At 53.2% G+C, this 137,333-nt stretch overlaps 9 protein-coding genes and 1 long non-coding RNA gene across 10 annotated transcripts; 9 read left to right on the top strand and 1 right to left on the bottom strand.

Moving 5' to 3' along the window:
* The first annotated feature begins 11,774 nt into the window (after nt 1-11,774).
* Nucleotides 11,775-19,485, top strand: HOXC13 (homeobox C13). Its single transcript, XM_070407729.1, has 2 exons — nt 11,775-12,501; nt 18,244-19,485. Exons 1-2 carry the CDS (start codon nt 11,775-11,777, stop codon nt 18,498-18,500), a joined length of 984 nt encoding a protein of 327 aa, XP_070263830.1. The 3' UTR covers nt 18,501-19,485.
* An 8,824-nt stretch (nt 19,486-28,309) lies between these two features.
* HOXC12 (homeobox C12) lies at nt 28,310-29,912 on the top strand. Its single transcript, XM_070407728.1, has 2 exons — nt 28,310-28,919; nt 29,674-29,912. The coding sequence occupies exons 1-2, from the start codon at nt 28,310-28,312 to the stop codon at nt 29,910-29,912; spliced, it is 849 nt and encodes a 282-aa protein (XP_070263829.1).
* Nucleotides 29,913-46,077: 16,165 nt separating this feature from the next.
* HOXC11 (homeobox C11) lies at nt 46,078-49,522 on the top strand. The gene is made up of 2 exons (XM_070407727.1): nt 46,078-47,057; nt 48,284-49,522. Exons 1-2 carry the CDS (start codon nt 46,370-46,372, stop codon nt 48,514-48,516), a joined length of 921 nt encoding a protein of 306 aa, XP_070263828.1. The 5' UTR covers nt 46,078-46,369; the 3' UTR covers nt 48,517-49,522.
* An 8,754-nt stretch (nt 49,523-58,276) lies between these two features.
* On the top strand, nt 58,277-63,317 carry HOXC10 (homeobox C10). The gene is made up of 2 exons (XM_070407726.1): nt 58,277-59,107; nt 62,209-63,317. Exons 1-2 carry the CDS (start codon nt 58,357-58,359, stop codon nt 62,484-62,486), a joined length of 1,029 nt encoding a protein of 342 aa, XP_070263827.1. The 5' UTR covers nt 58,277-58,356; the 3' UTR covers nt 62,487-63,317.
* Nucleotides 63,318-72,090: 8,773 nt separating this feature from the next.
* Nucleotides 72,091-73,686, bottom strand: LOC139007075 (uncharacterized). Its single transcript, XR_011470826.1, has 2 exons — nt 72,786-73,686; nt 72,091-72,330 (listed from the first exon to the last, which is right to left on the bottom strand). It is a non-coding gene; the product is annotated as an uncharacterized lncRNA (long non-coding RNA).
* On the top strand, nt 72,889-76,049 carry HOXC9 (homeobox C9). Its single transcript, XM_070410091.1, has 2 exons — nt 72,889-73,819; nt 75,502-76,049. The coding sequence occupies exons 1-2, from the start codon at nt 73,282-73,284 to the stop codon at nt 75,744-75,746; spliced, it is 783 nt and encodes a 260-aa protein (XP_070266192.1). The 5' UTR covers nt 72,889-73,281; the 3' UTR covers nt 75,747-76,049.
* Nucleotides 76,050-82,285: 6,236 nt separating this feature from the next.
* HOXC8 (homeobox C8) lies at nt 82,286-85,816 on the top strand. The gene is made up of 2 exons (XM_070407725.1): nt 82,286-82,752; nt 84,109-85,816. Exons 1-2 carry the CDS (start codon nt 82,317-82,319, stop codon nt 84,399-84,401), a joined length of 729 nt encoding a protein of 242 aa, XP_070263826.1. The 5' UTR covers nt 82,286-82,316; the 3' UTR covers nt 84,402-85,816.
* Nucleotides 85,817-100,219: 14,403 nt separating this feature from the next.
* On the top strand, nt 100,220-103,401 carry HOXC6 (homeobox C6). The gene is made up of 2 exons (XM_070407724.1): nt 100,220-101,492; nt 102,219-103,401. The coding sequence occupies exons 1-2, from the start codon at nt 101,093-101,095 to the stop codon at nt 102,524-102,526; spliced, it is 708 nt and encodes a 235-aa protein (XP_070263825.1). The 5' UTR covers nt 100,220-101,092; the 3' UTR covers nt 102,527-103,401.
* Nucleotides 103,402-105,680: 2,279 nt separating this feature from the next.
* HOXC5 (homeobox C5) lies at nt 105,681-107,992 on the top strand. Its single transcript, XM_070407723.1, has 2 exons — nt 105,681-106,193; nt 106,882-107,992. Exons 1-2 carry the CDS (start codon nt 105,740-105,742, stop codon nt 107,094-107,096), a joined length of 669 nt encoding a protein of 222 aa, XP_070263824.1. The 5' UTR covers nt 105,681-105,739; the 3' UTR covers nt 107,097-107,992.
* Nucleotides 107,993-125,251: 17,259 nt separating this feature from the next.
* Nucleotides 125,252-127,626, top strand: HOXC4 (homeobox C4). The gene is made up of 2 exons (XM_070407722.1): nt 125,252-125,969; nt 126,463-127,626. The coding sequence occupies exons 1-2, from the start codon at nt 125,531-125,533 to the stop codon at nt 126,816-126,818; spliced, it is 795 nt and encodes a 264-aa protein (XP_070263823.1). The 5' UTR covers nt 125,252-125,530; the 3' UTR covers nt 126,819-127,626.
* The last annotated feature ends 9,707 nt before the right edge of the window (nt 127,627-137,333 follow it).

The following is a 137,333-nucleotide window of genomic DNA, read 5'->3' as shown; positions in this document are numbered from 1 at the left end:
ATCAATTGAAAAAATTAAAGAGGAAGTCTTCACCCCCCCACCCCCACCCCCCAGCGGTTCTGTTCTGCAGCGACAGTCACTACCTTCTTCATGCCTGTGTGCAGGGAGCACTTTCCTTTCTCCTCATTTCGCTGAAGTTTTGTATGAAGCATCCGCTCCTGGAAGAACCAAATGCCGGCGGGGAGTGGGGACGAGGAGGAGAAGGTCTGTCAAACCTCCCAGCTAAGAGCACATAAGGCTTCCTAAGTAAATAAATGAAAAGCACTTTGGAAAAAACAATCCGTTAGTGTAGACACTTGGCGTTGAGATGCCTCCCCGTCCCTCCAATGCCACAATGAAGGACCCTGCGGCCCCTTGGCGTGAGCAGCTCGGAGTGAGGTTTGGGCGGCTTGGAAAGTCAGGGGTCCCCGCTCCCCTCCGCTCCTCGCCGCCCACGCGGAAGCCGCTGCGAGGGCTTCGAAGATCTGGGGACCAGGCGGCCGGAGACGAGTGGCTGGGGCGCTAGGCCGCGTCCCCTGGCCACCGCCCGCCACTCCGACGCTGCCCGGAGAGGGAGCCGCCCTTCTGGTAAAACGGCTTTTGGGGGCGACGGGTCACCGCCACGCGAGGGCGAATGAGGGAGAGGGGCGCGGCCCCTGCAGTGGAGACGGGGCAGCGGACCCAGCGCCGGGGAGTGGCGGGAGGCGCGGGTGCCCGGCCCTAGTGCGGCGCCAACCCACACACATTCCGCCAGCAATGTTTGAAAGTACATATTTCTCCCCATTTGGCTTCCCCCGCCCCCTTTAAATCAATCGATTCCCTTAAACACACACGCACAAGCGCACACACACACACACACACACGCACACACACACGCACACAGGCACACACACGCGCACACACGCACACACACCCACAAAGACGTGGACAGGCAGGCGCCACCGGGTCTGGGTCCTGAGGTCTGATGGGGGCAGATTTCGTTTGGTTTCGGCTGAGAAAAAGGGTGGCCGGGTCCCAGGCGGGAGCGTGGGGACCTCGGCCTCTGAACTGTGTCTGGAAACAGCCTGGGGAGCCCTGGGAGGAGCGCTCTCCCCAGCCGCCCGCGGGAGGTTCTGCGGGGCCGCGTCCGCGCCGCTGTACCGGGTCACTTTGGGGGGGGGGGGGCGAGAAGCAGCTCTGAGCACCTGGCCCCGCACCCCGCACCCCTCGAAGCGCAGGCCTGAAAGCGCTGGTCGAACGCACGCGGCTGCGGCGCGGGAAGGAGAAGGCCAGTCCTCAGCTCAGGGCGCAGCCGTCCCTCCCGCCCCATTTCGGCTGCAGGAGGCCGTCTGTGTTCGTCTGTGTTCGAAGGCAGAATAGGAAGCTGCTGGGGAATTAGATAGAAAGGCAGTATTTCTGGGCTCTCTGAACAGCCCTGGGAAAGAAACTTGAATAATGCGGAGGTGATGGCCCCACTATCTTTTCCGATGAAGCCCCCGTGGCCCCCCACCATGAGCCTGCATGTGGAGCAGGCTCTGTCCCCAGGGCCACAAAAAGGTATCTTTTGGGCCTTGAGAAGGGGGCCCTTTAAATACTTGAAACTGAAGCTACCAAGTAAAGGTTGAAGAAATGGTGGAGAGGGAGGTGCTTAGGGTGGCTTCTTCATTGTCCTAGGGGTTTGTGACCAAGGAAGATTTTGAAGTTATTACAGATACGCTCCCTGTTCAGATAGCATGGACCTCATTCTCCAGGCCCTCTGTGTGGGGTGGGTCCCAGCTGCAAGGTTCGCTATGGGAGTGGGGGGACAATACTATGGTGCTCTAACGAAAAACACAGCAAAATCGTCTTTAGACATTGGACAACTCTTCCTCCCACTTACCTTTGGTTATTTGAGTAATTTAGGAAAAGGTGAATTCTGATTGCTTGTGGGGACTCATCATGGCTGGACAAGAAAAAGACACCCCCCCCCCCAAAAAAGAGAGGAAATCTAATAGAGATGGGGCAGTGTGCTCTGCAGGATGGTGGACTGGGTCCTCGTGCATTTTTTCCTGGTGGTACAAGGACAGAGCCTTTCTGGGGTGTCTGGGAGGATATTGTTTCTGTTATGATAAAAGGCACGAAGCTAGATAAAGTTATGGAAATTCAGAGGGAGGGAAAGGGAGCTCAAGCACAGATTCTCTACTTACCTTAATGGAAAATATATATCTTGGCAGGAATAATATTTGGGTTATAGTTTTTCCCACGGTGATCGAAGCTGGGTAGGACCAGTCCCCTCCACAGAATCTTTAGGCTGAATGTGCAATTGCAGAGTGAATTTGGGCACCAGCCCACTTGCCATGAACCGGCAGATGCAGGTCCATATTCCAAGCTGGGCAGAGCATCTGAGAAATCCCTACTGGTTCAGGCCCTGAGGAGTGAGCCCTGAGAGGCCAGAGGGGAAACAGAATGGGTGTCCCTGGATCTGGCAAAGAGCAGCCTCTAATGGCTGCACCCAGAGGCCCAGACCACCAGATCCAGGGAGCAGTCATCTTGCAGGGAGAGGGTTCGGGATTGGGCTCTCTTCTTCCCAAGATGAATCACATTTGGAAAAGCCTTTTTTAAAGGGTTGGGCTAAGATTTGAAAGGTAATGAGAGGGAATTTCTTACTGGCAATGTTTGAAAAGAGAAAGCCACCACTGCTTATGATCCTATCCCTACTATTTAAAATATAAAGTATTCTAAAGATTTAATACAAGGGGGAGCAAAAGTCGGTTTACAGTTGTGAGTATGCAAAACACAGTTTGTTCTTGTCTTACTATTTATTAATTATTGTATTATTGGTCCTAGAAACCACTGTAAACCTACTTTTGCCCCACCCTGTACAGGAAATGTATAGATCCACAGGGCACCACATTTAGAAGTCCATTTGAAACCTGTCTAACTGTATGGGGATACTGTCATTGAGAGTTTCTATAGAAAACATGACCATGCCACTTTATATGTATTATATGCAGCAAATGGCAACAAATAAAGAGCCACACAGAAATTAGCACTGAGATGCCTATGATCTGAATAATTTGCTTCCCCCTTTTACCCTATGCCAACTAAGATTTACCCAGCTTTGCAGAAGTCTGTTCTCATGGCTTTTCTGCCTCTGGCCTCCAGCCCTTCCCACCCACCCATTCACTTACTCCCCCCATTTTTTTTTTAAACCAGGGATTCTCTCGATCTTTTTTTTTTTAAACATTTGTTGATGTATGATTTTTCTTTTATCACTTCCATATTTCAAGACTGGACATTTTTTAAAAAGAAAATAAGATGTTTTTCTCCCCTTCTTTCCTTTTGGGAGGTGTCCTTTCCACAGGAACAGGCAGAGAGAAGGGAGAGAAAGTTGGCTGTTTCTTGCCCGTGGTGGTGTTGATTGTTAACAGAAATTCGCAACCAGGAAGTGTCCCTGCAGATAGGCACAGGAGCCCCGGAGACACTGGGACCTAACTCGCCAAACCTCCAAATCTGTCCACACCAGCAGGTCCATGAATGCCCAGCTCGGGTAAGCCCGCGCCTCCCCACGCACCCAGGCTCCCAGGGATCTCATTAGCGTCTGCTCACCCCACAGAGAAAGACACCCGCCTGTGTGCTCAGCACTAGGTGCCCACAGAGCGCACACAGTGCACCCAGCGGGATCGCGGGCGGGACTGCCCCGCTCGCTGCATCAGCTCAGGCGCCGCGGGGGAGTGGAGCGGGGCTTCCCAAAGCGGGTACTGAACCCGCTGTCCTCTGTGTCGGCCATTTATTATCCTGTGTGAAGGCGGCTCACCAAGCATAACCTTGATAGGAGTTATTGAAATCTAATACTAAATAATCACTACACATTAAAAAAAAAAAAAAGACCGGCCGATTAAAATAAATAACGAACTCTCGAAATCTTGAGAGCGACCCAGAGAGGACAGAGAAAGGCGTGAGATGCTGGCGCCCCATTCCTCCCGGAGCACTGAGCAAAGCCGCGGTGACTGCTACCTCTTCAGGGACTTTGGGTCCTAATGGGAGAAGGAAAGCCTGAGGGGACTCGCCAATCAGGCTCCGGGAGTGACCCAAATCTTTTAAAATCCTTGCAGGGGAAACATTGTGCCGAAGAACAGACCCAAAGCAAGGATTCTGCCCGTTTGAGTGAGGCAGCAACTTGGTTTCTGGCAGCCACGTATTTCCCCTAAGATGGCTGGGGAATGGTCTGAGAATCATATACGGCAAAGTTGCTCCTGGATATCCTCAGACCTGGTGTCTTTATTCTCTCTTCAAAATAACGTTTTTAAAAGTATTTTTGCCCTACATACGCCTGAATACAATTTCCATTTAACTGCTAACCGCATCAGAGAAAACACTAGAGGAGGTGGATTTAAAAACGTCTGTGCCAACATATACCTTTTTGTAGGTCTGTCAAACCCCCTTCATACATCTTAGCATCAGCATAAAGACAATTAAATACTTAAACAATTTTTTAAAGTAAGCATGACTATGTTGTCATATTCAAGGAGAATATTTTAAAATTTTTACAAAGATTACCTAATCATATGGATATGGGTATCCATGGACATATATTAGTATTTATCTGTTAAGTTCCCTTAACAAACCATATATTCTATACTTATTTGTAGAGATGATAGGTCTATAATAGATGAAAGAAAAGTACATCTCTATTACTTTTTAGAGAGAAATTCATTAATAAGCCAAGCACAGGGGGAAAAAAGAGTTATGTAGGAGTGCTTTAAATCACAAATGCAGATTCTAGCAGAAAAGAATTTTCCTAAAGCCGCGGAATAAGGAAGGGATTGCACGAGGTTCCCCTCCTCCCAAGCCTTAAGAATTGCATCTCTGGAAAACTTGAGGATGCTCTTTTCTCCCATCCATTTGCTTACATGGTAGCCCAGCCAAAGGAGAGGAGGCCACCTCTAGAGAGAGCTGGAGTTGCTGGATTCATGGGCGTCTTCTTCAAGTTCACATCCTAACTGTGTTTCCTTTCCTTTCACTTCCACCCTATCAACCTGCCTCAACAGCACCCCTGTCACCATTGACCTGAAAATGTCTCCATGCTCTCCAAGTACAAGGCACATCCATTGCAACACATGTTCCCCGGCATGTGGAATGTCCAAAAACCCAACTCAACAACCATTCTGCCCAGAAATGCTGAAGTCCACCAAGTGCCTGAAAACTCGGGTGGTCTCTACTTCTTCTTATCTAAGTTAATTTTTCTCTGACTTTGCAAGTGAGTGCAGTCATCTTTGGGAAGAGAGAAAATGAATGCCCCCATCCTCCTTTCTAGTTCTTTAGGTTTCATTGACTTTGCTGCATGTACAAGACAACACCACAACAAAGAGAAAAAAGTTATTTTAAATACTCCATAGAGAAAGGGAAGTTTGGGTGGAAAAGAGAAGGCAGTAGGAAAGGGAGCATGCCCGCCCTCTCCCCAAGGATATCATAAGGATAGTTTCCCTTCAGTCACTAAAACTGCACCAAATTATATATATTTTAGGAAGTTCGAATTAATCACCACTAGCAGGACTCTTGTGCCGAGTACCCTCCTGCCTTTCGCTCCATAGATCCCAAGCAAGGGTGGCTTTTCTTTTTTTTTTTTCAAAAAGGGGTTTCTTTTCTCGCTTTAGTGGAGTCTTGGGTATTCACCTCCCCCACTCCACCCCACCCCCTTTTTTTGGAGGTGGTGAAATTAAATTTTCTTTCTTTTGATAAGGCATTTTTTGAAGGTCCTTTAATTTTTTGGGTTCTGCTCAATGAGTGATCAGAGTATGTCTTCTGCTATGACTTCTGAGGGTGTGTGGTCATGAGGGGAACTAGGCTGTGATTCATTTGGAGTACAACTTTCTCTCTTCCCCATGTTGAAATATATATGCATCCTCTACCATCTGCCTTTTAGGGCCCCACCAAACTCCAGTTCACAGCATTATGGTGGCATAAATGGGGTCTCTCACTTAATTAGAGTTGAAATGTCCAGCCCTCAGCTATGCCTTTTATATTTAGTCTTTCTCTGGGAGAGGTTAAACAATCCACTTTAACCAGAAGAACGCTGTTTTGGAATCCACAGCCCCTTCTTGCCCTGATGGGGAAAATATTATTTTCCATATTCTCTTTTAAAATAACTGAAAATTAGAGAGAGGTGGGAGAAAGAGAGAGGGGGCAGCAGGGGGGGGGGTACCCATGAACCTGGGAGGTGGCATCTGTGTGCATGCCTACTTCCTTTCTAGGAGCCCCAAGTCTAAACTTTAAAAGATGGAGGAAGTGATCGAAAGTGATAAATACCTTTTCCAAGCTTTTGGTTTGTTGGCTTTCTGACCAAAAGGGGCCTTTGTTAGATCTCTGCAAGGAAGCCAACTCCAGCCCCCAGTCAACACTCCTCCGCCTCTTGCCCAACCCCCCTCTGCTCTCCTGTCTAACTTGAAAATGAACTTGGACTTCCCTCTCAGACAGGCCCTAAAACCAGGAGAGATTTTATTTGTCTGTTTCTGAAGGGCTTCCTAAAGGGGGAGGTGTTTGGGGGAGAAAGGAAAGGGACAGAGGGCTCTCTCTCCCACAGCAGAGGATGGGGTGGGGGTGGGAGCCCTGGAGAGGAAAGAAGGGGGAGGAGATACTCTGTTAATTTCTTAACTTTGTGTTTATCCCCTGAACTTCTTTTATCAATTGGGGGTGGGGGAGGGCAATTGACTGGCTGAGATGCTGCCAAAAAAGAAAAGGGAGCAGGAGGGCTGAGGGTTAGAAAAGAGATGGCCTGGGGAAGGAGAGGATGAGGAGGGTTGGGAAGGGGCTCTGTGATGAGCTTGGCAGGGGCTGGGAAGCAGTGGAAGAAAGAAGGTTGGAGTAGGGACCCTGGAGGTCACTGGAGGTTTCCTGAGAGTTCCCCATGGAAGGGGTCACCTGATCGCCCTGCCCAAACCCAGTGTACCGCCAGGCAGGGTCTGATGATTAGGGGCAGCTGGAGGAGAATCCAAGAAAAGACTGGTAATAACAGCCTAAACCAGGACCCCTATGTAGGTCCCCGCAGAACCAAAAAGGACAGTTCAGTGTGGGTCCCCAAACTGTAAGCCCTGAGTGGGCAGCAAGAAGGCAGTGGATTTCTTTGCTGTCTGAAAGAGGGGAGTGGATAGGCCTGGAGGAAGGCAAGTTTGGGTTTGAGAGCAGAAAACACTGAAACTAGGAGAAAGGTGCTGTCTCAGCCATCCTGGCCCCATTTTCCCCCAAACTGGGGGCCCAGGGAGGGAAAACAATAAATGTGGAAGACGACAGGATGGCAGCCGCTGGTCAGGAGGCAGGTTCGCAGACTGGGAGAAGAGGCCTGGGTAGCTCTTCTCTGAGGCCAGGCTGTGGGTGTGGAGACATTAAAGTAGAGCAGGTTCCAGAGGGACCCAGGACCTGGGAGGTGGCATCCGAGTCTGCATGCTCCTTGGGCCGCGCAACCTTCCAGAGCCCACAGAGGTGGAGGGACAGCAGCCAGGACAGGGCTTGGCAGGGCCAGGGAGCCCCAGCCAGGATCAGCCACTTTTTTTTCCTTCCCCAACAACACCACCCTTTGCAACTCACCAGGAATTTTCTCCGACTGTGTGGGAGGCTCTTCCGAACTCAGACACACTCTCCTCTCGGGGTGCTTTCCTTGGACCCCTAACCTATTTCTATAAGTGGCCCCTCCAGCTTATATTCCTTTCTTTCCTGGATAGTTCAAGCCTGATGTGCCTTCTCCTCCATAAATTTCCTCTTCTATCATTCGGCCTGGACCCTGGACAGGAAATGGACCCCCCAAATCCCTGCCCACCCACCAAAGCCCCAAGTCCGGGGCCAGAATCCAGACCCCATGGTGGTGAAGCTCTTTGTTTTCCTGCAGCCTCAACCCACCTCCTCTTTTTATAACGGGACTTTCTCCCATAAAAAGGGGGGGGGGCAGGAGCTTCAGAGCTTCAAGCTCTTTTTTCTCTGGAATATGGAGGAAACAGAAGAAGGAAGAAATCAACTAATGCTTAATTTCCAGAGAAGACAATCTGGGTATTGAATAAGGGACACACGGCGCTCATTTCTCTCATCCTTCTCCCTAGCCTGCCTGGCACGCAAGCTACACCCACGTGTCTGCCTCAGTCCTGCACCCTCTTGCTGCCAATGCCATGAACTGCCACCTTCGGCTCTGTCTTTAATACAGTGGGCCAGGAATCCCACCCATAAGCCTCAGAAAGACACGGGCATCGGCCTCCTCCTTTTCCTGGCATTTTCCTTTGGGATGTCTAAGTAGAAATGAGCATGTAAATTAAGTGCGTACACAGAGAGATGGCTAGATCCGCAGAGGTCTTTACTTGCAATAGAGGATTTCGGCAGAGGGCTGGGCATCTTTATAAACACATTTGGGCTGTGCCTACAAGGGCATGTGCGGAACAGTGCATGCACCCTGCACTGTCCCTAACGTCACATACGTCACACACGTCCAGTGAGGAGGCACAAAGAATATCGCCTTTGAGAAAAAGAGTTTCAGAGTTGAACCTAGCTGGGACTCAGTCCCCAGAGGAAGCTGAGGGCAGAGTGGCTCGGGAGCCTCGCCCTTGCAAAGGTCCCTTTGTAAAAAGAGCCCAGAGCAGAGCTCGGCTTTCCGACCGACCAGGGCTGCCGGGCCATTTCCCATCTTCCTTTAGTCTAATGCAGCGCATCTACAGACCGGGAGCCACACTCCTGTTCACTGGTCTTGATTTTCTGTAAACTTCGTCCGTTTTCCAGCGCCGCCGCCGCCCAGTGTGTGCACCCCGGGGGGGGGGTGGGGGGTGGGGACGAGGTGGGGGAGGCGCGGTGAGCGCGAAGCCGAGGGTTGCAGCGCCCGGCTTTCTAGGGCGGGATCGCCTCGGAGGTGTAATTACTACGTTTCCAGTGGTGCATATTCTCCCGGAGTGTTTAATTTGGTTTTATTTGTGTCCCAGCGAGATCCACATTTTTGTCGGGGGAGGAGGGAGAAGCGACCCCAGGCTTAAAGTTAATTAACCAACAACGCTTTGCTCTCCGCCGCCCGCCGGCCCGCCCGCCCGCGGGCTCTGGCAACGCCGCCTCCCGCCCCGCTCGGCGCGCCCCGGCCGTGGAGCCGGCAGTTTCAGGCGCGGAAGGTCTTGGGGAACCGAAAGAAAGAGCATGAGGACGCTGCACCGGCCGCTTTTAACTCCCTGAGACCTGAACGTTCCCCTCCAGCATTCTCACCTCCCCGCGTCTCTTGGAACCTACATCTTCTTAGACTGGTCTTGACGAAGGGGACGTTGGTTCCAGCTTTCTCCTCTTGTCGCTAAATTTTGGCCGCAGAGTGCCCCTAATAAATGGAATTGTAAAATTGCCGGGTTAATGAAATCTATATCTCATTGCAATAACAATAGTTAATGTCCTTATATAAACCTGGAAAAGAACACACTATTAATTTTATTTATTGCTGGGCAGCCCTGCACCCAGATCCTCCCCGCGGTTCTGCCCCCTACTCCCAGAAGCTGGGGGGCCTCTAGCATTGGGCTAGAGCATTCGTGTGCCCCGGAGGGAGCCCCGGGACTGGAGTGGGCATTTCAGGCCCTTTGTTTGTCCTCGTGGCCCCACAGAGCACGGTCCCTGTCGCCTTGGTTCTCCACTCCTCACGGATCCCGCAGGTCACGGGAGGGGAAGCCAGGGCCTCAGGACCGCCCCTCCCCTCTTGGCTGGAAACCCACCCAAAAACCTCCCCACCCACCTCCCCCCACCAGCCAGGTCACAGGCAGACGCGGGGGGGGGGGGGGGGGGGGGCAAGGTCACAAGACCCAGTCCAGACGGGCCAGGCCAAGTTTACTCTCCTCGTTTCACCTTGACCTTGGACTCCGGAGGCAGGGAAGCCAGTTTCCCAGCCAGGAGCGAGCTCCCAGAAAGACCCACCTTCACTTCGGCTCCTCTCTCCTCCTTCTACCATCATCACCCCTCGTGCTAGCCTGCTTGCCTGCTCCTGTAACCTTTCTGTTGTATTTTCTGCCTACTGCCAGCCCAGCCTGAAGCCTGATTTCAGAAATCTAAGGATGTTGATCACACTGATGAAGATTAGTTTCTTATCCTAACTCACTCTTGCCAGGACCTCTCCATGCTCTCCATCTTCAAACACCATCTTTCCCTACAGGAAGAAGGGAGACTGCGTGGCTGGGTCTCAGGATAGACCTGGCCATTTGCTCTTGGGGCTTCCGGGGTCCAGTGGGTCTGGCTTAGCCTGAGGTTACTGTGAGCTGCCTGGACAGGAGTACCCAGCATGTAAACGCTGCAGCAGGGGCAGAAAAGAGGGAGATGCAGCCCCGCTCCCCTCTCCCCCCCCCCCATCTCTCTTTATGACCTCTTCTCCTCAGGGAGGCCCTGTGCAGAAAGGGAACTTGGCTCAATTCCACCGAGATGTGCCCTGGAAAGGGTTGCCTCTGTTAAGGCATCAAGTTGGGCATAGGAAGGCCCCAAAGTCAGGAGATTAGGAGGGAAGAAGCGGTGTGGGGGGGGGGGGGCTTTACTGTAAGTTGGTGTTAATTTGTCCTTTGAAATATGGGACAATTTTAAAGCATGAAAACAATTCACACTATAAGGGAGCTAAAACTGCACTGATCCCGGCTCTGCCCGGCCCACTGGCCCACACCAGCTTAACGGCCCAGGGCGGGCCGGGCTGAAGTCGGTCCTCCTGGGGCCTCCCATCTCTCCCTCATTTCAAGTTTCCTTTTGTACACAGATATGAGAGCAGGAGTGCTCTTATTCACATCCAGCGCTTTTTTAGCTTTCCTAGACCTAATCCTCCCCCCCCTCCGCCCCCCCTTTCTTTGAAAAATCTCACTCCGAGGCATTTTATTTCTATTATATATTGAAATACCAGCCTATTCTATTGCCCCAATTTCCCATTTCCCTCCTTTTATTCTCCATGTTTCACTGAGAGCATCTCTACTCCGTGCGGTGATCTGTGTGCGGGGGCGGGAGGGGGGGGCCATCGCATCCTTCCAGCACTGTTGGCTCCGCTGGAGAAAGACTTGCGGACCAGAGTCCCTCTCAGAAAACTGGGGCTTTAGGGTAAGTGGCTGGCAGTAGGAAATGGAAACGCCATCCCGTCATCAAAGTCTCTCTTCCTGCACGGCTTCGGGACCTAGTGAGCTTCAGGGGAGTCGCCCTGGGCCCCAGCCGGGCTCCCCACGCCCTGCCCCCGCGCGCTGACGCCTGCTTTCTAGTTTCTTCACTTATTAAGGAAAAAATACAGTTTCTCCCTCACCCTTAGCTCCAAGTTCCAATCCACTCACAGCGATCTTTTGGGGGTGGGATTTGTCTCCCCCATATACATCCTAAGCCTAGGGGGAGACGCCCAGGAACAGTCCTCGCCTCTCCAGACCCCTTTGCGTCGGCCAAATTCAGCCTCCCCGCCCCCCTCCTCATTCTCCCTCCCCGAGGCCTGCCAGGGGGCGTTGCCCTGTCCCTTTAAATCTCCCAGCTCCCTCCTCTTTGCCCCTCCTGACAGCCAATCAGCACAGAGCTTTTCCACTTTGCCCCGCCCCACCTGGAGGGGTGGGAACTCCAGGAGACCGGGCCCCGCTCGCCTGGCGCTGGCCGAGTCACGTGGGCGCGGGAGGGGTGGGGAGGGGAGGCGGGCGGCCGCCGGCGGATTTCTTAATGAAGTATCCCCGCATGCGTAGAAGGAATCTGGGGGAGGGAGGTGGAATCACCAGGAGGAGGGGAGGGGTGGGGAGGGACAGGAGGAGGGATGGGGGAGGGGAAAAGAGAGCGAGGTGTCTCCCCAGCTCGCTGCCTCTGGCAAGTGGAGTTTTTAAAAAGCTCGAGCAGATCATGTCATGACGACTTCGCTGCTCCTGCATCCGCGCTGGCCAGAGAGCCTTATGTACGTCTATGAGGACAGCGCGGCGGAGAGCGGCGGCGGCGGCGGCGGGGGAGGCGGCAGCGCGGGCGGAGCGGGGGGCGGCTGCAGCGGAGCGAGCCCCGGCAAAGCCCCGAGCATGGACGGGCTGGGCAGCAGCTGCCCGGCCAGCCACTGCCGCGACCTGCTTCCCCACCCCGTGCTGGGCCGCCCACCGGCTCCCCTGGGTGCCCCTCAGGGCGCCGTCTACACGGACATCCCGGCCCCGGAGGCGGCGCGCCAATGCGCCCCGCCGCCCGCGCCCCCCACCTCGTCCAGCGCCACCCTGGGCTACGGCTACCCGTTTGGTGGCAGCTACTACGGCTGCCGCCTGTCGCACAACGTGAACCTGCAGCAAAAGCCTTGCTCCTACCACCCGGGCGATAAGTACCCGGAGCCGTCGGGCGCCCTGCCCGGCGACGACCTGTCCAGAGCCAAGGAGTTCGCCTTCTATCCCAGCTTCGCCAGCTCCTACCAGGCGATGCCCGGCTACCTGGACGTGTCGGTGGTGCCTGGGATCAGCGGGCACCCGGAGCCGCGTCACGATGCGCTCATCCCTGTCGAAGGCTACCAGCACTGGGCTCTCTCCAACGGCTGGGACAGTCAGGTGTACTGCTCCAAAGAGCAGTCGCAGTCCGCCCACCTCTGGAAGTCTCCCTTTCCAGGTAAGGATGGGGCCCGAGTGCCGCGGCCGCCGCCAGGGACCCTCCCCGCCCCGCCTGCCCCCGGGCTCCGCGCCCCAGCCACCCCCGCCGTCTGGTCCCGGCGCGCCGGCTTTGCTGGGCTGCCGATGGAGCTGGCCCGGCGAGCTGCGCTGAGGAATGCTCCGGGGAAGAAATCTGCTCCGACACGTTCCCCGAAGCTGCCTGGCTGAGAGTGAAGCAATCACAGGCGCCCGAGCGCCGGGCCGCCGGCTGCGCTCTAGTCGGTAGCTCGCCTCCTCCTCCCCCAGCCGGCTCCAGTCTCGCGCGTGGCTCTGTGCCGGCGAAGCCCGCTTCCGGCTAAGAATGGGGGTGGGGAGGGCCTAGAGTACCTTGGAATCCACAATCACCAGCCCCAAACCCTCAACCCACCAAATAACTGGGGGGGAAATAAGAACCCCCGTTTTCTTTGCCAGAATTTCCAAGATCGTTCAGGCACGACTAGACAGTTGTGTGTGTGTGTGTGTGTGTGTGTGTGTGTGTGTGTTTTAAATAGGAGTCCGATTTGCCACAGTCTACAGAAATGTAGGATACTACCTTTTTCTTTTCTTTTTTATGTATTAAAAAAATTCGGCCATGAATTTCCCAATTGTTAAAGGAGCAGAGCTAAAATCTCTCTTGAGAGGGTGTGTAGAGAAAGAAGTTTGAATCCCTCTCCTGAGATATAAATTTTATTTTTCTCTCTGGTATACTGAGTTCAAATAATGTGGGTGTTTCCACTGCTAACTCCCCCAAGTGTGGGGAGAGAGAGTTATCCATGCCACAAACACAGAAAGAAGGTGGTAAGGATGAGAGGGGTAGGGGAGGAAGACCTGTTCTGAAGGGACCTGGGGTCCAGGCCCAGGCTGAGAGTCCCTCAGTTTTGTCTGGCTATGTGTGGGGTATGGGGGGGGGGGGGGTGGAATTCACCATTGCCCTATTCCTCTTTAAATGAGGCTTTCCCTAAATAGGAGGGGATCTTGCAACCCACCCAAGGGTTTCTAAAAACCATATGGGAGCTTTGAATTCAGCACTGCACTGAGAAATCAGGATTTGGGATATAACAAATCGAGCTTCAGTCTGCTCTGGCTGTAAGTAGAGCTCAGGGAGAGAGGGCCGACTGCCTCCCTTCCGACGTCCACAGGGGCCCAGTGGGGCCCAGCGCAGCCACACATGTCTCCCCATACTGCCCAGAGGTCCCCCAGCTCTGCATATGGGCCTAAGGACATTTTCATTGGAAAATATAGACTGAAGACCTCTTAAGAGTGGGCCTGAAATTCCTCTGCATCCGGGACTGGGGAAAGGGCAGATGGTGAGAATATCACTGAATTATGTTAGAAAGTGTAGCAAATAACATTCTTGTAAATATTCTGAGAATACTCAATATAACATATAACTGAATACCCGGTTGGAATCCACCCTAGGCACCCCATTTCTGGTTGCAAGAAGATTTAAGGATGATAGAATTTTAGTACATGGTATCATGCATTACATATTTGGCATTGGCGATAATATTTTTATATAATAAGATTTCTATTATTAACCACCTAATATGAAACATACACTAATATATTTCTAGAATACAGGCAATTCACATGTAGAGAGATGGCCCTTTAATCCCCCAATTCTCCCAAATGGAAAGGTCCTTAGGAATTGGGTATCTAGCAGGAATTCTTGGAGCAGGTGGAGCCAATAGGCCATTCTAAAGGGTCAAAAGACAGGGGAGCATATACCCACCAGGCCCATTCTGGGCAGAAGTGCAGGTCTGGAGCAATGGGCGATGGGTTTAATGTGAAGAAGTGAAGAGGAGCTTCTCTGACATCCTTATGTATTCCTGTGGAGTGGAGTAGGGGTGAAGGATTGAAGAGAAGCTCAGAATATCTTTGAATAAAATATACATTTTAAAGATTCCCTGGGGGGGAAAACACGCTAGAAATAAACACTTTGTGATCACAGCCTCCTAGAGAAAAATAGCTTTGAAATAAAAAATATATAGCCCAACTGAGATGTATTACATTTGCAAATTATGGCATGCAAATTACAGCATGGAAATGGATATAAAACCCAGTGTGTCTCAGCAGCTATGTGCTCAAACACTCCCTGTGTGGAAATAGAATCAGGCTGGTGTATCACAGTGAGTGCAGAGGTCCAGGCAATAGGCAGATGAAAAAGAAATGATCTTCAGACACCCTCCATCTTTCTGCCCACACAGAGATCTTTTAGAAGCAGTGAGATTTCCAGATAACTCTGTCTATGCAATTGTGGTTTGTTCCACAGTATCTAGGCATAAACACTACTGTCTCTCTTCAGCGCCTCTGGCTCTGAGAAACCTCATCTATGGCAGTCTGGGCTGGTGTGGGAGATGGAGCAATTGTTCAGAAAGATCCAAATAATTAGGGCGAAGATGTGTTGTGGCTTTTCCCTTCGCCCAATTATACAGACCCTTGCTTCATTGCGCTCGCTCTCTCTGTCTCTCTCTCTCTCTCTCTGTCTCTCTCTCTCTTTCTCTTCCTTCCAATGGTGAGTGTAGACTTTTTTCTTTTTTTTTCAGAGAGAGGCAGAAATTTTGAGAGCGAATCAGCAAGGAAAGGATGGGGAGAGACAGAGAGGATTAGGAGAGAGAGAGAGAATGAGAAAAACATTTAGTGGGTTCTTTGGGCCATGCTGGAGTACCTACTGACAAGCCTTTGGATTTTGGTTGAGAAGAGAAGCTAGGATTTCTAGCTGAGGAAGGCGTCCTCTGCAGAGCCCTGTTGTGGCAGTAAGTGGGCAAGAGCGAGGGAGCAGTAGGAACCTGTACACAGAGCTCCAAGAGAAAGCTATGGCTGAGCATTGATCTGATTTTTATTTGCTCTTCAAAAGTGTCTATTAGATTCCCAGGTATGAAGTGGTTTGGGTGCCTGTATGCTCTGGAGGGAGATTAGGGAAGGGTTGAGTGTAATATTAATTAGCCAACTCCCCTGTTTACTTTAGGCAGTATAGACACTATTCCAGGTCTAAGCTTTAGATGTTCCCACATCTGTGGATCCCACTTCCTTTTCAGACAAGACAACAGACAATGAAGGGGGCTTCTGTGAGAAGGCAAGAGAGAAGGTATTTCCCCAGGAGGCCTTTAAAAATCCCCAGCAGTTTGGTCTGGTCCATGAAAAACTTGGCCAAATCAATCCTGGTATTCTACAGAGAAAAAGAGCCAGCTTAAATCAATTACTTGTTTTTTAAAACTGATTTTTAGGGTTGCATTGATTAAACCTCATTGGAAAATTAGAGTTAGGGTTTTGGGGATCCAAAATTGGGTAGGTAATTGTGAGCATTTACAGAAAGTGAGGGGAAAAAACAACAACAACAACAACAAGGACAATTATCTGGTTACTTCAGGAATTAAATGCCACTTTTATTCCATTTTGCTCTCCAGGGAAAAGAAGGCATTTTATTTTATTTTATTTTATTTTTTGAAAAGGAGATATTTTAAAGCTGGATTGTATCAGGTGGTTTATTTCCATTTGAGAACTCACTGCGTCATTATGTTGAGTCCAAAAATCTGGGTTTAAAATCTTAAGTTAGTTTACCCAGTCTAGAGCCTCAAATTCTCATCTTGTAAATAAGTTTACTAAAATAATCCTGAAAAAAAAGTTCTGGGGATTAACACAAACAAAAAGAAAACCTCACAATGACCTCATGATATCAGTACTTACTTTCTCTGTATTATTCTTGTCCCAGAATCATCAATTTCCTGAATCATAGTTACATCTGTAAGAGTAAAAAACAACTTGAGAACTGAGAGGTTTTTTAAAAAAATTATCTTGTACAAAAAATCATTTTTAACCTAAAGGATCTTCTCTGTTAAAGTGAAGTTGTTTTGTTTTTCAGATTTTTATAAAACCTTGGCCTATTCATACATAGGCAGAGACAAGGGACAAATCCAACAATTTTCCTGAGAAATTGTCATCACGAAGACAGCCAAACCAGGCCATTGGAACCCCCCCCCCCCCATATTCTTCCTGAGCACTTTTCTCAGGAGACATCTCTCTCCATCCTATAGAGATAAGGGTCCCAGTGGGAATGGGTATAGGGAAGGTGTTGTATGAGGGTGGGGTGAGAACAGCATTTTAGGAAGAGCTTTGTGTTTTCACTCCGGACTGTTTCTACACTCTCAAAGGGTAGAGAATGAAGGAGAAACCCCCAATATTCTGTCTTCTTCACTAGCTTCTGTCTGAAGAAGTCTAATAACTATATTTTAAAAATTAAGGGGCCATTTATTTAGACAATCTCCCTAGTTTCCCACTTCCCCTTGAAAGTGTGGCTATGACTTTTTTATTGACAGAGGTGAGGGTGGAGTGGAAGGGGGGGGGGGGTATAAGTGACATTTTTTTGTTTTTGGTTTCTGTGAAATTTTCAGAGTATAAAGAAACTGAACTACTAGTGGTTAGGGCGACAAGGTATTTAGGATTTAGGGTTAGGATTCCTGCATGGGATGAAGAGAGTTTTCTTCGGCTTTGGAAGAATGGAGAGGAGAGGGGGTTGGAGCAGAGCAGAATTTGCTCTGTTTGGGTGGGTGGACATTTGTGGGGGCAGGGGGACATTGAGTTCTTTCTATAGACTTATGTGAATAGCTGATTTTACCCCCCAAGAAGGGCTCTCCTGGTGCCTTCTCTGGTGGACAGACCCTGGGGCGTGGACCCTTTACTTCCAAGGACTGATTCTCTATATCTCAGGACCAGGGCCTCCTACCTTGGATGTTGTTAAGTGGCTCACAAAATTGGACTCCTAGACTGATGGGCTCCCACGCAGGCTGGCGTCACCTGGACTGTTCTTCTCTCTGTCTAGTGGTGCGGGCATCAGATTCCTAGTGCAGAGCCAGTGAGCAAAGCCGTGAGCAGCCACTTGGTGGTCTGTGCCAACTGCAGCTATCTCCCTGCCCGACATGTCCTTCCTCAAACCTACCACAGAACATCTTTCTCTCATACTGGAGCAGAGGATGAGCTGATGGCTGCCCAAATGATTTACCTGCAGGAAGGCCTGCAGACCAGAGTGAAATTTGAAGGGACCCCTCTAAGGGCACAGAGATTCTAGTGACACAGAGATTTTAGTGATACAGAGATTGCTGTGCCAAGCCATAATGAAGCCTGAGACAAAAAGAAAATCAGTAATACTGTCCCAGTGTTTATTTTTTTAATATATATTTTATTGATTTTTTACAGGGAGGAAGGGAGAGGGATAGAGAGTTAGAAACATCCATGAGAGAGAAACATCGATCAGCTGCCTCCTGCACACTCCCTACTGGGTACGTGCTGCAGCCAAGGTACATGCCCTTGACCGGAACCGAACCTGGGACCCTTGAGTCCATAGACCGATGCTCTATCCACTGAGCCAAACCGGTTAGGGCTCCAGTGTTTATTTTAAAAAATTGATACTTTGTTCATCATGGATATTTTGCATTCATTTTGATTTTTTAAAGCATTGTATTCAAGTATTATTTATCTTGATGACTGAGTATTTTGTGCCCCCCTCCTTTAAAGTTTGAACCAGAGAAAAATACCACAGTGGCCTCACCTCCGTCGTGGCCTTGCTACTAGAGAGCAAAAGATTTGGGGGCAATCCGCTGGCCCGCTTTGAGTCCCTGCCAGAACTTTGCGCCCAGTCTGCGGCGCGGTGTCGATGCCCTTAGCCCAGTCCAGGTTCCATCCACGCGACTCACTCCCTGCCCGCCTGCCTTCTCTCCCCCCTTAGACGTGGTTCCCCTACAGCCTGAGGTGAGCAGCTACCGGCGCGGGCGCAAGAAACGCGTGCCCTACACCAAGGTGCAGCTGAAGGAGTTAGAGAAGGAATACGCGGCCAGCAAGTTCATCACCAAAGAGAAGCGCCGGCGCATCTCTGCCACCACGAACCTCTCCGAGCGCCAGGTCACCATCTGGTTCCAGAACCGTCGAGTCAAAGAGAAGAAGGTGGTCAGCAAATCGAAAGCGCCTCATCTCCACTCCACCTGACCGCCCACCCGGCCACCTTCCCCCTCTATTTATGTCGCCGCTTTGTACCATAACCAAACTCACCGAAGGACCCTTCGCTGGTGCAGACGAATATTTAATGTTAACAAGAAAGAGGAACCGTGGCTGGGAGGCAGAGAGTATCCAAGGGCGGGGCGCCCTGCCGTCCCCCTACTCCCCACCCCATCCTCAACCCCCACCCCCATCTAGATGGGATCTACTGGGCCTCAACAGCTTTGGAGGTGGGTCCCTGGCGGGCGGTGGGAGCAAAGCTGCCCGGCCCCATCCCCCGGCGCCCCCTCCCCGTCCCATCTCCTTGTAAGAAAGCCAAGTGGCAGCGAAGAGCAAGAAGAGCCCAATCATTGCAAACAAAGCGGGGTTGGAGAACCCCAATGACCCCATTCTTGCCTCCTCCTTTGCCCAGCAGGTAGAGGATCCTCCTGAGGTATCTCAACCTCAGTGCAGGACCTGGTGAGCTTAAAATTTCCTTCCAGTCCTCCCCTGCTCCCTGTCCCTACTGCACTCCTTAGTTAGGCAAGAATTCCCAATTAAGATTTTTCTGTGCATATTTTAAAAGTCGTGTTAATGATAATTATTAGGGGTCAGGACCGTGATTGGAGTACAGGCAGCACATAGGTTTTCTTTCTTTCTGTTTCAACAAAAGCTGGAATTGGCCTAAGAGCCACCTACCCCCCTCAACCAGGAAACTGAATTTCTCAGGAGCCGCCTTTGCCTCCACTGCCTCTTCTGTTCTGCTCTCCCAGTCATCACACAGGAATCCAAGGTCAGAAACTCAACCAGCCTTCTAAATATTTTTCTCCCCTCCTCCTCCTCCTCCTCCTCCTCCTCCTCCTCCTCCTCCTCCCTTCCTCCCTCCCTTCTTCCTTCTCCTCCTCCTTCTCCTCCTCCTCTTCCTCCTCCTCCTCCTCTTTCTTCTTCTTCTTCTCCTTCTTCTTCTTCTTCTTCTTCTTCTTCTTCTTCTTCTTCTTCTTCTTCTTCTTCTTCTTCTTCTTTTCTTCTTCTTCTTCTTCTTCTTCTTCTTCTTCTTCTTCTTCTTCTTCTTCTTCTTCTTCTTCTTCTTCTTCTTCTCCTCTCTCTCTCTCTCTCTCTCTCTCTCTCTCTCTCTCTCTCTCTCTCCAGGCCATAAAGAAGTAGAATCTTTTTTCTTAAAGAAAATAAATAAATAACCACAGGATGGAGTTTTGGGTCCCCAGCAGAATCCCTCTCCAGTCACTTCTCCATCATGGCAGTAGCTGAGAACAGAGGCCTCATACTTTCACTTTTACTGATTGTCCAGAGGAAAGCAGTTTTCTTCCAGGAAGCCAAAATAAGGGCCCCCACAAAGCCAGCTAATGTAGACGCTGCCTAACATTTTCCTCTTCAAGGCCAACTTGGTGCTAGGGGGCCCCTCACCTTCTCCCACTGGCGAATTACAAAACAGTGTTCTTTTGCAATGTTCATCAGAAATAGGCTTTTTAAAAATGTTGTGTATCTGTATATAGTATTGTGATGTCTGAATGACAATGTATTGAATTGAATGCAAAAAGAAAAACCCACAAACCTGTTTTTAAAATAAAATCTTTTTTTGGGCCTTGATTTTATTGCTCAAAGTCTTTGGAAGCCTCTCTTTCCAGTGGCCCTTCAGAGAAGTTTCTGATGCCCTGACTCAGCCAGAATGGGCACTGGAAGAGCACAGCCATGACCCCAGCTGGGAAGACCCCTGACTCATATTTTGCTCCAGTTTCTTTTTTAACTTTGGGTGGTTGAAACTATCTAGATAGGAGAAAAGTTCTTTCCATCCTGATGGAGAGAAGGCTGTAATCAGCAACTGAAAAGGCCTGGGAGGAGGTGAGTGAGAAAAATACTTGCTATTTCAGTTAGTAGTTGGGGTTCAGATCTGGATTTGGGGGCTGGAGCTGAATGCTATAGTGACAGCAGTGGAAAGCTAACTGGAGGCCCTACTGTCTGCAGAGGGTCCCAAATTCCTACAGCCAGTTCAGGGCTGAGGCTAGGGAGAGGTCCGCACTGCCACCCCTGCCCTGCTCCGTGTTCCCAGGCTGCACTCTTTCTTTCCCCGGTGACCTATGTAGAAAGGTCAGGCTGCTAGGATCCCTGGTGCCCCCAGTTCACTAAAGCAACCCCACTTTTATTCTCCAGCATTCCTGGAAACCTCGGTCTTTCATGCAATCTGGAGCCCCATAGGCCCTGCCACTAATTTGTTTTTTTCTGTCGAGTCAGTCCATGCCTATCTCCCTATCTGGCAGAGTTAATGAGATTGTTAAATTGTCAGGTTAGGAGACTTTTAAAAAGCAACATCGCCTAAAACAATGTTATCTTGGATTAAATCTTTACCGCGGCAATTTTTATATATAATATTCTTCCTCTCCTGAGACACAGAAAGACTGGAGGCATTGAATTGGAAATTAGCGTTCTCTGGTCTCCCTTTACCTGATGGCTGAAGTTTTAAATATTTTATTGAAATAAATAAATGTTTCTGAGGATGAAACACACACATGCACACACAGGGAGTCTGAGAGACAAAGAGCCTGAAGAATTCACCATCTCTGGAGGCTTTGCTACTGATGTGGCACCAGTCCCATTCAGCTGCATTTTAACTCTGGGTTAACTATCAAAGAATCATATGTTGGGAAGTAGAGATTTAGGAGGTGTAAGTGAATCTCCCAGGAATAAGGTTCATTTTTAATTCCCTCTCCCCTTTCTCTTCCTATCCACCACCCTAACCTTTCCCCAAAGCCAGAGTCTCCCTTGAGATGAAAAGAGTTGAAGATTAAATGTATGCTTGATCAGAAAAAGAAACTGAATAGATAAGTGGTCTGGGGCTCTCTTGATATGGTCCCCACCTCTCTTTGAAGATGCACTGGGCCGTCCCACAACACCCAATGTACACACACAGTGGAAGTTGGAGACTGGGCAGGGGGAGAAGTCTTGAGTTCTCTGAGGGGCCCTCCGCTTCTGCACACAAACCCACGCATAATCAAATGAGTGAATCTTTCCACACACAGAGGGACCGGCACTAAAGCCCCAGAAGAGGGCGATGAAAAAGAGGAGAGCCTGGTCAGCATGGCTCAGTGGTTGAGCCTTGACCTATGAACCAGGAGATCATGAACCAGGAGGTCATGAACCAGGAGGTCACGGTTCAATCCCCACCCCCACCCCCATTCCATGGCACATGCCTTGGGTTGCCAGCTCGAGCCCCAGTGTGGGGTGTGCAGAGGGCAGCCTATCAATGATTCTCTCATCATTGATGTTTCTATCTCTCTCTCTCCCTCTCCCTCTCTGAAAACAATAAAAAATTTTTAAAAAGAAAAGAGAAGGAGAAAGCCTGTGGAAGCTCACTGGGGTTGCATTGGGACCCTGGTAACCCAGGCAAAGACTGAAGTCTCTCTGAGTCCTTGTGAGTCCCAATGTGTTTAAGACCCTCTCAAGCCCTGGATTAAATGTGTCTGAATGGATTTTGGGGAATTGTCATGCCTGGATCAATTTTAAGATGCCTCTCCCATAAAAGTAAGTGAGCATGAGAATGGGAACTCCCATGTGAGACAGGTATTGTGTGACTGTGTGTTCTGGGGTGGCAACATTGGGAAAATGTATTATTCTTTTCCTGATCATGTTGGTCCCTTACCTTTCTGTCTTCCAAGAATTGGCATTCTCACTGGGGACGCTGTGAGACATTCCTGTCAAGGGTGTGTGTGTGTGTGTGTGTGTGTGTGTGTGTGTGTGTGTGTTTAGAGCCTTTGACCAGTGGAGAATTTCCTCAGCCTTTACTGCCTGTGTGTGCAACTATGTAGGTAGGAGTGTCACCAGCCGGCACTCATCTCAGGGTATAGAATTGTTTTCTCTTCTTTATTCAAATCTATAAAAAGGCTTTCTTTCTAAGGCCAGTCTCCTAGTGTTGGTGTGAGAGTCAGGCTGCAATAAATATGAAAGTGCAAGGGAATAGCAGGGCTGTGAGCACAGAGGCTTCTCCTGGAGACAGCCCTCCCCTCTGGGATGGAAGCCCCTGCTGTCTTTCTCACAGTCTGGGGTGGCATTCTCCACCCTTCATGCCCCACCAGGTCAGGACCGGGGTCCTGGATGGGGGTGGGCTGGAGCCTCACAGGACTCTCCATCTGGGGGCCACTCTCCCAGGCCGCCAGGGAGGGCTCAGTTACATCCTTTCCATGTCCTTCCCCACCCACATCTTCATCCCCAGACCCAGGGCCAGCAGACGGGGCCTTTCAGTAGCAGTCCCACAGCCAAGAACCCACCTGAGGGAGCAAGGCCAGCAGTTCTCGGAAGATTCCTCCACCGCTGTCTCTATGCCATCTGCTCCTGCGGCTGATCCACAGACAGCTGGGTCAGCAGTGAGGGAGTGCAGCAGGGACAGCCCTCTGACATTCTCCATGGCTCAGGGGATTGGAGCTGGGGACGCGGCGGCAGCCCCTCTGTTCAAAAAAGAACTCCCCACGCTAGGATCCACCTGGGTGCGACTCAGGTGGCCTGGGTAAGGACGGTGCTGATCCCAGGCTGCTGGTGTGAGCCCACCCCTCAAAAACCCCCAACTGCAGGATCAGATGTGTATCCAGACTTGCGTTGGGGGGAGGGTAGAGGGGCCCTGGGAAGCGAGGAGCTCCTGGGAGGAGGAGGGGGCCAGAGCCTTTCGCAACCAACCAGGCTCTTCCTCTTTTAGCCTTGACCGTGACTAGGTCTTTCTGACCTTGACATCGCAAGGAGCACATGCGAGGGGGGAGGGGGGAAAACGCCTTGATCTTCCGGTGGCCAGAGAAGGGGAGGGCCGCGAGCCCCCTCGACGCGCCATCCCCCCTTCCCGCCAGAGCCCGCCGCCTCTGTTTACACACAGAGGAGGTGTCGTCTTCAGTCTAGACAGGGGCGCTAATAACGACCATAAAAGGCGGCCTCCCCAGAGATGCTCGCAGCTCAGCTCCCGCGCGCCGACCGCCGGCCGCTCCCTCCGCCTCCTCCGCCCCGCCCTCCTCTGATACCTCGGCTTGGCCTGCGGCGGGTCTTGGGGAAGGGGGAGAGGGTGTCTAGAGGCTGAGAGCCCCCGCCCCGCATCCTTCCGAACCTCTTCCGTCTCCAAAGGTAAGTGGACCCCGCTCTTCCGGCCCAGCCATCCTCGGGGTGAACAGCAGGTCCACCCTCCCACCCCCACCAGCCTCCTGGGCCGGTGGCTCCTACTCCGACCCGCCCGCGCTCCCCACCCCGCACTGGGGGCTTGACTTCGGGGAGCGTTTGGGTAGCTGGCAGAACAGACCCCAGGCAGATCTCAGCCGCTGCCCAGAGCTAGGCCTGGACGGAGGCCGCGGTCACAACCAGCCGCTGGCTGTGGGGCAGGGGGCTCTGGGGGGGGGGGGGGGGTCGTCCTCACCCCACTTGGAGCTCGAGGTCTGCGGAGACCAGGCCCCCTTGCAGGCGGCTGTGGGTGTGACGCGTGATGAGGGTGTGTTGTTGTGTGTTTTTTAACTTGGTCCCACACCTTTCTTGACACTCAGTAATTCACTAGGCGGAGGAGATCCTCTGCTGGCGGAGGTGGAAAATGTCAGAGCCACGCAACCATTTAACTATTAGCGCGCCGGAAAGACAGAAAATGGGGAAAGATGGCCCCTTTAGGGATGCTCAGGTGAGAGGTGGAGAGATGGCTTCCCAGATGTTCCCGCCGGGACTCCCCACCTCTTCCCCGTCTCCTGAGTGGCAACCGGGCTGGGGTCTTGCGGCGGGAGGCAGCTCAGAAGGAGCTGCGGGATCGAAGGACTTGAGGACGCTGCTGATCCCAGGCTGCTGGCTCGAGCCTAAAACCCTGACTGGGTCCCCTCACCCAAGGCTTCTCTAAAGCCCCCACCTCCAGGCTGTAGGTGCTTAGAAGGCAATACCTGGAGAAGGGGCCTCCCAGATTTCTTTCTTAAGTCCCAGGCTCCCAGAGGAAGACCTGGGAACCAAGTGCGCTCCGGCCTCTGGAGGAGCTCATGAAGCAAAACAGAGACTGAGCTCCCTTCCTTTACGTCTGTCTAGTCTGAATCCGACGAAGACCCTGTTGCAAGCCCAACTGCCCTAAAGGGGTGAAACGGAGAGGCCTGAGGGGTGGGGGCCCAAGCCGTCCACATTCGCCGCTTTTCATCTCCCCTCTCCCTGCCTGCTCAGCCCCTACTCAGATCTCTTTCAGGGCCCAAGCGCTGCCTCATTTGCATATGCGGCGGAGCCGCTCTCCGCAAACTAGACAGTGACCTTGAACCGGGCCACCGCGGCCTCTCCACTGACGGGGAGAAGACGGCAGCGCCGCGCTGCATCATTCCGACCCCGGGAAGCCCGAACGCAGCTGCTCCGCGGTGGCCTGCGCAGCCGCCTTGACCCCGCCACCAGAACCGGCGTAGATTTTATAATCAGCTTCTCTCGCCTGGTTCAGCCGTGGCAGCGACTTGAGGCCCCGCGAGAAGGCCTCGAAGATGCGGGAGGGATGGAGGCTCAGGCAGAGAAGGCGCGGGAGAGGAGGCAGGGCGTCCAGCTGGTGGATGCGCGGAAGCACGAGGGCGGCCACGGGTCTTTACGGAAAACCTTGGACCACATCCTGGCCTTCAGTTTTCATTAGCCCCTGAGTTAATGAGAGGGGCATGGCTGAGCAAAGACCAGCTGCAGCAGGAAGCCATGGCTCAGACGCTAGCAAGCAGGTCACCTCTAACCTTGTGATTTGTTGAAAGTGCAGGAGAGTGGACGTACAGATCGCTCCGCGGTTCCGGAGCCTGGGTCTCCGGCCAATTATAGTTTTGCAGGCGGCTGCGAAGTGCGAGCGGATTAAACCCGCGGTCTAGACGCGGCTGTCCAGCGCTTCAGGCCGGGAGTCCTTCCCAGCATCCCTATCCAGCCCCAGTGGGCTCGGGGCTAGCAGCTCTAGCCGAGTCTGGATTTAGATTTGATTTGAAGCCTCGCACCCGAGCCTCCCGCCGGCCCTGGGGACCCAGGCTGAGAGCGGCGCTCTGGGGGCTGTTTGTCTGAGGTGGTTAAGGAAGGGAGCTGCGTGCAGCGGGGGTCTTACAGGCGAACAGAACCGCGGTGGGTGCCAAGGGAGGCTGAGCGCTTTGTGTTGCCCGGGTCCTCGCTGCGATCCTGTAAATCCCTAGGTTCACACTGAGTCCTGAGGAACCGGACACAGGAGATGCGGATTTCTATGATGATTCTTGGCAGCTCTCCCTGAGCGGACTCGGGGTCCGAAGCTCGGAAGAAAGGGGGTTTAAGCATGTGCCAGTGCCCACAGAGTCCCAAACCTGGGAAAATGGCCTTTTTTGACGGGGCCTAATCAGTCTGATAGAAACTGCGAGTGCAGGAAGCCTTCACTCCAGCCTCCTTTCCCCTGCGTTGCATCTGCCGCCCTGTGGCCGCAGCTCTGTGTGCCGGGTGGTGGCCCGAGGGCAGCGAGCGGAGGTCTAGGCCTGGTATTTTCCAGCTCGGGAGGACTGGGGAGAGGCAGAGACCTTCCTCCTAGGGTCCCCCTTCTAGGAGATCGCGGTCCTCGGGGAGGGAAAAGAGAAGGGGGAGAAGCCTCACGGCAACTAGTGATTATTCCGCAAAGCTCAGCTCGGCATTTCTCACACCAACAATAGCGGCTGTGAGCCGAGGCCTGCAGACCTCGCCGCCAGCGCAATGTTCTGATTGAAAACTGCGTCAATATTAAAGTCACACCTTGTTTCGTTTTATGACCAAAATAACCCGCAAATAAAATTTTTAAAAATTAAAATTTCAGTGGCGCTCATTAATGCATCATGAAAAGGAGGCATAAATAATGTGTTGGAGGTGCCGTGACCTGGGATTTGCAGCTGAGGGATGCTCCTCTCTGCAGCCGCGCAGCCCTTTAATCAGGCACAACAAGGCCAACCCGGGCGGGTCTCTTGCCCACTGTTTGGCGCCCGGTTCGTGCGGTTCTGACTGGAGGTGACTGCGCCAGGCTGGAATCCCACTGCTTGGTCTCGGTTAGGCAAGTTGGGCCCCCAAAGGCTCCTGGGTGGGGGGCGGGAGGGCGCGGCTGGCGAGGCAGCCTGGCGGGCTTGGGCGGGGAAGGGGCAGACGCGGAGCATCTAACTGCGGGCCGGCAGGGCAGGCCGGCTGGGCGACGCCTGCACGGACGCATTTCTGGGGAGTGAGCAGCTATGGTTTGGGATATGAAATCGCCCGGAGCTGTGGAATTCTAAGAATCTGCGTCTCTCTCCGCTGTGTCCTGCAGAGAAGAGAGAGAAAAGGGGAGATGAGAGTTTTTTTGCTCCGGTCTGCTTCAGCTTTTGCTCAGACATTTAACTTTCACCTACATGGGTGTGTTTTTTCTCTCCCATATGGAGTCTCTTAGTCTCTAATCTTCTCTAAATCTTCTGGTGTTTTCTCATATTCAGATGTTTCCTGAACTATTTATCTCACCTCGTATTACTAAAGCTGGGCATTGGATAAGGAGCCTGAAATAATCACATGGAAATTCGACTATTTTGTCTACTAGGCTCCGAGAGAATACACCTACTTTTGAAGGTTTTTGTATTATGTGTGTGTGTGTGTGTGTGTTGGTTTGTGAGTTTTTTTCTCCTTTTTAATCCACTTGACTATGTTCTGTGGACTTAGTTGGAAAGGGTTTGTGATTTCCCTACCTTGACGAGTCTCACCAATGGCAGCATTGGGTACTCAGCCTTTTCCCGGCGGAGCTGCTGAGGCCAGCACCATAAACATAATTTTAAGCCCCCAACAGGATGGTTCTCTGGAGTTCCTTCCCCCGCTCCCAGAACTCCTAGTGGCCTCAGCACTGCTATCTGATGGTCCCAGAGCAGGTTGGGCCAATGTCTTCTTCACAGTGGGTGTCAGGAGCTTCCCAGGCCAACCAAGCTCTGCTAGGGGCCCAGAGACTCTCTTGCAAAGACTCTGGGAGATTCCCCCAGAAGCCCCTGTGACCCACAGAATCACAGTCAAGAGCAGTCCAAGCCCCCACATTCTCAAGGGCAGGTAGGCAGGTTCACATAGAGCTGGGCGCCTTCTTTTTGTGCCTCCCTCTGCATCCTTTCTCTACAGGTTGAGTGGACGTGTGAGGAGAGGGTGGCTCCCAGCGTGGGGGGGGAGACCCTACATTAATAATGCTCCCCGAGTCCTTCCTGGAGGAAAGGGCCTCATATGCCTCCCCCAATTCCTGAGGAGAAAGAGCTGAAGAAGAAAAGCTCAGCAGCCACAGGGCCCAGAAAGATAGCAGCAGGAGAACCTGCCCTTACCCCCACTCGCCTCTACTGTAAATAAACCCCGAGCCAAAGGGCTCATCCGTCTCCTTAAACAGCCAGTAAACTTTATATGACACAATATCTAATAGTAATTTATTGGGGAGATATTGTAAATTCCAACGGTTTTAGTTAATAAAGGAGCTAATTAAAGAGGGACGGGCTGTGCTGGGCCAGCTGTTGGTGAGAAGATAATACATGGGTGTGGGGGGGGCGTTCAGGGTGCAGAAGTGTGTATGTGCGGGTATTTTTGGTGTGGCTATTTCCCCCTTGCCCCGCGTCAGGCGACTGCCTCGCTCTCTGCGTTCGGTTTTATATGATTTCTTTAAAAAACTAGAAACCAGCGAATAAATCTGTCCCCGCGTTTCGTGCGCCCCCCACCCCCATTGGGGAAGGGGGAAGTTGGAATTGGTGCGGGGTGGGGGGATTCGCTGTCCCCACCCATCCCTCTGGCGGCGGCACCCACGTGAGTTGGACGGCCAATGGGTGGCGGGTGCAGGTTTAACTATGTTTAATGTCAGATAGCAATAAAGTAGAAGCTGCCGGTCGGGCCCCGCGGAAATGGGAGAGCATAATCTCCTGAATCCCGGGTTTGTGGGGCCGCTGGTGAACATCCACACGGGGGACACCTTCTATTTCCCCAATTTCCGCGCGTCCGGGGCGCAGCTGCCCGGGCTGCCGTCGCTGTCCTACCCGCGCCGCGACAACGTGTGCTCGCTGCCCTGGCCGTCGGCGGAGCCGTGCAATGGCTACCCGCAGCCCTACCTCGGCAGCCCGGTGTCGCTCAACCCGCCCTTCGGCCGCACGTGCGAGCTGGCGCGCGTGGAGGACAGCAAGGGCTACTACCGCGAGCCGTGCGCCGAGGGCGGCGGCGGGGCCCTGAAGCGCGAGGAGCGCGGGCGCGACCCGGGCCCGGGAGTTGGACCCGGGGCCGCGCTTCTGCCGCTGGAGCCGTCAGGGCCTCCTGCGCTCGGGTTCAAGTACGACTACGCGGCCGGCGGCGGCGGTGGCGACGGCGGTGCGGGACCCCCGCACGACCCGCCCTCGTGCCAGTCGCTGGAATCCGACTCCGGGTCGTCCCTGCTCAACGAGGGCAACAAGGGCGCCGGCGCGGGCGACCCCGGCGGCTTGGTGTCACCTTTAAACCCCGGCGGCGGGCTCTCGGCCAGCGGTAAGCACCCCGGCCCGCTCCGGAGACGCGCTCAGGGCGGGACGTCTGACGGGGCGGGCCGGGTAGGACCGAGCTGGGGCCGCCTGGGGTGACAGAATGTGTGGTGAGGAAGCACTTCTTTTAAAAAGAAGTGGGGGTTGGGGAGCCCTATAAACATGTAAATATCCCCATAAAAGAACTGAAGAGATTCCCTTCTGCATCAGCCCGAGGCTGGAGGGGGCAGGGAGCTCGGGAGAAGGGAAATTCTGGACCGAGCCTTCCCCAGGCCTGGGGGGTGGGAAGGTGAGGCCCAGAGCTTGGTCCCTGCTCCTCCAGAGCCTCTAGCTCCGCTTCCCCACAGCCTCCATTACCTGCATGTTTCGCCAGTGGAGACGTTTAACTCTCGCCACTCGCTCATGTCTGTTCTAACTGATCAGCGACCCCATCCCGGAAGATGTGAGAGGAAGGGTCCAGGATGCCCTGGAGAAGAGGTTTGGGGAGAAGGGAGGGAAGAGGAACATAGAAGGGTCAGGGATACTGCAGTGGTAGGTAGAGTTGGGGAAGCAAGGAAAAGAAGTGAAAGAGGAAAAGCAGGAGGATGAAGGATGGGAGTTGGTAGGGGTGGGGTCTGCGTAGAAGAGAGGAGTCAGGAGAGGAAGGGCTTGGGGTTGGGCATGAGGCCAAGGTGAAGAGGACTAGGGAAGGAGCAAGGGCTCTGAGCCTGTCACCTCTGGGTCTTCTGGCCAACCCTCGTTCCTGGTTCATCTCCACCCAGGCACGCCCTGGTATCCGATCCACAGCCGCTCACGGAAGAAGCGCAAGCCCTATTCGAAGTTGCAGCTGGCGGAGCTGGAGGGCGAATTTCTCGTGAACGAGTTCATCACACGGCAGCGCCGGAGGGAACTCTCAGACCGCTTGAATCTTAGTGACCAGCAGGTCAAGATCTGGTTTCAGAACCGGAGAATGAAAAAGAAAAGACTTCTGTTGAGGGAGCAAGCTCTCTCTTTCTTTTAGGGGGCAAGACAAGGGAGCCAGCCCCAGACTGAGCCCGTCTCTGGCAGAGAGCAAGAGGGGGCGCTGCCTGGGACACAGGCTCCCCGCTTAGAATGCCAGAAGTCTCTGGCAGGCCCTCTCTGGACGTCCTCTTATCTGTTTTCTTCGTGTTTCCCTCTCATACACCCCCAGCAGGTCCTGCCAGACCCCAGGGAGAAGGGAAGAGCCCAGCCAGGGAGACAGAAAGCCCACAGCTGTAGAGACAGGGCAAGCTGAGGCACCGGGGAAGGGTTGGTTTCAGGCAGACTGAGGCTGAGGACCCGGGCGCCTGCTCCCACCACTTCCCTTCGGTGATCTGAAGTCTGCCTGCAGGAGTAGGCAAAGGTGGGGACAGTGGAACAAAGTCTCCCAGAATTCGCTGCTGGGATTAGGAGCCGCTGACAGGAGAAGCAAGAGTCGAGGGCATCAGAGAGAGTAGAAGGGGACAGGGTAGCTCTGGGAGGGCAGGAGGAAGTGGAGGAATCCAGGAGGAAGTGCGGTTTGGGAGGACAGCATGGTCAGCAATGCCCATGTCCAGAGTGTCTGGATCCTCCCAGCCTGGATGGCAGAGCAGGCAGAAGCATGAACGGTTGGCAGACTGACTGCAGACAAGGCGATCACAGCCTTATGTCCTCTCTAGGGCAGGCTGTCCAAGCATCTCCTGGTCCCCAGCCCTCTCCCAAGCCTTCTGCCAGCTCCTTCGCTGCCATCCTCTCTTCCTGCCCCCTAGGTAGCTGCGGACCAGAACCGCAAGCTGGGAATTGAGGGCTAAGCAGATGCAGCCTCAGGTTCAATAGCCACTCTAGGGACCCCCACCTGGCCCTCCGGGAAACCCAAGAGGCTGTGAAAGGGGCTGCGAGCACGGCATTGATTGGCGGGCGGAAGAGTTTCTGGCTGCCGGAGCTAATTCTCCCTTTCCCGCTGGCGTTCATGGTCACGGCCGGCTAGAGGCTGGACTGGCATAATTTACGAGGCAGGAGGAGAATCCGCCCCTAGAGGGGCTACTGGCCACGGTGGCCCTGCTCAGTCCGGGTTTCCCAGGCTGGTGACAATGAAGGAGGAGGCACTGCAGCCTCCCACCCAACTCCTTTCTGTCTCCCACTCCACCCTCGCCCCAACTTGGCCCTTTGTCTCAGGATCCACTGCCTCTGCCTGTGGGCTTCAAGCCTCGGGAGTACAAGGACCAGAGCAGAGGGAGGAGCACATCTCCAGGACCTGTTGGAGGCCAGAGAGTGGCTTCTCCAGCGGAGGGCCTTTTATTCACAGCCCCTATCAGGCCCCAGCCCGCCCCCAGCCCTACCCCCCAGCCTGGCTTAGGAGAGAGAAGTAGTGAAGGAACTTGCCTGCCTTCCCATATGCCTTTTTTTTTTTTATCCCTCTGGGTGAGAGTCCCCCATCCTCCCATCCACCCACCCTTGCCAAGAGCAAGGGACTGATGGGAGTTCAACTCAGCTTGGGAAGTGTGGAACTGGCCTGCTAGCTGGGAGTTCTTCCTGCCTGGGAAGAGTCTCCCCTAATACACCCTTGAAAGGTAATCCATAGACCCCCCCCCCCCCCCCCCCCCGCATTCTCCCACCAGCACACAACTTCAAGTCCCTATACAGGATTGTGCAGAGGCAAACTCCTAGGGACAGCTGAGCCCAGCACACCGGTGGGCCCAACCCACTCTCCTGACTGTACGTGCAAGCAGGCAGCTTCATATCCCCAGATACAACCCTGTAGAGTGGCCATATAATCACATCCTCCCATCCTCCATTGGGCACCTGACACACTTCCCAGCCACATAAACTTGTTCCACTGATGTGCAAGTTTGCAGCAATCACTGCCATTCCAGCCGTCTGTTGGTGCTGGGTCTGAAGCACTCTCCCCTTTGCCTGGTCACCCATGTACCTCTTGATGCAGCCCCTCCTGTGACCTCAAGGGCTGGGGGTGCTGGAATCCATCTGCACCACTCCAGCCTGACTCCCACGGCCTAACAGAGAAAGAAGAGAGACCAGAAGACTCCCAAAGGGTGGAGGGACAAAGATATGCAATATTCTCTTCCTGTTGCTTTAAACTTGACTTCTGTGAACTTCTCTGTCAATCTGTGTCCTGTTCTCTGTGTCTGTTGCTAGTACCTTGTGTAGTCCCTGTGGGTAGATGACCTCCCTTCTCTCCCTCCCCAGCTCTCTGTAGTGCGCCCTCCTATTCAACCAGCTGTCTTTAGCACGTTTTCCCCTTTATATAGTCCTTGTACAGAGTTACTTCATCATATTAATATTAATAATACTAATTAAAACATGACTGTATGATGATGTGATTTTTTTTAGAAAAAAAATTAAACTGGTTCCCCCCCACATTGTCTCCTCTGCCCAGAAAGAATGGGATCCTCAGCCTCCTAGCTGTTTTCCACTTTATTTTCTCCAGCTCAGGTGAATAATAAAAATAATAATTATAATAATAAAGGAAGAGCAGTTTCAGGGGCAACAAAAATATATGAGCAATCAAGATCTGTTGATGAGCTGCCATCTCTAGTCCTAAGCAATTACTGGCAGAGAGAAAATTGGGGGACCATAGACTGGGGAGGAGGAGAGGAGTATCTGAGAAGTCGTGGGCTGTAAAAATAATGTGAACAGCTTGGAGGAGGCTGAGACTACCTACCTGCAGAGCTGGGAAGAGAAAGTCTGAGCTGCAGGATCTCCACAAAGCAAAACCAGGGTAGGGGTGCAAACAGGTTGGAGCTGGGATGATGAGAGTGGGATCTGGGGTAGGGTTTGGTGGGTCTACACTTCAACCCCAAGGCCCTGACTCCATGGCTTTGCTCTGGGAGTATATGCTGTGCACTACAAGAAGACTGGGCAGGGGACTAAAGACCACTTGAAGCTGGAGAAACAGGCTTCATCTCTGTTGGCCAGTGACCTCCTCTGGGCCATGCCAGAGAGAGGCCCAGGTCCAGGCCAGAGTCTGGGTTCCAGCTGAATGCATGAGCCCTTTGTACCACCACCTCACCCCTTCCTCGTGGGTGGAACGCCCTCCCTATGCCTCTGCCCTTGAGCCTCTGATCCCTGAGTCTCTCTTTTTCACAGCCTGGCTCCAATCATAGAGTCTCCTCCAAATTCCCCCTCCACCCTCCCGGGCCCTCTCCGGAATAGCAGGGGCCCCCACCCAAGCCCAGCCTGCAAACCACGCCTTCTGCCCTGAAAACTTTGTCGCTCTTCCTTTCCTTTCTCCTGCAACTAGTAAAACTGGTAAATTTAAACCAAACCTCATCTCCCTTTGCCCCTAATCCCAGCTGTCTTGTATAGCTGAGGGGTTCAGGCAGGAAGAAGATGAGCCCAAGCTTTGAGGGTACTCACACAAAGGCCCTACAGAGTGGGGGCAAGGCTGGGAACAAGATAGTGTCTGGCAGCCATGAGCTGGGGGAGGGACTGGGTGGCTGTGCCTGGATCTGCATAAAGCGGGGAGGAGGATCTGAATCGCAATGAATCCAGGGACACATCTATACAGGAAGTTAACAGTGAAGACATTTCTGGCTAAAAAGGAGGGAAGGAATTTAGGGAGGCCAGGAATAACTGGCCCTTAATTTATTCCCTTGATTTATTCTGCGATACTGCAGATCTGAGAGAGAATAGATCTTGTTGGCTGGTGTCTACGCAGCCCCCTCCCCCCCACTCAATAACTGGGGGAGCTGTCAGTGAAGGAAAGACACTATAATCTCCTCCCAATGGCTGAAAAACAAGTCCTTGGGTCTCCTGGCCAAAGAGAAGGTCATGGTTGAGACACAACTCAAATATCTAGGGCACACCGCTTGAGCTCTTGATCTGGGCAAAGATTGCATCTATTTTGCAACTATTTGTCTGGTTTAAGGCCTCAAACTACAATTTACTCCACTGACTTTCAGACAAAGCATCCTGTGTCTCTACTGGGTCTTCCGGAGCAAGAAAAGGGGAGACTTATCTGGATAATTCAGATAGAAAATAATCCTGCTGTTGTGTGTTTGTAAGCTTATACCATCCACATAAATTGTGTATTTGGCCCTGATCATCCAATCCGTTCTACTCCACTCGGATCTGCATAAACGCAGCGAGGGTATTTAAAGCCACTGTGCAGCGGACCGAAGGTGGTCCCGGCAGCCCGGGTTCTGTGGATACTAATGCAGCCGGAAACCCGGCGCGGTCGATGGCTCCGATCCAGAGCAGAGCGGGGACAGCCAGCCTCGCTCTGTGAACAAAGCAAACCCCCGGGATTTAGGTTCCGGACAGACCGGAGCCCCTGCCCATCCTCCCCGCCATTACCAGGAAAGTAGGAGCGGTTCTTAGGCCCTGGGCCGCGCGGGAAACACACTGGGAAGCCCACAAGCCTCTCTGCGAGGCGGGCACATGCAGGCGCCGAAGATTCCGGTGTGATTCGACTCGAGGTGGCTGCAGGCCTCGGATCCCGGAGCCGCGTGGGTCACGAGCCTGTAGGTCGGAGTGGCTGCCCTTCCGTGTCTGTCTCTGTTGAGACCGAGTTGCCGGTTTTCCGCCGCGAAGTGTGAGGCCAGCGCCCGCGCCACCTGGACGCCCCGCAATACTGGAGGCGGCGCCGCGCTCCCCGGCTCAGGGAAGGCCCCCGAGACAAAGGCGCATCGGCCGCCGGGGGATGACGCGGGCGCCTGGACCGCCCTCTCCCAACCCTGGCCCGGCGGGCGGCAAGGGCTCCGGTCCAATTTCCCGCCCGGCCCGGCCCGGCCCAGGCTCCAGTCCGCTCCAGTGTCCCGAGGCGAGGACAGCCGGCGCGCTTCCCAGCCCCGGGGGACGCGCGGAGCTCCCCGCCCCGCAGCGCCGGCAGCTCTGCTCGCCGCCCTCGGGCCGCGGGGCCCCGGAGGGGTGGGCTGACCCCTGCAGGCCGGAGGCTGCGGAGACGGGTCCGGCTCAGCCGCTGGTCCCTGAGCACCCCGGGCCTGGAGGACGCCCCGGGACTTTGTGGGAGACCTCGAAGAACAGCCCGAGTCTGAGGCGCTGCGAGGCTACGGGAACCAGGCCTTTTCCTAAGTGCCTTCCCTCCGCTGGGCGCGCGGTGTCCCCACTGCGGCGGCCCGCCCTCCCGCCGCGCCTCTCACCCCCAGCGCCTCTGCCCGGAGGCTCCTGAAAGCCGGCTCTACCCCAAGGAGCCTGGCAAGGGAGCCACGGAACTGGGCTTGGATGAGACCAAGCCCAGCGTGACCAGCCGGTTGTTTGTGAGTGTTTTCTCCTCCCTGAGTCGGAGCCACTTCCCGGGTGCGTGGAGACCAGCCTCCACTTTACCAGTTTCTCTGACCCAGAGCAGAGAACTTCTTTCAAAGGCAGGTCTGTGTGGATGGAACTCACCGCCGGCAGGGAAAAGATGTTCCCTAAAATGCACGCGATATGAATATATCGAGACCTTCTAAAATGCATAGATATTTATATTACATACACATTCTGGGCATGGAAAATGTATTTCTCTAGAAAATATACATACAGAGGCACTTCTAGCTATTGTATGGAAAAGCAATCTCCAGGAAAAAAGATTACATAAAGCATGTATATCCACCACATGTAAAATTCATTTACATATATAAATAGCACACTTCCATATGTTCTACAAAGAGAATGTACAGTCCTGCATCTATTTAGCTACACAGTGCATCTAAAATCAGTGCATAGAAAATACATCCAGATAGTAATATATCCACATAAAACTGCATTAAAATACATACATCATATTATTATATATACACAAAGTGCATATCTACCCAGTGTACGAAAAAATATATTCTGTAGATTATGTTTGCATACATGGTGTGTACCAAATATAGTTGAAAACATTCTTTGGGTTCACATATCGTATTTATAATACACATTTCTCAGGCAATCTTTAAAACAGTAGTGGGAGGAAGATCGGGCATTGGCAATGACAAACTCCATTGGCTAGCCTCTTTTCTGTACTTTATTTCTATTATTTCTGTCTTTAAAAAACACTTCGATATCTACATGCATTATTTATATAAGTGGTCTCCTATCTCTGACTCCCTGTTGCATCTCTTGTCTGAAGTCAGGGTCTATATTTAGAGCGAGAAGTCCTGTTTGCAGCAGGGTCTGACTGCATAATCACTGGTGTATGGAATTAGCATTATGTAATTAGGTTATCCCCTGTGCCTCAGGACGTGTTCTTCTGGACCTAATATAAATATATTATAAAGTTACTCTGGGCTGGCAGGTAGGGAAGGGGGAAGAGAAAATGCAGCAACCAGGGAAGTGTGTCACAGGCCGGTTGAGCTAACAGGCAGGTTCCAGGTATGTGCTGAGCACTCGAGAGCTCCTGAAAATGAAGTGTTACTTAAATTTAAATGTTCTAATTCTTTTAATCTAAGTCTAGGGAATAGCATGAAGCAAACACTGGACCTCTTCTTCTATGCCCTTCTCACATCCCAGAGCAACCCTACTCCCTCCCAGCTACCTGGAGTCTGGTTCTGGCCTATCCAGCTCCTCAGCTCCGGTGCCCACTCTTAACCTTGGTGGAGTCTACACAGACAGCAGGGAAATTATATCCCATAATCCCAGCTTTTTTTCAACAAAACCTACTCCCAATGCTTTTTGAGAGGCAGTAGTAACTTAAAGCATTTCCTGGCACTGAGCTAACTCTGTTTTGGCCCCCTAAAAATTAGTCCCATGTGGGTCTTTCTTTAGCAGCTAAAGATCCAGGACTGCATGACACATGCCTATGGAAAATTCTTTGAGAGGCAGTGCGCTCACACCCAGCAGAGATATTGTTTATGAGTTGATGGGTTCTGTGTAGATGCGGCCATATTTTACTGTCCAAAGGAATCAATTAATTAGTGCCTTGCCAGTCCCCCCCCACCGGATGCTGCTTGGCTGAGCGCAAGCGGCTGAGATAGATGTGCTCGGCCAGCTTGCTGGTCTTGTTAACAAGCCTCATCATAAAGATGAAGATGATAAGGACAGCGAGGAAGCCCTGGTGGCCTGGAGAGGGTGGGAGTGGGGGCTTGCAGGACCTAGCCCAGCAGTCTGTAGGACAGCACTGACCCATTTCGCTACTCCGTGCCCGTGCCCCATTCTCCCCTTCTGGGGCGTTCATGCTGTGGCTTGGATAATTCTCACTCCCCTCTCCTTCCCTGAATTTTCCCTTTTCTTCAACAAGCCCTCAATTTTTAAAAAGTCCTTTAAGAAATACATAAACCTCTGTCTACCAGCGCCTCTCTTGCCCTCTGCCGCGTTTGTTCAGGGATCTGCCGCCGCGTTTCCTTCCTCTGCAATTCTCCCGGTGGTTCGTGGTTCATCTCCGGCTGGTCTGGTGCTCTCTTCCCTCCTGTGGCTCTCTCTCTGGCTTCACGGTTGCTTTTTCTACCAAGTTGGTGCTGACTCAGGACCCAAGGAACTTATAAAAAAATAATACAAATACCCCCTGGTTATCTCACTGCAGAGTGAACACCCCTAGATAAGCCAAGCCCAGTGGGGGGATACCTTGGATGTAATTGCTGGTTTGGGTTGCAGCACTTAATTATGTTTATTCTCACCAATGTGCATACTTAACAGAGAGATATTGATATTAAGGGGCAAGGGGGAATTAATTTTACTTTTATAGTCATGTATTAAAAGCAGAAGATGATCTGAGTCTCCTTTAAAGGGGCCAATATAGGGAGGAGGGAGAGAAAAAGAAAAGGAGGGGGAAGGGAGAAATATGACTGAAGGCGAACAAAGATCTTTGCCTGAAGAAACAATGTAATACTAGACAGAACTATAAAGTCTGGGAATGTAAGAACCAGGACTCTCCCAGCTCCCCCCATTTGGAATTCTGTCCCCGGCACTTCCTGCTGAAATCCCAACCCTGACTACACAGCAGCATTCAAAGAAGAATTCATGCAATTATCCGGATAATTGTAGGGGAACAGAGGGAAAGCATTTCTCTTTTATTGTCTGATCCTCTCTGGTGTTTTTGTAGAAGAGGGGGGTGTATGGGATATAGAGTAAAAGGAGGTGGTAGGATCTCTCAATATCACCCTATCCCCCACAAGATGGCTACTCCTAAACCAAGGAGGTCTTAGGCAGGAGCTTACAGATACTGGAACCTACTGAAGAAGGGATAAGAGAGTTTGAAGGCCTCAGTAAAACAGTTTCATTTTTGAGGAATTTGCTTGGCTTAACTTTTTTCTGCATAGACCTGTCTCATCTACTATTGTAATTACCACAAGTAAGCAAATAATAGACAACTATAGGGGTGTCCATAATATCATTTATTTTATAGCCTCACAAGACATGATTAGAGTTAATGTCGGTGGCTCTATTGGAGCCTGGGAGGCAGCAAGAAGTGAGGTAGAATGGCCCCTCTAGTCTTTCTTGTTCCTATTTTTATGTGTGTGTGAATCTCCAGAAATCCCTAATTCTCTAAATCTCATCCCCAGATGTCTTAAGAGAAATCTTTAGGATTTTAGGGGCTAAGAACTCAGAGAAGGCCAAACAACAATTTGATATTTAAATCTCCTCTTTAGTTTCAGGAGCATTGATCTCTGCTTTCCCCAACCCCCCACAATCAAGGCCTTTGCTCTCTGCTTGGTTCAAGACCTCTAGGGCCACAGAGACTTTGCAGGTGAGGCCAGCGGGAGGAAAAGAGGGTCTTACCAAAAAGAAGTTCATTGTCATCTCCGACTGGGCACTGGGCCCAGAGTGAAGCCCCTTTGACCCCAAATTGGCCTTCTTTCCTGAACCGTCCTCCCCAAGGACATGTTGGGGGAGGGGGGGGCAGAAGCCAGGCTATAGCTGTGGAGATCATTTGGGGTGGGGATGGGAAAAGAATTTTTAAAAATATGTATTTTGTTTCTGGGATTCAAAAGACCAGAACAGAAGACTGTGGGAGAGAGAGGAAGAAGAGATTACAGTAAAGAGCTAGGCAAGAGAGAATCAAGGAAAACCATGAAACCAGCAAGCACGAGGGAAATGAATGAGTGAAAGAAAGGGATTGGGAAGGTGTGGGAAAGAAGCAAGGAAATAAAAAGGAAAAGGTAGAGGGGGAAAAGGAAGAAAATGACAGAAGGGAAAAAAGGAGGGGGCCGAAAAAAGGAAAGAAAAGAGAGATATGAAAGAGAAAGGAAGGAAGGAGGGAGGCAGAAGCCAGGGTCCGCCTGGGCTCTCGCTCTGCCTGGCTGCCTGCAGGAGTCTGGGTGGGCGAGGTGGGGGGGGCTCTGTGACAAAGTGAAGGTCAAGTTAGCATCGTACCTTATATGGTAGGTGACGGTCCTCCATTTCAGTCTTTCTTTCTGCCAAGATCTTGTAAACACTGAATTCTTTGGGGTCTTAAGAAAGCGGACCCCCCTCCTTCCTTTATTGGGGGTGAGCTCCGCTGGCTAGCTCACAGAGAAGTCTACTAATGAAGACTGCAGGGAAACTTTTCTCTCCCTTTCTCTCTCTGGCTCCGCTCCTGCCAGCTGGGGCCCCCTCCCTCCTTCCCTCCCTCCCTCCTTCCCTCCCTCTCTCCCTCCTTTCTCCACCCAGACGCCTCTTTTCTCTCCACTTCTCTCTGTCCACCGGGTCTCTCGCCTCTGTCTGCGACTCAGGGCTCCGTCTCTCTCCACACCCCCCTCTCCCCTACTGCAGACTTCTCAATCCGTTCCATTCCACCACGCAGCGGAGCAGGACATTAGAATTGGAGAGAAAAGTAGCCGTCACAAAGAAAAGTTCATTTACAGCTTACATTTCTATTACGGTTTCCTTCCGAAAACAAGGCGGTGCGCTCGGTAAGGAGAAGTGAGGCAGCGCGGGGGCGGGATTGGGGGATGATGAGGCAGGAGACTTGGATTAATTGATTTCTCAGAACCAGAGGCTGAAAGAAAGCGCGAGGCGCAGGAAAGCGAGAGAAAGGCGTTTTCATCCTGTAACTAGCAAAGGGGGCGGCCACCGTGGGCTCCAGAGCGGTGTCCGGGCTCTGAACCCGCTCCGCCTAGGCAGTGGGTGCGGAGCAAAACAGTGTATTAGATGTGTGTTGGTTTGAGGGGTGGGGGAAAGGCAGGGGTGGAGGGAGACAGGGAGAGACGGTACAGCGACGCTGCAGCTGGCCCGCCTGAGGGAAAGCGAGCTCCCGAGAGGCAAGAGGCGGCCGCGCCTGGGCTGCGGGCAGCGGGCAGGCTCACTCAACCTAAGGCGCTGGGAGCTAGGAGCCTGAAGTGGAGCCCTTGATCCTTCCCCTCCAGGGGGTACTAGGGGTGAGGCCGAGATAGAGGCAGAGGGAGGAAGAGTGTGAATGTGGCGTGGGGTGTCCTTTTTCCTGGACCTCACAGCTTGTTGTCACGGCTCCACGCCCCAGGAGCCCCTTTCAAGTCTAACCATTGCTTTTTAAATGGGGATTTTAATGGCACGAAGGGAAGGATGCTTAGAAGCAATGGTGGGGGCTTCTGGTTGAATCCGATGCCCCACAAACCCCTAATTGTTGTTGCCTCCACCCTTCTCAACTGAAAGCCAGCCTCTGGGATCCGTCCCCTCCCTTGTACCTATTTAGTTGAGGGCGCCTAAGGGACCCGACTGGGGCCTAAGGCCCAGGTTAGGAAAAGCCAGGAGCCGTGAGGGTGGTCAGTGGAGCCCGCCCACCCCATGTTCTAATAATGAAAAACATAGGGGAGGATTTGATGATTTCTGCTGGTGTTAAGGACCCTCGCTTTCAAACACAGCATCTGACCCTGAGATCTAAGGTGATAATTGTCTCTCCCACAAACATTAATCCAGGCAAAGGTCCTACTGCAGGGCTCAAGGGGCTGAGGGGGTGGCCAGGGCACGGACATTTGCTGCCAGGAAGGGAGCAGGCGGCCCTCCTGGGTGTTATCTGAGTTCTGTAGAGAGCATTTTAAAAGGTCGAAATGGACTGGGCAGGCCCTTTCTGAGGTGGCCCTCGGCTCAAGGAAGGAGAGCTCCCGGAAACAAGGGCATTTAGGAGCTGGGACATTGCCCCATCGTGTGGGGAAAGACTGAGACAACCAGACCTCATGCTGCAAAATGTGTTTCGTATCAGAATGTGTTTCCTCTCCGTGACGGAAAATGGTAGCGGCTTGGGAAATTTCAGGACTTGCAGGGAGTGGGGCAGGGGCAGACACGCTGGTGGAGGCAGAGGCTGGGGTCTGATTGAGGGCGGGTGGAGGAATCCGAGGGAACAACATTGGAAAGGTATCACCCCAGCCCATTTCTTCAGAGAGGCAAACACACACAATGAGCCCCAATATTGAAAAACACCAGATGATCTGTTTCTAAGGGACATAAACAGGCCAAGCAGATGCAGGTTAATAAAACCCGCAAAAGCCCAGACAGGAACACTTAAAATGCCCTAGAAACAAAACACACCGTGACAAATCCTCATCCAACACACAAGTACATGCTCCGGAATGTTCCCAGGCACAAGAGGCCTTCCCCATGTCGGGTCTCCACCCGTGGACACTCAGGTGTGCCTGCCCAGCACGCACAAAGCACAAAGCTGTGCGCGCTCCTAGACCCACCAGAGAAACCCTTGGTGGGAGGAACGAGCACTCAGCTGCACACACACCCCACAGAGCCAGGCCCGAGCCAGGCCCGTGTCTCCTGAGCCTCAATAATGCACGATCCATACCCAGAGATAAAAGTCTAGACAATAGATGGCTGTTTATGACAATGAGGCTTTCCAAGATTGGGGCCAGCGATAAATCTCTGGCGAATCTTCCTGTAACTCAACTTCTGGCCTTAGTGCCCAGAGACCGCAGAGAGGAAAGCAGCAAAATGGGGAAGACTTTTCAGTCATGAGCAGAAGGCGACTTCCGCAATGGGGCTAGGGAGTGCAGGCGGCCACACTGGCCCCAGGTGGTGTGTCCACACTGTGGAAGCTTTTGAATCAAACTTCAGAAAGCAGGGGAGTTAGGCTCCCGGACTCAGGAAATAGGGTGAAATGTGCAGGCAGATGGGAGGGCCTGGAGGCTGGGACAGACCCACAAACGATTCCGGCTGCAGGCAAAGGGTCTTTTTTATTGGTGACTGAATTTCCTTGCTATGTGTCACCTGAATTCTTTCTCTCTCCTTTTCCTTTTTGGATTGATGGGCTGTTCCCTTTTGCATTTTCGACCCAGGCATCTGATTACAAGTAAAGAGCCACTGAGTTGATCTCATAAAAATGCCGAGAGCTCACTTTGATCTGGAGAACTGGGTCCGAGCCTAAGTAGGCGCTAAAGTCCCGGAATGGTGTCCCGTCCAACGGCCTCCGCTCCACCTGGAGCCCCGAGCCCTGCTCCAGTGGCCCAGCAGGGCCATCCTGCGCAGAAGAAAAAGCATTTTCTGTGCTGCTGCAACTGGGTTGGGAAAACCAAGATCCAAAGGTAGTTGCTCCATTTCCAGCCTGCTTTTAAGACATTTCCTTCATTTCAGAGCATTTGGTGAGGGGGCCAGTGAAACTAGCTCATAAAATGGGACTTTTATGGGGAGAAATTGGGTCGCATTGCTAGCCTCCTGGGACAATCCCTCCGCTGAGAAAGGTGGGTGGGGCTTCAGGGGCAGAGGAGCTGCCCTTCTCCCTCCCCTGATCCTGTCCAGGGGCCAGCGCAGCAGCATCCATCTGTTTAGGTGGTCTGACTTGGGCTTTGGGCTTGGGGTAATGGCCAGGGCTGAGGAGAGGGGGGGGCCAAGAACCGGCAGTCCTATCCCCTTCTAGTTCCCTAGAGGGGGGTGGGAGGTGTCCCCAGTGCAGAATAAACCGCCGGCCTGAAAATCCCCAAGCATACTAAAAGGATTATTAAACAGCCAGTATTGCTCTAAAAAAGAGAAATATGTGCAAAAAGATGCAAGCCGATTTCTAATGAGGGTGCATCCTTGGCAACCCAGCTTCTGAATCGCTCAGAGTGTCCATGTGCTTATTGTTTATCTCTTTATTGATTCTACTCGGCGGGGACCAAATTTATAATTCAAGCCCACCAGAGCTCTACCAGGCCCTGGTTTTCCTGCCAGTTCAAGGTCGGTGGGGTGGTCCCCTTTCCCTTCCACAACCCATTCTAGAGGCCAGACAGCAGGAGGAGGTGGTCAAGCTGCAAGGCCGCCTGGGCTGTAGGGCGGATGCTGCCCTGGGGTCTCCCCGGCTGGAATGTGGGAGATGCTGCCCCCTTCTGAAGCTGTCTCTGGTGTCCATGTGTGGAAAAGAAGCGTGCTGGAGTTCGTAGCCCTGGCCAGTGGCCAGAGCACCTCGGCAGCTGCCCAGACCGCAGCTGCCTGCGAGCGGGCAGGCAGGCAGTGCTTACTGAGGCCATCAAGAGCCCTGGGGTGGGCAGGATGACCCTGCGGAGGAGGAGGATTTCATGTGAAAGCTGGAACCCCAGGATGGTGGAGGGGCCACAGGCACCTTGAGACCAGAAAGAAAACGCCACCTCCACTCCAGACAGTGGGGCTTACTAGGTTCTTGGGAACAGATTTGGGGCCACGATGGGTCTCATGTTGTGGGAGGTCTGATGCCCTGGGGTGCAGCCTGGGGCAGGCAGCTCAGTCTATGTTTAGGAGCGGTCTAGACCTAGGGCCAGGCAGGTAAGTCGAGGTCCATAGCCCATATCATGGGCATTTTTGCCAATCAATTCTTTGCTGACCTCAGTGGCAAGGGCCTTTTCTCCTTGACCTCAGCACCAACCTTCAGTTGCTGGGATTTTTTTTTTAAGTTGTTGAAAATTTGAGTCAGACCAAAACTCGAAAAAAGAAAAAAAAAAAAAGGAACTTGATGCCTTACTTTTAGGAGGAAGAATATTATTTTCAGAAGCCTCTGTTGGGAGGCCCTAGAGTTTCCTGGACATCAACTCCTTGGACATTCTTTTCTGTCTTTCTTTTTTGTTTCAAGGAAATAGAGCTGCCAGCAGCAACTTGCAGCTGCCTGGCTCACTTTTATGGTGGCCCTGGAATAAACTTTGGTGGTCAAATTCAAGTGCTCAGGCCCACAGCTGTCTCCTCACAGGAAGCGCACCCCCTCCCCACTGTCGGCCCTGGTGGTGCAGAATTTGCCTTGGGGGCTTGGGCCCCACGTTGCCCTGGAGGCCAGGATGGGAAAGAAAGCAGGACCCTGGGAGAAAGTGGAAATCCAAAGCTGAGACTCTGAACCCTCATCCACATCTCTGCAAGGAATAGTGGTATCTCTCACAAACCTCTTGCTGGTTCCTATCACTGTTTGGGGAACATTTTGCCTTCTATAAACTCAGGTTTAATGAGGTCACTATGAACCCCATAAAAGCCATAGTCCATAGTTCCCCATCATTATAATTAAAAACGCTGGCCCCAGCTCACCCTATAAAAGGGGATAGAAAAAGGAAGAAAAGCAACAGATTTTTCTTTTTGCAGCCCCTTACCAATAGAGAAGTCACCTATAAAAGGGGGTAAAAAAGAAAAAAGGAGGAAAAACAACAGATTTTTCTTTTTGGAACCCCTTAGCAATGAAGCAGTCCAACACTTCTGCAAAGCCCCAATCTACTTCCTCTTTGCCCGCAGTTAAGATCTAGTCAGGACAAGAAAAGGGCCTTTTAGTCAGCGATGGACAAATGGGCAGAGGGTGCCAGAGTCTTATCCCTGGGTATTCCAGAGCTACCCCAAGAAGGAGACCCATGGTGGAGGCAGTTCCACCCCAGATGCTGCTCTAAAGACTGAGCAAATTTGGGAAAGCATGGGGGTAAGAAGGAATAGATTTTGGGGGGTTGTATTTGGGGACAAGGCACTGTGTTTGTGTCTTCCACATCTGGTTCTGGGGCCTCAGTACTTCATCATGCTCAGCAAGGAAAATCAAATCCAAATGATATTTTACAAATGGAAACAAATTTTAATCCAAATTTGGGTGTAAAGATAATTTGGGTCATTCCTGGCTGTTCCCTGAGTGCAATGAGCTGAGTCTTTTGGGGGCTTCAATTCCTCCCCTCCTACCAGAACAAATCATGCTCTGACAGCTCCTCCTTGGATCCAAGGTTGCTCTCTGCTCCTGACAGTTGCTCCAACCCCTTGGACCCAGTCCAGAACCTTTCAATAAAGTGCTTTTCAGCTGACCAATGTGTCCTGTGGTGCCCAGAGGGATGGGAGGCCAGGGAGGGCAGAACCACTGAGGCCACCCCTTGGGCCACAGGCATCCAGAAGGCTGGCAGACCTGGTGGAAGAAGGCAGGGCAGGTCTGAGAAACAGGAAGGCGGCACCAAGGCCTGGCTACGGCCCCTGGGAGCAGGGCTGGGAGCTTCCACTAGGGAGTGGCCCCAGGCGCTGCCTTGCCTGCCCAGGTTCCTCAGCTCCCTTCCACTGCCCTGCTGGTCTGTCTGGAGACCTGCATCTGGCCACACCACCAACCTCTCAGTCCCAAATCATCTAAGGAGAAGAGCCCCAAACCTAGTCCCGCAACCATATCCTTCCGGAACCCCCGACATTCGTCTTCTTTTCAGCCCCCAAGCGGAGGCTGAGCCCCCAACCCAAAGAGAAGATACACGGCACTCATTCCAACCTTCTTCTTTGGGGTTTGAGATTTAAAAAATCCACCGTGGAGGTAGCTTTCTGTGCATTGATTGACAATAAAGTCAGGCATGAAATATTCACCCAGGGCCACTCTCTCATACTAAATATTTAACACAACATTAGAGACGGTTTTTCCCAGACTTTGCCAGGCACCGGCTGGGCGGCTGGCGCACTGCTTTCCACTCCTTTATGACTAATCTAAGTCCCTAGCTGCCGCAGCACAGCGAGCCAGACAAAGTTGGAACATTGGCTTGCTACTGGGCTGCCTCACCTTTGAGAAACTTCAGATACTCTTCTGAGGAGTCTCTCCAAAGGGAAAAGGTAGTCTTGACACCCAGTCCTGGCGGGGAGGGGGGAAAAATAATTGATTTATTCCAACTCTTCCAAGTAGGCGCTGGCCCCTCTCCGGTTGGCGGGCTGCGAGTCCCTGAGAGTTGGGGGTGAACGATTAACATCTCTGGCGGGACCAGGCAGTGGGGAAAGAGGTCCTCATCCCCATCCTAGTCTCTGCTGACGGAGGGGGAGGAGGCTAGAACCCCTTGCGTGAGAGCCCTCCTCCTTCCCCCAATCCTGGGGAAAAGAGAGCAGCAGCTAGGAAAAATACATTTACCCCCTCCCAGCCACCGCCCCTGCCCATCCCACCGCCCACCCCACCCTAACCCTCTCTCTCCTCCTTTGCTTGCTCTGTGGAATGGAGAGGAGGGGAGTGAGAGAGAAAAAACGAATACAAATCTGCAATTGATTTTCATAATGTTTCTGCGGTGTTTGCAAACCAATCGCCTGAACGTCCCCATCTTACCTAAGAGAGAACCCCTCCTACGTCTGCGAAGTGCTCCGAACTGATATATGACAATATCTACTTTGGATCACGTGCTCGGAGAGAGAGACTAAGACGGATAACGCGTCATCTCGCCTTCCCAAATTTTCCCCCCTCGCAAGACCGGGTCCAAAACGTCCATCTGGAGCCGGCAGGAGAAGAGAACGATGTTTAACTCGGTCAACCTGGGCAACTTCTGCTCGCCGTCGCGCAAGGACAGGGGCGCTGATTTCGGGGAGCGAGGGAGCTGCGCCTCCAACCTCTACCTGCCCAGTTGCACTTACTACATGCCCGAGTTCTCCACGGTCTCCTCCTTCCTGCCCCAGGCCCCTTCTCGCCAGATCTCCTACCCCTACTCCGCCCAAGTGCCCCCGGTCCGCGAGGTCTCCTACGGCCTGGAGCCCTCCGGCAAGTGGCACCCCCGCAACAGCTACTCCTCCTGCTATGCGGCGGCCGACGAGCTCATGCACCGGGAGTGCCTGCCTCCTTCCACCGTCACCGAGATCCTCATGAAAAACGAAGGCTCCTACGGCGGCCACCACCACCCCAGCGCCCCGCACGCAGCCCCCGCGGGCTTCTACTCCTCCGTCAACAAGAACAGCGTCCTGCCTCAAGCCTTCGACCGCTTCTTCGACAACGCCTACTGCGGCGGCGGCGGCGGCGACGCGCCCGCGGACCCCCCCTGCCCCGGCAAGGGGGAGGCGAAGGGGGAGCCCGAGGTGCCCCCGGCCTCGGGACTGGGGTCCCGGGCTGAGGCGGGGGCCGAGGCCGAGGCCGAGGAGGAAAACACGAATCCCAGCTCGTCCGGCTCGACCCACTCGGCGGCCAAGGAACCGGCCAAGGGAGCCGCCCCCAGTAGGTAGCAGCGGCCGGGAACCAGGCGGGCGGCGAGGGAGGGAGGGAGGGCGAGGACAGGGGGGAGGCGAGGGGAACGGGGACGGCCTCGTGTTTTGGGTCAGCCTGATTTTATGTGGAGTTTTATAAGCATTCAAAGGATTTTATTATAACCTACAAAGCCCTCTCTCCCAACGACTCGACTTTTTACGATGGAGACAGGGTGGGGAGGGAGGGAAAAGGGCTCTTTGGAAAAAGCCGGGTGAACCCCCCCTCCCCGTTATCTCCCTCCGTCTGTGAGATTTTTAAAAGCGCCACCATCGCGGGCAATATTAACTTTGATCGTGAACTTAGAGGAGCATTTAAGGAAGGATGGGGAGCCGGGCTGCCGAGGGGTGGGAGGGAGGGGAGGGGTGGAGGGGGAGAAAGGGGAGGGCGAGGGAAAGACAGGGAGAAACTCCGAGAGGGGGAGTGGTGGGAGAGAGAGGCGACGGAGCAGAACCTGGGACCGGAGAGGCCAGCCGGGGCTGCTCTACTTCGTTTAAAAAACTAATTTTGAAATGTTCAAACTGTGTTGTCGCGGGGCCTTGAGCAGAACCCGGAGTCACTCGGGGTCAGCGGCGACGGAGGGACGGGGCGCGGCGGCTCCGGGCGCCGCGGGGCTCCAGGCCTGGGTCCCGGCGGTGCCCCGCGCTCCGCGGCCTGTGCGCCCGCCCTGCCCGGCGACCGGGGAGGCGCGGCCACGGGCGCCGGGAGCGCGGGGCCCCCGGAGCGGCGCTCGGGTGTCCCCGGTGCCTGCTCGCTCGCGCCTCCCGCCTCCCGCCGCTCTGTCCCGCTCTCACTTCTGCGCGCTCGCTCTCCGCGCCCCCCGCCCCCCATTTCTGGGGGAGGGATGGTGGGTTCCCCGAATCCCTAGGAGGACGACGGGAAGGGCCGGGCCGGCGGCCGAGTGGACGGGGCCGGGGGCGCACTTGGCCCCCGCAGGCTGCCTTCCCCCACTAGACTGCGTCAGCCGAGGCTCTCGCCCGAGGGGCGGGGGTCCCGCGTGGCCCGGGCCGGGGACGCCAGACCCGGCGGGGGTTCGCGGCGGCCCCAGCGCGGCGCCCGCAGGGAGAGGCGGCCGGCCCGGCGGGAGGGCGGCCCGCGGCGGGGCTGGGCGCGGGGCCGCCGGGCGCCCGGCGGTCGGGGTCGCCCGGGTCTCACGTGTCTCTCTCCCCCTCTCCTCGCACCTGCCCCCTCCCCTCCAGACGCCCCCCGCACCCGCAAGAAGCGCTGCCCTTATTCGAAATTCCAGATCCGGGAGCTGGAGCGCGAGTTCTTCTTCAACGTGTACATCAACAAGGAGAAGCGGCTGCAGCTGTCCCGCATGCTGAACCTGACCGACCGGCAAGTGAAGATCTGGTTTCAGAACCGGAGGATGAAGGAAAAAAAACTCAGCAGAGACAGGCTGCAGTATTTCTCGGGCAACCCTCTGCTGTAACCGCAGGCCGGGCCCTTTCTGGGGAGAGGGACAGGGGGAAATGATCTTATTTTATTTTTATTTTTAATTTTCTAACTCGCCTTCTTTCCGCGGGTGGAAAACTGGACTGTGGCCAGGGCTGGCCCCGCCGCCGTGGCCCGCACTTCCTCCCGGAACCCCCGCACCTCCCGCCGGACTCCCGCCCTGGGCCAGGCCCGGGCCTGGAAGGAGGGTGAAGGGAAGCGCCCGACCCTCGGCGGGTGGACTCCCTCGGCGCCGAGGCCAAAACTTTATTTAAGAGAAAACACACCTCGCGACGAGGTCTTGCTGCTGGGCCGGTGGGGGAGGGGCGAGAGCCGAGGCGCCGGGGCCCCGCGATCCTGGAACCGAACGCTTGCCCTCCTCGCGCGAGCGAACAGATCCGCCGCGACGCCGCGTCTGCGGCCGGAGCCTGCTGGGGCGACCGGCCCCTGTCCCCCAGCCCCCCTGCTCGGGGGCAGCCGAATGTGATCCTGCCTTGCTGTGAATTTCCGTACCTTCGACCTGGTGTTAGGTGTGCAAAGTCCGTGTCCTACCTCCGTCTGCGCCCAGGCCCCGCCCGAGCCTAGCTGTTCTCCCTGTGAATGTGTAGAGCCCTCCTTGGACATTTCTTAACGGGTGCATTGAGGTTTCCCAACCTTTTTTCCACGTCGTGCCCCACTCCATGGGTTGATAGCTATAGTCTATGCAGTTGTTGCTTCCCCCCCCCCCTTTTTTTTAAGGAAAAAAAGATTGGTGTGGGTGAAGCAGAAGGGAGATGGGACTAGGCACCTCCCCCATGCTGGGGCCTGGATTTTTGTAAATAAATTTCACAAGCGTTTCTTTCTACCCTGAGGGGTGAGGGGGAGGACTCGCCTGGAATGAGATTCAAATCACCCACCTCTCTCCATGTGCGTGAGTGTGTGTACATGTGCAATCCCCACCCTGCTTCTGTCCCAGAGGGATTGTTGTGAAATTCTTATGGTGGCAAATAAAGATATTTCATTCTGTTCAATATTATGATTTTATTTGACCCTTTTATTAGCCTCTCTCCTCTTAAAACCCTCAATGCTCCCAAGGTGGAGGCAGAGGCAGGCAGGCAGAGCCCTGGTGGTGTGGACAGGCTGTGAAGGTGAGGTAGGCCAGGGCTGGTGGGCCTGCACCCCACCCCCTCTCCCAGGGCAGGGGCCTGAGTGCAGGCGGTAGCTTCCTCCCCATCTCAAGCTGGGAATATTCCGTGGCTCCTCTTAAAGCTCTCTTTTCTCACGTGCAGCCCAAGCTGCGTCCAAATGCCCGGCAATGCTTTCCGTTTAAGTACACGTTTGTTGTGGAGTTAATTGTAACCATCATCAAATTTAAATTTATAGGAATTTTCTTGGCTCCACTGCCCTCCTGCCAGATGTCTCCGTCTGTTGCAGTTAAATGTGCAGGGTTGAGGATAGGGCTCTCTCTCTCTCTCTCTCTCTCTCTCTCTCTCTCGACTGTATTGGATTTTTTTATATACAATTTTGAAGGAGGGAAGGGAGAAGAGGAGAAACCAGCCCCCTTCCTTTCCTCACCTTAGCTGCCCCTGAGGGTGGGAAGGTGGGACTGGGCCCTTTCCCTGAAGCACAAATGGCCAGGCTCCGCCAGACACAACAATACCTTAGGCTGGGGCCACCCTAATGCGTATACACTTGGTGTCCCCAGGAGAAAGCCTCAGAGACTTGTTTTCTAACAGGTTGGCTTGGGGTGCGACACTGGCGAAGATGGCCTGAGAGAACAGTGGGCCACGCCTATGCATGTTTTTCTACATAAAGATAACCATAGTCCTTTCCGCACTGCACTTTCAGTGAGGGCACTCTGGCCATCTCAAATACAAATTCATTCCTTATTTGGGGTCAGATATTTGAGGCCAATTCTCTTATCTTTCCCCCTCTTTGGAACTGCTCTTATGCAATTCAAAGAAAATGTTTTTGTCAATGCAATTCTGTTGAAGGAAAGATAAAAGTGCCAGGACAATGGACTATTGCTTCTAGTCTCCACCTTCCTTTTCTGATAACTGGAATCCCTGCAGCTTAAGTATCTGACTTTCTAACTAAAAATGTGGTTTTGAGACAAAATTTGCAAACTAAGCTGTATGTGCAATGCAGCCCCACAGTTCCCCCATGTGCCCACACACAAACATGTTTAAGTCAATGTGCCTATGGGTACACATGAGAAAGAATAGCATTTGCATGCTTTCCCTGTAGCATGAAGTAAACCTGACCGCATGCACACCTAGGGCTGTGTCCTCTGTGGTGTGTAACTACTGGCAGTGTTTGGTGACCAGCAGGCACACAGCTGAGGACCCTCTGTGTATGAGTGTGTGTGCGTGAGTGTGAGACTTCTCTAGGTGTTTATCTACTAGTCATATCCAGGAGGATTGGCCTGCTGGCCACGTTTCCAATAAAGTAACATGAAGATAACTCTGTAGAACAAATCTGTTATAAAGCAAGTTATTAATCTCCAAAGACTCCTATTTTGGAGAAAAATATTTTAAATCCTCAACTACCACGTTCCCTGCAATGTGCAGCCCAGAAAAGGTCCCGGACTCCAGGAGGGATTTCTGAAGGTTGGTTGCAGGGAGTCATAGTGAAAGAAAAACAAAGCTGCTGTGACCCAGGCCCAGGAACCTGCCAGCCCTTGGCGACCCTCTAAAAATAAGAAAAAAAGGGGGGGTTCTCTATCTCCCAAACAAACCCACCTTCGGACCCTGGGGATGTCCAACACCCTTTTGTCAGGGCCACTCTGGGCTCAACTTCTCCGGGTAATCCCCTCCAGCCACAGCGCTGCCCTGGAACAAAAGATCCCCGTCTAGACGCCGCCATAAAGCGTTCCCCCCCACCCCACCCCCGCGCCTCTAAACCCAGTTTCATTTCGCCCTTAACGACCCAGTCTGGCCTGTGTTAGAAAACGCTTCCGCCCTAAATAGTAAACAAGCCGGTAGTGGACGGGTCTTGGCACCCCCAACACTCCCCAGACCCCCACTCCATTACCCCTTGCCCCGCATTTCCCCCTTCTCTAGCCTTTCTCAGCTCCCAGCTCCCCAACCCCCTTTCCCCCGCCACCACTCCCCACCCCCAGTAAATAAACCCGAGGCCGAGTTCAAAGTTTCCTGGAGCTAAGGAGGAATGTTGGTTGTAAAAATCCAAGTTTATAGCGCACGTGGGAGTTTACAAGGGTATTAAGTGGTGTGGGCTGAGAGAGCGCACTCTGAGCCCCTCCCCCTCCTACTATGGGTTTTGGGGGTGCAGGAGGAACCTGGGGGGACTTGAAAAGAGAAGTGGGGTTGGGTCCAGCCTTGGGTTTGGGGTTTCTTTGTCACTCAGACTCTAGGTTGCTGGGAAATGATGATGCCAGGGCCCCTTGGAAGATGGCTCACAGGAGCCCACCGGGAGCCTCTGAGAGAAAGCCCGTGGGTGCTGTGAGGTGTCCCAGACAGGAGGCTGGGAGCTCTGCTCTGTGAGCTGCAGACCAGATATCTGAAAGGTGAACAGACGTGGGGACACCTGGAGCCAGTTCTCACCCAGAGGCGGGGAGACTGCCTGGGGCTAATTTCTTGAGTGGGCGAAAGGCAGAGAGGACTTTTCTCTCCAGAGCAAAGAGGAACTTTGAACTTCAAGGGAGTCAAGGGCACCACCCCTTCCCTCTCCCAACCTCTCTCAGGAATCTGTAGGGCAATTCGTTTCTGGGCCAATATTCCCTCAAGGGGGCAGTCCCTGGGGTTTTCTGGTGCCCCAGGGCTGGATCATGCTGTTTGCTGAACCCTCCCTTCTCCGGGCCCCACAGCACCCTGTGCACGCGACTACACTCTTTATTATTCATATAAACCTTTGGAAAAGGCATCGCCCGGAAGTTTTTATAACTTTGTTTGGCATAAAAGTTTTACAAGATTCCTCCTCCCCTTTTTTTAAAACTTAAAGTTTTGGTTTTGCTATGAATGAAATTTCAAGATTTGGGGGAGGTTGGGAAGACAGAGGCTCTGGGGTCCTGGTCGGGGGGATCTGGAGCTGCCTTGCTCTGCCTAAGGCAAAACAAGGCTTACAGATTGAGGTCAATATTTTCTGAGGCCCACATTGGACCCAGCTTTGGGGACTGCCAATGTCAGCAGGACCAGACCTCCCCCATCATGCCCTCTTGTTTGACTGCAGGCAACATTCTCTCTCTCTCTCTCTCTCTCTCTCTCTCTCTCACACACACACACACACACACACCCTCAATCCACTGCATAAAGTGGAAACCCATAACCTTGATTCAGACCACAGATTTGGGATTTGGGAGGGTCTCTGTACACACAGCCCTGCCTCCTGCTAAGTCCACAATGGATTTGAAGAAAGACAGAATACAAAACGCCAAAGAAATTCCTCTTGCCCAGAGGTTGCAGGGGTTGCTGGACAGAAGAAGGATGGCCAGCAGGGCTGCAGTCTGGGAGCTCAGAGAACAAAGGTGCCCAAGTGGACATGGCCTTGGGCTACTAAGCCCACCAGTGAGCCCTTGGATCTATATGCTTCTTGAATCACCTGGGATTGACAGAACCCCACTTCTCTATTTCCCCTGACTGCAGCCTTAGGGAAATCAATTGGGCTCAAATTGAGGTTACTTTACTGTTCAACTCTGGAAGTCAACACAAAGATGAAGCTAATTCTCAAAAGATAGGCCTGGTGGACAAGGCTCCTTTGGGGAGATTGAAATGAAGATACCTGAGCCCTGGAACCAGCGCTGCAGGGAGCCATCGGAGTCAGTTTCTCCTCTAATGGCGACTGTTAAGGCCTGGCCTCTGGCTGCCGCAGCCTTACACTTCCCCTTGTGAGAAGCCGAGTTAAGACTGAAGGCAGGAGAAGGTCAATTCCAAGCCTGAGCAGCCGGCTGGGGAGGGATGCGACCGACCGAGCCTGATCCTCTCCCCTCACAGAGCCCATCGCAACAGACAAACAAGAACGGCTAGGGAAGAAGGTCAAGAGGAAGGGAAGCACTGAGAAGGAAAGAAAAGAGCAAAGAATAAATTGTATAATAAGGAAAGAAAGAAGGAAAAATGAGAAAGACAATGAATTAAGGAAGAAAGAGGAAAGGATCAGAAAACGAGAAGGAAAAAATGAACTGCAGAAAAAAAGAGAAGGGAAGAAAAATGCAGAGAAAGAAGGGGGAGCAAAAAATAAAAAGAAGAAAGAAAGAAAGAAAGAAAGAAAGAAAGAAAGAAAGAAAGAAAGAAAGAAAGAAAGAAGGAAAGAAAGAACGGTAAATGATGAAAAACAGATCTTGGGACAGGAATTTAGCCGGTAAGGAAGGAGCGGGGATTCACCGGAGTGAGCCGGCCCAACCACAGTCCTGGCTCTGCCTGGAAACCCGACCTACTGGGGCAACTTGGAAGCAAACCATTAAAGTGGGGAGCAAGGCCTTCCCCCCACACACATCCTCCCACCCGTCTCCTCCTCCCTAAGCTTCTCTTGGACGCGTTTGCTATCTGGTTTCGATTTGATTCAGGAGACAAAGTTAAAGCATTGGTCGGCTTCCTTCCGAAAGGCGAAAGGCGAGAAAAGCAGTTATGCTGGTCAGGCTGTTAGACTTCAGGACTCGGGATTGCAGGAAGCGCATTTTTGGGTAAAAGCGAATATTTGTGGCTCTGTATACAAAATTAAGCACATTTAGACACACGTGTAATTGGTAAACTCCATAGCATCAGGGTGCAAATGTGTGTACAAGGTCCGGATGTGAGAGCGACTCTAACGGTTGGCTGCCCGGGTGGAGTGGCTGCGAGATCGGGGAGACCAGAGGCCCCTCCAGGCGTCCTCAGCCTGGCGTCTCCCTCCCTCTACCTGTTTGAAAAGCAGTTTCCTGGGCTTCCGAGCATTTGTATTTTGTCTGGGCTTCCCTTTCTCCCAATTAAGCCGAGGCAGAGTCTGGTGTTAGCGAAAAAGAAAAGCAAATCTTTCCTTCAAGTTTTGGAAGGAAAATTATTTACCTGGGACTCCAAAACAAGAGGGAAAAAACCTGCAATTTTCACCACGAGTGTGATTTTGTTTTCTATTTTGCTTGATGAGATTTCAAGACACACACGTTTTATTTTTTATTTTACCGCAAAGGGAGAGACCCTTTTCCTTTTTCTCTTCACCTTTGGAATTTCCTAGTTGACTACCCTAACCTCTTGGAGAAACTTCACTAATTTTCCTTGGCGAAATCAGGGTGTTTCTGGGGGTGCTTTGAGGGTGTGAGCCAAGAAAACAGCCAGCCGGGGTTCCTTTCTGTTTGTTAAGCACTCCGTTTTTCTTCTATTTTTACATGGAGACCCCTACTGCCCCAGCCCTGGGCCTGCCCCTGGGACCCACCAAACGCCCTGGAATGTGCCAGGAGCACCTTCCTCCTCTCCCGGGCCCACAGTCCCTCCAGCTCCAGCGGCATGAGGCCCAGCCCTGCCTCCTTGCTTTCTTCCCAAGGGCCGGGTACTGGGAAGAAGGGCACAAGGGGCTAGGACTCTTGGGGTAGGCGAGATTTGTCAAGATGTGGGTGCAGCCTGAACCCCTCTCTGGCCTGCAGCCCCTGGATTTTTACATCCTCAAGTGGAGGCAAAAAGAGGAAGCCCAAGAGTCGCAGTTCTCTTGGTACTCCTGGGGAGCTGGGGAAATGTCTCAACACGGCAATTCCAGCAACACAGGCTTCTCCTGGACCCTGATCCAGTTCCCCGGGGTGCAGGTCTGAAGGCCTTGGCCCCCGGGAGAAGGGCCGGTGGGCGCCTGGCGGCGGCAGGATGGCCCTGGCAACTCCGGTGCCTTTGAACGCCAGGCCCGGACAATAGGACTGAAACGGCCTTTGCTCGTGGCCTCGGGAAGACCGAGCTCAAGGGGGGCAGGGCTGGGACCTACAGCCGACCGACCCGCATAAGCGCTCCTCTTGCCCCCTCCTCACCCTCTCCCCTCAAGTCTTCCTTCCCATCACCCCCACTGGGGCAGAATTCCAAAGTCTGGAAAACCCTACAAGTTGAATTCAAGTCTGCGTCTGCGCTGGCTCCTGTTTAACAGCTCCGAGTTTGCGTTTATCCTGCGTAATTAAAGGCAAACATTTGTCCCACCGGGGGTCCTACTTAGGCTGATGAATTTGATTTCTTTTTTCATTAATGGGCCGTGTTTATCATACTTCTAATTATTTCAACTTTAAACACTATTTGTTCTTGTGAGGAAGTGGGAGTCCAGGCGGGAGGTTCCTCGTCCCACGGGGATGACTTCCATTAATAATGGCAAGGATTCCGGAGCGACTCCATCCCCTCCCATGGGTGAGGTAAGGAGTGAGTTTGGATTGGGGGTCGGGCTGGTAGGGGGAGACTGGTCCTAAAGCCCAGTGACTCCACTCCCTTCCCGCTGCTTCCCCAGGTTAAGCCTAGGGGCTCGCTGGGTTTGAGAGGTAATCTGGAGTTTGTCTCCTTCGCCCTCCTCCTCAGCCTCCCTCACCCCCTCCCAGGCCAAGCTCAGACCCTTTCTCTGTGAGGCTCATTGCAAACTTCCACTTCCCGCTGCCCCCGCCCGATCGCAGCCTAGCCGGGCAGAGGCTTCCGTAGTTCCGTGCAGGCCCCCAGCTCCCAACAGCGAGAAAAAGACCAGGAAAGGCCAAGGTGGCCAAGTGGCACCTGAGCAGAGGGAGAGGGCCCAGTCAGAACCCCAAACCGGGAGCAAGGCCAGGGGTCTGGGACGCCAGACTCCAGGGACAGGCACACCAGGCAGGAAAATAAAGGCACTGTGAGAGAGGGGGGAGGGAACCCCCCAAAGCCATATAATTTTCAATTGCTCTGGTCTTTAATTTCATCGCCCCATAAATGAGGAAATATCAGTTCCCATACTAAATTTTTATCCCCGGCTGATAAATATGACGGGGAATTTTCGTTGGGTCCTCGTAAAAGCGAGCAGTTTCGATCAAACTGGTGGGGAAAGACTTATGCAGATAATGCAAACAGAGTGGCCATAAAGTCTCCTCCGTTTCCCTCGGGGTGGGCGGTGGGACAAAAGGCTCTCTGGATTGAGTGCTCCCGGGCTGTCCCAAGTCTCCTTTGGAGCCTAAACAGCCTAACCTTGCCTGGGCCAGCCCCTGTGCCGAGCCCACGGCGACCTCTGCAAAGGAAAACACAAAACCATTTCAAATCTCCGCTGGCTGGCCCTGCAAGCAAGTCATACGTTACAGATGTTCCTCCAGTTTTTCCTGGGTTCAGGGACCCCCGCGCCTTCTCTCTGGACCACTGGATGAGAGAATCCCTGTGGATTTATTTCCGAAGTCCCCTTCTTGCTGCCCCGGCTCGGGCCTCCTCACTGCTCCACGCCAGGGCGCGCAGAGCTCCAGTCCTTTCTTTCCCCGCCAGGCTCCAGCCCTTCGGAAAGTAGAAACCTGAGGCTTGTCCAGGGGAAAATGTGGGGCGACCAGAAAAACAAGTTATCTTCCAGATTCCGTTTCCTAAGGAAGGCGTGGAGAGTTTAGTTCGCTTTGGGAGAAAGGCGGTGGAGAAACGAAAAGAACTATTTCAGACATACTTGCCCCTTACTTCTGGCTTCCTTTTATTGAAAAATAACCGCAATAATAGACTCGAACCTTTTCTCCTTTCAGAAATGCCCCCAGCTCAGTCACTCTGCACAGGACAATCCTCTGGGTAGGATTTTGTCGAGCCTGGTGTCTTGGTTTTCTGTGTGAGACGCAGCTCTCCCAGACCAGCTGAGGCCCCGCGGGTCCCTTTTTTCTCTCTGGGAATAGTCCCTGCCTTAGTGGGAGCAAGGTCAATTGGAAAGCGAGAGCCACTGGGGCCTGGAGCAAAGCAACCAAACCCACCCAAAGGCCAAAGCCTTCCTGCCCCGGAGATGGTGACCCAGGAGCCACCCACCCAGCCAGGCCCAGGCGGCGCTCCTGGGTCCGACCGTGTCTCAGGCCACCAGCTTCCTACTCCCCACCCTGGCTCCCCGGAACCTCCTTTCCCCAAGCAGCCCTGAAGTGAGGGGACCCCCTCCCTGACCTCTCCTACTCTGGAGATTCCCTGTCTACTCCGAGGGGAACTTGCAACTTGATCAACTTCTGTGACTGGCGGTCCCCCAGCTCTCAGTCCCAAAGGCCATGCCGGGCCAAAACGAGGATACAGGAAAGCAGAAACTTTAGTTCTGTTTGGGATTCCTTAACTTTTTCTCCATTTCTCTGCCCACTGGAGCCCTCTCCCGCCAAAGGACCTTACCCTAGTCCCACGCCAAGGAAAGAAGCAGAGGCGAGAGTCCAAGGAGAGGAAAAGGGAGGTGAGGAAAGGGGAGGAAGTACCTGAACGGTGTCTTGACCTTTTAATTTGAATTTGACTGTTTTGAGCCGCGAGTTACCGCGCTCTCTCCGTCTCTCCTGCATTCCCCCCCTTGCAGCCCCCCTCCCCAGGAGTACAGGCTGGTTCCCCGGTAAACAAACCCCATTCTCCCTAGACACCCCCTACCCCCAACCCTGCCCAATCTCCCTCCACCTTCCTCCTGCCCCTGTCGCCCCCGGGCGCTTCCTTTGTTCGCGGTGAAGTGCTCGGGCGCCCCTACCCCGAGGTGGTTGCTAGGTGGCGCTGTTACTCCACGCTCCGCGCTCCGCCTGCCGACAACTTGACCCCGCTGACGTCACGGCCGTCTGAATCATCAAGGCCATTTTCAAATCCCATTGGTCTAGCTGTCACATGGTGAGGACCGAATGTGCGGATAATTATGGAGCTGATATTCCCCCCTCCCTTCTTTTCCCTCCCGCCCCCTCGAACCGCCCCCCCTCCCGGATGGGGGGAAAAAAAGATGTCAGCTCCTCCGCCGTAGTATTGCTCCTTAAAAACCCCTCTCTCTGAAAATGACATGCCCTCGCAATGTAACTCCCAACTCGTACGCGGAGCCCTTGGCGGCGCCCGGCGGAGGAGAGCGCTTTAGCCGGAGCGCAGGCATGTATATGCAATCGGGGAGTGACTTCAACTGCGGGGTGATGAGGGGATGCGGGCTCACGCCCTCGCTCTCCAAGAGGGACGAGGGCAGCAGCCCCAACCTCGCCCTCAACACCTACCCGTCCTACCTCTCGCAGCTGGACTCCTGGGGCGACCCCAAAGCCGCCTACCGCCTGGAACAACCTGTTGGCAGGCCGCTGTCCTCCTGCTCCTACCCACCTAGTGTCAAGGAGGAGAATGTCTGCTGCATGTACAGCGCAGAGAAGCGGGCTAAAAGTGGCCCCGAGGCAGCTCTCTACTCCCACCCCCTGCAAGAGTCCTGCCTCGGGGAGCACGAGGTGCCGGTGCCCAGCTATTACCGCGCCAGCCCGAGCTACTCCGCGCTGGACAAGCCGCCCCACTGTGCCGGGACCAACGACTTCGAAGCCCCTTTCGAGCAGCGGGCCAGTCTCAACCCGCGCGCCGAACATCTGGAGTCGCCCCAGCTCGGGGGCAAAGTGAGTTTCCCTGAGACCCCCAAGTCTGACAGCCAGACCCCCAGCCCCAATGAGATCAAGACCGAGCAGAGCCTGGCGGGCTCCAAAGGCAGCCCCTTGGAGAGCGAAAAGGAGCGGGCCAAAGCCGCGGACTCCAGCCCCGACACCTCGGATAACGAAGCAAAAGGTAAGGCCGCCTGGGCCGTGGCCCGGCTGGAATGCTCGGTTATTTGGTCTTCCTGCCCGGGGCGGGAGGAAGGGAGAAGGTTGGGCCGCGGAGGCCCTGGTCCTGGACGGTCCTGGCAATAAGACCCCAGATTGCGACTCCTGTCTGCTGAGCGCCAGGCGGGAGGCGCGTCCTTTGCCAGGGAAGGTGAGCGGCCAAGTGGAGGTGCCCGCAGGCTGCGGCCGTGGGCGCCAAGACCCGGCCTGGCGCGCACCGGGGACCGCCTGCAGCTGCCCAGGCCGGATGACCACTCCCAGGCCTGTGCTGGGTTTGGTTTGCTTGCTCTACGCTGTTGTCCTGGTGGGGGCTGATGTCCCCCGCTCAGGTCAGAAGCTTGCAAAAAGCTTAAAATGGCGATCTTGGGTCAGGGACTAAGGAAGACTGGGGAGAAAGGAGATTTCGCTTTATACTGTGTTTTTCCAGTTGAAAATTGTTTCCTGTGAAGCGCGATTTGTTGTTTGTGTGTCTCATCTGTGCGTGTGGTTTGGGCTCCTGCGGTTTGGGGCCGGGCCGGGGCCTAGGGCGGCGGGGCTGGAGCGGAAGAGGTGGAGGTGAAAGGCTGCCCGCCGCGTCCCTCCCTCCCCCAGACGCCTAGCCTGGGTATGGCGTTGGAAAGGGGCATTTGGACTGTTGTAAGTTTTTTGTCTCCCTTTTAATTTTTTTTCTTTTCCTTTTCTCTGGTTAAATTTGTTTTTTTCGTTGGTTTCTGATAGCTGCTTACAAATGAGTGGTTGGGAAATTTCTGTGTGAATGGCAAGGAAGTGTGGCTTTAGTTGCTTTGCATTGTGATTTTGGTTTGAGAGAAAGCTTAGTCAGAGTTCAAGCTCAGGGTTCAAGATTCATTTTTGCTGCAGGAACTGGAGGCCTTCGGGACCTTTCTCTGACACCTGGGGAAAGAATGTGGAGGGAACGGGAGCAGTGGAGTGAGGCTGAGGAGACTTACTCTCCCCGAAAAGTTGGAGCCAAAAGCATCAGGAAGGCCCAACTGGGAGGGGAGGAATAACGCTGCTCCCCAAGGCACTGGCTCCTGGGCGCTCTATATAAGAGGGGCTGCCTGGGTGTTGAGGCGGATGGACTAGTTAGAGCTGAGCAGCCTGGATCTTGTGGTGCTTTGTATATGGATGCGGCACACGCATGCCTGGCGACCTGTGTCACACTCACACACACCCCTCTCACATGCTCCGCACACACTCACGCATGCCTGCGCACACTCACACACTCTCTCTTTCGGGGGGGGCAAGGGCTAAGCCTCCCTCCCCCCGGTTCTCCTCTGCAAAGGTGGCCTTGACAAATTACCTCATGGAGACCCTGGCCAGAAGATCAGGTGTGTTCAGGATTGAGCGTGAGGGGGAGAGTGAGGCACCCACACCCACAAAGCCTTCATGGTGGCATTTGTGCAACATGAAAGTTTAATTTTATACCCTTTCCTCAGACCCTGAGCTTGGTTGGGGTGTAGATATGTAGGGTAGGAAAAGCTGTCCTAGCCCCACCAAAAGCAAAGTCAAGGTTAATAAGTCCACCTCCTGACTCAAACTGCCCCCTTTCTGGTAGGCTCCATTTTCTCTCCTGCCCTCCCCACAACAATCTAAGTCCTCCCACCCCAACTAATCCCTCTCAGTCCGCTCTTTGCCTCTGCCCTTCTTGCCTCCCCTCTCCCATTTTGATGTCTCCACCTGGCCAGAGGCAAGAGGGCTTTCGGCCAGACTTCACCATTTGTAATTTCTTCCTTTCCTCCAAAACCCAACAAACCTAATAAGAAAATAAACAAGACAGAGTTAGATGTGAAAAGCCTTTAATAATTTGACTTGGAGGCTTCAGGTGCAGAGGTGGGAGCAGAATGAAGGGCATTTGGATGTTTTAAACTACAGCCTCAAGTTTGCATTTTTTTCTGGTGCTTCCTGGTTCCCCTGGGCCCCCCCCCCCTCCCCATCAAGATGAGATCCCAGGAAGCTGGCGATTTCATTTGGCATTTGGGAGACAGAGTGCAGAACCATCAGCAGAGTCCTTTGCTGGGTGCCCATCTCTGGTCTCTGGACTCTGGGTTTTCCCCTAGAAAAGATGGCCCAGATCTCTTTTGCTGCTTGAAGAGTAAGGCCGGTCCATTTCAGCAAGAACATGGTCCAGGGAGAGAAGCTATCAATAAGATAATGGGAAATACACACTCTACTTGTAGTATCTCCTTATATAAATAACATGTCTGCATATGTGTAGGAGAATGCTTCTTTGCAGGAATACTACACACATACATGCAGGCATCCATCTCTACGTAGACCAGGCAGGAGATTTCCAAGAGGCTGCATTTCCTCGGGATATCTCTCTCCCTTGACCTTAGGTCCTATGGCCAGGGCTGTTGTCCGAGGACCTCTCAGCATGCCCCAGAGCTGTTGCCCCTGACCTCTGCTGCCTGTACAAGTTCCCTGGCCTCAGCGGTTGACACCCGGGGGAAATGGCCAGGAGAGGAAGCGCTGGCAATGGGAGATCAAATGGGACAGTGTCATTCTGTGGCACTTCAGGTGGGAGCAGGGACTGGAGGTCTGGTATGGGACAGCTGCAATGGCCACTGGCTGCAGAGAATGGGGCGCCATCCCTCCACTGAGTTGAAAGGGGTCAGAGCTCTCTGGGAATTGCTCTAGCCAGCAGGATGGACTCTGCCACCCAGTCTGGGGCCTGGAAAATGCTTTTCCTTCTGGCTGGATTTTTCCAGAGCTGGAATGGAGCAGAGAGGAGGGAGGGCCTGGTGAGGTTTCAAGTGCCCACCAGGGTCAGCAAGCTGAGGGAGTGGGGAGTACTCAGAATCTGCTAGGTCAAGGTGGACTGGGGTAATTTAAATTTAATAAATGCTTTGGAGGCAAGAACCTCCTGTCTTTCTCCCCTGTAAATCCAGACCCCAAAGATATTCTAAGGGCCCTGAGCCCAAGAGGACCCCACCAGCCAGCCCTGTGGAACAAGAGCAGCTACCCTGTATTCCATCAGCCGCCCCACAGCAGGCTGGCAAAGGCTGCAGCATTCTGGAGGGCTTGCCTCTGCAGGGATACTTATGTAAATAATGTTATTTTTAACAGAGGAGATAAAGGCAGAAAACACCACAGGAAATTGGCTGACAGCAAAGAGCGGAAGGAAGAAGAGGTGCCCCTATACTAAACACCAGACGCTGGAATTGGAGAAGGAATTTCTGTTCAATATGTATTTGACGCGAGAGCGCCGCCTGGAGATTAGCAAGACCATTAACCTTACAGACAGACAAGTCAAAATCTGGTTTCAAAATCGCAGAATGAAACTCAAGAAAATGAACCGAGAGAATCGGATCCGGGAACTGACTTCCAATTTTAATTTCACCTGAGCCCTTGGCCTCCCTTCCTCCTCCCCTCTCCCCCCACCCCTTTCTTCCTTTCCCCGCCCCTCCTCCCTTTGTGCCTGGTGGTATATTTTTTCCCTCCCTGAGTATAAATGCAACGCGCCTGCAAAAAAGGCAAAGACCTCAGACTCTCCTTCCAAGGGACCAATGGTTCGTGCTGTGAAGATGCGTCCACCTAAAGCATGAGAAATGGGGTGCAGGGGTTTGGGGTGTGGCGTGCCTGCATAGATAAGGGTGGGAGTGTGACTGGTGTGTGTGTCAACCCCTCACTCACCCACGCACTCACACACAGCATCCTGTTCTCTATGCAAAGTTAAGGTCTAATACACCCAATTGGGGGGAGGGGAGAAAGAGGACAGAAATGAACCAGAGAAGGTCTGTAATCTCACAGAGCACAGTCAGAATTGCTCCTTTCTTGCTGTATTTCCTCCTTAGAATAGACGTTTTGGGAAGTTCGGCTAGTGTTTGTGTGTCCATCGTAGCACCCAGCGCCTCCACCAAACCCTCTCCGTGTCTTTACCTCCCAGTCGCTCAGAGAATCTGCTTGAAGTCTTGTATTTGTACTGCTTTCTTCATTTCTCCCATCCTCCTAGCACCCCACATCCCCCAGTCACTGACATCTGAAAATTTCCATCCAGAGGAACAAAAAATTTAAAAATAGAGCATAGTGAAGCAAAGACAGACACCCCCCCCCCCCATATCACCCTGTCCCTGTCTGGCAGTTGTGTTATTTAAAGATATTCTGTATGTTGTATCTTTTGCATGTAGCTTCCTTAATGGAGAAAAAAAAATCCTAATAAATTTCCAGAATCATAATCCTCAAATGGGTGGTTTTTGTATTTAGTGGTTTTTTTTAGCGACACCCCCTCCCTGAAGAGGCTGAGTGTGTGGATGTGTGTGTTTTGTGTTTGACTCATCTCCTAGAGCCTTTCTAGAGCGTCTCTTGGCGGGTTTAATGTAAGTGAGAGACCATAACGTTGATTTAAATATTATCCAGGTGACCACAATAAGTCAAGGTCATAAAACAGTAATGTCAGGACGGTCTTGGTGCGCGCGAGAGGTGGATTTTATGATCTGCAAATATAATGTGGTGCTGCAGTAAAAGATGCATTTAAAGGTGACTGGAGGAGGGAAAGAGGCAGAGAGCAAACTGCAATCTTGAGGAGCAGACGGATCTGATTGCCTGGGGTGCTGGGCCAGGCACACCCCACCGCTGCCCGGGGGAACCCCAAGAGCTCCCCACCTATCCAAAGAGAGGAATAAACTTAACCGCTGGAGGGGGACACGAGGAGCTCAGCCATCCCCCTCCCCTCGACAGCAGCAGCAGAAGCGCCGGCAGCGGCAGGAGGAGGAGGCGGCGACAAGGTAGGAGAAGCGGTTTCTTGTTCTTCTCTTGGCGGCAGAGTGGGGACCAGCAGCGTCCCCAGGTGCCCGGTGCACGGCGGGCAGAACAGGAAGGAAGGAGTTGTGGGCACCCGAGCTTTCCGAGAGCCCGGGCTTGCTTGTGGACTTGTGGATGCTGGCAGCGGAGGGCAGTGGCCGTGAGCTCCCTTTCCTCCCCTCCTCGGCCTGTTGCTGTGGGGTCCAGTGGTTAAACGGGTAAATTGGTAGGTTTTGGCTTCTTTCTCTTCCACTGGCACTTAGGGTTGCCTCGAGGTTGACACATGGATCTCGATGTCGCTCAGTCTGGCTGTCTGCTGAGGGGAGCAGAGGGAGGTTGGGCTAGAGAGGGTTGGAGCTTGACGCTTAGGTTTTTCTGCTTTCTGCTGGTTTGGATGTGAGCCTTATCCAGGCTCTCGGGCCCCACACTCCCTAACCATGGGGCTTTGCCAGGCAAGTGGCCTGATTTGGAAGAGGCGCTGGAGCACAGGCTGTGGTTCGGCTACCCACAAACGCAGGGAAGCCAGAGTTGAGCTGAGAGGGAGAGGATCAGAGGGAATCTAGGAGGAGAGTGCGGAAGAGCCCGATGGGCAAGACAGGCGACCCAGCTCAGGAGTGGAAGGACGGACACTTGGGCTTCCCCCAGGGCCAGGGCCAGAGGCAGGGGAATGGGTCCGCTTCGGTGCTGGAGGTGGGGCGTGGGTTTGGTGACTGGAGGTCCCATTTCATCAGCATTTCCCTGAACGTTTTTGCTTGGACCAGAAGCTGATGAGGCAGTCAGACCCCTACCCACCCAGCCACCCTAAGTCTACTCTCTAGTCTTTAGGGAGGTTGTGGGGGCGGAAAGGGGGACGGGGCTGAATTTCTTCCTTCCCCAACCCCCTTCCCTTCTCCTCCCGATAGATGCAAAGCTGAATCTCCCGCCCTGCTCGCTCAGCTGATCTGTGGCTTAGGTAGTTTCATGTTGTTGGGATTGAGTTTTGAACTCGGCAACAAGAAACTGCCTGAGTTACATCAGTCGGTTTTCGTCGAGGGCCCCAACCCACCTATCCAGCTCCGTCCCTCCCCTGTGGGCCTGCCCCACAGCCCCCTTCCAGGTAGGGCACATTGGACGCAGACTGAGGAGGGCAAGCTGTGAGTGGGGCCAGGCCGGGCAAGCCTGAAAACCCCACTTTCTACAGTCTACTCCTCAGCCTGTCCCAATCCCTGGGGCTCAGGGAGAGGAGTTTCTCCTGCAGCTATTGTTTCCTGGACTCAGCTGATGGAGACAGACAAAGACGGTCTAGCCAATTCCAAGGAAATTGAGGAATTTGAGTGAGAGGTGGTCTGGCAGGCCAGCCAGGGTAGGGCAGGGTCATTAGGAGAGAGAAGAGCACAGAAAGAGAAGGGAGTCTCTGGAAGGGTTAGTTTCCCTCACCTGCCACCTCCAAGGAAAAACTATGCCTCCAGAAGGCTGGGGCGAAGCTTCCCCTTAGAAAAGTGGGGTTCCCGGGGCTCCCAACAATTGGGGACCTCTGAGCACTAGCTTGTTCACCTTCCCTCCCCCTCTATAGCTCCCTGCCCAAAAGAAGGGCATAGTTAGGGTGTTAGTAGGTTAGAGGAAAGCATCAAGTCCAAGTAGAAATGCCCCCCCCCCCCACACACACACACACACACTCTAGGAAACATTAGGGCAAGAATCTAGCTAGCTCTGGTCTCAGTCTAGCTGTCTGTGGCCCGCAGGCCTTGGGCTGTGGTGTCTGTGGCTGTCAGGCAGCTGCTTGTCTTTCATTGTGTGGAAATGTCTGGGTGAATGGAGGCTGCCAGCGCCCACCTTTGCCATATTGTTGGGAAGGCTGTTGGCTGATGCCAGGGAAGGAGGGGAGGAAATGAAGTGAGAGAAATCTGAGCAATGTGAAACTTTGCAAAGCTGCTTCCCCTTCTTCCCCATCCACCCCTTGGCCTTGGTTCCTCAATTCTGGACCCTGTTGCTAGAGAGAAGCTCTCAAAAGAGGTTACTCTGCCTGTGGAGAAAAAGGGGGGGGGGGGCGGAGAATCCAGGAGAGTGGGGAGATATACCCCAGTTCTCAGAGAGACTGGGAAAGAGAAAGCCAAAAGGAGGACAGGTTTTCTTACTTTGGAATTATTATGATTATTAAAACATTATAAACTTTCAGACAGGGAAATAAAGTCACGTCCCTGTAACAAAACATATACATGGAGTTCCATATTCTTGCAATTGTCTGCTAGGGGATATTTGTAACCTTGTATGAGTGTGGGTCTCTGTTTCTACATCTCTGTCTCCTCTAGGCTCTCTCAGATCCCCTATATATATTTACCTGCATGCTCATTTACTTTTCTCTATGTTATACAAAGAGATTTATTTTCACCCTGAGGAGAAAATGGGAATAGAGCCTCTCTTCACTCCAGCTGAATTTGTCAGGTTGACTTTCCATCTGTTCCTTAGCCATTTGTAGGGGGAAAAATATCTTCCCTTGGATGGAAGTGCTCAAATCTCTCTATGGCTCTCAGGGAATAGGGAGGTTTTCAGAGAGGAAGACCAGCTGGTTAGAGGCAGGCAGAGGGACCCGCTGTTTGGGAGCCCCCAGCCGTCTCTGAATTTTCAGGTTGCCAGAAGCACCGGCCAGTTGGATGAAATGAGTCCCCAATAAAGGCGGGTGCTCAGGAGTGCCTGCCTTGGAGACTGGGTCCCTGATGGGCCGAAATTCACCAAGGAAAGTCTTCTGCGCTTTGGGTCTCTCTGCCTCCATTTCTGTTTCAGAGCCCAAGAGCTGATGGGGGCTGGTCACTGAGCCTTGGGTCTGGGTGTCCAGCCCAAAAGAATCCTGGTGAATGGGGTGAGTTCTCATGGGGCCAAGGTGAGGGCCAGTCTGATGGCCAGCGTCTGCCCCGAGGCCCCTGGGGCCATGGATCATGGCTAAGGTGGTGGTGATTATTTATTCGCTTCGCTGGAAGGGAGTCTTCAGAAGAAACAGCGTGAAGAGGAGGGGAAAAATTATCTCTCTCGTCTGCAGATATTAAGATGGATTTTTATTTCTTAAAGGACCCTCCCCGCCGAGAGCGCATAAGCGTAAACTTAATATATGCTCCACAGCCCAACTCCAGAAATCGCAATAAAAGTTAAAACCTCCCCTACTGGTTTTTTTTAATTATGATATGGGAAAGAGGAACAGGATTTATAGAGCTGAACTCTCGGCATGTGAGTGTTTAAGACTTGTGGGAGAAGGAGGAAAAGGCAAGAGCTCGCCAAGGAGAGCCTGGGGCTCCGAGATCTCTCGCGGCTGCGGGGGCTCTGGCTCAGCCCCGCCGATCCCGGATCCTCGGTGGCTTCCCGGGGACCCTGGCTCCCCTGCACCATCCGCTGGGGCCCCAGGCCTGGGTCGACGCGGAGATGCAGCTCTTTTCGGAAACAGGTGAAGGGCGGCGGCGGCGGAGGGGGCTTCCAATGGGCGCGTCAGGGCGCCGGGCTTTGTGTGGGTCCGGTGCACGGGAGGAGGTTTGCAGCCCGGGGCCAGGCGGAAGCCCGAGTGCGCCCGGCGGGCGCCGCGCCTGGGAGGGGGGTCGGGCGGGCGTGAGAGCGCAGACTAGGTGGATCGCGTGTGTGCCAGCACTTGGGCTGCAGACGGAGCGGAGCTGGCTCCCCGGGCGGAGGCCCGCGGCGAGCCGGGCAACCGGATATTGAGTCTGTAGGAAGGACCTTGAGGTCTGAGTGGTGTTCGGGTGGCCGCGGCGGCGGTCCACAGTGTGCAGCTCGCCGTGCGTGGGGCGCGGCGGTCCTCGTGGGCGAGGCAGCAGGCCCCGCACACCTCCGCAGGGGCAGGGCCGTGGCCAGGACGTGGGAACCGAGGCCAACCCAGGCGCAGAGCATGCAAAATAAAGGCAGTTAAGGGTCTTTCTTTCTTTCTTTTGCACATAAGGATGTCTTTTCTTTTTTCTCTCTTTCGGAGATACCTGGATTGGGTCCAGAACAGGTTGCCCGCGGGAGGGCCCGTGAGCGGCAGCGCGCGAGGGAGGGAGAGAGGGAGGGAGGGCGAGACAGAGGGAGGGAGGGAAGGAGGGCGGGCGGCGGCGGCTGCGGTGGCCGGGGCTTCCCTCCCCGGGCGGGAGGCGGCTGCCCTGCATCTGTGGCCGTGGGGAGCCGAGGAGCAGGTAACGAAGGCGCTTCCCGAGGCGGGATTGGACCAAGCCAGAGGGACCCAGTCCTCCAGGTCTCTGTCCAACGCCCTGGAGGGGAGAGAAGGTAGGGAGATCGGCGCCCACCGGCCTGGCAGAGAGGCCTCAGGGAATGTTGAACCTGTATTTGATTTCAGGCTCACACTCATGTTGTGAGTCCGTCTGCCTCTGGAGATGCGGTTTGCCTGTCTGTCTGTCTGTCTGTCTGAGGCGTCCCACACCCTAGGCTCTCCTTCCAAAGGCTGAACAGTTTGGGACAATTGGTCGGAATGTGCACTTTCATTCATTGCCTTCTCTGCAACTCAGTGGGGCTGGTGGCTGTGCCCCTAAGTTGGAAGGGAGCTTGAGCCCAGCCTCCTGGAAGCCAGATCCTCTGGTTCCCTCCGCCTGGGGCTGAGTTCCGGCTCCAGGTTCGCGGGTTGCCCTGAGGTTGGAGGCCAGACAGCTCCCAGTCGCGCAGGGAGGGCGGGGGAGAGACCAGCGGCTCTGGCCCCTTAATTGTACCCGTATTGTCTCTCCTTTCGCCACCTCCGCTTCCGCAGTCTGGGCTCCAAAGTCACTGCAAATTTCCTTGCGACACACACATCACAGAAAGATCAGGTAACAAGTCGCCAGGGCCATGGGGGCTCCAGGCAGGGAGCACCCCTAGCTCCGGGACCCTCCCCCTCCAGCCACTCCCCAGGCTGGGAAGCGAGACCGGTTGGGGGAGCCGGAAATAGCCCCGTTTGCTGCCGGGCGGCGGGGCAGGGGGCCGGCGGGCGTGCAGGCCGTGGCGTTGATGGGGCCAGGTTCACAGGCCCGCGGGGGTTCGCTCCTGCAGGGCGGAGGGGCCGGACTCCCGGCGCCCGGGGATCCCGATACCCACCTGGGGTGGGGGCAGGACGCGGTCTCCTCGCGGCAGGCCAGGAGGGCTCCGCTTCTGCTTCCAGCGCAGGCCTTAGCCAGCAGGAGTTGTGTGTGGGTGTGTTTTTCCCAACAAAGAGGGACCAGGAGAGAGAAGGGGGGAAAGTAGAGGGGAACCAGGGAGGGGGCGGGGAGGGGGAGAGGGCAGCGAAGAGGTGAAATGAGCCCATTTCAGGGGGAGATGGAAAATGAAAGCAAATGGAGCACAGCCTCCTCCTCGCGGGCGGTGCGGACGAACCCGGGAGCGGCCTCCCCGCCTGCGGCGGCTGGGATAGCCCGCTGGGGGCACCGGGGAAGCCTGTTTTAAATTTAATCCGAACTTGACGGTGTGGATTGAACCGGAGGGAATTTAAATCACTAAAAAGGAGGCGCAGGGCGAGGGGAGAGGATGCCTCTAACCTGTCTGCCTGTCTGCCTGTCCTTCCCACGGCGGTGCTGGCTTGCTTGCAGTCCTAGCTGCCCAGGTTTGAGGTGATGGATAAGGCTGCCCCTCCCCCTTAGGGGGCTTTCCTGGGCCCAGTGGGATCTTTGGGGGTTGGAGGGAAGTTCTAAGAACCAGAGTAAGTGCAGAGCTGCGAGCTGAAGCTGGGGTGACCCTCTCCACAACAGGGGTTCCCAGTAGCCTCCCATCTCTTGAGTTTCCCCCACTTGCGCTGAGGAAAATTGAAGGGGTGAAAGGGAGTCTTGGAATCTGCCAGGGGATTCAGTAGGAGTAACTGAACCTGGGAAGACAAGCCCCCACTTCGTGGTGTCCCCACATCCTTGTGCTCCCTCCCTAGAGGCCTGGATTTGGGGGAGCCTGAAAATCTGCTTCAGAGCCCTGACCTGCCACCCTACCTCCAAATACAGAGAATGGGGTACAGGCCATATGCAGTTGTGGAAGCACAGGGACCTGGGCCTGAACTCAGGGGCTCCCAGCCTCTTCCAGCCCCCCCCCCCTCCCTCTCCAAGGCCAACTCTCTAAGCAAGGCCTAGGCAAAATGGGGTATTGGTGGGGAGGGGGCTGTGGGCGAGGCCTACTTCCTGATCCACAGCTCTGTCTATGCCTGAGTAGGGAGGGTCTGAGTTCACGCTCTATAACTAAGGTGACAATCTCCCCTCAGTTTCATGGGGAAATTGACAGCAGCAGGGAGTGTGGGCCGGAGGATTTCAGCTGTGATTTCAGCTGCCCCATGCTGCTGCCTCTGCCGGTTGGGCAGGGCTGAAAAAAAGGCAGTGGCCAAAGAGGCTAGGAGAGAAAGGGGCATCTGCTCGCAGCCACTCTGCGTGAGAGCTCTCCCCCAAAGCAGAGGCCCATAGAAGAGGTTCTTCAGGAGTATCTTTCTTCTAGAAAAGCTGAAATTGGGGCCGATGGGCCCTGTGGTCCCGCAGAGATGCAAAAGAGGAGCAGGGCGTGAAAGCTCCTTCATCATGTCTTCTTTGCTCCTTGACTAGAGCACGGCTCAGCCCCAGCTGCCTGGAAGGCTGCCTGGGCTGAAATGGGGTTCTATATCCCAGGAGCCTAGTGTACCCACAGGAGCAGGACGCTGGGAAGGGCAGGGAGAAGGCCTCTTCCTCCTTTGTGTCAGGACAGAAGTGGCCGCTGTGCCTGGAGCCTGTCCCCGGCAAAGGCCCGGCAAGCAAGCGGACTGCACAATGCCATGGCTGCTCCGCCAGCTCTCTATCCCATCCTGCCTGCCTATCACCGCCCTTCCTCTGTCTTGCTCTCTGCACGCCTTCCTTTCCCTGCTCTCCTATCTCTTTTCATCTTGCCTCCCCTCTTTTCTTTAATTCTCCCCTCGCTCCCTCTTTTTAGCCTAATCCTCCGTTTCCTTTCCTTCCCTCCCTCCTTCCTTCCTTCTTTTCTCTGGGCCTGATGCCCTGTGTGTTTCAGTTTTTCGGTCTCAGGCTGTCTCGGGCTCAGTCTCTTTCAGGCTCTGTCCCTGATGTCCTCTTGGTCACAGTCTGGCCCCGGGCCCGCCAAAGGCTACATGTCTGCCAGCAGCCGCCCAAGAGCTGGTCAGGGTCCCCAGCCGCCAGGGCTGGGGGGAGGTGCTGACGGCGCTAGGGATTTGGAGAAAGCCTCTGCAGGGGGACTGGAACCTCTTGTCTTTTCCTTGAACTAGTGAGGGAGAATTTTTGATTGACAGCTAACCCAACTCCATCAAGGCCAAAGAGATACTCTGTTTCTTGCTGTTATTTGGATTTTCCAAATCAGTTTAGTCTGGGGGAGGGGAAGACAATCCAATGAGAGCCCGAGGGCGAGGAGGTTGAGCCCCCCCCCCTCTGTTCTCCCCAGCCCTTAGGCACTTCTCATATCGTGCCCCCCTTTCGTAGAAATCCCAGCCCCGCTTGACCGAAGGGAAAGAGCTGGAAAGGGGGAGGAACAGGGACGGGGGATGGGGCCTAGAAAGCTGGGGTTAGTGTTTGGACTTCACATCTATTCTTCCCCCCTCAACTTTCCTCCTCCCCCCAACATACATACTACACTCTCTGGGACACCTCTCTCCAGTCCTTCTCTCGGCCCCAGTGGAGACAGGTTGGCCTGGGTGCAGGAGAACCCGCCTGGGCCCCCACCCTGGCGTTTGTTTGGTCCCCTCCTGGGGACAGGAGTGGGAACGAAGGGCAGGCATCTCTGATCTGGAAGCTCCTTCCTTCCCTGCTGCTTCAGAGCCTCCTCTCAGCCTCAGCTCCTGCCTTCTTCTTCTCGCACAAACTGGGACTCTTTCCTTCTGACCCTGAAATTGCATCCCTCCTTCAGACTCGCTCTGCCATGCCTAGGGTGCATCTGCCTCTGGGGACATCACCTGCTCTTCTCCCCCACCAGCCAACCTTCCTACCCCCTCTTTTGCACACTCATCCTGAGAATTTTCTGCTTGTCTAAAGCCCACCTTTACTAAGCCACCGTGGGACAGTCCCACGGAAAGCAGAGGACTGGGTACCAAACCCCAAATTCAAACAGGAGGATAACAGCCAACTTATTGGGGGAAGGAAGCCTGGTTGTCTGTTCTTCCCTACAATCACACGGCTTCTCCAGAATTCCTGTGTCCGATCCCAAAGAAACTGCTTTCTCCCAGCCCTCCGTTGCCTTTTTCCCGTTCCAAAAACAGCCTACAATTTTATTTAATGAAAGACACATTTATGAACAATCAAATGATCCTCATAAAATTTTTATTGAAGGACGTAAAAACAAGCTACTTGCCCACGACTGAGGTCGCTCTCTTGCCTTGCCCGCTCTCACCCTGGCTCTCTGCAGACAGAACCCAGGGGTGACTTCTTTTTTGGGGGGGTCAGGGTGTCCCAGAGATGGAATTGGGGCCAAGGTGGGTGAGCAGGAAAATGGGATGGGGTTGCCCCACTTAAGTTGTGTAGATCTCTCCTCCACTTCTTCAAGCTGGCAAAAAAAAAAAAAAGAGAGAGAGAGAGAGAGAGAGAGAGATAGAGACAATAAATTTAAAATAGAGGTGCTTGCATATCTGTACCGAAGCAGAGAGAGGACTTTTGATGCCAAAGGTGTCTGAGGTCCAGAGGTCCTACCCCTCCCACCCGCGGACCACCTTCCCTAACCTTCCCCTACCCCATATTTGGGGGGCTGAGTTGGCCAGGGCAGAGGCACCTCTCCCCTTTCTCTCCTTCCCTCCCTCCACCCCAGCTTCTCCAGTCCCCTCCCACCCTCCCTCTCTCGCTGCTGCGGCTCCTGAAAGAAATACATACATACACACTATTTAAAAACGCATTTTTAAAAGCCACGTTCCGAACTGACAATCGCTGATCTCGGCTCGCGCAGAGACTGCGGGAGCGTCGGGCCGACAGAGACAGATTACGTCAAGAAATAGTTCCTCCACCTACCTCGGCGGCCGCGGTGCCCAGGCTCCGGCGCCCAGCTCCGCCCCGGGGGTCCGGGGACCCTGGGCTCCGGGACTGGCATTTTCACCCCATTGAGAAATCCTCCTGGGGGCGGGGGCGGGAGGCCATCTGCTTATGGGTGGACCTGGGCAAGGGGGTTCTCTTGCTGAGAGACGAGTTGTCCTGAGGGGGTGACGGATGCCTGGGGTCCAGAGCTCCGGACCCCCAGGAAAACGCAGGTCGCGGGGATCAGCAGAGAAGGGGGTGGGAGAAGGTATAAAAAAAAAAAAAAAAAAAAGGCAAGGGAAAAAAAAAAAAGCCCCTGCGCATTGATCCGCGCCGTATTTTTGGGTAAATACGATCACGTGGGGGCCGGGGAGCCAATGAGCTGCGGGGAAAAGGCTGGAAAAATAATTACCTGCCTTGATTGTTCTGTGAGCAGATAAAAAGTACATATACAGTTCATACAATAATCTTATGTATGTAAAACCCCGTTACGATGTCGGCGACGGGGCCCATCAGTAACTATTACGTGGACTCGCTCATCTCCCACGACAATGAAGACCTCCTAGCGTCCAGGTTTCCGGCCACCGGGGCTCACCCCGCCGCCGCCAGACCCAGCGGCTTGGTGCCGGACTGTAGCGATTTTCCGTCCTGTAGCTTCGCGCCCAAGCCGGCCGTGTTCAGCACGTCGTGGGCGCCCGTGCCCTCGCAGTCGTCCGTGGTGTACCACCCGTACGGCCCCCAGCCCCACCTCGGCGCCGACACGCGCTACATGCGGACTTGGCTCGAGCCGCTGTCCGGCGCCGTCTCCTTCCCCAGCTTCCCGGCCGGGGGCCGCCACTACGCCCTCAAGCCGGACGCCTACCCCGGGCGCCGCGCCGACTGCGGCCCGGGCGACGGCCGCAGCTACCCGGACTACATGTACGGCTCGCCCGGGGAGCTGCGCGACCGCGCCCCGCAGACCCTGCCCTCGCCCGAGGCGGACGCGCTCGCCGGCAGCAAGCACAAAGAGGAGAAGGCCGACCTGGACCCCAGTAAGTTGGGAGCAATTTTCCTTTACAACCGGCGCGGGAGGGGAGGAGAGGCCGAGCGGGGGGAGCCGGATTACAGCCCCTCCGAGTGGCGCAGGGAGCGCGGGAGAGGGGTGAGGGCGCGGGGGTGAGGACTCAATAAAAGCGAATTACCTTGGGGAGCTTTCAGGGGCAGGAAGGTCTGAAAGGGGGCCCCCGAGGAGCCAGGTTGGGAGAGGGCTGAGGGGGGCTCCTCTCCCAGGAGCAGGTTTGGAGGAGAGACCCCCGCCCTCCACACCCCCAGCCCCAGGCTTTTTGGCTCAGTCGTTACTTTCGAAGAAATGCAGACAGGGCCAGGGGCTGGGGTGGGGGCGAGGTTCATTTTATGGTTTGAGGTGGGATGGGGCAGAGATGAGGAGGACACTAGGGGCAGGGAGAAAATTCACCCTACCTCCCAGCCAGCATGGGGGGGGGGGGTCCTCACACCACTGGAGATTAATAAAACTCAAGGTCTATGGACTTCTCTCCCAGGACCACTGAGTGCAGGGTCTGGGGGAACTTGGAGAGACAGGACTTGCAGAGTTGGGGGAGAGAAGTGGGGTCCCAGCCTCAAACTTGCAAGCCCTCTTCTGAGGGTCTGCAGGAGAGAAGGTAGAAAATGGGGGTGTCAGGGATGAGTGGGGAGAGACATCTCCCCTAATTAGAGAATTACACACACACACACACACACACACACACACTCCAATCTGGGAGATAGGAGCCTTTAAGTGTTGCAAAGAAGGGCAGGGGTAGGTGGGGAGGGGCAGGTGGGAGCTGTAGGGCCAGGGAAAGGAGAAAGAAGGGAAATAGCAGGGGAGGGGTGCAGCCCCCCTGGGTGTGAGGAAGTGTCTGGGGGAGTCCCAGGAGGGGGCTCCAGGAAATCCTTTCCTCCAGCCCCATAAGGGGCCAGGGCCTAATTATACCCCTCTGAGCCTTCCCTCCTTGCCCTCAGCTACTCTCATAAACCTGAAATTGGAGGCTTAGCTCCTGCAGAGCCTGTCCTGGGGCTGGCAGGAGGGGTGGGGGCCCTGGAAGTCAAACAGGGAAGCTCACATATAGGGGGGGGGCTGATTCCAAGGCCAGCAGCTCTCTGGGGAAGAGGAGGAAGGCTTTTCCTAGCCCAGCATCACCCTGAGAATTCGCCTCAGCAGGGTTGAACTCGGAGAGCGGAGATGAGCAACAGCGCTGGAAAGGGTAGTGAGGGGCTTAGGGACTCTCAGGGTCAGGAAGCAGAACTGCTGAAATTTCAGGACTTGGTCGTGGGCTGGGTGGATGGGAGGGGGCAAAGGAGGAGGGAAGTGGGGAGGAGAGAGACCTCACTATAAAAATAAAAAACAAGAGAGAGAAGCATTTATGGGCCTATGAAACGGTTGGGAATTTGGACTTTTTATGAGGATATTCTCTAGTTACTGCTCTTGAAGCTGAGGACCAGACTGTTGGGGCTTTGATAGCTTTGATTTCCTACAGTTTTAGGAAACTGAAGTAGGGGGACATGGGGAGGGGGGCAGAATGCAAAAGGAGTGAGGGGAAATGCCTACAGCAAAACGTGTCCAAATTCAGGTTCAATTATTGGGTTTTGATAGCCTGGCTAAGACTGGGGGTGGAGTGGCAGGGATCCTGGTCTGGAAAGGGTCTCCACTGACCCCTGCCTGTGTTTGGCCCTCCAGGCAACCCCGTGGCCAACTGGATCCACGCCCGCTCCACGAGGAAGAAGCGCTGCCCCTACACCAAGTACCAGACGCTGGAACTGGAGAAGGAGTTTCTCTTCAATATGTATTTAACCAGGGACCGTCGGTACGAGGTGGCCCGGGTTCTCAACCTCACCGAGCGGCAGGTCAAAATCTGGTTTCAAAACCGGAGGATGAAGATGAAAAAGATGAATAAAGAGAAAACCGACAAGGAGCAATCCTAAACCCTGCCCCGGCCTGCTGCCTCGGCACAGCCAAGGGAAAAACAAAAACCCCACAAAAAACCCAGCCCAGGCGGGAGAGAGCACGAAAAAGGAAAGGAAAGAGCAAGATAGAGAAAAGCCAATCAGCTTAAAAAGAAAAAAAAAAAAGGAAAGGGAAAAGGAAAACTCTTGCGATTTGGGAGGGTTCAGTGTTGAGAAATTGGTGTTTTAGAGTTAGTTCTACCCAGCGAGGATCAGGAGGCGGGGAGAGAAACCGCATTCTCTTCTCCTGCGCAACTGAAATAAACGACACACACAATGTGATTTTTTTCCTCCTTTCTTCAGAGAAGCCAGTACTTGAATCGCTATATTTCTATTTTTTTTTTCCTGTATCATATTTGGTCCGGGCCATCTCTCCCCAGGCCTGGGGTGCTCTGCGTGCAGATTTTGTACAAAAAAAGATACACATACACACACAATAATGATTCCCAGCCCGGGAGCTGAGGGGCGAGGGCCGGGGATGGTGCCGCAGGCTGGGTCCAGCGCGCAGGCCGGTGCCTCGGGCGTGTACATAGCAGTGTTTCCTATCAGCCCCCCGCGTCCGTCCTGTAACGTGCTTCTGTTTGTTATGGTAGAACAGCTCTGTGTTAATATATGGAAGTCACTTAAAAAACCAGAAACCCAACTGCATCCAGTTCTCATTATTTCTCCTCCCTGTGGCTCCCAGGCTGCTGTCGTGGAGGAGGCAAGTGCTCAGATCCTTTGGGGGAGGCTGGAGCCAGGAAGGGGCTCTCTTGACCTCGGGAGGGCAAGTGCCTGCTGCTTTTCTCCAGGCTGGGTGGGGTGGGTGAGGGCTCCAGGGTGGGTGGAGGCTGCTGAGGCCTGGGTCCAGTTGTGCCTGCTCTGATAGCTGCCTAGGAGTTTCCTGGTAGCTCAATGGAGTCCAGGAGGGTGGGGGCATGGCATGAATGGCTTTCCCTCGCTGTAATTAATTGTAATAATTTATGAGTACAGGAGATCGGAGGGAAGAGATAGGTGAAGATGAAAGTTGGGTGCTGGGTGAGGGCCCGGGCTGGATTCTTGCCTGACTGCATCGGTGCTTCGAGGGATGGCTAGGGGGGTTGAGTAGGGAGGGTGTGCAGTTTAGAGGAGGAAGGCCAGCAGGCCTCAGGGAGAATAGGCGCTGAGGACTTCGTTGAGAATAAAAGGAGGAAGAGAGAGAGAGAGAGAGAGAGAGAGAGAGAGAGAGAGAGAGAGAGGAGAGAGATATATTAAGGAAGGAGAAAGATGGCAAAGCCAAAAAAATCAGAATTAGATTTAGTTTTTACTTCTCAGTGTATTCTCTGTCTCTCTAATGGTTAGCTTGAATGTTGGTCTTGGGTGCAGGGGTTATGCTGTGCAGCTGCAGCATTTCTGGGGGGTAGTGTGGCCAGGGCCCAAGGAAGCTACTCAGGGATTAGTCAGGCGTGGAACATTCTCTGGTGGCTGAAGGACCCCAGGCATAAGGAGGTAGAGATGTGTGTCTGACAGCCCGGTGGGACTGTCAGCTGCACTGTACCCCAGAGTGCCCTCCCCAGAACTGGCAGTTTCATCTGCTAATCAGAAGCAGACACAAGCTGCAGGGTATGCCTTTGCCTGGGCGCCCCCTTTCTCGGAAATCCCCCAATCTGGAAACTATTAAACTCAGACTGCCTGAAATATAGCCCTTTAATATCTCAGGCTGCCCATTCTGGAGAGGGTGCAGGGTGTTGCTCTGAATTCTTGGGGTGTATCATAAAAGAAAATAATTGGGGACCCTAGGCCTTGTGCGGCTCCCTGGGCCATTGCATTGTCTTACAGGATTGGTGAGGCACTTGTAGGGACCGGCCCCTCCCCATCATTTGAATGTCCTACCCCCTCCTTCCATTAAACGCTCCCCTGTTGGGGACTGGAGGAAGGTGGGAAGGGGTGAACATTTTGTGTTGATGATATTTTGAGTTGGGCCATCAAAAGTCGCAGACACCGGAGTGGTGTTCCCAGTAGCTGAAGCACCCTCCCCTCTTTCCCGCTTAAGACACATCCTTTCCCATTCCAGAATCCATTGTTTCCTTGGTCCTTTTGAAAGGTGCTTTGCCTGTAGATTTCTCCTCGCTTTTCTCGCCGCCTCACTCCTCCCTTTGGCCATTTTGCTATTCTGTGACCCTGGCCTCAGTTCCGCACCCATTGGGGAACGAGGCACCCATCTGCCCGGGTCCTGACCGCGGGGACTCAGGCTTCTCTCCCAGCCCTGAGCTTCGCGGCCTTTCCGGGCTTCCACCCGCCCCTGTTCCAAGGCCCTTTCGCCTCCCCTCGGCCGTCAGCGGGGCCTGCTTCCTGCAGCCTGCCCTGCCGGCCTGAATGCGGGCAGCAAGGAGGGCGCAGGGCTCCAGGGCCCTGAGGAGAGCGCGGGATCCAGAGCAGGCCCACCCGCCCAGGCCCACTGTTCAGTACCAGCTCAGCCGCCTGCAGGTCAGGATTGGATTCAATTTTTATTTATTATAATTTGTGAGTTAAAACCACCACGACACAACACACATCTGGGGAAAGAAACGAAAGCTGGGGCAAAGGGGCTAGCAAACGCCCTCCTGCCCTACTCGTCCCCTCCCACCTCTCCTCTGCTCCTTTGTCAGAATCACAAAACCCTAAAGGTTGTTCCACTTGGAAAGGCCGGGGATAGGTACATTTCCGCAGCACCGAAATGCCACTTTTATGGCGCTGTTTGTCTCCCTGCGCTGGATTCTGAATGGGGCCGAACAAAACAGCAGCGCGGAGCTGGCTAGACGTCTGGGCTTAATTGTTTTATGGTTTAAATAAGGTGGACACTCTTTCCTTTGAAATCAGATTATAGGAATGTTTTGTCTATGGCCCACGGAGAACAGGACCTCACTGGCTGGGAGGGAGAGGTGGAGAGAGCGCGCGTGAGAGAGGGATGGGCTGCAAACCAGGGGGCAAACAGCCGGGAGAAGTCAGAGTCCCACCCCAAAGTCCAGCGGGCAGCGGCGGAATAGGCGGTGCGGGACCAGCAGCAGGGTAAGAAGAGCCAGGAGTTCAGGGTGCAGCCTTGGGCAGGTGGTTGCGGGAGCTTCAGAGCGTGCGTCGGCGTGCGCGGAGGTGTTCCCAGCCCAGAAATGCGCCTGAAGAGGGGAGGAGGAAGGAACCCGGCAGTTCCTTTGCATGGTGTCTCTTAATGCGGGAAGAGAAGGTTTCAAAAAGAGAGAATAGTGTGAGACCTTTGACAGGTTTATCTCCAGAACTTATAAAACAAAGGAAAAGCGGTCCCGGGGGAACTCCCTTGCAGGGACCCTCCTCCTCCTCCCCCATTTGGAAACTCCTTCCTGCCCCTTTTCACCTTAGGGCCAAGCCTGAGACCTGCTTGCTCTCTCCCTCGGCTTTTTCCCCAGCTGGACTGCATTGGAGAAAATGAACGCGAGGTGGCGCTGTTGTTCAATATTAGAGGCGGCGGCGGTGCCCCTGGCCGGCCTGGCCGCGCTGACATTTGAGGCCCGGCTCCTCCGAGCAGTGGCGACAAGGCCCCGCGCCCCGGTCCAGCCCGGCCCTACTGGCTGAGCAAATCAATCCTCTCACCTGCGAGGTGTAAATAAATCGCGAGCGGTGGCGGGAGATGGGCCCTGGCTCTGACAGCAGGTTCGCGAGGGAGGCGAGGGAGGGCGGGTGTCGAAAATAATCGCTTTGCGGTGGAGATAAGAACGAAGCAGGCAGCGCGTAATTAACACAAAAAGGCAGAATGACCCAGACAAACGAACATAAATCCGCGATACCTAGAAAGGCGGTGCAGGCCTCGAGGCGAGGGACAGAGACTCCCAAGCGAGGATGGCTGCTTGTGGTTCTTTATTTCCTGGCTCCCGAAGGGAAATCAACCAGTTACGTGTAAAAGAAAAAAACAAAAACAATCAAATGAAAGAAAGGAAGAAAAGGCGAGGGACCCCCCAAAAGGGGAAACCAAGTCCGGCCAGGGTTTTCAGGACTGGTGGGCTCTTGGAGCCGGCGGTGGTGGTGGTGGTGGTGGTGGTGGTGGTGGTGGTGGCGGCACACTCAGGACAGTCGCATTCCAAGACACAAAGACCCGGAAGAATAGCTGTGTGGCAGGGATTTCGCTGGACCATAAACTGTAGAGATATCCCCTCCACCCTCTAAAAGATAAGGTGCAGGCTCCAGAACGGACCCGGCCTGCCGAGCCTCCTCTTCCCAGGCAGGGAGGAAAAAGTATTTATGACAGTCCGGGTGATCAGATGCTGGGAGCCCAGAGTCCATCCGGATCCGCTCAGGACTGCAGAGCAGGCTCAGAGAAGGCAGGGCTGCAACCAAGGCTGGAGCGTGCTCTTCCCTGTCGTGTCCTCCACTATCCTGGGCCCTAGGGAGACATGAAGCCCTGGCACAGCCTTCCTCTGACCCTCCCCTCCTGCTGCTCCAGGGTCCATGGTCTGGGCTTCACAGAGTCTGGGCAGCCCTGAACTCAGATGGGGGTGGGTTTCTCTAAATTGAGAGGATAGAGGAAGCATCTCTTGCTTGGGCATCAGTGAATCTCCTTGGAGAATGTGGCTAAGGGTGGCCATTTCCCCAGAAATTATTTAGATAATAGAGGGGTGGAGTGGGGAGGCTCTGTTCTCTCAACACCATCCTCCCCTGCACTGCCATGCCTTCTTCCATACCCAGAGCTGGCTTCCAGATGGGGAAGAAAAAGATCTGGTTTCCTTCTGCCTCCTTCCTCATCCAGGATGTGGAAGCCTCAGGATGTGGACGGAAAATAGGTAGCAAATTTGTTCATGATGCAAAGAGCTAAAGCTGCGCGTGTATTTGTTAGGCATTGTTTTCCTATGTGCCTGGGTGTGCATGTGTGTGCACAGTATTTGTGAAGTGACAGGGGTGCTTCAAGGCATGATAGTTTAGTGAGCGTGCATTTGATGTTTTTCAGGGTGGAAGGTAGCATATACAGTATCTGTATATCCCCAGTGTACCTCAGTGTTGTCCTGTGTGTAACAACCTCACACACTGTACTGGGAGAGGGCCAGAAAAATCATTCTTCCTCTTCTTCATTCGTATGCACACAGCACACATATCTACAGCTCTCTCACTTTCTCCCTTTTCTCTCTGTCTGTGTTCAGCCCACATAACTGCACGCACATATGGCCAGAGAAGGGTGCATTAGAATTAACTTGCATGTACCCTGTCTTGGGGGTGGGGGAAACCGCCCAGAGAAAGTGTGGGTAAATATTTAAAGAGTGTCTGTTGACAGTTCTCATCCACATCCTGGCCTGGGCAGCCTGCCTGGGGAAGTGGGGGGTGAGGAGAAGCCATGGGATGTCTAGGGCGAGCTGGCATTTCTTATGATGGGGTCAGGGTATATGGGCTTAGGGTATGTGGGGTCAGGGTATGTGGGGTCAGGGTATGTGGGGACAAGTGAGAGGCCTGCTCCAGCCTCCTCCAACCTTGATACAAGTAGCCTCCTGAGAAGAAACATCCTGAACCAACCCAGCCAGAAGCCAGAGATCCACCAGCTGCCCTCTCCTCTGTCCCCACAAGCAGCTTTGCGCTCAGAACCCCCAGCCAAGCTCCTGGCCATTGCCTGGGCTTCCTGCGTCAGGCAGGAGCTGGTGTCTGAAGGGGCAGTGCAGCCGGGCTGGGTGTATGCAGGGACCCCACCTCTTCTGTACCCATAGCGGCAGCCAGAGAGCCTCAAGGACCTGGGAAGACAGGGCAGCCTCCCACCCAGGGGAGGGGCAAGAGGCATGGTGCTGTCTGATGCCTGGAGTGTTTGGGGATAGGATGTGCTTGTTCCTCCTCAAAGTCTCCAGACTTAAGGACCCCATAGGATTCCGCCTCTTGGTTCAGGGAACCTGCTCTCCCTTGCTGGCGTCGGTCCCCTGGGGGCCTTATACCTGTTGAGGTAACCTGAGTTGACCTGCTGGCTCAGGTATCTCTCTCAGAGAGGAAGGGAAAGAGAAGAGGGGGGAGAGGCACCTTCAGATCTGACTGCGCACCTTGGAAAAACTGGCCCCAGCCATTAGCTTGGGCTGGCTCCCCCCCCCCCCCCCACACACACACACATATACACCACACCCCCATCCCTCCCCCTTCCTCTCCTCCCTCCAGGTCCCCCCCAGCTCTGAACCCCTCAACCCCCCCACCATCCCTTCCTTCTCTCTCTCTCTCTCTCTCTCTCTCTCTCTCTCTCTCTCTCTCTCTCCTCTCTCGCCTGTCTTCATGTCGTGGATTGATGAACGCGAATCGCGTGTAAGCGCCGCCACCGCCGGGAGTCTGAGGAATTCGCCTGGGCTGTTAAAGGAAAGAGCTAAGTGAGGGAGCGCGAGCTCTACCTACCGACAGTGAAGAGAGCCGCCGCCGCCGCGCCCGCTGCCGCCGCCGCCGCCCGCCCAGCCCGGGAGCTGCGTGAGCCGGCCGGCCGGCCCCGGCGCCCCCACCCGCCCAGCCCGGCCCAGCCCCGGGGACCAGCCGGCCGGGGGTTCGCTCCCGGGGGGAGGGGAGTTTCGGGGGTACCGGGCGGGGGAGTCTCGAGCCAGAGGGGAGGGGGCGGCGGGTTTTCATGTGCCCAGCATGAGCTCCTACTTCGTCAACCCCCTGTTCTCCAAATACAAAGGCGGCGAGTCCCTGGAACCGGCCTATTACGACTGCCGGTTCCCCCAGAGCGTGGGCAGGAGCCATGCGCTGGTGTACGGGCCCGGCGGCTCGGCGCCCGGCTTCCAGCACGCCTCGCACCACGTCCAAGACTTCTTCCACCACGGCACCTCGGGCATCTCCAACTCGGGCTACCAGCAGAACCCGTGCTCGCTGAGCTGCCACGGAGACGCCTCCAAATTCTATGGCTACGAGGCGCTCCCCAGACAGTCCCTTTATGGGGCTCAGCAAGAGGCGAGCGTGGTGCAATATCCCGACTGTAAATCCTCCGCCAACACTAACAGTAGCGAAGGACAAGGCCACTTAAATCAAAACTCGTCTCCCAGCCTCATGTTTCCATGGATGAGACCCCACGGTGAGAAGCCTTTTCTCTTTCCCCCTCGGTCTCCCGCGCTCCGGGGTCTCCCCCTCCCTTGCCTCCTTTTTGTCTGTCCTGGCTTTCCCTCCTGGCTTTGGGGTCTCCCCGGCCCCACCTAGGTGCCTGAGTGGGTTTCTGGAGGTTGGGAGGTTCAGCTGGGGGTGAGGCACGGGGCTTGCCCGGGATATTGGGGGGACTGGGGTGAAGGGGGAAAGGTGGTGTCTGGGTGCAAAGGGTTAAAAATCGTTTTCTCACCTCTGTCTGTCTGTCCGTCTCTCCCTCTGACCATCTCTAAGATCAAAGTTGGTGAGGTGGCTGGGAAGGGGCCTGAGGACCCTGAGGTTATCAGCCTTTGGAGCAATCAGGGTCTCCATAAGGCACAGAGCCTTTCTCCAGGACAGTGGGCAGGCTTTCCTGGGGTGAAGGGAGACCCCTGTCTCCCTCCCCTGTCTGGGCCAGAGGGTGGTAAGACCCCAAGAACAGGTGCTCTGGCTCTCTGGGGGCACCCCCTGCCTTCTGTCAGAGAGCTGGCCTTAGGGCCACTACCCCAACTTTGCTGTACTTCCCTCCATTGCAGAGGAGAGAGGAAGCCAGAGAGGAGAGAAGAGTGCTCTCAAGGAGGGACCAGACAGATTGGAGGGCTCTGAGGTCCTGGAGAGCCTAGCCAACCTACCCCCAGTCAAAGGCTAGTTGAATCTCCTGAAGACCCTAAAAGTGACGCAGGTCATGTGCCCCTCAAAGGGTGGCCCCTCCTGGCCCAATTTCGAAGTAAAAGGGGAAGCGAGAAAGCGACAAGTTCCAGCGGGGATGGCCCGTGATTTATTTGCTGGTCTCCAGTTAGCAATCAGGCCAAGCAGTGATACATTCCAGGAGATCAATTATTTTCCTTCCTGGCAAAGCCTTAGTCAGAGAGATTTGATGAGGAGACAGTGAGCAAAGCCCCTCTTCTTTACCCCCAGACCTTTTTCCTTTTTGGGGGGAAACAGACGTCCCCAGCCCTGCTCACCAAATGCCACTCTGCACTTGTAAACAAAGCTGCAAGGGCCCTTTTCCTGGGACTGCAGGCCCCGGGAGTACCCTGACCCCCCCCCCCCCCCCCCGCCCCTGCCATCCCCCAGGTTCCAGACAGACCCCCTTTCAGCCCCCACCTCACCCACCTCCCAAGGTGAAGCAAACCAAAACAAGCTCCCAAACTTTCCTGCCCTTGCCTGCTCTCGCCCATCTGCCCTTGCCTGTTCTGCGGGAGGAAAGGGAACTGGGAGATCGGAAGGAGGACTTTAGGGGAGAAAGAATGGCAGGGGAAAGCTGAGCCCCCACCCAAACATAACAAGACTGGGGTTCTGTTCTGTCCAGCTCCTGGGCGGCGCAGCGGAAGGCAAACTTACAGCCGGTATCAGACCTTGGAACTAGAAAAGGAGTTTCTCTTTAATCCTTATTTGACACGAAAGCGCCGGATTGAAGTCTCTCACGCCCTGGGACTGACTGAGAGACAAGTGAAGATCTGGTTCCAAAACCGAAGGATGAAGTGGAAAAAGGAGAACAACAAGGATAAACTGCCCGGAGCCCGAGATGAGGAGAAGGTGGAGGAAGAAGGAAACGAGGAAGAGGAGAAAGAAGAGGAGGAAAAGGAAGAAAACAAGGACTAAGCAAAAAAGAGAGACCCCCCCCCCCCCCTTTAGCAACTCCCTTGAAGTTTCGTTTTATGGTAGCGGATAAATTGAGAAGTTTACGACTGTCATTTGCTTTTATAGAGAATAGAATGACACTCACAACTCTAACTACCTGTCAGATACTTGCAGTTCTGGTTTTATTACCTTTGGACTTCCCCCATCTTTATTTGTTGGGGGGCTGGAGGGGGGAGACTGAGACACAGCGAAAAGTTCGGAGTCTCTGTCTCAGTCGTTGCCCCAACACACACACTTGTCCCTACCCCCACCCTCAGAGACCAGCCAGGATTGTAAGGTCTGAGACCTGCCCTCTTTGCCCCCTCTCTCGCCCCTTCTTGCCACACTCCCACCTCCCTGCTCCTTTGGTATTTATTTTAGAGGGGAGCCCCCCTTAAAATGAAGAAGACTCATGGCTTTGTGTTTATGCTAGGATTAGATTATTAGATTTACTTCTTTTCAAAGGAAAGAAAAGAATGAAGGAAGGAAAGGAAAGGGGGAAATGTTTAAAGAAATAAAAAGGTGACAGCAAGGAATATTCCTTCTCCCTTTCTGGGGCTCCTCTCCCCCCATTAGGAAGACCACCCCTCACCCCACCCCCACCCTTTCCAGAGGGTAGACAGGAACCTGCAGTTGCTGAAAATCCTACCTATTCATCCCATGGTCACTCAGGCCCATGCCTCCCTCCCCTTCGCTGTCTGATTTCTGTCGTTGGGCCTAGCTTCCTCTGAGCTGCATTAGTGTTAGTGCTCAGAAATCACCATAATCATGAAAACAATAATACTGATAATAATACTGATAATAGTAATACTGATAATAATAATACTGATATCTTTAACATACTACCTAAAGGGAACCTGCAATAATCTTGAAAAATAAAAAAGAGAAATTTTTAGAAATCCTAATATGGGAGAAAAAAAGAGAAAAATTTTAAAATGAAAAAAAAAACAACCTCCAACGTATTTTATCACTACCTATAGAAAGAAATCCTGCTTTGAGAGTATTCGTAATGCGGTTTTGTTGTCGTTTGTTGCTGCTTATTTCACTAAGAAAACCCAACAACTGAGACTGCCTAGCTCGCCGGTCCTGTGCGCTTTTATTGTGCTTCTAACCCCAGTAGAGTAGAACTAAATTGCACTGAATGTATAGTTAACTCTGTCTTGAATTCTCTGTTTATGCAATGTGCTCGAAAGGAAAAAAAAACGTTAAAAATATATCTATAATAATAATTTTTGGTCATTTGTCTTTACGTCCAGCTATGAATGTAGATTTTGTGTCCCGGCAGCCCTGTTCCTGGTCCAAGTACTTTGTATTGTATACGTGAGTCATAATAAAAATTTTAAAAAAGGAGAAAAATATGTGAATCTGGAATGACTTGTTTCTTTCTCCAAAACCCCCTCCCCATGACCTGCCCCTCTTCCCCTCCTCATCCTTTTTTCGTAACTCTCTGGACAAGGTCTCCTCCACTGACCTGGCTTTGGGGGGTGGGGGGTGGAACTCATGTAGAGTTGAGAGGGCAGGCTGGGCTGGGAGGGCAGGTGAAAGGAGGGAGATGAAGAGGAGGAGGAAGAGCAGTATGCTCTTGGGAAAACCTTGGCTCCAAACAAAGTGGGTTTCTGGATGCCAGGATCCCAATGGGGAGAAAGCATCTCCCCACTTATCCACCTTACTCCTCCTCAGCCCTGGGCTGGGCCCAGACAAAGAATCTGCCCCCATGCCCTTCCCAAAGCTAGGCTTTTCATTTCCAGGGCTGGGGCTGAGGAGGAGGCAATGAGGTTCTTTCTGATCGCCACATGCCTCTCATGGCCAACCCTGGGCAGCCAGCACCCACCACTAGAACAGTGAACACGATGGGGAAGACATGAGGCTCAAGGCAGCCTGGAGGACTTGGCTGGAAGATGCCTAAGGATGAGGAAGCTTAAGCCGGGGGCGGGGGGACAGCGAGAAGAAGGGGAAAGTGCGTGAGCTGGTGCACCAAGCAGAGTGGGCCCACATTCTGAAATTCAAATTCAGTCAGCACAGAGCCATCCCTCACTTAACCCACTTGCTCCTACTCCAGCCTCTGCTCTAGTTGTTTCACGCCCAGTCCAGGCTTCACCTTGGCATTTGGGCAGCCTGCCCTGCCTTGCCCTGCCCTCATAGTGCAGGCCATTGGCCTGGGGAGAAGGGACAGGCCTGCTGAGTGGACAGTCCCTCCTCTCCAGCCACAGTAGGGTAAGGAGAGTCTTCATTGGACTCCTCATTCTCCAAAATAAAGGGTCAAAGGCTAAGGGACTCAGGGGGGCAAAGCGGTCTCTCACTCTTCCCTGGGGGGGGGGTGTCTTAGAGAAATCTGTTTATGCCAGTAAGATTCTGGTCAAATAATACCAAATTCCAGAGATACAAGTCATCTGGCTCAGTCAGGAGAGGGGGAAAGGGGAGGGGATGAGATCTTCTGTTCTTAAAAACCAGATCCCCAAAGACTGAAATATTTTGAAGCCAGATCTCTCTCTCTCTCTCTCTCTCTCTCTCTCTCTCTCTCTCTCTCTCTCTCTCAATGATTTTCCCAGACTTAGGCCCAGGCCAACTCTTGTTTTGTGTAATTCCACCCCGTCTGTGTCCTGGCTCCCACGCAAAGTGATCCTGAAAATAGGATTGAGTCGGGGATCGTGGATAGGGAACTACTGCAGCGAGAGAGGGTGCCGACTGAAAGCCCAGGCTGGGGGCAGCTGGGCACAGCTCTGAGCGGCTCTGGGGGAAATCCTTCGGAACCTGGGGTCCCTACTACGGAGGGCTACAGTGCCGGCCAGGTAACCCGGTTTGCTGCGCGAGACACCCGCTATCCGCCAGGACAGCCCTAAAGACAGCCTTTAGCTCTCACCCCAGGCCTTCCCACGCGCGCCCATCCTCTCCAGACTCAGGGGGCTGGCGGAGGGCCGTTTCATTTTTAAATGTGGAATTATGAATGTTGTTACTAAAGACCGCTGGTCCAGGAGCTGAGTGGGTTGAACCCTGCACTGAGTGGCTCGGAAGGCTCTCACCTCGTTTTCCCCAAATGTCCCATTCATCCCTGGCCCTGCTCGGCAATGCCCGTGGCCCCAGCCGGCGTCGCAGGGCGGGGTGCAGATGGAGCGGGTGTCGCCAGAGACGTGGGCCAGACCTCGAGAGCTCGAGCCGCCCCCTCTCATAGCACCCACTCCCCCACCCCTTCTGCCCGCCGCCTCCGTTTTCTCGTTTGGAGAGAAGAGGAGGTAAAACCCGTTTTATGGGGGAATTTAATTGCGAGCAGGATGCGCTCTTTTTAGAAGCGCGTCTCCCTAACGCTCCCGCCGTCCCATTACGGGAATGGGGACCATTCGGCTGCGGTGGTTAGAACTCGCTCCCATTCTTTACTTTTTTATTAGCCAATCAAAGTGGCTTCCGAAAGCGATTTGTGATTTGTGAAAAATAGTATCTTTCAAAATGCTGAGTTGAAGCATCTCCCTCATTTTGCCTTGAATTTATTATTCTAATCTCAACCGTAGAGGCGGGATAATGCAGCTATTAAGTTGGGGGGCAAATTCGTTTCTCTGGATTTAAAGAAATTCCTCATCACGTTCGCTCTCTCTCCCACTTCATCGCTGAGGCCAGGGGAGGTGCGGGCCTACAGGGAGTGGGGACAGAGGGAGGTGAAGCGGGTGCTGAATGTCCTGCACGGCTCCTTGGACCCCAGGACGGGAGAGTGGATTGGCCTCTCCATCCTCATCTTTTCCCAATGAGCTGCCCCAGCGGCTGGAGAAGGTCCCCCGCCCCAATTAGAGCGAACTCGGGACAGGTTGTGTCACAGACTAGAAGTAAAATTTCCGGCGAGCTGCCCGCAGGGCTGGCCCTTTCTCCCTGTGGCCCATTGTGAAAAGCTGGGCCAGCGCTTCCTTGTTGTAATTTTTAACTACCTGTTATAAAATTTATGGGTGGGTTTGTAAAAGAAACGAGGTCCCTGCATCCGGCGGAGGGAACTGCTTCGCTTCTGTGGGGGAAGTGTGGGGAGGGGATGAGGGACCCCTGTTGGTTGGGGTAGGGCACCCAGCCCTGGGAGTCCCCGCGCCAACTCCGTGTGGGTCCAAGGGGAGAGCTTGGGCCTTCAAATCTCCAGCTGCGAGAAGAATGATGGGGCGATGACTGATGGGCCACTGGTCTCTATGGGGACTTTATTCTGAGCCCCACACTGGACACATCGCCAGGATTTGGGGTCTGGAGAAGGGTGGGGTGCCTCGGGTGCTCAGAATTTAGTAGCGAAGGTGGACTTTAGGGAGGGATGAGGTTCTTTATTCAATGCCTCCAAGGTGTGTCTCAGCTGCCAGGACGCGGGGAATTTTTCTGAAAAAAGGCAGGCGGGTGTGGGCTACCAGACAAGACAGAAAGGGCTTCAAACTGCCTTGCACCTAAAGGAAAAAGAAGTGGGAACCAAGATCTTGGGCCTTCATTTTATTTTTAATTCTAAAAAGATTGGGAGTAGCTGCCATCTCAACCTTGGAATTGAGAAGACTGGACAATAGGGGTGGTCTTGGGGGGGGAATGTATTTTCTCTGAAAAAGGAACCTGGGGATGAGAGGTGCTTTGGGGGTTCTAGAAGCGGCTCCCAATTCTCACCCCTCCTGCTGTCTCTGCAGGACTGCCCAGGGCCAGTCTAAGCCCTCTGGGCTCTGCAGACACGTCAGTTCAGGCCTGCCCCTCCCGTTCCTGTCTGGGGTGCAGTGGGGGGCTGCCCAGACACCCCATTGGGAAGGATGTTGTTCACTTACCAGGAAAAAAAAAGGCCCGGGGAAGGAGCGCATCCCTTGTCAGTCCCTTCACCCTGCCAGCCCCCACTGCCCCAATGTCACAAACCTTTGCAAAGCTTCGGTTCCCCCAGAACCAACCTTAATAACCCACTTATTAAGGGAAATATTTAAAATTCGGCATGGCACAGGGAGGCAGCCGACTCAGCGCCAGAACCCTTCCTTGCCTCCTCTCGCATCCCCCTCGCCCTTCCTGCGCCCGACCGACCGGAGCGCGGGCCTGGGGGCGCGGGCGGAGGGTGGGGTGCGGTGGGAGTCGGGGGCTGCTCCCTCTCGGAGAGAATTGGGTAAACATGGCGACCGCGGCGCCCATTTGCACACGCTACACAAATGCATCGCATTCCCGGTTGTTTGCAGAAAATTTACAGCTGAGTAATAAAAGTTTACGATCGACTCACAAGTTGGATTGGCCACAAGAAGTCATGTGGATTCCATCCATGAACGTGAACTTTTTATTGTGGTTTGTCCGTTCGGAGCGCTCCTCAGAACAGTCCTCCCCGTAAGAGCCTAACCATTGCCAGGGAAACCTGCGCTGGGTGCTCCCTTCATTAGCAGTATTTTTTTTATTAATCTGATTAATAATTATTTTCTCCCCCCCCCCCCATTTAATTTTTTCCCTCCCAGGTGGAGTCGCCGGAAGCTGGGGGCACCTGGGGAGGGGGGAGGGGGAGAGGCAGGAGCTGGGGGCACCGCTCTCCCCACCGGACCTCGGCCCCCCAGGGGAGGAGGACTGCGGCGCGGGAGCTGAGGCCGGAGCTGCAGATGCCTCCCCGCCCCTCCCCGCGGCGCTCCCGCCTGCCCCCTTCTTGCAACTCCCCTTCATTTTATTTGGCTTTTTGGTTATTAGGATTTTTTTTTATTTTAAAATTTATATAAAGTATATATGAGTGTGTGGAGCTGAGACAGGCTCGGCAGCGGCACAGAATGAGGAAAGACGGGAAAGGGAGAGAGAGGGAGAGAGGGAGAGAGAGGGAGAGGGAGAGTGACAGCAGCGCCCGGTAAGTGTTTCCTTATTGGTTCAAATATGTAACTAATGGTCCGTGGCTGGGTGGCGGTTTCAAGATAAGGACGGCAGCGGCGGGTCTCGGGTAGAGAGGAGCGGGGGTGCGAGGGGGTGGGCGCGTGGGCCATTGTGGGGAGGAGATGTGGAGGGGGGGAACTGGGTTAAACTGGAATATTAGGTAGTGTGTGGGGGGGTGTTGTCCTGATGTCACTGTGCGCCGAAGTTGGGGGTGAGGGGTGCGGCGGGAGGCTGCGCCCGCGGGGCTCAAGGCCGGGTCTAGTGCGCCGCCCGCCGCCCGCCGGCGCTCACCGCGTCCTTACCTGGTATTTGGCTTTGCGGCCTCTGGGCTAATGGGACCGGGGCTGAGGGGGCCCAGAGGCGCCAACTCCAGGGCGGAGGAGAGGACCTGTAGGCTGCAGCCGGCGCCCCCCAACCCCCAAACAAACTTTGCAGCGCCCCTCCCCGCTGCGCAGCCCCCTCCCTCCCGGAGAGCGTGGCGGCCCGGGCTCGCACATGCGCAGTGCGGGCGCAGGGCCGGGCCGCGGAGCAGGAAGAGCGCGCCGCCGGGCGGGCGGCGGGGCCTGTTAATTGGCAATTAGGGGGGGAGGCTGGTGGCGGGTGAGCGTCAGCGGAGGGGAGAGCGTCTGCGCACCCCCTGCTCCCGCTCCCATTCGAGCAGCTGGAAAGAGGGGAGGTGCCCAGCACGGCGGGCGGGTGGGTGGGGGTGGGGGACTCGTGCTCCTCCAGCGCGGGGAGCAAAGGGGCCTATTTGCCTTCTCTCCCCCGGAGGGCGTCCCCCACCCCCAACAGCGGCCACCCCACCCAGGATCCATACTGGACAGCGTCACCCACCTCGGCCCGGCTGCTCTGGGCGAGGAGCGGCCCTGTCTGGGCGGACGTGGGCATTGGGGAGGCCCCAGCCTGGGTGGACAGCCCAGGCCTCGCCGGCTGGCGGGCCTCCGGGGTGAGTGGAGGCAGTGAGGCTCCAGGCGTGGCCGGCTCCCGGGGTAGGGACGTCAGCATCGGGCGGCCCGGAGGGTTTGGGGCGCCCGGGCTCTCCCTAATAATTGGTGCTAATGGCGTGTTGTATAGTCCTAACCCGACACATATGGTTTCATAACACAGTGGCTTAATTTCTTCCAAATGTACGTGGCCCTGAATGTGTTGCAATTTGATATATGACCCGCCCTGCTCCCTGGCCCGGGTCCGAGGCGGCCGCTATATGTGTGAGCTTCTGTTTATAAAGGGCGACGCGCACGCAAACGCCTGCACGCCCAGGCGGACACACCCCAGAGCGGGGAGCGGGGGCGCGTGCTCCTCGGGAGGCCTGGCGTCTGGGGGCCAGACTCACCTTCAGTCCGAGTCAGGAGCGCCCCCCCCCCCCAGGGGCCCGACCGGCCTCCACCAGCCCGAGTGGGGGAGGGGATCGCTCCTCGATTTCCTGTTTAAACCCTGACCCGTCGCCTGGGGGAAGGGGGGGAAGGGGGAGAACCTGTTTTTATCAAATTCTTAAAAATATAGTTCGACTGCATTCAAATCAAACCCCTTGGGCTCGAGTTGACGGTGAATCTTCCCTCCCCTCCCCCCACAATCCCCTTCCCTTCCTCTCCTGCCCCCCCAAAATTCCCCTTTCGCAGACGACATAAAGGCCTCTGAGGTATTCTCCCGGGGGAAGAAATGGCATTTTCTCTCCCCCTTCCCTCCACCCCCCCAATAGGACTGTGTGTCGGCAGAGGCGCCTGCCGAGGGGCTAATTTCGCGTTCCTTGTTTACGACCGAGGAAAGCGCTCGGCTCTCCCCAAATGGGCCCAGCCCGCCGCCTGCTCCGGCTGCCGCGCGCTCTCCCGCCGCTCCGGCGCGGCCCGGGGCTGCCTCCGGGAGCCAGGCCGCGGCCACCGAGATCCCGAGTCTGTGAGACCTGAAAAGGGCAAGGGGAGGCCAGTGGGCCCGTGGAGGGGCCCCCGGAGGCCTGAAAATGGGAGCTTTTCTCCTGTCGTAATGTGGGAACCCGCCGACCGGTGAGGCCTCTATTTCTCTCTTTCGCCTGCATTTTATCTGCCCCCGCCCCTGCAGATGGCCATGCTCTCTGGGGGGGAGGGGGGGACGGGGGGCACACGAGTCTCCTTTGTTTGTCCCTGGGGAAAGGGTTTCTGAAGAAGGCCACTGGGGCCATGGGGGTATTAGAGGGTCCCTTCCCTTTGGAGGGGTGGGCCTGGGCAAGGCGGGGTATTTCTCTAGGCGACAGGGGGGATCTAACAGAATGTGCTGTTGGTGAGCTTTCAGGGTGTTAGGGTTCCGGTTGACGGGTTAATAGCACCATCCTGAGATGTCCTTGTATAATATTTGTATCAATTGATTTTCTGTCTCTTCCTGACGAGGGTCCTATAGGCATCCAAGCCCTTCATCCCTAGACTCCGGATGAGACAGAAGGATGCAGAGAAAGTATAGCCATAGCGACGGGCCTTGGTTTTCCAGTTTTCTAGTCTGGCCAGGGGATAAAGCCAGCCCCAAACGCCAGCCCCTTCCTTCCCTCCTTACTTTCGATTTTCATTCCTTTCCTTCTTCCCCTCTCTGGCGCTCAAACAGAAGCACTAGAGGGGCTACCAGTGGCAACTCAACCACCTTGCAAATCCCCTGTAGACATGGTCCTCAGTGCAGGAGAGCACTCGGGTGATTATCTAATAATAGCCTGGGCTGCTGAGAATAGAATCTGGCTCAAGGACTCTGCACACCAGGGCTCCTGGGCAGAGGCACTGAACGTGTGTGTTAGCGCCTGGCAATGCTAACACAAGCCCCAGTATTTAGCTCGGAGTCCACTCTTTGGGCACTTCAGGCCTGCCCCTCACAGGCTTTGTCAGCCCTGGCATGGGCTGTATTTCATGCACCAGTTCCTAGCTAGGAAGAAGTGGGCAGAGCAAACCCTTTCTCTCCCTGGTTTGACAGTTGTGATTCCCCATGAAGAATGCGACCTTGTTTGGAGAAGGCGGCCTTGTTGGGTTGGCTGTTGTGTTCTAAAACCAGCCTTGGTAGCTTTATACACATTTATACAGGCTCAAATGTACAGACTCAGACTTTTGAATGAATATATACAGACTCATATTTCCTCATTGGTTAATTGTATATTACCATGCCTATTTTCGCTCAAACACCGTTTTATGTGCATGCAAAATTTTATTAGCCCCCACTAGGTGGGCATGGGCTTGAGGAGACACTGGGTGCACCAAGAAGGCTCTCTGAGCGTGCTCTGTTGAAATGTGTACGATGTGTACGTGTACGTGCTGCAATTGAAGTATGCGGGTTCCAGTCAACAACAGATACTACAAAGGCTTTCTCAGACCTTAATACGTTTGCTGTCCCAGCAGCTGGGCTGGGGAAATACTGATCTCTTCTGCTTTCTCTCTACACCTCCCCCCGCCTCCCCTGAACTTCCCCAACTCAGAGACTGTTTTACCAGGGGAACCCAGCTGTGTTGAAAGTGAATTTTGTGAGAAAATCTTCCGTGGGGTATGTGGACCTTGCTTGGAGCAATGGGCTAGGCCCTCATGCTTAAAGCCTTGCTGGGGCGGTGAAGTTGGTACGGTGGTCTCTGGGTAGTGGTCTGGGGCAGCTGTGGGCTAGGGTATTGGAGAGGCCTGCCAGAATGGGTAGGTGTGCGGTGAACATCTATCCTCTAGCCTTGCTCACTGTGTCCGTTTACCGGTCCCAAGATTTGCCTGCGTCCGTTGTCTGTGGGACAGATTAGGGGTTCTCTAAGTTCCCAAAATACCCAGATCTGGTTACTAATGGGACTTTGTTTTAATCCAGTCGGCTATGTAAGCTAGAAGAAGGCTGATGGGGCAATGCCAGAGGGTCTAGCCCCCTGTGGGCCTGGAGCATTGAGTGTGGGCCAGCGCAGGCAATTAACCAGCCTCCTTTCCTAGCCTTTCTCCCTAATGGGGCCACGAAAAGACAGAGCAAGGGGGAAATAGAAATGTCCTTTTTAAAAAAAACTCATAAAAGAAAGTAAGGACAGGAGAGGGGCTGGCGGCATTTTCCTCTACTCCTAGGCGATCAGGTTCCTACCAAGGCTCTCCTGTCCAAACATGCTATGGGTGCCGAGGCATGCAGCTTTCTTCCACGTTCTCTCCGTTGGCACCAAGAGCGGCCTTGGGTTTTCAGGCCTTGGGCACCCCTGGGTGCCGGTGTGACATTACCCCCAAATTGTGCCCCTCTCCTAGCCCATGGCCTCTGCCACGGTGGCGGTGCAGCTGCCCCTGTTTATTGTGTCTGTGAGGAGTTGTTTACTTGTTTTGTCTGCTGCCACCCTGCGTCTGAAACCCGCCAAACCAGCAAACTCACCCAGGAGAACAAAGTGCAGTGCTATCCTGACTCCCTCCCCTTTCCAGCACCCCGCTCCAGCCCTTACAGCTCTTACCTCCTCCCTCCCTCTCTCTTTCTGAAGGGAGGAAGCAGAAATTGTTCTAAAATAGGGCAGCTGTTTATAGGGTTGGGGGAACTATGGGGACACCATAAACCTTCAGTGTCCTGGTGGTAGAGAGACTTTGAGCAGCCCTCCCCTTGCCTCCAGCTTTTCTTCCTTCCCCCTGGCAACTGCCTGGTTAAGGTGGCCACAGTCATTGAGAAAGTTGAGCCCCCCTCATCCCTCTCCCCCACTCCTTTTTGCAGGAGTTTTCCCTGAGACACAGGTTGTTGGGTTTTAAATCAGGGTAATGTTGGCAGATTCGTAAAGCTAGATAAAGCATGTCGCTCACCCTCCCTTCTCCTCAGCCCCCCAAAATAGCAGTGAATTTAAGCAAATCCTACAAAATTAAATTGCCCCTTCGCTAAAGATCCTATAAATTTCCAATCCCGCCAGGTGTAGAGTCAGAGAGGCGGCTCGGTTTGCCTCTAATTTTGCTCCTGGCTATCAAACCTAAAAGAGTATCATTGAAGTAAGTAATATTCTCCTTTCTGAAATTAATTCCCCCCTCCCCATCTCTCTCCCTCTTTTCACCAGCACAGATTAAATGGTTCTTTCAAATCTGCAAACAATAAAGGATAAAATTATTTATAGGGAAATGAGGACTATGTTTCATTGTTGGCTTATTGTTCCAGAACATAATAACATTTTATTTTCAAGTGGGAGAACTTACACAAGGGGAAGAAGGGGGAAAGGAAAACCAAGTGAGGGGAAGCAGGGCACCCACACACAAAGCTCCTGTTGTATATAACTTTTATGACATTTACAATTTCCTCATGACAACTCACTGTGACGTCATAAATGCCATGTTCTTGAATTTTATAATTCTCATAAACCTCCAAAATCGGTCTAAGCAGTATTTGCTCAGTGTGGAGGGATAGAAGAGAAGCCAGGAGGTCGGGAATCCTTTGGCCTCATTCTGGGGGCCAAAAATATTCTGAATATTTTGGATTTTCATTTTTCCTCCTGGACCAAGCAAACCACTTGCTTTGCCTCCCTGAAATGCCCCTCAGGATCAGAGCTCCATCCCCTTTCTTGAAGGTTCTCTTTGTGCCCCCTCCTCAGCTCATATCAGCTGCTTGGGAGAGAGCTGGGACGCTTGGGGGCCAGGCCACAAAAGCCAGAAATGATTTCTTCCAGAGGGAACCCACAAGGGCCTCAGACTGAGTATGATGGGACAGATATACTTGAGACCTATTTTATTTTTTAACCTTCAGCCAGAGAAGTGAATTGAGAAGCCAAACAAACGCCGATGTGGGAGTTGATGCTTGCTGATGGTAGCAGCATTAAGTGGAGTGGTAGTAATGAAAGGTCAGGCAGAAATCTGGAAAGAGAGAGAGAGGAGAGAAAATATGATGTGAGTTAGCAGAGCCCCTCCATGTACCTTTCTTCTCTGTTTAATGACACATAAAACAAAAGCAGCTTGGGCAGCCTCTAAACCTCTTAACTCGAAAGAGGAGTCACCAGCCCAGGCCTCCGAGGTGTTTGAGGCAGTTCTCAGGCACTTGACATGCCCCATCTGGCCTCTTCCTTTGCCCCCCCCTCCCTGTGGACCCCCAATTTTATTCAGCTGGCCAGCTGGGGCCATGTCCCTTTATAATATCAGCACCCCCTGATGGAATCCATTTCCGGGTTGGGTGTGTCAAATTTCACTTTTCTCCAAGTGTCTCCCTGCCTGAACTTTGAAAGGAGAAGGAGCATATTTGGGAATGCAATGTGTATATGGGGAGGTATGTACTCAGACAACTTCTCCCACATATCTGTGAGAAATGGGGGGCTCCTAGAGTGAGCTATTCTTTGATGTCTCCAAGCAGACCCAGTTCCCTGCGTTCAGGTTCTTTGGTGGTGGACTGAGAGATTCTGCAATCCTTTTATTCTGGATTCTGTGGAGATCAAAGGAGTTCATGCACAAAACACTGGGCATTTGGAGTAGGATTTAAAAAAATTTTTTTTTAAATACAAAAGCTAATCATAGACCAGTCGGGGCCAAGTGAATAGTCAGTCGCTTTAGAACAGCAAAGTCTTAACCAAACAGTGCGATTGTGAAGTGAGCTGAACAAGTCCTGAAACTCAGCTTTCTCTGCAAGAGGGATTTCAGCCCTTGCCCAGTGGCACAAAAGGGGCCGGTGGGGCAACAGCTCCTTCCAGCTCTGGAAATTAAGAATTGGCGGGTGGGTCAGGCAGCTGCGATGGCTTCCAGGCAGCTAAACACCAGCCCGGCCGAGGCCGAGGCCGAGCGCTGAGTAGCTGAGTACTGCGGCTCCAGTGTTGGGTCCCTGAGCAGCCTTCGGAGGCGCCGAGCTGTAGCTGGTGGCGCAGGCAGCCAGGAAAGGAGTGTGTGTATCTGTATGCGAGACTGGGTGGGTCACAGACATCCACACGCAGACTTGGGGGATCTAGGGAGAGAGAAAAAACTGGCAGAACACAAACTAGCAGGACCTCTGGAAAAGATTGCTCCCAAGTAAAAATTCCAGATCTCATCCCTCTCACTTCAGATACCCTTCCCTAAGAAATTAATATATTTCCCAGAGCAGAATGGAAAGCAAAGGCAAGCAAGGTGAGGCCTGACTACAAATCCCTTCTCGGCCAGAGCCCAGTTCCACCCACCCTCTTCCCCCTTCAGGGGCACACAGGCCCCCAGGCCCTGGCCTGGAGCAGGGTGAGGCTCCGGGTAGGAGTGCTTGACTAGCCTTGGGAAACCCTCAAGTGCCCAGCTTCCAATTAGACCCTTAGCCTTGGGGACTCCTGACCAGTGACTGCCCCCCACTCAGGCTCATGGCATGCCTGCAGTAAGTTTCTCTCCTATAATTAGTGCTTGTGAAAAGCATGTGTTTTGGATTGGGGAGGGGGCTGGAGCAGCAAGCGGCAACTTTCCCCCTTTATTCCTGTTCTGTGTTGTTTGAATTCTGTTTTTGAATCCACTAATTACAGCTCCCAAAGCAAAAATCTGCTCTTGTTGCCAAACCCCCTCGGAATGCCTGATTTCCGAGGCCGAAAGGGCAGAGCAACTCCGAGACCTGCGGGCCTGATGGGGGGTGTTCTCTGATTCTCCAGGCTTGTTTTATAGAAACAAAGAACAAGTTATCCCTCCCCTTCCTAGGACTTGTGCATATTTACAGAGCTCAACTGCAGTTTTAATAAAACATCTGTTCTTGCTTCTGTTGATGAGTTTCCATAATTGTTTTCAGACAAATTTAACAGGAAAATAGAAATATATTTAGAAAAACCCAAGTCCCAGCTTTCTCCCCATAGACAGTCGTTCTTTTGCCAAAAAAAAGAGAAAGAAATTAACATAAAATGAAAAGAGGAAAATGTAATCCAATGGAGGGAAGATCGGGCTCATCTGACCTGCTCTCCCCCCTTGGAGCGAATCCTTCCAGCAAATTTCAGCTGCATAATTAAAGATCTAACTGAAAGAAGGAAGCTTCTTTCCTCAGGAACGGAAGGAGAGGGGGTAGAATGTGGTGGAAATTAATTTTGCTGAAAGTCTTTAAGCTTTAGGGAAAATTGTTTGTGTTTCTGCTTCCCCTTCTCTCCCCCTCCCAACATTTCTGCCTCGCCCCCCCGCCCCCCCCCCCCAGCAGCTGGTTTCTGTTCATTATAAATCCGAGAGACCTTTCAGTCTCTGCCCTCTGTTTAGGGACGTAATAAAACACTTAACTTTCCGGGGCTGAGATTTTGCTCAGGTCGTCCCTCCCCCCCACTGCCTTTAGGCCCAAAGGAGACTCTCCCCAACTTTGGGGCCCCTTTCCCCTCTAGACTTGGTTTAGGAGGGGCTCAAGGAAACTCAGGCATCCTTGCTGAAGAGCTGCAGTACGTGTTTCCCCAGAAGCCCTTTCTTTCTTCCAAGGACCTTCCTTCCCCCACCCACCCATAAAAGAGATTTAAAAATACATAGAAAATCAACACTCATTGAAAGCAAAACTTCATTAAGATGTCCTATCTTCCATCATTCAATTTGTTGTACATTGCAACAATTTAATATCTTGCAGGAAATATCACTGACATGATTTATCCCTCTAGCAATCTCTTTCTGAAATGGGGGGTGGAATTTACTCTTTCTTTGGCCTGTTCTACGTGTTACACCACTACCCTTAGGGCAGAAATGAGTCTGGGAACTCTGAGAGCGGCTACTCGTGTCCAGGGGTGCACTGACTTGTTCCTTAGCTCAGCCCCCTGGGTCTCCCCGCCCCTATTTCTCCCTCTCTCTCTCCCTTTTGCCCTCCAGGGGGCCTGGAGCCCCAGCCAGCTGTTGGAAACCTCTGTTCAGGCATGCCATGAATTGGAGGACAACTGGATTCTAGAGGGGATAGCAATTCACGCTAGTGTCTGTGTTTGTGAACCTGCCACGTCACCCCAAAATGAGACGATTCATCTAAAAATTTCTTCTTAATTTAAGAACCCTCCTCTACCCTTTCACCTTCATCTCCGTGGGGAGAGGAAAGTATGGTCCAAGAGGAAGAACCTTTGTAATTAAGGGGTCTTTCCCCTACCCTTCTAAATAACAGCAAATTCCTTTCTCTGAAGGACTGAGCCTGTATTTTCAAAAGCCAACACAAATTATTTGGCAGGAAGACTCTTCAACCCGGTAAGGAGCTTCATGGATTAACTAACATGTTGTCGCCACCAGCTCCTACACACTGTCTGCTTTTGGGTTCAAAAACTTTACCCCCCCCCCCCCCAACCCAGCGACACTCCAGGGAAACCTTAACGTTACAGAAGATGAATAAACGAGTTTTTTTCCCAGCATAGTCCCGTTTATGGCTTTATTGCTACCCATTGATTACTCCGCTTTGTTACACAGAAGGAAAAGATCATAAAATCTGGCGACATCCGGGTCCTTGTTATAGCCAGTCCTCCCCCCCCCCCAAAAAAAAAATGATGAGGGGAAAATATGAGCTTCCATTGCTCTCTTCACTTGCCCCACCACCCCTCCTTTGTCAACTCAAAGTCTTTTTAGCCTATGTCAGGATAGCAAATTAAGTTTGGATTAATCAGGAGTAAAACCCCATCTGCACACCTTCCGCTGCTTCAGTTCGCCCACTGCGGCTCCCTCAGAAACCTCCGACTCAGCTGCCTTCTCCTAATCTTCTCTTCCTTTTTCTCAGCCTCAAGGTGGAAAGAAAGGGGGGTGGGTAGGGGCTGCTGAGAGTCTGGGCCCCACCAGGTATGGCTGACCCTCGTGTGAGAGCTCCCCAGGAACACTTTGCTGGAATCTCCAAGCCTCAAAGCTCAGGTCCAAGGGTGCCTCCCTTAGCAGGGTAGAGATCCCAGAGGGGGCAGGGGGCTTCTGACGTGTGCAAGGGCTTGAGCTTGCAAGATGCTAAATGTCCATCAGAGCTCCACCAGCCTTCTCTTTCTAGCTGGATCTTACGTGAATTACCCCACCGGCCCTCAATGGCTCCAAATCATAAATTCTCACCAACATAAACAGGAGTTGATGTGTCTAGAAAGACTCTGAGTTCTTTCTCCTTCTTTTCTCTCTCTCTCTCTCTCTCTCTCTCTCTCTCTCTCTCTCTCTCTCTCTTTCACCTTTTGCTTCTTTCCCTCCCTTTCCTATAGTATTTTTATACATTCTCCCTTTTAGGCAAAAATGCTGCCAGAGTTTCCCCCAAAAGGGGGTGCTGAGGAAGAGGCAGAGGGAGCTGGGGAAGAGGAAAGCAGTTGCCTGGCCCCTCTGCCCACCTCAGATCTGCCACTACCCTGAAGTCTCTCCCTTACCCCTTGAGACCTACTTGCTCCCCTCATACCCCCTACATCCAAGACTCTCAGCCACACCCTCCTTCCTCTGAGCATCATGTTTATGAATTTCTTCTTACTCTTGATTTAAAAAATTATTGGGGAAAAAATGCTGGTTTGGTGATGAGGAATCACTTCGTGGAATATCAAACCAGGATTTCCTGTAGGATTTCTGGGGACCCCCCCCCCTGAGCTGGGAGGGAGCCCCTCTCATGGAGAAATCAAGTTGTAATTTTAGAAGAGAGCAGATATAAACGATGAAATCGGATTGAAAATACAGAGATTCCCCAGCCTGGCTCTGGCCACTGCACAGCAAAGTTAGCTGGGGCTGAGCGAGTGCAGCTCTCCTTCCCTGGGCCCCAAGGCCCTGCTCACGGACATTCACCCTTCCTTCACCTCCAAATCAGCTCCCTTACGTGTATATATATTTTAAAAATCCAAGTCTTACTTTCAAAGCACACACTTAGTCTCAACTAGGGAATCAACAGAAGCAGAAGCGATTTTTTTCCCCCTTCTTGACATCTGGCTTGCGATTGGCTGGAAGGGGGTCAGCTGACTTTGTCATTTTGTCTGTCCTGGATTGGAGCCGTCCCTATAACCATCTAGTTCCGAGTACAAACTGGAGACAGAAATAAATATTAAAGAAATCATAGCCCGACCAGGTAAAGGCAAAGGGATGAATTCCTACTTCACTAACCCTTCCTTATCCTGCCACCTCGCCGGGGGCCAGGACGTCCTCCCCAACGTCGCCCTCAATTCCACCGCCTATGATCCAGTGAGGCATTTCTCGACCTATGGAGCGGCTGTTGCCCAGAACCGGATCTACTCGACTCCCTTTTATTCGCCACAGGAGAATGTCGTGTTCAGTTCCAGCCGGGGGCCGTATGACTATGGATCTAATTCCTTTTACCAGGAGAAAGACATGCTCTCAAACTGCAGACAAAACACCTTAGGACATAACACACAGACCTCAATCGCTCAGGATTTTAGTTCTGAGCAGGGCAGGACTGCGCCCCAGGACCAGAAAGCCAGTATCCAGATTTACCCCTGGATGCAGCGAATGAATTCGCACAGTGGTGAGTTTTACAGCTCCGAGATATAAATTAAATAAACTGAACTGGCTTTATGACCGGCTTCCCTAGAAGAACGGGCGGAGAGAGTTTTTTATGGCCCCATAAAAACAATCACGCTCGTCTCCTCGCCGACGCCGAGACAGGGCCCCCTCTTCTGCCCCCTCTGCTCGCCTCCCGCTTGCTCGCAGGGGCCTGGCCCCCTCGGCCCCTGACTGATTAGAGGGCTCCAAGGCGAGCTGGGGGGGGGGCGGGCAGAAACAGGGCAGGGAGTGAGGGGAGGAGGCAGGGGTGGGGGAACCCCCAAAGTCGAGTCAGTCTGAGGAGCAGGGAGGGGGAAAGGAGGGGGCAGAAAGTGGGGGGAGAAGTTTGCAAGGAGCTAGGGTGCTTGGGGAGGTGGGGGAGTTCAGTCGTTGAGAAATAGGGCCCTCATCCCCAGGGTTGAGGATTTTTCAAAAACCAGCTTTTAGATTTACAGCTTTCTGCCTGGTTCTTGCCCCCCGCCCTGCCACCATTCTGTGGGACACACACCCACCACCCTCCGGGGTGGGGGGACTGAAGTTGGGATCCTGGCTGTCCCCCGAGTGGGGGTGGGGCAGGGCGAGTGGGAGCAGGCTGCAGGGGCCCTGCGCTGCTGGTCCAGTTGGGAGGGCCAGGACTGGACTGGGCTAAATTGTCTGCGGAGGGCGCCTCGCTGATTGTGTTTAGTGTGTTTTGTGCCTGGATCTCCAGGGGTTGGCTACGGAGCGGACCGGAGGCGCGGCCGCCAGATCTACTCGCGGTACCAGACCCTGGAACTGGAGAAGGAATTTCACTTCAACCGCTACCTAACGCGGCGCCGGCGCATCGAGATCGCCAACGCGCTCTGCCTGACCGAGCGACAGATCAAAATCTGGTTCCAGAACCGCCGGATGAAGTGGAAAAAGGAATCTAATCTCACGTCCACTCTCTCAGGGGGCGGCGGAGGGGCCGCGGCCGACAGCCTGGGCGGAAAAGAGGAGAAGCGGGAAGAGACAGAGGAGGAGAAGCAGAAAGAGTGACCGGGACTGTCCCTCCCCCCTCCTCCTCCTTCGCCCCCCAGCGCCCCTGACCACACGCTCTGTATTTATCGCTGGCACAACTGGTGTGTCTTGGCACCCTAAGGAGCATTAGGGAGTCAGATATGGACCTGAAAGTAAACTCTGGACCCCCGCCCTCACCGCACAAACTCTCTCACTGCGCGCCGCCGCCTCTTCCTCCTCCTCCTCCTTCTCCTCCTCGCTCCCTCGCTAGCTCGCTCCCGGCTTGTCTGCAGGCCCCTTCCCCCGCCCAGGCCTTGGGGGCTCTGTCCCTGAACCTCGCTTCAGACGCCCCTGTTCTCCCTCGAATGAGGACTTGGCCTCCCACCCCCTCGGCGCCCCCTCCCGCCCCTGCGCAGAGAGCCGGCTCCCGGGCCCGGGGCCTCCACTCCGGGGCCTTAGGGCCCGGCCTGGTGGCAGGGAGGGCGGGAGGCCCAAGGAGGGCGCGTCTTGGCCCCACAGACACCCCCAGGGCCTCCCCGCAGCCCCTGCCCGGCCCCTCTGCCCCAGCAAATGCCCAGCCCAGGCGAATTGTATTTAAAGAATCCTGGGGGTCATTATGGCATATTACAAACTGTGACCGTTTCTGTGTGAATATTTTTAGCTGTATTTGTGGTCTCTGTATTTATATTTATGTTTAGCACCGTCCGTGTTCCTATCCCATCTTAAAAAGGAAAAAAAAAAAAAGAGAGGGAAAATTACAAAAAGAGAAAAAAAGTGAATGACGTTTGTTTAGCCAGTAGGAGAAAAAAATAATAAATTTTAAAAAATCCCCTCGTGTTACCCTCCTGTATAAATCCGACCTCTGGATCCGTCCCCGAATATTTAATAAAACTGATATTATTTTTAAAAGTTTACATCGGGGTTTCTGTGACTTCGCTCGCCCGCCTTGCCTTGGGGTGAAAGTTGGGACCGCTCCCGGAGCCCCGCGCCCGCTGCAGCCTGCGAGCCCCCAGCCTCTGCCCTCGCCTCCCCGAGCGGGCGCCAGCCTGGCCGCCCCTCCGCCGGGCTGGGAGGCCTCTCCTGGGCTCCCTACGCGAAGCAACACACTCACCCCGCAAAAAAAGCTGCTTGGGATTTTGATGGGGGTCGGGGAGACGCCGGGGCTGGTCGGCTTGGTCTCCAGCCCCACACAGGCCTTCTTCCTGCCTGTGACAGTCTGGGGTCGGTCTTCTGAACCACAAGCCTCCCCCCACCCCCCCCAAATCCAGAAAAGCAGCATGATCCAGGGCACCAGGGCTCCCCCGCCCACTCTCGGGGTGAGGAGGGGGCGCCCTGCGAGCAGCCCCCTGCCCGCGCCAGGCCGATGGTTGCGAAACGTGGCGGAGGCGGAGAGAGGAGGGGAAAAGAAGACAGCGGGATTTGAGCCCTTCGCCGGGACTGAGCGATTCAAGGACATCTCGAGCAAGAACGCCTGGAAACTGAGCTCTCGCCTGCTCTGGGACTCCTGACGTGGCTGGGACAAAATTCCCTCTTCCTCACAGCCCCAGCCCAGTCTGGTTCCTCACTCTTTCTTCCCCCCTCAAACTCCGCGGGCGAGGAGCGCAGCTAGGCCTTAGTCTTTCCCCAGCTCAGGCCTTCTCTCCCTAAGCCCAGCCAGAGAAACCTGAGTGGACCTAGAGGGTGAGGTAGTGAGGGGGTCTCCCAGAGAGAAAAAATCCGTCAGAGTTTTCCAGACCTTCCAGATCCCCGCCAGCGCCCCCTCCAGCGCCTCCGCCTGCAAGCGGGGCGGGGTGGGGTGGGGGTGGGGGGGTCGGGAGGGACGCTTCTCCTGGCAGGGGCGGGGATTTCCTGGGGAGAGGCAGGCAGGAAAGAATAAGACTTGGAGCTTGGGGAGGGGGGTCGGAAAGGGGCCGAATGGCTGCATAGCCCCTGACCATGGGCTGTGAAGGTTGCCCAGGCGCCTGCTCTGCCCACCCCCTTCTCCTACCCCCAGTCAGGTTCTTCCCGCACTTCCATGTAGCTCAGAAACCCCTCTCCTGTGGACCTTGTGGATTTCAATCCCTGGAGAGCCTGGTCCAGAGACCTTTCCTCCATAGGGCACAAAACAGGTCTTGTCCTCTGCCCTGCCCATATATTTGTGGAGGCTTGAATCTTGCTTTTCCATGCCACAATTAAAATCTATTTTCTATCCGAAATATCTGACATAGGTATCACATGAGGGTCATACACAGGGATGTAGAGCCGTCTTCCAGGCCATTGTGTCTGGTTCTACACACACACACACACACACACACACACACACGTTGAAAATGACCTTGTTGCTACTCTGGGGTCTCTGACATGATGAGGAGGTCTACTCGGCTACCATGGCTCCTCACCTCCAGGCTCACCCCAGAGTCCCCAGTACTCTCAGCCTCATGACCCCACCCCACCCCCATCTAGTTCTGCCCACCCAGGATCACTTCTCCTGGGCATCCTGTCTACCTCTCCAGAGGCTTGGTTCACTTTTCCATGCTGACAGGCAACTTCTCAGCAATGGCAGTGCTTTGGGCCATCCAAAGAGAGGGACCTCCAACCTGAGATAAGCCCCCTCTAAGTCCCACCTGGGCAGGCCCCTTCCCCCACTTAAGTCCCCTTCCCTCAGCCATTTTTGAAGATTGGAAGTCCCTGGGGGTGAAGAGGACAGGTCTATCAGTTACCAAAAAAACCCCTCAGTGCACCCTAAACGAGGCCTCCTCTTCCCTTAAAATTAAATACAATTTCAAAGGCCATTTCAGGGGTTTGTTGCAGCAACAACCAGCTTCTCCTCTACAGGGTAGAAAATCCATCGGTCTGAAAGGGGAGCCGGCGCACCAGGCTGCAATTTCTCCAAGTAGGCACCGGGTGTCGCTGTGGGCTCGTTGTCCCGGCTACCCCCAATTCCAAAGAACCATTTTTTTTTCCTCCCCCTTCTCTCTGTTTCTCTCATTCCCTCTCCCCTTTGGTTAGGCTTTGCCAACATATCAAGATGCGTTTCGCCGGCTTCCATCACTAACCTCCCGGAGGTCATCAAACCAAATTTATGAGTGGTCGCTGGAGTCACGTGACTCTATTTAAGGCTCCCTTATTTGGGAAGAGCGCATAGGATAAAGAAAGAGATATCTCCACCTATAAATTGTGCACTTTGGAGAACAAAAAACCCCTCAACTTCAAAGAGTCACAAATCACCCTTAATCAAAAAGGGTGCAGAAATTTTTTTGGGCCCTCCCCGCCATGAGCTCCTACGTAGCCAATTCATTCTATAAGCAGAGCCCCAATATCCCTGCCTATAACATGCAAACTTGTGGGAACTATGGATCGGCCTCAGAGGTGCAGGCATCCAGGTACTGCTACGGCGGATTGGACTTAAGCATCACTTTCCCACCGCCTGCGCCTTCCAACTCTCTCCACGGGGTAGACATGGCTGCCAACCCCCGGGCTCACCCCGACCGCCCCGCCTGCAGCGCCGCGGCCGCTCCAGGACACGCTCTGGGCAGAGACGAAGCGGCTCCTCTGAACCCCGGGATGTACAGTCAGAAGGCGGCTCGCCCAGCGCCGGAGGAGCGAGCTAAGAGCAGTGGGGAGATCAAAGAGGAGCAGGCGCAGACAGGGCAGCCTGCCGGACTGAGCCAGCCACCGGCCCCGCCACAGATTTACCCGTGGATGACCAAACTGCACATGAGCCACGGTAAACTTTAGGACTTCATTTTGCGCGCTCGGGTCCGCCTGGGTTTTATAGGCCATGCGGGGCAAATAAAGAAAAAAAACCTGCGGCCATAAATTTTACGATCCAGGCATCAATGGCTCGTAAAACTGTCCACTAAAAGGCTTAGAGGCTGTGTGCGCCCAAATTTACGACGACATAATTGGATCATAGGAACAAAACGTGTATAAAAGGCAATATTCAATTTTTGGGGGAGAGGGAGGGAGTTAAAAAAATAGAGGGATCTAAAGGGTGAGGAGCGCGGGGCTCCAGCGCGGGGATCCCCCCGCGGCTCCCTCCTCCCCCGTGGAGCCGGCTCGGCCTGCGCTCGCCGCTCCGGAGGACTCCAGCGACTTGGGGGGGCGGGAGGGGGGTCCCCGGTGCTCGGATCTTGAGGGTGCTTATTGTTCGGTCCGAGCCTGGGTCTCCCTCTCCCCCCACCCCTCAGCCCCTCTGGCTGCGGAGTGAAGGCTGCGGCGGAAAGTTTCCTGCCCGGGCGGCGGCGCCTCTCCCGGGGCTGGGCTGGGCCGGGCCCGCCCGCGGCCCGCCGGGCCTGCCTCGCCCTGCTCGCCTCCATCCCTCCGCCGCGGGTCGGGGCCTGGGACTCGGGTGGGGACGCTGAGGCGCTGCACGCTATTCACCCCTTCCTGGCTTGGGGGGGCTTATATTCCAGAGACAGACGGCAAGCGGTCCCGCACCAGTTACACGCGCTACCAGACTTTGGAACTGGAAAAAGAATTCCACTTTAACCGCTACCTCACTCGCCGCAGGCGCATAGAGATCGCCAACAACTTGTGTCTCAACGAGAGACAGATCAAGATCTGGTTCCAGAACCGCAGGATGAAGTGGAAGAAAGATTCCAAAATGAAAAGCAAAGAGGCTCTTTAGGAGGCGGCGGGGAGGCCCGCCCGGAGCGCCCTGGCTGCTCCCACTCCCCTCGCCTTTCCTTTCCGGTTCTCCTCTCTGTATTTTAGGGCAAGGGCGGTGGCTGGGGACCCGCTCCGGGCCTCAGAGACAAAAGCGCTTTCCCCGGCACCCGCATCTCCACCGACCCCAGGTTCCCGCGGGGCTGACCACGCTGTGCTGACTCCCCTTAGTTCTGCTCGGCTCCGGGCCGCCCCGAGGCCAGCTCCGCAGGGTTCCCAGGGCTGTGGCTTCCTGGCGCTGCCCAGGCTGGCGCCGACCCCACCGGACGGCCTGGGCCGCCTCTCAGCCTTCCAGCCCCAGCTGGACCCACCCCCGTTAAGGTGGGCCGTGCGGTTGCTGCAGGCCGGGCGCCCCGACCCTCCAGCCTCGCTCTCTCCTTTGTTCCCGGTTTAGGCTGGCCAGGCCGCTGCGATCTGGCGAGAGAGTGGTTGTGCCTGGGGGAGTCTGGCGCCAGATTCGGGGTGCTTCGTTGTAGTGACTACACTCAAGTTGTTCATTTTTAAATGATTTGCATAATAAAAGGGGGAGCCGATTGAAGTCTGCCTCCGGCCCCTTGGGTTGTCCTATGCTCTCTAAACCTTCCCCCAACCCCAAACCCGGGAACCTCTCCAGCCTGCGCCCTCTGCATGCCTTCAGGCCCCCAGCCTCAGACCACTAGCTAGCTCAACTATTGAGGTTCCCTGCCACAGGACCCCAGCAGCGGTCCTCGGGGCTCCTGGCTGCTAGTATCCTTGCCGCCACTTTCTGTGCCCGCCTGCTCCATCGCTGTTGTACAACTATTTATTGACGCCAGGTCTTTCCTGAAACTATATTTTGTCATAGCAAATAAAGACAAAGAGAGAACAGGACTAAAGATGCAGTGGCTCCTCTCTGTTTGGGGCACGTATTGGGCAAAAATGTCTAAATGGGCTGTGAGGTGGAGGGGGAGGCCCACAGCCTTTAAACCTCCTCTTTAAAGGAATTTTTAGGAGCTTCTCCGGGTATTGAGACAAGGCAGGTGAAACTGGGCTCCTGTCCTGACCCCTGGCCCTAAGAAGGGCCTCTGGGGGAAGGGGAGGACCCAGGTGCCTGTCCTATGCTGTGGCCATCCAAGGCATTCAGGCCTCTGCACCCCATTCCCTTTTTGGCTGGGTGGATCTGGGGCCTCTAGACTGACAGCAGCCCTCACTGCAGGCAAGAATGAATCTGTAGGGACTCGTGGCTCTGCAGTGGGGTTAAGGGGTCCCCTAGGGGCCTAGGTGGACATAAAGGGCTGAGCCCTCAGCCTAGGGTCCTATTTGGTCTCAGAAGGATCCTCAGAAAGAGTTGGTGCTGCTGAGTAAAGGGGTGCTGGGAAGTTGGAGGAGGTGTGTCTCAGCTTTCTCAGATAGGGGCGGAGGGTGAGTAGGGAGGGCAATCTGCAGGGTATACCTGCCTGGCAGGAATCTTCAGACCGTTTCCCCACCTTCTAGGGCCTAGGTCTATGCGGGACAATGAGCTGGAAAGGGGCTACATAGACCAGTGCCTGAGCTTCATCTGTTCGCCATCATTTATCTCTGGTCGCTGGGATTTTGTGTAGGGGGAGGGTGGGCAAAAGGGAAGGAGAAACAGGAGATAATTCAGGTGGTGCCTGAGACTGGCTTAGGCCCTTGCTCTGCTCTGATTCAGGCTCTTGGGATGAGAAGGGGGAGGAAGTACTTTATAGGAGAAACAAATGTGGGAAGGGTCCATAAAACTTTACTGCATTTCCTCTCCCACCTCCCACAATGGGGTGATTTCCTGGAGCCAAGCCTAGGCCCCCCATACTGGGCGGTGGGGGGGGGGGTAGGTTCAGGAGCTGGGCTAGAAGGTTTCTCCAGCAGCCAAGAGGGAAAGGGAGCAGGGAGGCTCTGGGGAGGGGTAAGGGGAATATTTATGATTATTAATGCTGATGCTCCTTGGATTTATTATAAGGACTGACTTCTCTGCATCCTATTGCCTAAGCCACCTGTCATTTTTTAAAAGACCCAAGAGCCTTTCTTCACTCCACGCTAGCAAGTAGGAGGTCTCACCAAATGTTTATTGAACTGCACCCATTGCTGCACCCTTCTTCACACTGCACTCACTCAGACCAGATTAGGCCTCCCGAAGTGACTCTCCTCCACCAGCACACAGCAGACAGCCCAGCGCCAGCTCGCCTACTCTCTCTCTCTCTCTCTTTCTCCCTCTCTTTCTCAAATAAAATGTGTAATTTTTCGTCAGGGAGTTATTTTAATTTTTTCTCCATGCTGAGTAAAACTATTGGGTGAGCGGTGAAGCATGGAGAAGCACTGGCGTCACCAGTGGGTAACCGTTAACTAAGAAAGAGGCCCTGGCGCCTGCCATCACCTGCCCCAGCCTCCCTGACTGCCCGAGGCCCTGGGCTTCCTCCCCAGGGGATGCACTGCCCCAGGGGGAGAAACAAGGGCTTGGCCAGGGGTGGGGGCAAAGTTGCTCAGACCCCCTGGGCAGGGCGCTCCAGCCCCACCTTGCACTGACTGCCTCCTCCCTGAAGGGTTTGGGCCTCTCTTTCACTGGAAGAGCTGGGCAGGCTTGGGTAGAAGCAGCCATGCCTGCCCGTTCCCCGGTCCTGTCACAGCCTGCAGGTCTTCGTCCAGGCCCCAGCCTCTGCTTCAGCAGCATCAGCAGCCACAACCCTGCACTGGGAGTGGGTACAGCCCAGACCTTTGCTTTTCGCCCTGAGCAGAGGCTTCTACTTTGGAGTCTGAGGTGGTTCCCCCACCGGCCAGCCCCCTGGAACAATCTCCACTTACCAGGGTTTAGCATTACTCTGGGGGAGTTAGTGGAGGGGCTCCTGGGTCCCAAACAGAGACAATAAAGCCTGCCTCTTCACTTAGCCCTGAAACCCACCCCCTCTGTCATCGAGAAAGAAGGGGAAGAAGCATGACTTACCTTCCCGGGGGAGTGGGAAGAGGGGGATACGGCCCACTCTGAGCAATTAGAGGAGAGAGGAGGAAAAAAATAGGAGGAAAAAATATCAACACGACCTCGAAGGCGACAGGTCCTTATGGAAATAAGTAAGTAAATAAATAAGGATCCACCCTCTCCCCCCTCCCCACCCTGCAAGGGGGGTGTGGGGGTGGGGCAAAGGAGCAGCACGAGGTCTTTTTAGTGTAACTGAGCATTAGAGAAATACCCACGGCTTCTATGTGAATTTAGGAGTTTGAAACTTTTGGAGGTTATTTATGTGAATGGCCCGAAGGCAAGCCCGTGAGTGGCTCTTGGGGGACCACGTGATGTCATTAAACCAAGTTTTATGGTGTAGGGAGAGCTGACAAACCCACAATATATTTACATCATATATAATCTTAACTGTCCAGCCACGCAGCTGCTGGTGAGGTTTAATGCTAGGACAGAGGGCCTGGCAGTTAGAGGGGATTACGGCGCTGGGGATGATGGTGAGAGAGGTTACTTCTTCGCAAATGAATCCCAGGCGAATGCTGTAAGTTAATTTTCTCTCTCTGACCCTTTCTCCCGTTTACCTAATCTTTCCACTTTGTGAGAGAAGACAGTCCCCACTCATTAAGGGGAGGGGAAGAAGGCCTCCCCAGGCACCAGGCACCGTCAGGCTGGGGTAGGAGAAGAGAAGAAGCCGCTGGGAGGTAGGAGGATGGGAGAGCTTGTCGCTCCCAGACCAGCCCTCTCCTCCCTGCCCTTGTTCTCTCCAGTTGTGAGTCAACTGGGGTAAAGAGAGGCCTGGGCTCTTTAGAGCTTTGCCAGGTCTCCCTGACCCCCTCTCCCTCCTCAGTTGGGAAGAAAGACAGGGACCACATATGGGTGTTCGGTGGGTGTTTGCAGGAGTGTGTGAACCGCAAGCGCAAAATGCCTCTGGTCCAGGGAAGGGCTAGTCCGGCCCTTGGCCAGTGACCCAGAGTCCAGGCAGGGTGGGCAGCTGGGGAAGGAGGGCTTTGGGACTTCTGAACCCACAGGCTTTGAGCTGTAATGGCAGAAGCATCTTAAAAGTGGCCAACTGAACCCCAGGGGTCCTAACGCATCGCCTCCTTCTTCACCAGTAGGCCTGGGTAGGCAGCTGTCTCAACCTCAGTGATCTGGGGCTCTAGTCTGTCTGGGGCCAGTGTGGTTTCATGCCTCCTCCTCCCTCTAGCTGCTGGGGTCTTTCCTGGCATCTCAAGCCCTTGCCAATCGTAAAACCAGGCCTGGGAGGCCTAGAGGTTACTCCTATGATTGGAGTGTAAGTGGGTGGGCGAATGGAGGCAACTGTCTTTATTAGGCTGGCCAGGCCTCAGCCCTCAGGAGGGAGTGGGTTCTGGCGGATGGAGCCACCAGGGCCCAGTGTGGGCATGGCACCCTGGGGCCAACCTCAGGCTGGGGCTCCCTTCAGGTTTCTGGGAAGGAGCAGCACTGGCGGGAAGCCTGGGAGGCACGTGTCCTCCACACCTGTGAGTGTTACCCCACCCTGCGGGTCACCCAGAGCTAAGCCAGGAAAGCGACAACATGCGAACTCAGGCTCCTTGAAGGGGCCCACCAGCATCTCGAGGGATTCCGAAGCAGGGGGAAGGCGGTCCCATTGAGGGCAGCTTGGGCAAGAGGAGGGGAGGAGCGGGCGAGCCTTTCCAGAATAGTGGGGACTGCCTTGGAGCACGAGGGGGACTAGGCACCCGCGTTGTGAAGAGGTGCATTTGGGGAATTGGGAGAGAAGCTGCTAACCGCCCTGGAGACTGAGGAAGAAGCAGGGATCAGCACCGACAGGGAGCCCAGGCAGACTCTGGAAGGGGGAAAGGGGGACAGAGACCCAAATACACCGTCTGAGCTGGAGCCCCAGCCCCCACCCTGGCAGTCGGTGGTCTGTGTGAGGACAGAGCGCCGGGACTGGGGAAATCCTACGCCTCCCCTGGGTTTCTCGCTTAGCCTCCGCCTCCCCACCCTCCTCTCTAGTCCTTTATTTCCTGGGGGGCGGGGGCGTTCGGATCCCCGAGGATTCTCACATTTGGAAAGTGAGCTCTCAGGTTCTCCCTTCCTCATGTCTGGCCCTCCTCGACTCTCCCCTCCCCACGTCTGTGCTTTTGAGGGTTTCTGAAAACTTTCCATCCAGGCAGTGAGAGATGGGAGTTTCCCTTGGTCTATAATTGTTCCCCTCGATCCGGCCTCCTCAAAGCTTAGGGAGCGAGTCTCATGGACTGTAACCAAGACTTCAGCCAGGGCCAAGACCCCACCCTGGCACGACTCTCAGCCTTCCGACTCCTGGCCGAACCTCTTCCCATTCCCTCCGCTCCGTGTGGGGCGGTGTACTCGGGTTACACAGCGTCTCTTAGGGGGGCTATGACTTCCTTGTCCCGTTTTCTGTTTCTTAAGCTCAAAAATGTCACTCCTTCTTATTATCCTAATAATAATAGATCGTCCTTCCTCTCAAATAATTTAACTCGGCCAGTTTTTTCTGTTGTTTCGTAGTGGGATGAATGGAAGTAGGACGAATACAAACTGGGCATGAGGTTCTTGGTTTTCCCACCCCCACTTCGCGCTCTAATTGGAGGGGTGCACTAGAGGGGGGGGGGATGGGCAGTCAATCAGGTGCCCCAGCCAACCCGGAAAGCTTTAAATTTTGTTCCTAGGTCTTTAACCCTAGAAGGGTCAAGCAACCAATCAGGAATGCTCTAAGTAGGGTCACATAGCCCTCACCAACCAATCAGGCTTAAAGTACTTGGGTCTCTGTCTCGCCTCACCCTGTCCCTCCACCTCGGCTCCCTTCCTCCCCACCACTCCCTATAGCTCCTGGGTCCGCCCTATCTCAGATGCCCAAGGGAGTAATGCTGAGCCTATTCTAGCTTCTGTCCCTGAACCAGCTGTGGAGAGCCCTTGGCTTCTATTCTAAGTTGTACCTGGAGGTCAATCTCAATTGTACAAGGATCAGAAGTTGTGAGGGTGTCCTCTGGATTACTCCCATCTTGGCCTGTGTGATCCTACCCAATTCTCTAGGTTTTATAGATATGGATTCTAGATTAGGCTGTGCAGCAGGTGTGGATATGAACTCGAACCCTGAATTCAAATTCTGAGTATGATTATTCCCTATACACTCACCTTGTACAAGTTATCATTTTCTTCCGATCTTCTTGGGGGCAGGTGTGATGATTAGAAGAGGCCTCTTTTGATTTGTGTTTCTGGAAATGTTCCAAAAGTCATTAGCTTTGTCAACGTGATGATCCTGTGTCCTGGCCAATAGCTGTCAAAGGATATAGTCACTGAAGGTGTGGATTTCAATGTTTATGTGTACATGGGTCAGGTCAGAACAAGCAATGGGTGGAGAAACTATTTCTGAGCAAGAGCATTTGATGGCACAGAGAGTGTGCATGTACGACAGAAGTGTGTGTTTCCTAAACATTTTGGGCTGGGCCCTGACCCAGCCCACTCAGGAGTTCAGACCAGGTATTTCTCTCCTCAGCCCCCCACCCCTCTCCAGGACTTTGTTCCAGGGTTAATTTTCTGGTTGAGTTCTCCTCCCCTCCCCTTTCCTTCTGATCTCTGGTTCTCTTGAGCTGACTGAGGGGTGGGAGTTCTGATGAGCTGTGCCCCTGGGACCTCTAAGCCCTCCTCTGAGGGGCCTCAGGGGTGCAGGATGGGAGGGGTAATACAGTTTGAGCTGGGCTTTGTCAGCACCCTCCTGTTTGTTTGTCTTCTGGGTAGGGCTGGTTTAGGGACTATGCCACAGGTGGGAAGGATTAGAAAGTGAAGCCAGAGGGAAGGCAGCTCTTCTGGAAACCATTGAGCCCCCACTTTCCACATTACCTTCATCACACTGCTCCATTGACTCTTTCATGAGTTAAGAATGAAAGCACACACATTCTTTTTCCCTGGTAGATGGTGTGGTAGTCTTGTCTGAGACCAACCCTCACCTCCAGTGTGGATTTCTCACACTAGAGTTTCCAGATCCCATGAAGCTGGGGAAAGACAGGGGGCATTGGTTGTCTTAGCAGGCACTGAGAAGAGAGATTTTATTGCTCAACCCCTTCTAATATCCATGTAAACTTTTTCTTTCTCTTTGACTCTGCCTCTCTGTGTGTAGTTGCTTTGGGCTGAGTTTCTTTTTCTTTTCTTTTTAAAAAATTTTTTCCCCTTTATTGAATAAGATATTACAAATGTGTTCTTATCCCCCCAATGTCCCCTCATCCCCCCAATCTTGCCCTCACCCTCACCCCCTGTTGTCCACATCCATCACTTATGCTTATATGCATGCACAGGCTAGGAAGGAGCGGGCGAGCCTTTCCAGATCAGTCCTTCGGTTGATCTTTTGGGCTGAGTTTCTAACCTGGGCTTCAATTCTGTATTTTCTTTTGCTGAGGAGACAAGCACCACTCTGAGCCTCCACCTCAGTGGAGAAGGGAGCCTTTTGAGGTGGAGAAGAGGGAAAATCAGGACCCCAAGCTAGGGATCTTTGAGTTAGAGATTCAATATAAGGAAGAAATGAAACTGCTAGAGGGCCAAGAAAATCACAGCCCCTTTTAATGGGTCCTGGTAACCCAGAATGGTGTGTCTGTTCTAATAATATCTCCTTCACGGGCTTTGATGGAGCCCCAGAAGCCAAAGGAATTTGGATTTCTGAACTGGGGTGATAAGATATCTATCTCTTGGTCCTTGAGTCCTACAGAACCCTGGGATTCATCTCCCTCTCCCATTCCTAAGGCTCACTGAAGGGCAAAAGGGAACAGCAACACCCAGGAGAAATCACTGTGTGGGGGAAATGGGGATAAAATTTGGGACTTGGGTAAGTTACACTAGGTAATCCAGCACCTTGCTCATTCTCTATGGCCAGGCCTTGGAAGCTACAATGAGAGGTTGAATAGAAGGCTCTGGGCATGCTGGGGAGCCAGTGCAGGTAGGAGGCTACTTCTTCACACCTGATACAAGTACAGAGAAATTTCTCCCCTGATCTGCAGCCCTGCATGGGCTCAGTTCCCTGGGATCCTTCAGTACTGTGCATGCCACAGCTCTTAGAGGGGTAGAGTAGACTAGGTCTTCCCTAGAAAGATCCCTATTTCTCCCAGCCCCTGACCCCAAACACCATACATGAACACACAGAAGTATATGTATGTGCCCAAGTATGGTATGAAAGAGGTCTGAAGCCCAGGCTGCACACAGTAAACCAGTCTTGAACCAACTTCCCAGTCCTTGTCCTGCCCCATTCTTCCCACTCACCCAGCGTGGAGACCATTTGTTCTGCCTTCCCCACCTTTGCCCTCAAGCCCTGGGCAACTGTCCAGTTTCCTCCCTTCTGCCTCTCTGGAAAACCAAAACCTGGAGCAGCCCCCACAGATGGTGGCAGCCATGCTCTTGGTGACCTTTACTGTCCTGCTGGCCTGTTGGGTTGTAGAGAGTTGGGAGATAATAAGGAACTATGAAGCCAGACCCTCATCTGATCAAATCACCCTTACCCTCTGCTCCAGGCTCAAATTCCAAATCTCTCATGGCTGATTCTTTGCTCAGGCAGTAGAGAAAAATCTAGTAAAGACTTCTTTAAAAAGTCACCTAGAAAGCCCAGTGTGTGTGTGTGTGTGTGTGTGTGTGTGTGTGTGTGTGTGTGAAGTAAGTAAGGGTCAGGTCTCTCATTTTAGATTGTGTCTCTCCCCCTCCTCTGGATAGAGGATAGGGGCGTGGGCCAAGATTTTATTGAGGGTGCTTTTCCTGTTGGGAGTAGAGACTGGGTCATAAAAGCCTAGAGGAGCTGTTTTGATCTGGTGACTTCTCAGGAAGTAGCATCTGAGGTTTTGCTTTGTAAATCACTCTCCCCCAATCTGGCCAGCAAGATTGGATTGCACTTCCCCAAGCCCACCTGGGGCCCCTCTATACCTCCCTTTCCCCAGTAAACCAAAGATGAAAACTAAAAGGAAATCCAGGGCTCCCAAAATTTTCTACCTCCAATAAGAAAAGAGCTCATTGGTGATTCCCATCCTCAAAGTCCCAGATTTAGAAATCAGCCGAGGAACCTTTCATTTTCTTTTGTCCACAAAGACCTTGTTCCCCAAACCCCTCAACTGAAAAGGAACCAACTTCCAAGCAATCAGCTTCTGAGCCTGGTGGTAGATACCATGACTCCTCAGGGCTCTGCTCTCCCTGTGACCTCTTTCCTAAGCCCCAGACTCCTTCTTGACAAGGTGGAACAAGGTGTATAAGGGAGAACTTAAGAAGAAGGGGTGGGATTGAAGCATATAAAAGTCCCCATCTAGCACTATATGAATGGAGGAAATTCTTCAGTCCTGTGGTGACTGGTTTTATGTAATTAAGATGGGTGCAGGGGTGTCTGTGAAAGCTCACAGCCTTCTCCCATTTCTCTCTAACCCAATTCTCTGCAAACAAAATCATATTTTACCTACATGGCTCCATTTTGTAATGTTAATGAACCTTCCCCTCCTAAAGACACCCCAATTTCCCATGGGTCTCCCCTGAGCCTGGAGCTAAGGAGCTAAAGGGAAAAAGAAGTAAAGAGCCCTCTACCTCCATCTCAGTTTGGGCTCAGTAAATCAGGACATTTTCAGGCCCAGGCATCAGGGCTCCTATCCACCGCCAGAGAAATGTCTCCACATGCTGGCAATGAGGCTATAGATTATATGAGTTCCTGGGCTCTCTTAGCATTTGCACAGGCTCTAGTGTACCCTTGTTTATGTCCCAGAGAAGTCTGGGCTCAGGCATCCCAAACTCACAAGCATTAGAGAATTGCCCTCATTCCTAGGACTCCACAAAAATACAGGTGTCTTTATAGAGAGCTGAACAATCCTGTCGCTGTACACGTGAAAATGTATTTATAGATCACTCTATGCCTCTATAACAGGGTATATGTTTTACAGCTCTCTCTATTCCACATTTAAATACAGATTTATAGATCTCTAGATTTATAGATCCACAGTGAACATAACAGTCCTCTGTCGAATTCCTGCGTGCACATTTCCAATCCTTCTATAGTGTTGGATGTATATTCTAGGATGTATTGGTACAACTCTCTCTCTCTCTCTCTAAACATCTAGATGAATATTTGGTGGGGGGTTTTTTCTCACTTGGAAAGAACTATGCATGTGTTGCTCAATCTCTATTTTGAAAAATTTATCTAGATTTATGTAAGGGTCCCCACTCATAAAACAGTTATTTATTGAAGCAGAATATTTGGAGATCTTTACAATCTTTGCAAAACTTAACTATTAGAACATGTTTAGAGATGGTTCCATAATGCATGTAGGGGCATAACTCTCAGTCTGGAAGGATTTAAACTTACTGTCTCTCTCTCTCTGTGATCAATAAAGAGTGGGGATAGGGAACAAATATCTTTAGGATGTTTTGCTTATTAAAGCAAGTGATGCTGTTGCTATTTCCAAGGCTATCTTCAAATCTAGTCCAACTGAATTATCTGTCCCCTGAAAACCCACTCTAGGGACCACAGCCTCTCTCCAGACTGTCCCTGTGATCTGAAATCCCAGCCCAGGCTCCCCAACCTGCAGCGCCTCCTAAGAGAGCCACGAAGGAGAAGGGGACTGAAGAAAGGGAAGAGTCCTGCAGCCCAGCTCCTCCTGCCTCCCAGGGTGATGCTGATAGAGGCGTGAGGGCCCTCCACCCACCCACCTGGGCCTTTGACGTTGGGGAAAGGGTGGCAAGCCCCTTGCTATTTTTGTAGGGTGCCCAAATGGTGCCAGGGCCACTGCCCAACCCATAGGTGCCCCATCCCCAATTGTTCTTGGTGCCCAGGGCCCAATTAAGCGGCCGCCTTGCTCCCGGCAGCCGCACTCTTATCGGCGGGATTGATGCCTCGGCGGCTCCTGTATATCATTTCCAAGATTTTTTCTGTCCAACTCCTCGGCTCCTTTGGCTTCCTCGGCTTTGACTAATGATTGCTACAGATGCCAACGTCTCCAGAATCCTAATAGCCAGGCGGACTCTTATTTACCCAGCAACATTGCTGCTGGGGAAGGAGGTTGGGGAGCAGAGGTTGGGGTGTTGTAGATGGCGGAGGGGGTGCACAGAGAGCAGGTTGTGACCAACTCAAGTTTCACTGAACTTCTTCCCCAGCGAGAAAGACATTCCCAACTCCCTCCTCTCCCCAGGGGAAAAATATAATCATAAAATACTGCTAATAGTAAGTCATCGCTCGCCTCCTTGGAAAGGATCAAAGAATGAACAGGCCGTGGGAGAATAATCAGGGAGGTGTTTATTAGTTGTAAATAGATGAGACATTAAGCGGAACACCAGCGGTTTGGGGAGGAAAAAGAGGGTTGGTTTTTGTGTGTGTCTGGAGGCAAGAAAGGCTACGGTGGGAGAAAGGGTTTCTTTTCTTTATTTCAAGTCTTCCCCTTCCACTCCCCAACCCAAATCTGTTCTACTCGGAAATTAAAATTTCTTCCCTGTCTCCCTCCCTCGGCCTCACCTTCAGCCCCTCCGATGCAGGGACTGCGGCGCGTTCCCGGACAGCGGTGCGGAGGCGGCCGCCGCCACAGGCCTCTGTGTGGGGCTGGGGAGCGACATCAGGCTAACCGGCCAAGGGCAGTTGTGGGGCTCCGAGCCCCAGCCCTGGGGTCCCGCTCGGGCGCGTAGTGGTGGAAAGTTGTGGCCATATTTGCTTCTCTGGGCGCTTCTGGGCCGCGGGCGCAGGGCCGAGTGTCGGGGACGAGGCTGGAGCTCCCGGCTGAGCCCAGAGCCGGGCGCTGCGCCTCCGCGGGTCCGGGGCAGACCCCCTCGCACCCCTTCCCGGGGCGAGGAGGAGGCAGCCCGCGGGCAGCCGGGCCCGGCCCGGCCCCAGGCTGCGGCGATCATTCAACGCGGCCGCTTCCCTGTAGAGAATAATGGAGCCCCCAGCAATCCAGGCAGGACCGCAGCCCCGGAGCCCCGCGTGGCGGGCGGCCGCCGAGCCGGGAGGACCATTTCGTTGGTGTGAAGGGCGAGGCAGCGGCCCGACCCGCCGAGGCGCCCCAGGGGCAGCCTCTGACTCACAGCCCAGCCCGGCAGGAGGACCCGGAGAGACAAAAAGGGAACCGGGAGATTAAAACCAGTCGGAGGCAGAGGCGTCTCGAGGCGGCCCAAGCGAAAATCAATCACGTAATTAAAACGGGGAGAGGGCGAGGCCCGAGGCTGGGGGTCTGGGGTCCGGAGGCAGCCGCCGAGGTGCTGGCCGAGGCGGGCGAGCGTCCGGGGGAAGGGACTCGCCCGCGGGGGCGCACGCGCGGGGGCTGCGGGCAAACGGAGAACAGACCGCTGTGGATCCCTGCCCCGCGGGGCAGCGCGGGCCCGGCAGCTCCCAGGCCGACCCCGAGCGCCCAGGGCCCCTTCTCAGCCTCTCCCATTTTTATGAGATTCTGGCTGTGTGGTTAAGGGCTGCTCCCGACCCCAGTGGGGCCACGGATCTGCCCAGGAAAGTTTGTCTGCGAGCACAGGTGGCACCGAGGTACTGGCTGCCTCTGGGTTTGAGGGCAGAGGGAAGTGGCACCCTGGTTTCAGGCACTGACATATTGGCCTCGATTCCCCCAGCCCAGAAATCAGTGCTTGCCTTTGGAATGACTCCCATCCACGGAACCCAGGCTCAGAAGGGGGTAGGAGGCGGGTGGGTGTATTAAAGGGGAAACTTGGGGCTGAACAAACTGGACCCGTTCGGGCAGGAAAGGAGAAGGAGCAGTTCCTGGAAGAAGGAGATGAGGCTCGCGGGCAGCTGATTTGTGAGGGAATGATGGTCTTGTTATTATGGAGGTTAATAATGGTCGCCTCTGGTACGGCAGGGCCAGCCTGCAGAGATGATTTCCACACAATCCTTCCTCACAGAGCCTTCTCTCCAGAAGCCAGGGGTTCCCCAACTTGGCTGTAATGGGGGAGAATAAAATAAAGACTTTCCCCTCTGCCCCTGCCCTTTCCTCTCCCACTCCCTGAGGATTCCAGCAAAAAGGGAACCTTATAAAATCTCCATGCCTCCCCTCATTTTCCTCTGCTCTCTTCAGTTCACTACAACTCACTGGCTTTGGTGTTGGGCTTTTGTGGGGCGTCCTTCTGGTGAAGCTCGGCAGGCAGTTACTAGACCAAGTCTCCGCGAGTCCTGTCTCTGACCCTGGAGGAGACCCAGGCTTCCCTTGCTTGCTCCATGGAATGCTCCCTCTGCCCTTAACCTTGCCAGTCTCTGTCTTCTTTGGTCCTGGGTGCCTGATCCCATGGGTCTCTGGGAGCTCAGAGGCCACAAACAGATGAGGGCAGCCTCATCAACCCCCCCCCCCCAAAGGGATCGCAGCTTCCTATCATCACCTTAATTCTGAGAACACCAGGCCGGGGAGCCTTCCATAAAAGACCCTAAAGCCAGCGTAACTCCTGAATCTTTCAAAACTGCATTTAAGCTCCTTTAAAAACAGACGTCCTTCCCCCCTAAACAGGAAAGCTCAGGTCACAAATCTCCAGGAGCGCAAGCTTCCTGCACCCTTAGTCAGAATTTTGACAACAACAATATTCATAATAATAAGAATTAAAGCTTGCATCAAGGGAGAAAGGGACACCCCAGTACAAGTGTTAAAGGGGTTATGATCCAGCAGCCTTGGCCTGGAGTGGGGGTCAGTGAGGCCAGGATGAGCAAAGAAGGCAGTGGGGAACCCAACCTCTTCTAACTAACAATTTCTCCAGCATAAAAATGAAACATCAAATTCGTTAGCCCAGGGCCTTCATTTTTCCCCTTCCACATTATAACTAGTTATTGAACTCGCTGGAAGATCTAAAGGCCATTTGCGAAGAGACAAATTTCAATGGAGTTTCCCCATCAATAACCCCATGGCAGTGACCTATTGGAACAAGTCAAACACCCGAGGTGAAATGCAGGTCACTCTGTCTAACCAATATTAAAATGCGGCCACTTTTTAAAAAGCCACTTTAAACGAGATTTGAGGAAAATTGAATTCCAAGGAAGGCAAGGCAAGGAGGGGGAAATCCATGAGAGGACCTTGCCTATGGTCTTGGAACAAACAAGGGAAATTTATCTTTAATATTTTAAAGGGGGGCAAATTAACATTCCATGATTGCTTTTCCCCCCCAAGACTATAAGCGATTCCAGGAGAGAGAGAAAAAAAAGGTTGAGTATTTTCTGGTGACACGTCCAGGTTATTAAAATCATTTTAGACCAATTCATTACTTTTACTGACAAGAGATTTAAGAAAAAATCAATTAAGCATTTGCATATTCTTTTGCATACATTAGCCCTGCCTGCTGGCATTAGAAGGGGACAAAACACACACACATACATACGTACATACATACATACATACATACACAGAGGGGAAATGGGGTAAGGGTCTTGCTTTAGTTTGGGGTTTTCAAGTTGTTTGGAGAAAAGAATAAAAATGAAATGAGTTATTTGATTGCATACTATCTAAAAGTCAATTTATTTCAGGAAGAAGAAAGAGATATGTTGTCATTTTCAATCTCTAAAATAACAAAAACCACATACATACACTAAAAGCAAAACCCTGCCCTTCTGTGAACGGGAAAGGAATGACTCTCATTTCCCTTCTCTTTGCTTTCCAAATCCTACATTGGTTCTCCCATTTATTTTTCTCCCTAGGAAAATTCAGGGAGTCTGAGAGGTGGATTTTAATGCAGCACAGAATCGGTGGAGCCGCTGAGGTCTCTCAGCCGGCAGCGTGTTACTGGGGAGGGGAGGAATATGGGTTATCCAACGGTCAGTATGGTAATCCGGGCACAATAAGGCCTCGCACACAATGGACACATATTTTTCTTCAGCGGTGTCAGAAGGGAAGCGCTTTGTACTGAAACATGTTTCCGAAAGAGAAACCAGATCGAGATTTAGAAAGGATATGGGGTCGGGGGGCATTCGGAGAGTGTTTGGAAGCTGGCAAAAGGTAGTCAGAAAAAAATAAAAAATAAAATTGGGTCAGAGAGAGGTGGAGGGCAGAGCCAGCCGGAGAGTAGAGAGAGTAGAGAGCTCCTTGGGTTGGCAAGGCCAGAGGCAGGAGGGCAAAGCACAAAAGGAGGCAGGACCAGACCAGATACTAGGCGTCACTGCAGGAGAGAGCCAGAGAGCCGCTGCTTTGGTGCCCCCCCCCCCCCCCCCCCCCATTAAGCCAATGCTAAGTGCAGGAGTCTTCCGTAAGGGTTTGATTTCCGTACTGCTAATAAGTGAAAATGCTTGTATGTATGTGTGTGGTGCGGTCTGGCTTGCTGTTTTCCCCATGTGATAGGCGACTTCCTTGCTATTAAGCTATAGAAGCCCAAAGAGAGTATTTTGGTAAATGATATAGATAAGTGTGGGCATATTTGGGGGAATCTCCCAGATTTCACTTTATGAATGTGCATGTTGAATCAGCTGTGCAAGCCTGGAATGAGAACCCCACATATATTTGTGGCTGCATAAGGATGCATTTAATATATTAATAAATATTAATAGTATATATTTGTTAGCTGTAATAACCAAAGACAGATTTGACATTTAGTTGGAGGCATCTGAACTCTCTGTATCTACTTACACATACTGGCCTGAAGTGGGTTTCCTGCTCCCGCTCCCTCTAGCCACCTGCAGGAGCTCAGAATCCTGGGGAGTAAGCTGGTAGGATGTGGGGTGGGCAATACCTTGGGAAGGACTCCCTAACAAGCCCAAGAGGGTAAGGAGACAGAAGAAATGAGGACTGAGGTGGAGGCAGGGCTGGCAGAAGGTGAGTGTGAGGGCTGGGGGAAGGGGAGCCAGGCCAAGACCTCACCAGGTCAAGTGGGGAAAAGAATATCTGGGCCAGATTGGGGTGGGGCAGCCTGACCCAGGTGCTGGCCTGGAAGAGAGGTTGGGGGTGGGGCTGGAAGGCTTTCAGTGCCTTCAGCTCCCCTACCCCCCGCCTGAGAGTCACAGAGCTTTGGCCCTCCCCTGGGGGCAGTCTGGGGCCGTGGTGCAGACTTCTATGTAGGTCAGCATTCAGCGTTGGTTTCCCTTTGCCCTCTTCTTGCTCTCACCCCCCACCACCAATAATTACAAAAAAGAAAACCCTCACACACTCCAAACTACTATCAACCAAACAGCAGCCTTCCCCTCCTCAAAGTCTCAAGTTCCTCTTCCAACCAAACCAGCCAGTCCTCACACAAAGAGGGTCCCGGACAGGCGTGGGCAGGGGATCTCAACCAACTGTGGGCATTAGGGATTTTCCTCCAAGAGATGGTGCACCTCCAGGGAATTCCTGTCCCCTCACCCACCTGATAGCAGGGGGCAGGGCATCCAGGGACCCCCTCCCCAGGCACCTGGGCTGAGGGTGGGAGGCCTGAGCATCTGAGGAGGGAAGGCAGCCAGGGCCCAGGCGGAGGATCAGCCCCTTTGGACATCAGCTGTGGCCCAGTGTAATTCCTGCCTTAGGGTGAGCCCTAATTTGGAAGTGGGGACCCTCTCTTGCATCCCAAAGGTGGTAAGAGACAGGTTGAGAATCTCCCGCCTTCAGTCTCCCTCTCACAAGGGCTTTATTTTTTCTCTTCCCCTCCTCATTCCCTTAATTGCAGATGTTCTAATTAAACCCTCAAATAGTTGTTATGCCGTTTTAAAAGGTACTTATTCAAGTGTCAACCAGGCTGGGCTGGGAGGAGGCAGCGTAGGGCGGCGAATTAAAGGTAGATTGACTAATCACGGCGGCGATCATAATAATAAAATCAGAGGGGGAAAAATCACATTACGACTTTTCGTGGAAAGGAGGGAGCAGGCAGCCAGCGGCCGCCAGCCCTGCGCCGCCGCCGACACAAAGAGTGCGGGCGATTCCGCGAGACTGATTTATGACGTTTTACAGCCCTATAAAAGCTGTAGCGACGAGGCAAGCGCTCCTACCACCGCTGGCAGATTTAGTCTAATAAATAAAACATAAACAGTTAACTTTATGTGTCACTTTTATTGTTATCAAGTAAAATATAGCTGAGCCCCGGCAAGCTATGATTTTAAACTATAATTGTTATCAAGTACAACAAGGGGACCCGGCTCCCTCCCTGGGCTCTCCCTTCTGCCAACCCCCCCCCAACTCTGTATTATGGGATCAGTTAATTGGAATTGGTGGCAGGACGCGGCCACCCCTATCTGGGGGGGGGGGGGAGTGAAAAGCAGCCCTTCTTGCCCCCTCCCCCCTCTATGGCCCTGCCACCCTGGACACAAGGGAATTCCTGTGGGTTAGTGGCAGAGAAAGGGGAGGGGGCAGAAATGGACGGGAGACATCTCCCCCCCCTTAGGTGTGCCCAGCCTACCCAGCTTGGTGAGCTCACCCCTCAGCTTTTGGAAGGCAGCCTAGATATGGCCTTTGGGAATGTGTGTTTACATGTAAACACATGTGTTACATGGATACAATCCCTGGCCCCAAGCAAGCCCTATCCACACAGGCCTGCCTCCCTCTTAGCTAGGTCTGCCCTCTGTGGGGATGGAGAAGGAAGAGCGCCCGGGGCCCTGGCAGGACACAGCTCAGGCAGCGCTGACTCCTGGCAGATCTCTCTCCTCCTTGCCCCAGCTCCTCAGGAAGCAGCTTGCAGGCAGTGGTCAGGAAGCAGCAGGCCAGACCGAATGGAGGGTGGGAATAGCAAGCGGCAGTAGAAGAGGTCCTAGGTTCCTGGGCTGGGACAGGGAGGCTCAGTGGGTGCTCGGGAGGGCAAGGCTTCTGAACTCTGCTTTTGCCAACCACTTCCTGTCTCTCTTCAGCGGGGGCTCAACCCCCAGACCTCTAGAAATGACGTCAGAATCATTTGCATCCCACTGCCTCTACCTGCCCGGTCCAGCTGGGACCCTGCCTCGCCGGCCCCTTGGCCAGAGGGTTGGGTGAGTGTATACACGGGGAGGGGGCTGGACTCTGGTATGCTTGGATGGGGGGCACCCCAGGCTCTTCAGCCTCCTGGGCTCAGCCTGGGCTCCTCCCCATCCAACCTCCACTCCAGTCCTCATTCAACTTCCTCTTCCTGCGAAAGAGGGGCGCTGCCCGGTGACCTCCACAGACAGACAGGATCGCCATGCATGGAAACCTTTGGAGAAGCTCGGGAGCTGAGGCCCAAGGGGCCCATCGGCAGCCCAAGAGGAGACTTCAGGAGGGGGCTGAGTCACAGCCTCCCGACAGCCCCTCAATGCCCAGGCTTGGGAGGAACACTGGGGGCGTCCTCTCCTTTCACAGGGGAGGGCTGTCAGTCTGTGGGGTGTGCACTGAGACACCCCAGCCCCTGCCAGCTAACCCCACATTGGCACCACCACCACCCCAGCAGCAGCACCACCACCACCACACACACAAAAAAATTGGATACATTTTGAATAAAGCGATTCGGTTCCTTATCCGGGGACTGGGTTGCTCCGTGTGATTGGCCGGCGGAGTCACATGGTGAAAGTAACTTTACAGGGTCGCTAGCTAGTAGGAGGGCTTTATGGAGCAGAAAAACGACAAAGCGAGAAAAATTATTTTCCACTCCAGAAATTAATGATCATGAGCTCGTATTTGATGGACTCTAACTACATCGATCCGAAATTTCCTCCATGCGAAGAATATTCGCAAAATAGCTACATCCCTGAACACAGTCCGGAATATTACGGCCGGACCAGGGAATCGGGATTCCAGCATCACCACCAGGAGCTGTACCCACCACCGCCTCCGCGCCCTAGCTACCCCGAGCGCCAGTATAGCTGCACCAGCCTCCAGGGGCCGGGCAATTCGAGAGGCCACGGGCCGGCCCAGGCGGGCCACCACCACCCCGAGAAATCACAGCCGCTCTGCGAGCCGGCGCCTCTCTCAGGCGCCTCCGCCTCCCCGTCCCCAGCCCCGCCAGCCTGCAGCCAGCCAGCCCCTGACCATCCCTCCAGCAACGCCAGCAAGCAACCCATAGTCTACCCATGGATGAAAAAAATCCACGTTAGCACGGGTAGGCAACTTTGCTTTTTGCTCTCCCCCTCCCTCCCCTCTTCCCTAGCGCTCCCCACCCTCCCCGGCCCCCTCTGGCCCCCGTCCTCCTTTCTCTCCTTCCCCCTCTCTCTCCAGGAGCGACTCTGGGTTAGCACAATTGAACTGGATTTACGAGCGAGAATGGGTAATTACATCCCCCATAAATTTTATGGCTTAGCTACTCTGGGCAGTCCGAGCCATGTGCTACGATCTGTTATGTATGTGTGAAAACTATGCTCGCTTTCTAAGGGCGCATAAATAATTCAGTGTCGTTACAATGAGGATTCCCCTCTTATTACACTACAAAGTCTCCAGCTTCCTTCAACTTCTTTATAACCCATTTAGCTTGATGACTTTATTTCCACCACCCCCTCCTCCTGTTCCACAGAGCTGAGGTCGGGGTGAGGGTGGGGGCAGGGAGCTGCTGCCTCTGAACCCCACTATTTGCTTTTCCCCTCCCCAACCCCCCCCAGTGAACCCCAATTATAACGGAGGGGAACCCAAGCGCTCGAGGACAGCCTACACCCGGCAGCAAGTCCTGGAATTAGAGAAAGAGTTTCATTACAATCGCTACCTGACCCGAAGGAGAAGGATCGAGATCGCCCACTCGCTGTGCCTCTCTGAGAGGCAGATCAAAATCTGGTTCCAAAACCGTCGCATGAAATGGAAGAAGGACCACCGACTCCCCAACACCAAAGTCCGGTCAGCGCCCCCGGCCGGCGCTGCGCCCAGCACCCTCTCGGCAGCCACCCCGGGCACTTCTGAAGACCACTCCCAGAGCGCCACGCCGCAGGAGCAGCCGCGGGCAGAGGACATTACCAGGTTATAAAACATAACTCACACCCTGCCCCCACCCCATGCCCCCATCCTCCCCTCACATACAAATTGACTCTTATTTATAGAATTTAATATATATATATTTTGGTTCTTTTCTCTCTTCTTCCCACCTTATCCCTTGTCAGTTCCAAACAGACAGAACAGATAAACAAACAAGCCCCCTGCCCTCTCTCCCTTCTACCATTAAGGACCCTTAAAGCATGTGATGTTGTCTTAGCATGGTACCTGCTGGGTTTTGTTTTGTTTTTTTTTAAAGGCCATTTTGGGGGGTTATTTATTTTTTAAGAAAAAAAAACTGCAAAAATTATATATTGCAAGGTGTGCTGGTCTGGTTTGGGTGAATTTCAGGGGAAATGAGGAAAAGAAAAAAGGAAAGAGATTTTTAAAGCTAATTCTCATCCTTCTCCTCCTCCTCCTTCTCCCCCCTCTTTCCTTAGGCCTTTTGCATTGAAAATGCACCAGGGGAGGTTAGCGAGAGGGAAGTCATTTTAAGGAGAACAAAGCTATGAAGTTCTTTTGTATTATTGTTGTGGGGGGAGGCTGGGAGGAGATGGGGGAAGACAGCAGACAAAGCTAAATGCATCTGGAGAGCCTCTCAGAGCTGTTCAGTTTGAGGAGCCAAAAGAAAATAAAAATGAACTTTCAGTTCAGAGAGGCAGTCTATAGGTAGAATCTCCCCACCTCACCCCCCCATCGTGGTTATTGTGTTTTTGGACTGAATTTACTTGATTATTGTAAAACTTGCAATAAAGAATTTTAGTGTCGATGTGAAATGCCCCGTGATCAATAATAAACCAGTGGATGTGAATTAGTTTTACGTCAATGTCTGATGGTTTCTTTTTATCCCCCTCCTCTTTCTGGTCTGGTAACATCCCACCTTCTCTATAGTTACCTAAGTTTACTCTAAGCAAACACACAAATCTTAACTCTCAACTCTAGTTTTACAATATCCTTAAAAGAACCAATAAGGGGGTTGGGATAGGGGATCCTCAGAAGAGGGCATGTGGAAGATTAGGGCTGATTTCTCCTGTCCCTTCCCTCTGACTTTGCAGAGTTCAGACTTTCATGGGGGTACTTACAGTGGGGCTGGGGGGGGGGAGCGGGGGATGGGGTCTCACTTTTCTATAGTTAGGCACAGTGCTTTCTTTTTTCTATTTCCCTCTCCTATCTTTTCCCCTCTCCATGCTGAACAGGCCTGCCTAATTTCAGACAAGAAGGCAAGTTTAGGTAGAGGGGAAAAGAGTTTTGATCTTTTAGGGTTTTCTTTGGGGCGGGGGATTAAGAAAGATGCCCCTTCAACATGTACGTTCTCCTTAAAAGAAGAAAGATTTTGAGCTGGTGACTCTGAAGCAGCAAAGTGACCTGTCAGGATGGCTTCTCTGTTTGTTTAGACTTGGAAAGAAGGGTGAAGTGAAGGCCAGAGGCCTGGGAGGCCCCTGGCATGGGTAGGCCTCAAAGCCTGATGCCTGGAGATAATGAAGAACTTTTATTTTTTATCCCCTAACTTTTTATCATGGACCTGCCAGGTGTTGAGAAAAGATACAGGGAGAGGCAGGAACCACCCTGTTTCAGCAACCTCCCAGGTCCCGGCAAGGCTAAGGGAAGGCTCTCTGGCTGTAAAATTTTTGTTTTAAACTTATTTCCTTGGGGCTAAAAACCAAAAACAAAAAGAAGCAAAATAAGAAAACTGGTCTGGATTACCTGAATAGTTAATTTAAGCCAAAGGTTCCCAAATAATTCTGGTTCTGAAGACCAAGCTCTAAGCATGACCTGTTCAAATTTTTGCTTGTTTGTTGGGATGTGGGGGAGGCAGCTGGCGAGTTTCTCAGGCAATTTATCCAAATTTTAGGATGGAGCACTATCAGAAGTAGAAAAGAGAAGGAGGAGAGATCTGGGTACGTAGAAGAGCCCGGGATACTCCTTCCCTTTCTCCCCAGATTCTGGAGTGAAAGGCAACAAGGGGACCAAGTTGTAAAAATCTGTTTGGTGTGCTCTGGATTTATTTCCTCTTGTACCACTTGCTGGCTGGCTGGTTCTTGGAGGGGTGTGTGTGTGTGTGTGTGTGTGTGTGTGTGTGTGTTGAGGGGAATCACTTGGTCCTGTAGGTCTACTTTCTCCTCCCTCAATGGTGCCCTGGAGACAGCAAAACATGCTGCCTACAGTGCAAGGAAGCAGGGCCAACAATTATCTAGAGTTATTTTATGTAATCAAGTGAATTAGGGGCCAAATCTGACTGGAGCTGCTGTCAGCTTGAGAGAGTTGACTTTGGGGCAGGAAGAGAGGGTCTAGCTGTGCTTGGGAAAAGGAAAGAAAGGTCTGAGGGGTGGACCTGTGTGTCTTTCCAATCCTGTGAGGAAGCGAAGATGGGAAGGCAGGGGTGAAAAAAGAAAATTAAGATCCATAGTCCTTTCCTAACTTTGCTCGTTTGGTTTTAGGGGAATTTATTCCCTCTCCTTCTGAAAATGGAAAAGATGAAAGCAAAGAGGGGGGAAACCACTGTCTTTTATTTCTTCAGCTTCTGCCTGAACTTGTTGAAGGAAAAGCAGATTAAAAGAATTGGGACAGTCTTTTATTTCCCCTCTTTAGGGGCTCCAGTTTCTCCTTCTGCTCCTCACACATATACGCATAATCATTCTTTCTGTATCTCTATCCCTCTTGGTCTGAAAGATCAGAAATCCATAATTCTTGACCAATAAAATAAAACTAGAGTTTTTAAGATTTCGGCCTCTGGTCTTCCCTCCAGTGGGCTCCATTCTCTCCTCTTTCCCTAAAGCTCTCCTTTGCCTTAGACCTGACCACCCAGATATAAGGATCAGGCTGCTGGGGAGGGTTGGGGAAAGAAGTGTGTGGGGCCAATCTGGGCCAGGGCCCTTAGCTCTGGCAGGCTTGGTCCCCTGCAGCTGTTGCTCCCCCCGATGCTGCTACAGCCTCACTGGGAAGCCCAGGGCTGAGGGCTGGGGTTTTTTATTGAAGTTGGGTTGAGCAGTGGGGAAAGGCCGAGGCGGGTGGAGGGGGGGGACGCAGCCCAGGTTCACGGGGAGGGCACAGCATTTTCTCTCACATCGCCTTTATATTCACCAGTGCCTCTGACCTTTCCCCCACCCCCATCTCTGACCCTCCCAAGCCAGCTCTGGCTCAGCCCCTGGTCTCCAGATAGGATGCCACTGCCTTTGTGGGGGTGGCGGTTTCTTGCCCAGAGTCTTGGGAGAGGCAAGGCGCATGAATGCCTGCTAGCACCTTGTACCTCTCTCTCCAATGGCCAAGTAAAAAGAAGACAGGGTGAAACGACGACACCAATTTTCCAAGGTCCTTCTCTCCAAGCACCAAGAGATCCCCACAGGTCAAAAAGCCCCTTGACATGTAAGTAGTTAGCACTCGATCCCTCTGGGGGCGAGACGCATAGCCGTTTCAATTCTCTCTGTTTGCCATTCAATTTTTATCTCAACTCTGGTCTTGGGGAGGGAAGGCGGGAAATCTAATCCTGAACGGACGGCTTCTACTTGGGGAAAGTGGAGTTTCTGCGCTGACTGGTGTACCTGAGAGAAAAAACTTGGCCTGAAAAGGGGAGAGAGCTGAGAAAGTGAGCCTGGGGGAAAGGCCAAGCAGGGCAACTATATTTCTTTGAAGGCTTCTCAGTGCTGTTTGTATGAACTTGCCTACAAAGTTTTTTCTGCAATCTGTGCATCAGTTTTTTTTCATGCATGGATTTGGTGGATCCAGAGTGCCTGTGTGTATTTTGGGGGAGTGGTAAGGAAGATAAGACAATTAAAGGGTTCTCCAGAGCTTGGGGCCAGGTTAGCCCCTGCTAGGCACAGTTTGTCTGCTTTTCTAAGATTATGGGACAGTGACTACCAAGGGAATCCTTGAGATTGAGGATGGTGTGATGACGGGAGGAGCAGTGGGCTGGGGCAGTTTCAGCAACCTTTTCTTTGCTTTTTGCCCAGTCCTGGGAGAGTTTGCCCTCACAAAGCCACTTCTCATGGTTTCCACGGCTTCTCTCTGGCACCCCACCTTTAGAGCACTAATTCTAATGGAAAGTTCCCCTTTCAATAAACCATTCTCCAGCTTGGAAAAAGAGAGGGAGGATCCCCCAACTCCAGCGGGCATCAGAGGGAATATTTATTGCCTCTCTGGATGTCATTACCTAAGAATACAATTTTATGAACTTCCTAATCTGTTAGCTTGATTTATCTGGATGGGCAGGAGCCCAAAATAAACATTTGGGGTATTTGGTAGAAAAGGAAGTCTTTGCCTCTGACCAATCTTTCTGCTAGAACTGACCTGCTTTTTCTGCACCCCGGTCACTAGCCACATTTTAATTTTTCTCCTGCAGCGGGTACCGAGTTTTAGCTGCCTCTTGAGAAGGAAGACTGGTAGGGTGCATTGTTTGAACCAGAGACCCGAAGGGGTCCCTCAGCCACCTTAAAACCTGTGCAGCTTGAGGAGCTCAGATCCCTTTTGGGTTTGGGGAGCAGAGAAGAAACCAAGGTTTGCTCACTGCCCTCCAGATCCAGGGGCCTCTTTTCAGAACTGGCTCTCCCTCCATTCCTCGGGATTTTTCCACTCTTCTCTCTGGTGTCAGCTCTGTAGCTTCTTTGAACGCAGGGTCCATCCAGAAGCTGAGCCCACATCCATGCAAGGAGGGGTAAGGCGTCTGCAGCTCATCCTTCCTGTTTTCAGTTCTGAGGCCCAGCTGACAAACCAGAAGGCCTGGGAAGCAAGGGTGGGTAGGGAGGGTCTGGGAGTGTGCTTGCGGGTGAATAGGGTTACAGAGTCTAATAATGGGAAGGGACGATTTTAAATGTCCAGCCCCCATCAGCAACTGCCAGATTCTGGAAGATCAGGTTCTCTGGGGTCTGCTCTGCCAGCCGAGATAGGTATGGATCAAGCCCAAAGAAGTGTCACCTCTACTCACTCCTCCTTTCGGACCCTCCCTCTCAGCGTCAGAGATTGCGAGAGCAAAGTATATTTGAACTTCTGGGCAGAGAAATCCTAAAACGGAGTCTGTAGGCAGGCACTGCCAAATAGCCCAACCGTAGGTTCCCGCTCTAGTCTCTGGCTTCCCGGAAGCCGGGAGCAAGAGAATGGGGCTCAAAGCGGCTTGCCTTCATGGGGGTCCCAGCGCCGGGGTCTTGAGGACCGCGAGCCCCGCAAAGGCGAGATGCAAGAGGCTGGCGGTAGCCTGGCTCCTCCTCTGGGTTCCACGCCGAGTCTGCCCGGGGGCGCGTTGTCGCCTTCAACTGGGTCACGACCCCAGGCTTGGATGGAGGACAATAGGGCGCTGGGCTGGAAGGCGGGAGCGGGGGAGCCGGCTGCGTGGCCGCCTGAGCGGGTTCACTGCGCGATGAACCCGCTCCACACTCCTGGGGTTTCGCCCTTCAGAGCCCAAGCGCCGTTTTCTCTCCCCGATTCCACCTTCCATTTTTTCATAGAAAATTGAGCGTGCTCTCAATGAATTGCTCTTCGACTGACCAATACCCCAATGTTACCATTACCAGATAAGATTTCCTTTTTCTTTACAAATGAAAGGATAGTTTTCTGAATTACAAGAGCAGGAAATGGGACCCTCTCAAGATTTGGGCGGGGGGTGAGGGGGTGGGGGGTGGAGATGGGAGATCTAGTTAGCAGTGGAAGCATTCCCTAACAGGGACTTGGCAGCACTGAAGAATCCCAGGCCATCAAACCAACCGTCTCTTCCATCAGAGGAATTCCAGGCCAAGAATGGGTCCTCCCCCCACCTCCACCCCAAATCTTAGGAAAGCTTGCCTCCCTTTTCTTCTGGCCTTTGTCTCTGGAGGCCAGGTTAGGATCAGGGCTCTTATAAAAAGGGAAACACATTCTCAAATCTGATGGGCAGGGACAAGGCTGGGCTATCCATGGGGGGTTGGGGCGGGAGGGGGGTGGTGAGTGAGTCACTTGGAAAATTTCTCCCAACCAGTTTATTCTTGTTGGGAAGAGCTCTACTCACCCCATGGCTCGTATTTGTGACTGTTCCTTTGGGCGGTAGCACAGTATTTGTGACTTTGTACATGTGGATCTTCCCATTCAGCTGGAACAGACTTTGGAAAACAAGGTTACAGAATAGGGGTTGAGTCCTAGATGGAGCGGGGAAAGGCGACCATTTGAGGAGAGGAGAGAAATGGGGGAGATATGGAATATTCCTCTTGTACATTTGCTCATGCCTTTAGCTGCCTTCCTCCAGCCCCTCACCTCAACCTAACCTGATGGAGGGACTCAAGGTGAGGTGGGGAGATGTGGGCCTCCCAGCAAGAAACCTTTCTTCTTGGACTTAAGTTTCTCTGATGATTTTGAACTGTTTTAGAATGTGACTGCCTCCAGCTCTGTCTGTCTGTCTTTGCTCGGCTGTTCGAAGGTCTCTGCGCAACATTCCTGCTGCTTTCTGTGTTCCGTATTCCTCACATCCTTGCTCCTCAGGCGCTCTCATCCTGCAGCAATCCTCCGGGACAATCTCCAGCCCTTGCTGCTCCTGGGACTCCCCTTCAACTGAGAAAGCAGAGGAAGAGGAACCAAAAGGGGGGCGGCAATCTGGGAGGGATAGCCGAGGTTCAAAGGTTCCTTGATGAGCTTCCCGTCCAGGCCACCTCAGGGGCTGAGCTGACAGCTCCAGAGTGGCCCCTGGGCCAGGAGCGAATAGAACAGGTTTTATAGCCTGGGGCAGATGTTGGTTTAGCTATCTCACCCAGATTCCCCTTTATCTCTTCTCCACCAAAGAGGCTACAATCCCCATTATACCTTTGTTCTCTTTCCTTTCCCCCCCTCCTCCCCCTCCTCTTCCTCCGTTTGATCCTTCCTGCTTTCCCCCTCAAATTATTTCTTTAGATCTGGAAGCATCTGTTCCTGCCTGCCCCTCCCCCAGTACCCTCCTTTCCCCCGCTCCCTTCACATCTAGCAGTCAAAGAAGTCCCCAAATGGAGGGCCTCTGTCCTCTAGCCAGTTCTGTTACCCTAGGGCCCAGAGATCTTTGGACCCAAACTTTGAGACCACTCCCCAACCCCTAGTCACTTTCATTTTTTCTCCCAGCTGGAGAGGGTCCTGGAATTGCACAGTTTGAGTCCTGGCCTGCCTGGGACCAGTGTCTTCTCTTGGAGACAATTATCCATTAAATTCGGGTAAAAGCAAGGAATCTGAAGTCAGAGGAATTGGTGCTGAATTATTTAGATACTTTGCCCTAGTTCTCTGCTGGGCTCTTTTGGGCTCCAGATTTTGACCATATCTTCAGTTCTGACATAGAGGAGAGATGGCCTTTTCTAACCTCTTTAGCTGGTCATTATCACCCTCTCTAACATTTTTTGAGCAATGAAAACACCCCTCAGTCCCTCCCAGAATTCCCTACTATAAACCAAGACAGTGCACATTGGAGAGCCTTTCTTCTCACCTTCCAAAAAATAAAAAAGAACCAAAAGTGACTCCCTCACATCCTCCTTCCTCCACTCATATCCAAGAATATGTGGTCTCCAAAGCTTGAAGGAGAGGGTTATAAACCCAATCAGGGCAGACAATAGCCTGTCTTTTTCTCTCAGTCAATCCAGTTGAATCTGTGTCCAGTTAATTTCAGGCCCAAGACTCTTGGTAGGCCTTTCTTTAGCAATAACCCGTCCTATATCCCAAAGTACAAGACTGGAATATCCCAAGGTCCTTGTCCTAGTGCCCACGTTTGAAAACTGCTAGAGAAAGTAAGTACTCCTCCCACCCTTCCCTCCAGCCCTACCTGGGATCCTGGCCCTTCTACTCTCCTTGAAAGCTGGTGGTTAGTCAAAAGCCCCAGATTTGTACTCCCCATGGCTCTGCCATTCAGTTTCCACGGTGATGAGAGGTAACTGAACTACATTCTCCCCTTCCCTACCCCACTAGCTGGACAGACCTAGGCCAGCCACTATGTTCTCTGGAGGAACCTGATCTAAGAAAGATTCAGGAGATCAGAGCCTATAATTTTGTTATAGCATATTTGGTAATTAATCAGAATGGAAGGGAAGACTGGGGAGAGAGTCCCTCCCTCTAGTCTATAATTTCAGAGTCCTTTCTCTCTATACACATGTTTACCTAGAGGCATACCCTCAAAACACGAATAACACATACATGCAAGGACCTCAACACATTCATTTCTTCTGTTCATATATGCATGAATAGGTGATTTTGCTAAAGGTAAAATGTGTGTATGTGTAGAGTTGATGACTGACAGAGAATAACATTCCAACTAGAGCACCTATGAAGTAGGTTCATTGATTTATCACTGATGTCACTTCACTGGTGTCCCCTGTTTCCCAAAGGCCTGCTCCTTTGCTGAAGACCATGTGGCATAAGGACTCATTCTTGATTCTGCAATTTGTTTCCTTAGATCTGGGGTGGCTAAAGAAGAAGCAGGTGGGAGTCAGAGGCTTCTAGAAGATCAGATTCCTCACAGTATTCTTGCTTCTATGTCAAAGTTAAATCAAAACCAGAAACATTTATCTAACCCTCCAACCTACACTATTCTGCTCATAGGGCAGGACCTAGGAAACAACCAAAACCACCACAATAGCCACAGCAACTACAGAGTAACTATGTCCTGGGATTGTTAACAGCCTTACAGTGACACTGTAGGGTTGAGTGGATTAATGTATGAAAAGCACTTATATGAGCATTTGGCATACAGCGGTCTTTCGGTAAGTGCTATCTGTTACTATTAACAACAATAGGCATTTTCTTAAGTGCTTATTCGGTACCAGGCATTGTGCTAAATTCATTCTCTCACTTGAGCCCTATAATAACACCGTAAGGAATATGCCCCTTTTACAAAAGGGGAAGCTAATTGAGGCCCAAGAGGCTACTGATATGCTCCACTGGTAGAGCCAGGACTCCAATAGGACTTACCTGACACCAGAGTGGGTGCTCATGAACTCCAATTCTTTGTTCATGATGGCCATGGGCACTGGCTGTTAGGATGGGACTGAGATTGGCAGGGAACACTAGTGAGGGTGTAGGGTAGCACCAGATTGAGGGCAATAAGCCTAGAACCTGGGTTTTGCTACCTGGCTTGGTTTTGCCTTGGCAGGTTCTTGACCTCATTGACAACAGGCTCTAACCCAGTGGCTCGCAAACTTTTGGGTCTCAGGATCCCTTCACATTCTTAAAAATTATTAGAATCTCAAAGAGCTTTTTTGTATGGCTAATACCTATCAATTTTACCTTCTTAGAAATTGAAGCTGAAACCTTTAAAAATATTCTAAATAACAATAATAATAAATATATTACATGTCAACATAACTAACTGTGAAAAATAACAATTTAGTGAGAAGAATGTCATTGTTTTATATTTAGGCAAATCCCTTTAATGTCTAGCTTAATAGAAGATGATTGGGTTCTCATATCTGTTTCTGCATTCAATTTGTTGTAATATATTGTTTTTGGTTGAAGTATATGAAGTACAAAGCCTCATTTAGATATGAAGTTGGGAGAGAAAGGACCTCACAGAGCTCCTGAAAGGGGCTCTGGAACCCCTAGGGGGTCCTTGGACCACACTTTAAGAACCACTAATCTAACCAACTGAGATAACCAGCAGAAATCACTGCACAATAATTATATTGGGCACCTTTTTAGCTCTTTAGTGGTGCTTTTAACTCCAAAACTGGTCATCATTTCATTATTCTATGCTATATTTAAATTGTGTTATTTTATGCAAGTTACTCAGTCTTTCTACCCCATAGATAGGTTAGATAGGTAGATAGGTAGGTAGGTAGGTAGATGTGCTATGTATGTTATAGGTGCATATTCATTATTTTTAGTATGAATGTGTAGAGTAAAATATAGATTTATAGATAAAACAGCTTTTATATGTTTAGCATTATTTGACATGGACAGCTGAGCTATTAATATCAGTCCTGTTTTTCAGAAGGGGAAACTGAGCCAAAGAGGGGTGATGTCACTTGCTGAAGATGACATACTCAGCAAGTGTTGGACAGTAGACTAGACCTCCTGTCCTCTGACTCCTCGACCTAGGCTCACCTGCTACAATCCTTCTCTCTAAAGACATGGCTGCATAACATGCATATGGAAGATGAACACACTATTTATGAAAGGATATAGATTGATTTTAATTGGAACATATCTATATATGCGAGGAGAAAAATACCCTGTTTCCCTGTGTGTAAAGTTACAGTGTTGTTGAGAGATACAAGGCACTAGCCTGCCAATGTTTTTCCTTCCTTACCAAATTCCAAGTGTCTGTGATCCAGGGCTTGATCTATCCATTGTCAGGGATATGTTTTCCTTTCAGGTTCCCTGTTGGTATGTTCTCACCAAGAGTATGATAGCCCAGCTTTTCACATGAACATACAGAACAGGCGCACTTAGAAATAACAATCTGATCCCCTTCTCTTTTTTTCTATATATCATGTCTAACATACCTTTTCAAAACAAGTGATCTACCAGTGTACAACCTAGGAAAGCATAGCTGTTGAACTGAGGTGTGTATGTGTCTCTGAGATGCAAACGTGGAACCTTTGGGTGT

Source organism: Myotis yumanensis, unplaced genomic scaffold, assembly GCF_028538775.1.
Source record: "Myotis yumanensis isolate MYYU_CA2020_CCGP unplaced genomic scaffold, mMyoYum1.0.hap1 SCAF_3, whole genome shotgun sequence".
Taxonomy (NCBI): domain Eukaryota; kingdom Metazoa; phylum Chordata; class Mammalia; order Chiroptera; family Vespertilionidae; genus Myotis; species Myotis yumanensis.
Note: the sequence above shows the minus strand (reverse complement) of the source record. Positions and strands in the feature narration are given on the sequence as shown.

Bases quoted from the DNA above. Each gene is read 5' to 3' on its own strand.
- HOXC13 (XM_070407729.1), top strand. From the start codon at position 11,775: ATGACGACTTCGCTGCTCCTGCATCCGCGCTGGCCAGAGAGCCTTATG. The intron at 12,502-18,243 runs GTAAGGATGGGG...CTCCCCCCTTAG, and splicing joins CTGGAAGTCTCCCTTTCCAG to ACGTGGTTCCCCTACAGCCT.
- HOXC12 (XM_070407728.1), top strand. From the start codon at position 28,310: ATGGGAGAGCATAATCTCCTGAATCCCGGGTTTGTGGGGCCGCTGGTG. The intron at 28,920-29,673 runs GTAAGCACCCCG...ATCTCCACCCAG, and splicing joins CGGCGGGCTCTCGGCCAGCG to GCACGCCCTGGTATCCGATC.
- HOXC11 (XM_070407727.1), top strand. From the start codon at position 46,370: ATGTTTAACTCGGTCAACCTGGGCAACTTCTGCTCGCCGTCGCGCAAG. The intron at 47,058-48,283 runs GTAGGTAGCAGC...CCTCCCCTCCAG, and splicing joins GGCCAAGGGAGCCGCCCCCA to ACGCCCCCCGCACCCGCAAG.
- HOXC10 (XM_070407726.1), top strand. From the start codon at position 58,357: ATGACATGCCCTCGCAATGTAACTCCCAACTCGTACGCGGAGCCCTTG. The intron at 59,108-62,208 runs GTAAGGCCGCCT...TATTTTTAACAG, and splicing joins CTCGGATAACGAAGCAAAAG to AGGAGATAAAGGCAGAAAAC.
- HOXC9 (XM_070410091.1), top strand. From the start codon at position 73,282: ATGTCGGCGACGGGGCCCATCAGTAACTATTACGTGGACTCGCTCATC. The intron at 73,820-75,501 runs GTAAGTTGGGAG...TTGGCCCTCCAG, and splicing joins GAAGGCCGACCTGGACCCCA to GCAACCCCGTGGCCAACTGG.
- HOXC8 (XM_070407725.1), top strand. From the start codon at position 82,317: ATGAGCTCCTACTTCGTCAACCCCCTGTTCTCCAAATACAAAGGCGGC. The intron at 82,753-84,108 runs GTGAGAAGCCTT...TGTTCTGTCCAG, and splicing joins TCCATGGATGAGACCCCACG to CTCCTGGGCGGCGCAGCGGA.
- HOXC6 (XM_070407724.1), top strand. From the start codon at position 101,093: ATGAATTCCTACTTCACTAACCCTTCCTTATCCTGCCACCTCGCCGGG. The intron at 101,493-102,218 runs GTGAGTTTTACA...CTGGATCTCCAG, and splicing joins GCGAATGAATTCGCACAGTG to GGGTTGGCTACGGAGCGGAC.
- HOXC5 (XM_070407723.1), top strand. From the start codon at position 105,740: ATGAGCTCCTACGTAGCCAATTCATTCTATAAGCAGAGCCCCAATATC. The intron at 106,194-106,881 runs GTAAACTTTAGG...CTTATATTCCAG, and splicing joins CAAACTGCACATGAGCCACG to AGACAGACGGCAAGCGGTCC.
- HOXC4 (XM_070407722.1), top strand. From the start codon at position 125,531: ATGATCATGAGCTCGTATTTGATGGACTCTAACTACATCGATCCGAAA. The intron at 125,970-126,462 runs GTAGGCAACTTT...AACCCCCCCCAG, and splicing joins AAAAATCCACGTTAGCACGG to TGAACCCCAATTATAACGGA.